This window comes from Eulemur rufifrons, chromosome 19 (genome assembly GCF_041146395.1).
Source record: "Eulemur rufifrons isolate Redbay chromosome 19, OSU_ERuf_1, whole genome shotgun sequence".
NCBI lineage: Eukaryota > Metazoa > Chordata > Mammalia > Primates > Lemuridae > Eulemur > Eulemur rufifrons.
In genome coordinates, this window is record NC_091001.1 from 22,372,345 (window position 1) to 22,516,523 (window position 144,179).

Genomic DNA, 144,179 nt, shown 5'->3' on the forward strand with positions numbered 1-144,179 from the left:
AAGTGGGAGTCAGTTGGTGCAAGGTCTGGTGAATATGGTGGATGACAAAGTGTTTCAAAGTCCAGCCTCTGTAGTTGAGCAGTATTGTTTTTTGTGATGTGTGGTCTTGAAAGAGGATTGGCCTGCCTCTGTTGACCAATCTTGGCTGCTTAATCACAAGCATCCTCATCATTTTGTCCAGTTGGTTGCAGTAGACATCCACTATAATCGATTGACCATGTTTCATAAAGCTGTAGTAGATAATTCCAGTGCTGGACCACCAAACAGACACCATTAGTTTTTTTGGATGAATATTCAGTTTTGGACTGTTTCGGCACTTCATCTTTATCCAACCATTGCACTGAACGCTTGCAATTGTCAGAAAGAATTTGTTTTTCATCACACATAACAATATGGTGTAGAAATGGTTCCCTTTTATGATGTGACAGCAAAGAAAAGTAAGCTTTGAGATGATTTCTCTTCTGACACTCATTTAATTCATGCGGTACCCATCTAACCTTGCTGCTAATTCACCTGTAGGTTGAGATGGATTCCCTTCCACTACAGCTTTCAGCTCATCATTATCCACCTCGGTCTCAGGTCTCCCACATGGCTCATTTTCAAGATTAAAATCACCAGAATGGAACTTCTCAAACCATCCATGTATTGTGAGTTCATTAGCCACATCCTTCCCAAACACTTTGTCGATATTTCGAGTTGTCTGCACAGCTTTGGTTCCATAACGAAACTCATCTTCGAAAATAACATGGATTTTTGATTAATTTCACCAAAATTGCTCTTAAAAAAATTTGAAAGATAATCACAACCCAAACCATGTGTTTGCAAGAATAAGGATGTACCTTCACAATAAAAATAAAACAAGGGTCAAAGTGAAATGTCAGAGATATCAACTGTCAAACTTACTACTTAAGGAAATCATGCATTTCATACTTAATAAACTATAAATATAAATATTTACACATAAACATACATATATTTACTACGTATACAAATAGATATGTTTACACACATACGTACATCCACAGAATTAATACAGTTTCTCTATTAAGAAGAAAAACAAAGCGTCTTTGAGTGTTTCTCTGGTATCTCCTACAAGGCTTACATAACATAGCAAGACAGGATTCGCAGCATAGAAGCACTGGAATGTGGTCCATCTACCATCCTTACAGCAACAGTTGACGCAATATAGTTTTACTGGAGTATACATGAGTATGGTTAACAAGCAATTTCTTCAGTACGTTCTAAACTGGGACAATCACAAATACAGTGAGAACTTTGAAAGGACCTATGAAGTCCTACAACTGCAAATGGTGTGATGTCCTTGAGCCCTGAGAGAGGATTAGCAGTGGATAGAGCTGTCTGGCCAGAGGCTGTCAGGGCTGGGGTGGGTTAATTTAAGCTTAGATTTTGGCGTGACTGAGGGGTAAGAGACAGTACATTTCAGAAAGTCTCATACTCTGAGATTTTTGTAATTGTAGAAAAGATTGCTTGTCATGTCCTCATAAATGCATGCTGGTACAGAATGATAATTGAGGGTTCTGAGCATTCAAAGGACAATAGTGTTGAAAAATATACTTTCTAAAGCCCCTTTCAGCTTTAGTACACTAATATTTGTGATCTATAATTACCCTTTTCCCCAAAGATAGTATGTTTTCTATGCAAGAATAGCTGAAATTATCCGTATAATAAAAACATTTCTTCCATATTTCTCCTTAGATTATTGGTACCACTTATGATATCTCTTTTTCTGATAATTCTGTACTTTTTATAACTTTTACAACTATAGTGAAGTAAAAAGAAAATATGTACCAAATTGACGCTAGTACTTGTGGTAAACATTTCAAAATAGACACACACATTTGCTTCAACTATAGACTTCAAAATAGTCACATACTGTAAGTTCACATGACAATTTATGTCATCAATATATGTGGTTTCTATGGCTATGAAAAACTTCTGTATTGCTCTACAGATTGAGTACCCATTATCTGAAGTGCTTGGGACCAGAAGTGTTTACAATTTTGGAATTTTTTGGGGCGTTTGGAATATTTGCACATATATAGTGAGGTATCTTGGGGATGGGACCCAAATCTAAACATAAAATTCAGTTGTTTCATTTATACCTTATTTATATAGCCTGAAGGTAATTTTATACACTATCTTTAATAACCTTGTGTTTGAAATGAAGCTTGTGTAGACTGAACCATCAGAAAGCAAAGGTGTCACTATCTCAGCCTCCATGTGAACAATCTGTGGTTGTTTGGCATCACCATCATTCCTGACTGTAAAATTATATGCCACCCACAAAGAATCATTTTCTCACACTTATTTACACACAAGTACTTAGTAAAAAATGTGACATATCATTAATACAGTGAAGAAATAATACGTTCAGGGTTAACTACGCGGGACAGTAGCATCACCAGAACACCTGTGTCAGCTGATAACAGCAACAACAAACAACAGCAGGCTTTCAATCTCCACCTACAATGTTGTGGATGTTGTGTTTTGATTAAAAGGTTGCTGTACAGTGTATTTTATTTTTCTAGATGAGAAGAAACATCAGAAGCAGCTGAGGGACCAGGAAGTGGGTCCTCTAGGCATGAGCAGGTATGTTGCCGGGTGGCTTTTCTAAATGTTTCCTCCAGAGTCATCTGCCCCATTAACAAGGGTTGTTGTCTTAGAAGTCTCTCTTTGATTTTTTTAAATTGACGTGATTTCGTGTTCTGTTATCAATGCACACTGCTCTAGTCCTTCAACAAACCCGTCACACATTTTCACCATGTCATCTCTGGGCATTTTTTCTGCAGTGTTAACATCATCTTCATCATCATTGATTACCATGAACACTTTGATTCAGAACCATTTCAGCTACTGCACCAAGTCAGTGAATGAACAACTGGAGCCCCCTTATCACTGCTAAAAACTTGACATTCACTTCTTCCAGCTTACTGATGGACTCTGAAGGTACATGTTTTTGCATGTGTAAGGAGGTCAGACATCATTTTTTTTTTCACTTGATGTATGAAATCCTTCAAAGTTGCCACCTTGTTCATCATCATCACTGAACACAGTAATAGACCAGAGGTTGTGCCAGGCATGCACAACTGTGTCTTTAGTCACTGTGCTTCAAGCATTGGCGACAGCACATATGGCATCCTTCAAGCTAAACTTTTGAAAACCTGCCACATCCACGCCTCTGCTGACCTCTGCTAGCATGTTGTTCAAGACAGTATTTTTGTACGTACTCTTCATTGATGTAAGGATCCATCCCCTGGTCACATGGCTGAATTAATGAAGTAACATTTGGTGAAAGTACATGGCATAAACATTATTTTTTTTTTTTTTTGAGTATTTCAGCTGGAGGATGAGCAGAACAGTTTGTCAAGGAATAACAAAATCTCTCAGTCATCTTCCAGTCTAGCTTCCCTACAGTGAGCACGAGCCTCTGGTACAAAATATTTGTGAAAGCAATCAAAGAGGAGGTCACTGGTGGTCCATGCCTTTTTGTTAGCTTAATAATGGACTGTTAAGAAATTCACTCCTTGAAAACAGAGAGAATGCAAGGTTTTGCCTATCACAGCAAGTTCACACTTATGCGTGCCTGCTGCATTAGCATATGCCAACACAGTTATTCTGTCCTTGGCATCTTTAATTCCTGCAGCAGCTGTCTCATCAGCTGTAGTCAGTGTCTTTCTGGGGCAATAACACCAAAACAGTGATGTTTCATCAGCATTACAGACTTGTTCTGGCATCAGATTTTCATCAGTGATGACCTTGGCAAACTCATCAATGAATTTCTTTGCTGCTTTGTGATCAGCAGATGTTTTATCACCACAAATCTTTAAAAATTTAATGCTGTGACTTTTCTTAAATTTCTGTGACTGGCCTGTTGAATATTCACAGTTTCCTTTAATTTTCAGTTAATCGTGATAGATCTGTGCTTGTTTCATGATCAGCATACCATTAAGCGGCATTTGTTCCCTGCAATACTGACAGATGCAATCTTTCAATATACAATTGAGATCTTCATTTTTAGCTTTATGCAAAATGTTTTCCTATCTTTCATTAATCTCTGTTCATCACTTTCAGCATAGAACTTCAACAGTTTATTTCTTCAGGTCATACACGGTGGTCATTCCTATATCATTACCCTTTTATAAAATGTTTCACACTTAAACTGCTGTCCAGTCTCTCCAACAGCTTGAGTTTCTTTGCTATATAGATAAACATATATGCTGCTTCTTTTTCCTATCATTGTTATCCATAGGAGTATATTCAGGCTTTTTTGACATTTTCAACAGTATCTTTATATCACAAAGCAAAGGATAAACAAAAAACAACAAGAACAACAACAAACCCTAAAAAAACAAAAACCACAGTGAGTAATGTACGTAGGTCTTGGCCCCATGTGGGGGCATCTCAGGGAATCCACTATTGGCAAGTCCGGCCAGCAGATGGGCCACTTTATTACCCTTCATGGGTGCACTTGCGTGGGAGAATCTGGACATGTGTTGAAAAGATACATTGCAGCTTACGGGGGCTGGGAGGGTCTTTCTTCCTTTGGGGATGCTGAATACACTGTGTGTTGTGTGCCTGTGTTTTGACTGTGACCCATCACATGAGGTTAGGTGTGGAATTTTCCACTTGTGGGGATCACTTGGTGCTCAAAACAGTTTGAATTTGGGAGCATTTTGGATTTTAAATTTTTGGATTAGGAATGCTCAATCTGTAGTAAGAAGTTTTTATCTTTATTAAAAAACAGATCATCATGGTGATGATTTTGTTAGGGAATAATAATTCTTCAGATAAATGCAAGAGACATTTGAACAATTTTACCCACCTTAACATAGAGGCACAGTTTGCCGTCTAAGGTTATCTATAGATTTAAAACTACTAATGGTGGTAATCATCTCCCACTTTTTCTATCTAGCATAGCATCCAGACTTGTACTATTCAACACCACGGGGTAGCCATGAGGCATTTAAATCCATATGTAAACCAATTAACATGACATAAAATGAAAAATTCACTGATTATGCACACTAGCCACATTCCAAGTGCTATAGCCACATGTGGCCACCATATTGGACAGCACAGATCTAGAACAATTTTATCACCACAGAATGTATTAGTAGTCAGCGCTGGACACTGTTGGGTTTATATAGTTGAATCTCAACAAGTGTTGATCAAATGAACTGCCATTCAAATATAATAGTGTATGGTAGATGGAGGCCATTTACTTACCATTTTGGAAGTTCTAACCAGATAGATTTCCTGGAAGCTGGTCCCTAAGACAAACTTTGTAGGGGCCTTAGGCAGTACCACCCTTAGAGCCAGGCAAAAAACAACCCCTGCTCTGGGTCTTCCATTTTAGAGGACACAAACCTGACTGTCCTCCTCATGGGGTAAAAAACTACAGAGTCAACACCCAGAGCCTCGTGGCCTTTCTACTTTAGAGTGTCTCTACAGGACCCAGAACCCTGGGATTCCCTGACCGAAATTCCCAAGGCCACTTTCAGGCCCTGAGATGGTGTCTTCCCAGAATCGTCCTCCCAGTGGAGAACCAAATAACTCGGATGCACAGTCCTGGGCCTGAGGGGCAACTAAAGGGTGGCTGTTTGAAGGTGTGGCCAGAGAGAGGTTGGGTGGGCTGGGGTGTCTACACACAGGTGCTGAAAGCTCCTCTTGTTCTTCGGTGCAGCTGGGCACAGAAAGCAAATGAGGTGAGGGTCTACAGGGGAAGGGCTGGGATCTGACTCTCTCCTACCTGCCATATTTCAGGGTGAAACTCCAAGGTATCTGAGAATTCTGCTTATGAACTTGGCCTTCCAGGTTGTTATGAAGGAACATTTTTCAAGGTAGGACAATAGAACATATCTTATTTGTTACCTCACTATATTCCTCATAAATTTTTAAACATAGGGTAAATAGGCACTGAACTTGCAAATATGAGGGCAGGTCTGGCAATCTCAGACAAAGTGATGGATTCAGGTGGGGTTTCTTGAGCGGTTTGCTAACTATTGCTCAAACTGGTAAACATCTGAGGTACCTTTGGACGTCAGAGAGAAATTTCCTTCAAAGGGCTGCCGTTGCAGGGAGGCCCCATGCATCCTGTGCAGGAACCATAACTGTAGTTTGCTGAAGGCCAGAAAAAACTTCAGAGTTCACGTTACTGGAGTGGAACCTGTTTCCTGGCTCTGGTGTATTTGGAACAAATGAGTATGCAGTGAGGTGAGCAGGCGATTCTTTTCACGGCACTTGGTCTTGGGCACTTTCCCCCAGGGGTTGTTGGCCAAGGGTTACCAGCACTGCTCTTCTTCCCACTCCGTTTAAGCCTGGGCTCCTCAGGCGGAATGGGCGGTCCCCAGGGGCGCACAGGGCGGCTTTGTCTGGAGGGCGGTGGCGGCGAAGGGAAACGTGCGGCAGAGTAGCCACCGCGTCTGGAGTTTGGACTAGAACTTTTCTTCGCCCTTTCCAAGAGTTACCGTCCTCTCCCGGGCTCCCTCATATCTCCCGTCCCGAGGCGGTGGCCGGGCGCGCGCGGGTCCAGAGTCGGTCGGGCAGGTCCCGGGAGCGCGCGCCTCCTGCCATAGCCGCGGCAGGCGAGAGGGAGCGGGAGAGGAGTCGGAGGAGGAGGGGAAGGGGCGTGGGCGGCCGGCGGCGGCGGCCGCGGCGGGCGGGGAGGAGCCGCCGCGGGCCCTGGCCGGGGGAGGCGGCGGCGCCGGCGAAGGAGGAGGAGGCGGTGCTCCCGCCGGGCCATAGAGCGCCGCTGGGACCCGTGCGTCCGTGACCCCGCGGCTCCCCAGGGGCCGAGCTCCGCCGCAGCGGACAAAGGAGCATGTCGGCGCCTAAGAGGGCCAGTCTCCCGGCCGCCATGAGGCTCCAGGCGCCTCCGGGCCCGTGCAGCGCCCCTGCCCGCCCGGGCGCCGGGGCGGCCCGCTAGGCCAGTGCGCCGCCGCTCGGCTCGCAGGCCCCGGCCCGCAGCCGGGCCCGCAGCATGGAGCCGCTCCGGTACCCGCGGGGCCGCGCGCCGCCGCCGCTGTTGCTGCCTCTCGCGCTGCTCGCACTGCTGGGAGGCGGCGGCGGTGGCGGCGCCGCTGCGCTGCCTCCCGGCTGCAAGCACGATGGGCGACCCCGAGGGGCCGGCAGGGCAGCAGGCGCCGCCGAGGGCAAGGTGGTGTGCAGCAGCCTGGAGCTCGCGCAGGTCCTGCCCCCGGACACGCTGCCCAACCGCACGGTCACCCTGTGAGTAGCCCATGGGACACCCGGTCTTTCCCCCCGACCCCCGGCTCTTTCTGATCCCCTCGCTTCTCTCTGCTCAACTTTGGACAGGGTCCTCGGGTACCCACGCGCCTTTGTGTGAATGAAGCTGCAGGCAGGGGGTGGTGCTGAGGAAGCCCTTGTGTGCTTGGCATGGGTGCAGTTCGGGGGAAGGCAAGCGAATCTGCCTCCGCGCTGCCTCCTAGCTCCGCTAGTTTGCAAAGTAAAGTTTTCGGGTTCCCCGGGCGCGCCCCGCGCAGTCCAGGACGCAGCGCTTCTGTGGCTGCGCGGTGCCACGTGAGGATGCAAGTAAACATGCAGTCGGCGGAGTTAAAGCTCATTCATCCTGGGCTTGAGCTTCCAGAAAACACAGTGCTCGATTTGACGTGCTTGTCCTGCTTCTGTGCAAATTAAGTTACACTTAGATGATAGTTTGCAGACGCAAGGACTTGGAACGCCCCTGCATGTGACCCCCCAAACCCCGGGACTATTCCTTTGCCTTTTGCTAGCCTAGTTTTATTACAGTTAAAGAGCACCTCCGAAGAGTTGTTATTAAGGGCTAGAAACATTAGAGGTTAAGTTACACACCTACCTTCCAGTCCCTTTTCCATGTGTATGAGAGCTCATATTTAAAAGCCAAGAACTTCGGAATTGAAAACTTGGTTTGTGGTGCCTTCCAACTGGAGGGACTTTTCATTTTCGGATTGAGTTTCTACGTAGAAGGAAAACTTTTGGTAACTCACTTCGTGCTGGGATTCACGGTCCAGTTTTGCAGGCGTCGTTCTGCCAATTCTAGCAGAACAGTTGGCCCCATTGACTGTTGATTTTGTTTTCTGAACGATGAATTGGAATTGGAAAAGTTTTAAGTCTAAGTGTTTCTAATGGATATTTTGTTAAACTGAAATATGAGTCCCTGGCTCCTTGTACCTCTGTGTTGTTTTGGTTGGTTTCCTAAAAAAGAATCAAGGCTGCCACTATAAAAACATGAAGGCCAGGGCCGCAGCATGATCTATGAAAACACCTAAAATACGGTTTTTAATTTAATCCAATTTCAGCAGGAGGATATACAGGCTGGATAGGTGTAAATATCATTACTAACACCTTTGTTTACTCTTCATTTCCATTTTTTTAAATTAGGAAACATTTAACACATGAAAACTGTGTGTGTGTGTGTGTGTGAGATTTTCTGTTTATGGAGGCATGAAGATGGATGAAATAGTTTTTGTTTTGCTTCGCTCCTTTACCAACACTTTACCATTTGGTGGGGGCAGCAGTTGTATTTATTTCTTAGCCAGATTCTTTGAAGTGGAAATTTTGGGCATGGAACCTTAATTACAGTCTGAGTTAAGTGGAGAAAAACCCCAGTATTGGAGAAGTCCCTTGTGCAAAAATGAGTCATCATGCAGTGACCTTACAAACATTTAGGTCCTCTCCCTCCTGGCTGGGTCAGTGAGTGGTGCTTAAGTTGATTCATGTTTAGGTCCGGTTTCTCTGACGTAAAAATGTCAACAGTTCCAGCTGGATTAGATCAACTACTTGTAAACTGTTGATTTTGCTTTGCAGAAAAAAATAGGTTATGTGGTAGAAAATTGCATTTTTTGCATATTAGTGAAACTATTTTACTAAATTTTTCATGACTGATTAAAATATAAGTGCCTTTGAAATATTATTTTAATCCAGTTTTCTTTTTGTATCTGAACACTCTTTAAATGAAAATAAAACTAATAAAATTTATTGAGTGCATGGGAGGAAGGTATGTATTTAAGGACCAATGAAAGCTGAGGTTCTGGATGAAGTGGGTTCAAGGTATGTCAGGCCTGGTAGAGGGTTTTATGGGCCAGTTACCTGGTCTATGGTCCAGGTAATCAGAGAGTCACTGTAGATGAGTGACTTGCCTAAGTTCTCATAGAGAATTAGCTGCTGAGTCCATGTCCCAGATTCTTGCCCTGCATTTCAGATGCTTTCTCATCTTTCCCCTTTGCCTTCATTATCCTAGTTCAACACAGGCTTTGTTGAGTGGTCCCTAGGTAGTACATAGTGCACGAAGGTTTGGACTCTGTGTTAGTTCCTTGGGCTCCTGCAAATTACCACAAACTTGGTGGCTTGAAACAACAAAATTATTTTCTCAGAGTTCTGGAGGCCACAAATCCAAAATCAGAGTGTCAGCAGGGCCGTGCTCCCTTGGAGGACTGTAGGGGAGAATTTGTCATTGCTTCTTTCAGCTTCTGGTGTTCCTTGGCTTGTGGCAGCATGACTCTAGTCTCTGCCTCTGTCTTCACATGGCCTTCATCCCTGGGTATCTCTAATCCTCTCCTTTCTCTTCTAAGGACACCAGCCGTTGAATTTAGGGTTCACCCTAAGTCCACGATGATCACATCTCAATCAAGATCATTTGCTTAATTATATCTGCAAAGACCCTGTTTCCAAATAAACATCACATTCCAAGGTTAGGACTTGGACGTATCTTTTTGGGAGATGCTATGTAATTCACTACAGAATGTAAAACCATGGTCTTTTTTTCTCCAAGAACTTATGGGTATTTGGGGAGAAAAATTCATGAATAGGTCTCAGAACAGAATGGTAAATGTTCTGTTACCTGGGTACACATGAGGGGAACAACCAAGGCCGTCATGGGCACAGTTGGTGGAATTGAGGATCTGAGGATCCTGAGGCAATTGTGGAAAGAGGAGAAAGGTAACTGTGAAGAAAACTGTGAGGGGACAAGGGGAGGACATGAGGGGTTGGAAGTGAGGGACCTCTGCGTGCCCATGGGTTTGGAGAGGGCACTGTCCGGTTATGACATTTTGCAGTTGATGTTGCTGGAATGTCAAGGGCAAGTGTCCAGTGCCCAGAGTGGTCCTAGGGGAGGCTGTAGCGGCCAAGTCAAGGACAGACAGGCTCCCTTGATTCAGCTTTTAGCCTTTAGATGTGGCCACCTGTTTTCAGCTGAGTTGTGATGTGGCTGCAAGGAGGAAAATTGATTGACGAGCATTGGGAGAATGACGAGGATAGGATAGAATTTGTTTTTTAAATAATGGAGAATTTCTATTTAGTGGGTGAACTGGATTTCACCATAGCCTAAAGCTCTGACCTTTCGACTATCTTAGGCTCATTTCCATAGCTGTGCTTACCAAGAGACGTCTGGTAGAAATCTGTGGCTTGACTACATTTGTTCCCAGTATTTCTTCTAGACTTTTGATTTGAAATATTAAATTGCATCTATAATTTTAACACATAAATTGAATAAAAATTTACCTGCGTTTAATATTTTTGTTGGAACTACAAATTATGTTCCTATGCTTTATATGAAATGTTGCTCAATATTTTAAGTTTTAAAAGTTCTGAGGACTTCATTGATAGGAACTTTTACACATTCAGCTCTGCTTTTCCAATTGTGTTTTCCTCATGATGCTACGTGGTGATTCTAGACAAAGAAAAATTAAAAGAAATTATTTGTGATTTGCCAAATAACTTCTGGGTTTTTCTCAGGTGAGCACACTAAAATAGTGCATGAATTTGGGTTCTTACTTTATAAAAAAATTATTTTTGTTTGCAACCAAAGAACTGATAATTACTTGGACGTCACCATTGTGGTTCAGAACCAGGTACTAGAAAAAGAATGCTTGAATTGTTCAGAAACTTAAACCTAGTTGAAGGGAAAGGATTTGCACAATAGGAAGTAGGCATTTAGAGAACAATTAAAGAATGTCTGTAATTAAGTAATAAATCCTGAGCTACAGACTGTTTCAATGCTTTAGGAAGCCTGAAAAGGGGAGAGATCAGTGTGGCTGTGAAGTCATTGGAAGGTTTTTATTTTCCTGAAGAAGTTAGGACTTGAGCATGGCCTGAAGGAAGGGAAGGATTGGATTGAGTGGGGGAAGAGGGCATTCCTGAGGAAGGGTAAGGAATGGTGACTGGCCCACCAGATGTGGAGAGAGCTTTCAGAGCCGTTGGCCTGCACATCGTATTTTGAACATGGGCCTGGTTGGGGTCAGTTAGGGGAGAGTGTGCACATGGGAAGAGGTGGCCCAGGCAGAGCCACACTGGGGCATGGTGGAGCCTGCAGGGTGAGAAGGAGCTGCTGAGAGGCAGGGGTAGCAACGGGGGAAGTGGTAATAGAAGCTGGTCCTAGAAGCCAAGAGAAGTTTACATGTCAAGACAGGAATGGTTGTGCCAGTTGAGAAGTGTTGAGAGATCCAATGCAGAAAGACCAGTGAATGGACAGACCACTGAATTTGACAGCCTGGAGTTCAGTGCCCTCCTGAGCAGTATCTAAGCACCATAGGTGAAAGAAGTCAGGTTGGGTGGCTTGAAGGGAGAATGATGGATGGAAGCACAGGTGGGGAGTTTGGCTTTTGATGCCACCAGGGAAGGTCCAGCCCCACCTTGACATGGGCATCAAGGTAGGCAGGAGGGCAGTGGGGTGCATGGGTAAAGAAGAGGGAGTTCTGGCCCCATTGCTTCTATTTTCCCAAAGATATCAGGCAGGGCAAGGGAGGAAGGGGCGGGGAGGAAGGTGAAAGAGAAGTGAGTGGTCCTTTTGGAAAGTGAACCTACTGGGGAGTGCATGGAAGTCACTAGGGTTGAGCTGTGTCCATAAATGGTAAGCGCAGTTGTTTTTCTCTAGCTGGATTCAGCCTGGAGATGCTTGGGTGTAGCCAGGTTGCTTCATTGCCAGGTGAGTGCAGCCAGGGAGAGAGGAGCAGAGTGATTTTAATGAGTAGACCAGCAAGCTGTTGTGGCCTGAATTCCTACCAGCGGAGCTGCTGGGTCAAGGGTAAGGTTGTTATCGTTGAATTCAAGGTCTTAACATACCTCGGTAGCTTGATTAGCCAATATCCAGCACAGATGATTTTTCTTTCCATGGAAGTTTGTTGAGGCAGGGTTATGTTGTCGGCACAGTGCTGAGTGCCAGGGGTTTAGGGATAAAATAAAACATGATGCATTCATCCAAGGATTCATCTTATATACAAATTCTCTGTTTATCTAAAGTGTGCCTGCCATTATCCCCTGAGCAGAATTTGTACTTTACTTCCTGTATGCCTTGGCTAAGACAGTCATCCTTGCCTCGGAATCCCTGCACTGGTAAATTCTGGGTCCTTCGCAATACAGCTCTACTGCTACTAACTGTTCACTGTTTGAATGAATGTTTTGATTCCTCCCTTCTCTTAACCCAGCTAGCTCTTATTATCTGCTCTTGTGTCATTTTCTGTGCTTCTGGTGTATCGTAGAAGGGTGTGATGCACATACTCTTGAAGAGAGGGACTCAGATCTGTCTTAGCACAGTGCCTGAGTATGGGTGGGTATGTAATTGTTCTTTCTTGGCAATAGTAACGCTAACAAAGATATGGTTGGATAATGGAAAATCAGGAAAAGTGGGAGATGTGAATTCAAAATTTTATGTTATTATAGCAAATGAGAACATTTGTTTATTTAGTTTCATAGCTGTAGGATCCCAATTCAAAAATAGGTATATTTAAATATATCTAATGTTACATTTAACCTACTCAGTCTCATGTGTGGCAAGCACATATGTCAACTGTGTTGGAAAGTGCCCAGAATTCTTCCCAGGAATATTGCTCAGAACTGTTGCAGAATTTGACTTAGGCATTTTGTCCATGAATGCAAGTCTTCAGTTTTTCTGATATGATGACAAGGTTTTTGCATGAAACAGCCTCTAAATCCTGTTGCTGCTTGCCTGCTTGGAGTCCCCCAGCATCAAGAGTAAATGAGAGAATGCGAGAGTAAGTAAATGGTGGGTTTGGCAGTATACCAAGTCTAGAAACAAACAAATATGTTTGGAGAGGTTTGTCCTAGTATAGTTTTAGCTTTTATTCCCAGGAGCCTGTAAAGATGGTTTTTAAAAACAGACAAAAACCAGAAGTAAAAACTCTTGAAAGAAACTCAGAAAATGACACAGGATGTAGTTTCTTATAAGAATATTCAATGACTTTTTTATTTCATTCATCTTCTTTTCAGAATGTGATTGTTTTCTGTATTGGCTCAACCCTATGGAGGAATCTTAAGTCCAAAGAACATAGCTAATTTATTATTGTGTCAACATTTTTCTCATAAACAGAAATTAGCATACAGAATTCTTTAAGTTTTAGTGGCTTATTAACTGAGTTTTCATAAAGGTTAAGAAGCTATAGATACAAACTTGCTCAATAAGTTAATGGGTGCCTGAGTAATATATTTTAAAATTTAGTATAATTTTAATGCTTTATGTATGGTTTAACTTGCATTTATGTTCAAATGCAGACAATTTCAGTCTGATGAGGGAGCTTTAAAAAAGTATGCAATTCCTCCCAAGTTTGGTTTTCTTCCTTCTTGACTGAACGTTTCAGAAATGTTGCACATTTGGTAAAGGGAATCACCTACATGTTGGGGGTGGAGTGGGACGGAGAAGTAGCAGGTGCCCCACAGAAGGCACATGTCTTGACCACTTCAAGTACCATGCTGAGCACAGTGCAGATACTAGGCTTTGTTTTTTATCTAGTAAAGCATTTCTCATCCTCTGATCCTTCCTGTTCAGCAGAGGACAGGAAGGGAACAAACAGAAGGTTTAAGGTGTTGGGATAAAAATAATGTAGAACCTTCACCTCTTCTCCCCCACCCCAGCACCCTGGTCTTCTTTTTCCTATGAGTCTGCAAGCCCAGGTTTGAATCTGTGCCTTCCTACAGCAGGGGTTGTGTGAAGACCAGAATTTACTTTTAATCTTTACTCTTCTCTAGTGGCATTATTGGTAATTCGTATCCTAAACTGCCTGCTTTTGCATTCATTTAGCAAATAGTTTTTCAGTGCCTCTCTTGTTTGAGGATTTACATGACTTCTTATCTTTGGGCTTGACTTTTCTTTTGGTCTATTAGATCAGTTTTATGCTAGTCTTGTGTGTCTTTCTGGAGCTCTGCCTCTTGCCCCTGGTTAGATATGACCATCCAGCTCTTTATGAAGTGATTTAACCTGTATCTTCCTCTGTTGTCACCCGCCGCTAAGATAGCAGTAGATAGCAGGGGGATAATTTGTGGATTTCTAGATATTTTAATGGGCACTGGGAGATTCTAAAGGGGAATTTGCAAGACTGGTTTAGGAACAACCTTGCTAAAGGGACTGATGGATGTTTTTGTTCTGTGACCACCATTGCTTTTCTTCTCATGTCCATCTACTAGCACAAAACTTTTCCTCTACCTGGAATGGTTGGTGAGTTTGGTATTGACGTTTTCAACCTTGTGTTTGAATCCACAGGCAGCATTTACAGTTCAGATGCCTGCACTATAGACCTCACGTTCTGATTTAATTGTTCAGGGATGGGGCCTGGACATCGGTACTTTTCAGAACCTCCTTGGGTGGTTCTGATGTCACCTGAGTTAACCTGTTGTTTAGTAGCCCAGCGACCTGAAGGGTTAACCATAGCCACCAGCTGTCACCTGCTGCAACAAAAGAAGGTAGAAGAAAGAACAGAGGAACAAATTGAGGGCAGCTGCCTCACATGGGAGGGAGGGGCTGTTCCAAGTGGAGCAAAGAGGATGAAATCAAGAGACATTTCTAGGACAGATAGCTTAGAGATTCCAGTTAGGGCCTTATTCATAGGAGCCAAGAAAAATGACTATTCATAAAGCAGAGAGTGACCTGCTAAAGTCGAATTTAATATCAAGTCATGGGGTTAAAGGCAATAAGGTTTTAGATTTGGGTTGTAGAGTTAAATGAATGAAATGAAAGATTCTAACAGCAAGCATTTGTCCAACAGTATTTGAGGACCTACCATTGATAAACATGTTAGGGACACTCTGATAAGAGATTTCCTTTGTCAGGACACAGAACTTTGTTGCCAGGCTGCGAACCCAAATCAGCTCAGGTGTCAGGCATTTGCTAGGTGCTTTAAGCTTCTATCAGTTCAGATTACTGACGTTCTTGGTTCTCAGTTTAAATAAAATTTTTAAAAAATTACATTTTTTTGGTCTTTTTTTTCTTTCCTGTATTTGCTTTCTTAACTTTACATAGTAATGTTTGAATTGTCATGCATATTGCAGTGTTTTCTTTTGTTCCTAAGTAATGACCATTGAGAGGAGCAGATATATAGAATTATATATTACACACAGGAAGGCTGAATTGTCTGTCACCCTCAACCTCTATTGTTTGGAGTTTTCATCAAACCCTTTTATGATTCTGCTTGATGGCAGTGCTATCATAAGCATGAGAAAACCTTTTGGCAGGATTGCTAGCTCTTTATGTAAAAGTGCTGCCCCCGACCTGTTCAAGAATTGTACTTGCGGCCAAGATGTCTCCCCTCAAGAAGAATAAATGTGCCCCCTACTGAGGCTGGGGAGACATACAAGATCCCTGAAGTTATGTGAGCTCCCCAATCCCATTCCAGCCCCTACCGCCTCCCCAAGCACAGGGCGAAGTGCACAGTATGTGATTGGTAAATGTTGATGAATTAAATTCACTCGTGATATGAAGACATTTCTCAGTTGGAGTACATGGTTCCAGCTGTGTGACCTGGCCTCATCTATAATGTCAGTTCTGGTGAAGTATCAGACATATTTCCTCCTGCATTTGTAGCACCCAGTATAGTGACAGGCATTATATAGCCACTCCTGTGATGATGGCATGATATTGTGGGTAGGAGAGAAAGCAGGTGAAAAGTTGTGCTAGGGATGACACTTCAGTCCCTCCTTAGACTAAGGGAAACTTAGAGCAGCCTTAGAAGTGTAACTATAATGCAGGTTCTTTAATGCAGTTAAAAGTTTTCTTTCTTTAAGGGTGCTTGAATCTAAGTCTAATTAAATTGATTCATTTCCCATCAAGATACGACTTAAAAGTATTCTTTGTTTTATTGTGCAATTCTTCCTGACTCTTCTCATGAAAAAGGCAAAGAGAAATTGACTGGTGGTGCATTCATCTCCAGGACAGTGTTGAAGAGGTATAGCCTTTCTATTAGGTTTATCTTTTTTTTTTTTTTTTAACTTGCCTTTTGTCTGTTTGTTTGTTTGTTTTAAACAAGACCAAGTGTATAAACTCTCTCTATGACCAAGACTTGAAATTCTAAAGTTTTCCCAGTGTCATGGAATTGCAGTCTACCCTAGTGGACAGTGCTGGGCTGGCTCTTCCATTCCTTGTGACCACCTCCTACCTCATGTTTGTTTGCATTGTGGCAACAGTCATACTATTTTGAATTATTTATTCACAGTCCTAGCTATCTTCCAGATTGTGGACTCTTCACGGCCATATTTATCTCTGTATCCCAGTGTCTAGCACATAAGCACTCAGTAAATCTTGATACAAAGAGGTCCCATTTTTCCTACTGTTTTTTTCACAAATAGGACTAGGGAAATAATATTGCATCATTCTTCGGTGGGATGCATCGATCGTAGATAAACTTGAAACTCTTCAAAGCAGGATATTCAACATACAAGGTCAATGGGCTTAAATGCCCACGTTTCATCTGATAGTAAAAATTGTCTCTCTCCTACTCGGATTATTTTTTTTTCATTTCTTGATCCAATTCCTCCTACTTCTCACTTACCTTCCTTGTGCTTTAAACTTCTCCCCTAGTTTGTGATGTTTCTCCTCAGTATATAGGACCACATCCTTTTCTCCTTGGTTACAAAAACTTCCCTACCCAAAATACCCCCTTGCAGCACCATGTGGGGTGATCACTCTCTTTCTGTCACAAGTAAGCTTCTTGAAAAGTAGCTTGACTCCACCGTCTTTATTTCCTTCCTTCTTGTTTCAGTTTCAGCCTCTTGCTGTCTAGTTTCTGCCCCATGCTCTTGCTGAAGTCTGCCTAGATGAAACCTTTTTTTAGTCACTACCATGTTTCTTCTTATTCTGGTCCTTTAAAAGCATGATGGGCACATTGAATTATTGCTAATGTTAATTATTGAATTTCGGCAACTGTGTTTACTGAGTAAACCGTTCTTTCATCCTCACGTGGTTTGGGCTGGGGAGGTGTCAGGAGGAACTGGCTGGCTTGGCTACATGTTTTCCCTGCCAAGATAGACCCAGGAAGGGCAGGACCTCTAGGAGGTGGCATGCTTTTTGAGATAAGCCTCCTGGGAGTGGGTGCCATCCAGTCTGAAACTATGAGAAATAGGGATTGTCGGCTTGAGATTATTGCCTACTTAAGGAACCCCAGTGAACCTTTCTACCAGAATTGGAATTGGAATTTTTCAGCGCTTGTTATTAGGAAAAAACAAAACAAAACAAAACATATTTGAGTTCTTCCTTCAGGGATAAAGTTGAAAAACTTGTCCATCAGCTTAGCTAAGAAGTTAGCAACAACCACAGACTGGTAACTTTGTAAGACCTTTTTTTCCTTCCCTTTCTTTCTTTCTTTCAAGCTTTGTAATCTTCTCAGTTCCTTGTGTTAGTTTTTCCACCTTTTTCCATTTTAGTGATTTTAAAACTTTTTATATCGGAATTGTTCTGTTTCTGCTATGTGCAGTGCACATGAGAGGGGAAAATTAGGGAGACTTTCTATATTAAGTCTTAGTGCATCCAGAGCAAGAGTAAGTGATGACAGCTTTAAAATGGAAAGGAAAACGTGAAGAGTCCTCAGGATCTGTGGTCAATGAGTAACAGGCTCCCTTTTTGGCTGGAAAAAGAGTTTTGGGGGTGAGCATAGCATGGCTCACCCAGGTTCTTTCTTGCTCTTTAACTTCTATGCTATCTTACTGGTCTACGGGACTATGTTAGCCTTAATGGTTATTTTATGTTGACCCAGAGTTTATTTTTCAGTGATGCGTTTATTTTTCTGTTGGGACATTGCCAGATAGTAAAGTCAAACTAATGATCCTGGGCTTCTCCTTCTCAATGTTCTTTCAAGAAAATAGGATTTCAGAAAACTTTTCTCTTTACCCTTCTGATGAAATTATTTTGATAGACTTGCTGTTTCTAGTTTTGAGGTAACCCCACTTGTGTTAACCTAATACACAGGTATATCGAGGATCTCTAGAAAAACAGAACCAATACAATGAATAGATAGGTGGATAAAAGAGAAGATTTATTATAGGAATTGGCTCATGTGCTTATGGAGATGAAGAATTCCCATGATCTGCAACCTGGAGAACTAGGAAAGCCAGTGGTGTAATTCTGTCCAGGTTCCAAGGCCTGAGAATGAGAATCGGCTTGGGGAGATGTTGTAAGTCTCGGTTTGGGTCTGAAAGCCCGAGAACCAGGAGCACGGATGTTGGAGGGCAGGAGAAGATGGATGTGTCAGCTGTAGCAAAGAGGGAATTTGCCTTCCACCCTTTGGCTCTATGCAGGCCCTCAGCAGATTGGGTGGGATTGGGTGTTGCCCCCCTGCATTGGGGAGGCCCTCCTATTTTACTCAGTTCACCAATGTGAATGCTAATCTCTTCTAGAAACACCCTCACAGACACAACTAGAAATAATGTTTTACCAGCTATCTGGGCATCTCTTAGCCCAGCCACATTGACAAATAAATTAACCATCACAACAGGGTTAAGAACCTTTTTTTTTTTTTTTAATTTTTTTTTTATTTTAGAAGAGGTTTCTTTCTAATGCTAGTTTGGCTTTTTTCTACCTTTTGGTAGATAAACTACCTTGAACTACCAGACTAGAGAAATCTCAGGTTTCTATAGAGCTCTTTGACCTTCAAAACTTTATATATAAGTGCCCTTAATTGATTTAAAAGTTCTAAAACAACCAACATTTGGGTATTTATCATGTGCTAGGTACTGTGCCAAATGCTTCATGTACAACATCTCAATCATTAAAACAGCTTTCTGAACTTGGTATTGTCCACATTTGACAGGTGTGCCAACTGAAGCGTGGACAGGTAAATTGATCTTCTCAAGTTACATGTTTTGTAGATTGCTGGGCCTGGCTTCTGGCCTAGGACTGTGACTCCAGGCCTGTAATTCTAACTATTGTCCATAAAAGTCACAGACAACTTAAATGCTCTCTTTGCTGGTAGGGTTGGGGGTAAGCCTTTGTAGAACAGTTGATACAGAAGACTTGTTTTTTGTGTTGAACCGTTTCTTTAGAAGTGGCTGACTGATGGGAAAAGAAAGTACAGGTTAAACATCTCAAATCTGAAATGCTCTAAAATCTAAAGCTTTTTGAGCACTGGCATGATACTCACAGGAATTGCTCATTGGAGCATTTGCGATTTCAGATTTCTGGATTGGGAGTGCTCAACCAGTAAGTTTAATGCAAAATCCGAAATCTGAAACACTTTTGGTCCCAAGCGTTTCAGATAAGGGATATTCAACCTGTAACAGAATTTTCACCTAGTACGTATTATACCCAAGTGACTAACTGTGGAAGGAAAGAATTTTGACATCCCATTTTGCTATCAAGTGTTTGTGTAAATGACCAGGGGCAGTTACACTTAGATCTGTAATTCAGTATTTATTGTTTATTACACAATCCTTTGTGTATCTACATTCTTGAGATTGAAAATTTTGTCCTGGAATAATAAATAATCTTATCTCAAACATAGCTGCTGTGTAAAGATGAAAGGAAAAAACATTATTGAGAAGGGAATTGCATTTTGGGTAGGTTTCCATCTAAAGTGAGAGGAATTCATAACGCTCTAGTTCTCTTTTAGGCAAGGTTGAATCTGCATATTCTACTGTTCAGGGTGAGCAGGGAGCTGCCATTCCTACCCCTTATTTAATAAAGACAACCGGAAGGGAGGATACAGAGGAAATAGCAGGAGACTGAATGGATGTGGGGACTCCCATTGGCTTTGCTACCAAGTGGAGTTGTGACCCTTGGCAAATCACATTTCTGGGCTTCACTTTCCTAACTGGTAAAATGAGGTTTTGAACTAGATTTTCTTTAAGGGCTCTTTATAGCTGCTAAAATTCTGTGATTTTACCAATCCTACAAAACCAAAACAAATCTGACAAGAGTGCTAAAGTGTTTTTAAAAAGTTACAGAAGTTACAGGCACATTTAACCAAGCTCCAGTCGTTTTATTAGAACTGATTCATTGCATCATTACATTGCATTATAATAGTAAGTGCAGGGGTTGTTTTCTTGGGGTGGGGGTGGGTGGTTGGGGCTGCTTGTAATTAGCGTCTGGGCTGCCTGGTTCCTGAGCTTTGCTTGCCTTTTCTCACCACTAATTGCCCCTCACTTGCAGGCTGAGACCTGCCCTCTTTTAGGACTAATCCCAACCTTGGGATCTTGTGCTCTCCTTGTGTTAACTGGATTTATATTTAAGATCGGAATACTGGAAGAGCATTTTTAGCATGTGAGCTCTGGTTGTCCCTTTGTCCATCTATAGGAATATAGATTTTTGAAACTCAACTCCGTGAGTAAACCATTCTGCTTGTCTGAATGTCTAAGTACCAGATGAATCTGCAGGGTGTCAAGAAATTTCAGTAACATAGACTTTTTTTTTTTTTTTTTTTGCATAGTGAGGATGTCCTTGATGACTATACATATGTACACATGTTTTTTTTCTTTGATTTCCAGAATTCATGGACATTCTGCAGATTCTGTACCGCAGTAGTATTTTTCTTGCCTGTATTCTCCCCCACCTTTTATGGCTTTGTATTACCACATTTATTGTGGAATCCTTTAATGCCAGTGTTCTGGCTGATTCTGTCTCATAGCAGTTTCCTGTGGACCCTCTGTTGTCTCTTGCTTCACCTAACTCTAAGTAGCCAGGCTTTTTCCTGGTTGCAGTCCCCCCACCAGTTACAAAAGTGCATTTGAGTCTTCGTTGCCTTTGCTGTGGTTTCTGCGATAGAACCAGTGCTGCAAATAGATTTCTTGAAGGTCTGCCCCAATGAGTTGGGAGAAGCTGTTGGAAGCGCTGTGTGAACCTATAAGGAAAGTGTCAGGACTGAATAATGATCTGTCACGGACATGGCATGGGGAGGTGGTGGTCCATGAGCCATTATTTGCCAGTGGCCCTGGAAGCCTGAAACTCTGTTAATAACTGTGTTAATTGTTTCTTTGGTTTACAGTCTTATGCTCAGACAGGCCTTTTGTACATAGCAGGCTTCTTCACTGTTTGAGATAGTTTCAATACCTACTTTAAAAGTGGCTCAGCCACCTAAATTTACAAAAGGTATGGGGAGATTTCTTCCCAGTAGAATTATTTAGATTCTATGCTTAATAGTACTCTCTGTCCTTGTCAAAAATGCTGATTTCACTCCTCAGTCATAATTTCCAAAGCATTCTCTCCAAGTATATTCTATTAGAGAGGGGGTCCCAGTATTTGGACCAGCTGCCTAAGGATCTTTGGGGGACTATATTAGGGAAAAAGGCTGGTTCCTATATATGTAGATATAGGATTAAGATATAAAGTAGTAAGAAAAAACATATGATCCATTGGAAATATGGCCTAATAATAATAGGTAATGATTGCTGAGTATGCTGGATCCTGTAGTTAAGTGTTTAAGTTGTATTAGTTGCTTTCCGCAGTTCCCCAATGAGGTCCTTATTATTATGATCCCTGTTTTGTGCGTGAGGAAGTGAGGCATAGAAGCTCAATAAGTTCCTTGATGAGGTCACCTAGGCAGTAGGTGATGGAACCAGGATTTCAGTTGTTGTAATGGTCAAAGGACATTTCCAGACCTTCATAGGAGGGGGACACAAATTCACATTGAGAAACATAGATTAAAATTTTGAAGTAACACTTTTTACTTCTCAGATTCAAGGGGGACTCTGGCAAGAAGGTGCTGTTGTATGCTTACATTAATGGGATATATAATATCTTTTTTTAAAATATGCTGTTAGCAGCCCTTGGTATTAATGCCTAAATCAATTATATTCTTAGTGGTTACAAAATGGTGATACTCTAATTTTATCATTCTTTATCGGCTTGAATACTTCTATTAGTATAAAAGAAATTTTCTTCTGATCAATTACTTGACTTTCTTGAGGTCACTTTACCCAGGAAGGGCAAGGTCAGTTTTTGATTATTTTCCTTTTTTATCCATTTTCAAAATACGGTATACTTCTTATTTGTGATTTCACTGTGTATGGTTTCAGTTACCTATAGTCAACTGAGGTCCAAACATTTTAAATGGAAAATTTCAGAAATGAACAACTGATAAGTTTTAAATTGCATGCCATTCTGAGTAGCATGATGGAAATCTTGCACCATCCTGCTACATCCTGCCTGGAACTTGGATCATACCTTCATCAAAGGTATCCGTGCTGTGTATGCTACCTGCCTGTTAGTCACTTCATAGCTAGCTGGCTTGGTTATCAGATGGACAGATAAGAATAAGGGTGAGTACAGTACAATAAGATGTTTTTTTTTGAGAGAGAGAGAGAGAGAGAGAGAGAGGACACATTCACTTAATTTTTATTACAGTATACTGTTATAATTATTCTGTTTTACTATTATTGTTAATCTCTGACTAATTTATAATTTTTTTTTTTTTTCTTTTTTTGTCTGAGAGTCTCACTCTGTCGCCTGGGCTAGAGTGCTGTGGCATCAGCTTAGCTCACAGCAACCTCAAACCCCTGGGCTCAAGCAATCCTCTTGCCTCAGCCTCCCGAGTAGCTGGGACTACAGGCATCTGCCAAGTAAATTATAATTAAACTTTATCCACCTAAGTGCACATATAGGAATAACATTCATTGGGCGTCAGGCAGATGGGAGGAGGAAGGAGGGGATGGCTGTATACATACATAATGAGTGTGGTGCGCACCGTCTGGGGGATGGACATGCTTGAAGCTCTGACTAGGGGGTGGGTGGGCAAAGGCAATATATGTAACCTAAACATTTGTACCCCCATAATATGCTGAAATAAAAAAAATGCTAAAAAATTTTATCATAGGTATGTATAGGAAAAAACAGTGCATAAAGGGTTTGGTACCATCCACGGTTTCAGACATTCACTGGGGGTCTTGGAACCCCTTGCAGATTAGAGGGGATTACTGTAATAAGTTGGTTCCCTTTCTATATAGTTTTCACCTTTGACTTAAAAGAAATGTATTATCTACTTAAAAAATAACTAAAAAATGTTTTATATTGAAAATGAAACACCTACGCAGAGGAGCTTTATTTAGAATTTAGTATTTTGACTGTATAACTTGAGTGTTCCAACAAAAGGATCTAAAACAATATTAAACTTCACTCAGTAGTTTGTAGTAACTTGTAGTAGTTTATTTAGGGGAGTAGGTGTAGTAGTTTTCTTTAATGTAGGATATAGCATCTGTTTTTCAGGAGGTTCTCAAACTTGAGTGCCCATCGGAATCCTCTGGATGGGCCTGTTAAGACAGATTGCCAGGCCCCACGTCTCAGAAGAGGTCCTCATGCTTCAGGAGGCTACCAAAGTAGTCCCAGACACAAAAAGGTTGGGAAGCCCTGCTTTGGATGTAATGCAAAAAGCAGCACCACAAAGAACCATGCAGATGGGTCATTATTTTTCTGTCCAGCAAAAAATGGGAGCTTGGACTTTGCCATTCTGTTGCAAGGGACATAATCAGGATGCATGTGTGATCTTAGATACTGGTGTGGACAAACTCTCAAGGATCTTTTTGAGATAACGAGAAATTTGATTATAGCTTGGGTATTAGATGAAATGAAAATATACTGAAATGGAAAGGTGGAGATCCATAGCTGAAAAAAGCTGGTAAAGATGATATCTACTGCATTATCTTGTTTTGTGTGTACAAAACACACACTTATAAGTATGTGTGGGGGGCAAGCTTTATTCAGGTGTTAAAATGGTCATCTCTAGATGATGGGAATATATGAATACATTTATTTTCCCACTTTTATTTGTGTTTGTTTTCTAATTCTTTATAGTGCACGCCTATTGCTACTGTAATAAAATACATTTAGAGAAGCCATCTTTTCCGTGAGAATGTCACTTACCACATCTCTTTAAAAGGATAATCCACCCATATTGCTATTTCTTACTTATTTTTCTCAGTAGAACTTTCCACCAGTTAACACAGTCCATATTTTGCTTACTTATTTTGTTTGTCTCATGTAACACACTAGTATATAAACTCTCAGAGGGCCTGGATTTTTGTTTTGTTCTGTTTCCCCCAGCACCTGGAAAGCTATCGGGCACATAGTAGGCACTCTAAATCTTTGTAATTGAATACATCAATGAGTAATATCCAATTTGTGTGTGTGCGTGTGTGTGTGTGTGTGTGTGTGTGTAGTTATTTGAGGAAAACTGTGGATTGTAGTCAAGTTTAGAAACCACTGTGGTAAGTACCCTCCCCCTCTAGGTTTCTGTTGCTTGAGATCTGCCTGGATGGAACTAGTCTCAAGGAAGTAAGAGGGGACAAAAAGGCTGGGTGAGGTAACCATTATTCCTTAACGTGCTACGGAATGTGAGGCTCTGCATTCCTGCTTTCCCTCCCCAGACACCAAATGCATTTTTCTATGGTCCTACAAAGCCGTAACATGGCAAGTGTGTCAGAAGGAACATATTTGTTAGGGATTCTTAGCAATTTTATTTGCTCCAAGGTGTACGTTCTCAAGAGCAAAGGTCAAATAACTGCAGCCCCACCTTTTTTTTTTTTAACAGCCTGTGAGCTAGGAATGGCTTTTTACATTTGCAGTTGATAGGATGACTTGGAACCCTGGTTAAGTAAAATGTTACCTCCTCCAACAGAAAGAAGTCCATTTTTCTCATAAGTATGTTGACCACCAGTGTGTTAAAGACAAAATTATCCTGATGCTGTTAAAACTGTAAAGAAGACTTTGTTCAAGACCATTGCTGTGGGTGTCAAGACTGTCACAGCAGTGGGGAGAGATCGGGTTCAACTCTACAACAAGAACAAGTGGAGGTTAATGGCCAGGAGGTTGGAGGGTCACTGGGTGAAAAATTACTAAGGGGAGACATCAAAAGTAGGGAGATTGTTGCTAAATTGACTTGGAGGGATTATTGCTAAAGGCAGGCCAGGGTGATCAGAGGTCACCTGGAGGGTATTGGGAGGTAAGGGATTTGATAAGAGATTGAGGGTGGGAGGATTCTCTCTAAACTGACTTAGCAGGATTCTTGCTAAAACACCAAAGCCCAAGGTCGAGGCCTCCTCTGGAGATCTCAAAGAAGCCTGACCAAAGCTTGGTTGAGGAGAGCATCTTTGCCAAGTATTACAAAAAATTATACTCAATTATTACTGTATTTTGACCTTTGTCAATAAAAACTTGTGGATATTTGTTTCCTGTCTTGTTATATAAGTACCTATGTAATATCCTGGATCTTGCCTCTTTGCCTGCAAAGCCTAAAATATTTACTATCAGGCACATAACAGAAAAAGTTTCTTGACCTTTGCTTTAGAGTTTTAGTGCTCCTCTCGTGAATTTTAACAGCCTCACATTTAAACAAAGTTTACGATTGATATGTGGACCTTGTGCTCATTGCTCTCTTGCTCTCAGAGCACTGGCTATAGGCAGAAAGGGCTTCTCTAATGTAGCCTACATAGTTTTCCAGGTTTTTTCCTGGATGTTTTCAGCTATACACCCACTGTCTGCTTACCTGTGTGTCTCTGACTGCCTGTTCACCTTCTCCCCGCATCCTACCCCACCCCACCCCACCCCACCCCACCCCATTCATGAACTCAAGAGCCCACTCACTTTTATGGCCAGGTTCTCTGAGGCCATTTACACCTGATCACTCTGTAGCTAGACTTCTTGACCTGCAGAACTGTGAGCTAATAAGCAGGTATGATTTATGCAGCTAAATTTGTGGTAATTTGTTACATAATCAATAGAAAATAAATCTAGATCTTCTTGAGGTTATTTCTGTTTAAAAGGATTTTTTCCTTTCTTTGCCCTTTAAATTTCTACTGTTTTTTTTTCTTTTTTTTTTTACAGCAAAGTTCAGAAATGTTTCCCTTAGTCATCTAACTTTTCAGCAACACTCAGACTCTGTGTTCCTGTGGAATTAGTTATGCATCACTCTTGTAGCACTTAACGCTTGGGGTACACCTGTGTAATGTTAGTCTTGAAGGTCTGTTTTTGTGTCCTTGGTGTCACTCCCAGCACACAATAGTTGTTCAAATATGTTCTGAAATAATGAATAATAAGTCTATCATCAAGAATTTCAGCTGAAAAAAAATAAAAACTTAAAATCCTAGAAGAACCTCAGTGTGGTCCCAGTAGAGACTCTCCGTTTGATTAAAATGTCAGATAAATTGGCTTTTACTATATTCATAAATATTAAGTGTCCAGTGTTCTTTATGCTGTACTGACATTTTAAAAAATGGACTCCCTTTTCTTATGAGGCTAATATGTTCTTAAGATAAGATGAAGTGCTATTTAATAAACAGTTTTTCATTTTTAGGCATTTTTGAAAGACACCTAGTATGGCATTAAAAACCCTGTAGTTTTTTTCAATCAGCTAAATGCTACGTAATTTCATGTAAACTTACAGTTTAATGCCAAAACAGAAAAAATACGTTATTTTCTTTTTAGTTATGAGACTGCTAAATAACGAATCCCAAATAATAAGAAAAAATTTATTTTAAAATGTCAAGTCTTTGATAAAAATGCCTGGAAACATGAAAGGTTATTTAGTGAACCATTTCAGGAGTTAAGGGTGACCATGTGCCCGGGTTGAAATCTGTTGTCTTAGTGTTATTATTAATGGCAACTCTCTTTATTCTCAAGCGTCTGATGATAAATTATATTGTGACTCTATAATAGTATGTTACCTGTTGATGTCTTTGACTTGCTGTCTCATTTTAAATAATTGTTAACTTTGCAGAGGTTGACGGTAGAAGTACTATTGTGTATGGTTTCGAGAAGGCAGACTAGGTATACCAAACTCTCTCCCAACTCACCAAATCAAAAGAAAAGATATTAAAATGAAGTAATAAAAACACCCACCGGTTTTCCTATCTGTTTGGAAACTTAGAGGATCATTTTGTTTGTTATGGAATTCAGATATTTTATTAGAGTATGTCCAGGGGCACATCTTTTTCCTCAGTTTCCCTGGCATGTAGTTAGTCTTTACAAGTCTTTCTTCAAACTAGAGACATTCCTTTTTTTCTTTTTGGCTTGTGTACATATTTTTATTATGCATTACTTTTTTCTTGTGGTGAAATGTACATATGTATCATTTTAATTATTTGTAAGTATGCAGTTTAGAGGCATTAAAGACATTTGCAGTGTTGTGTAACCATCATCACTACCTTTACCCAAAATCTTACCAACGTAACTCTGTACACATTATATAATAATCTCCCCATTCCTGCATGCTCCCAACCCCTGGTAATCTCTGTTCTACTTTCTGTGGGGACGTTTCCTTTTATTTCTTTAATTATTGCCACTCTTGTAAAAGTGTTCCTTTTTTTCTCCCACAGACTCGTATGCTTTGTGTATACTCCATAACAACATAGAATATTAAAAATTTGGGGTGTACTATTTGACTTTTTAAATTTAATTTTTTTTTTTTTTTCCGAGACAGAGTCTCACTCTGTTGCCCAGGCTAGAGTGAGTGCCGTGGCGTCAGCCTAGCTCACAGCAACCTCAAACTCCTGAGCTCAAGCGATCCTCCTGTCTCAGCCTCCCGAGTAGCTGGGACTACAGGCATGTGCCACCATGCCCGGCTAATTTTTTTCTATATATATATTTAGCTGTCTATATAATTTCTTTCTATTTTTATTAGAGATGGGGTCTCGCTCTTGCTCAGGCTGGTCTCGAACTCCTGAGCTCAAACGATCCGCCCACCTCGGCCTCCCAGGGTGCTAGGATTACAGGCGTGAGCCACCGCGCCTGGCCTGACTTTTTAAGTTGAGGTTTCTTCATGATTTGCTTCTTAGTAGTCTTTTCTCCATTTTGTCTACTGAATTTAAAAAGATTATGTCTTCCCCCAATTTTTAATTTTGTGTGTTGCTATGGAATCTTCTTAATGTTGACTCCCTTCCCTCCCTACTCCCTCCCCCTTCTTTGTATTTCTATAGTGTTATCTTATGTCTCCTCTGACTGTTCCGTGTCATTAGAAGCAGACTTCTGGGTCATTCCCGTGTTTCTCTGGCTTCTGGGACCTCTGCAGTAGTTACAATTTTGCCTGTCTTCCGTGGCCCTCTTCACACTTGGGTTGGGTTAACCCCTTCCTGCTCTTGAAGCTGTGAATGGGAGGCTCAGTGTGGCTCCAGCCCCCGAAGGCTGGTGCTGCAGGTGCCAGCAAAGCTCACGTGGGGAGTTAAATGACACTGTGGGGAGTTAAATGACACCGGATCTCAACACTCTAAGATTTTTGAGTTAATCAAGGCAGGAAGTGCCCAGCAAACTGCTTCTGTGAAGGCCCAGATAGTAACTATTTAAGGTGTGCAGGCCGTACAATCAACTGTTCAACTCTGTACATGTGAAAGTAGCCAGAAAACAATTCATAAATGAGTGAATCTGGCTGTGTCCCAATAAAACATTGTTTATAAAAATAGTTTATGGCTGGAGTTTGCTGCCCCCATTTGTGGATTCTGACACTGAAGGTCAGAGAAAGGATCACTGGACAGCATGTACTAGTGTCACGTGGCGGCACTGGATGCAAATCCAGGCATCCCAACATCCTGGCACCCGAACCTCTGGTTCCACCTGGCACACTTTTGCAGCCCAAGCACCTGACAGCTGTAGCTGAGCTTTCTGCAGAGTGGGTTTGGCAGATCATTGCAACGTTATCACTCCAGAGAGTTTCTTGGTGAAATGAATCCGAGAAATGGTTAATTAAACAAATTTGAGTAAGTATTCAATTTGGAATGGTTTGATTTAGCAGGTAGTGCTTTCTGAGTGCATTTGGTCAAAGCTCTTTCAGAGGCTATTTCTTTGAACTCTTGTTCTGCTGTGTTGCTCTCTTGTTTGTGAAAATGGTATAGTGTTTCCAACTTCAGGCATGTGTGTGCCATCATCCTACTTTGCCATTAGATGCCACTTGTACTGTTATTTATAAAACATTGTCTCAATTTTGTTTTTACTCATTTTTAAATATTTATTTGAAACAATATCTGTGTAGTTATGGGTTTGAATTAGTTTCATTTATTTTAACATATTAGTAAAAAAAATTACAGAGCTGTTCATGAACCCCAGTGGTGTAACAGTTCGGAGAGACTGGTGTGGTGGAGCACATGCTGTTGACTTTGTCAGAAGACAGCAGAGGAGCCCAGCCTGGTTGGTGATCAACCAGTATATACTATTGAATGAAAACGTCTCATGTCAACTTTATGATTTCCTTGTCATGACGTCATCCAGGTGCTTGGATCTTAGGAAGTAGTCATGGGGGTATGCTCTAAGTGCTTTGGCACACATTCAGTACATATTTACAAAGGCCTTGTGTTTTCTCTTAGAAGGGCCTGGGATGATTTATAGATGAGGCATGAAGTAACTGAGAGGTTAAGGAACATGTCCAAAGTCATGAAACCAGATCCTGATATTACAGTTCAAATTCAGGTATTTTGTGTCTCAGAGTCTGCCTTCTGTCATGACATTAAATGCTCAGTAATTATTGGAGGAGGACAGAGACTGGAAAAGTGACCCCAGACAAAAAATTGGTTAGAGTCTTGAGTCAGGGCACCAAACCACATCTTCCTCTCCTGGCATCTGACCCCCTTTCTTTGCATTTGGTGCTGGGTTGTTGGACCAAGGTGACTATGGCACTTAAAAAATGGTTGTTCTCAGGGTCGTACAGGGTACCTGGGACTTTAGCTTTGGTCCACATGTGAGGTATACACATGTAGACCAAAGCTAAAAGTAATAATTCTGTTAAGTGAAACATGATTGAGGTTTTATAATAGGTTTTTGCAGGTTCATAAGGGGAAATGTTAGCTTCCCTTCATGAAGGGAAAGAAATGGGCTAAAAACCAAGCTTTCCAAAGAGGATATATAAAAGAAGACGGAGACCTCTACTTTTAGGAAATGACCCCTTTACAACCCTGATAGATATACATCGAACCATGTTTCTTTACTTTTTCACCTTTCCTTTCAAAGTTCTGTTAAACAATTGATGAAACATAAAAATATGAATGGGACCCATAAGGGGGCTGAAAAATGAGAAAGACGTTACAGTGGCCCAGAAGCATTGAGGACCTTGTGGAATTAATAAAGCAGATGGGATCAGATTGATGGTGAAACTCCGTAGCAAAGGAACTTACAACCCAGTAGAGACAAAAGTGGGAATAACTAGAAAAATGAATTTTCTTAACAGCATCCTGGAAGATTCCCAAGAATTAAAACTATAGGGAGTGGCAACAAAAGTGGGTAATGAGAGTCCTCGGCCAGGAATTAATAACCCTGAAACAGCTGCTCCCATTCTGCTCTCAGAGAGTTTGGCTCAGAGGGGTTGGTGGTAGAGTTTGCCTCTGCAACAAAGCCATTCCGCTTAGTTTTAAATAACCTGGGAGATTCGCCGCAGCAAAATACGATAGGTGACTGTAGCAGGCAGGAGAAGTTGTAGCAGATGCCAGGTGTCTTTTTTGTGTCTCTACCTCCAAGATTGGAGACTTCTAAATCTTGAAATAAAGGCAGTCTTGCTCTATCCATTCACCATTATTTTCATAGGTGCTAAAGAAACCCTCCGCAGCAACTGATGCTAATCTGTCCAGTCCTACATTTGTAAATATGAGCAGACAACCAAGAAGGATCATCAGACACTTGAAAAGTAATCAACAGAATGAGGGGTCACCAAATCCATTCCACAGAAGCACCGGGGAAAAGTTAATACAGGAAAATTCTCATTCGTAGTCTCAGATACCAGAGAATAGCAGTCGATAAAGCCAAAAAACAGTTCGTGGGTAAGGTAAAGAAGGAGTTCTTAGAGATCAAGAATGGGATTGTAATGTTAAAAAGCTCTGGCTTGGGGTCAGGAGATGGGCTGAAGTACAAAATGGAAACAACTCAGGACTTAAGAGAATTAGTGGTCTGGAAAATTGAGCAGAGGATTTATTCCAAAATTCAAAGAGAAAGGATTAGGATGAGAATTATGAAGCAGAATTAAGAAGTGTGGACGTTTGATCTAAGAGATGGAGTATCCAGCTAAGGAGCAGTTGGAGAAGGAAAAGGCAGCCTAAAAAATTCTTTGATTCTAAGATGCCATCAACATTCAGATGCCTGTTTCCAAACAAATTTTTAGCAAGGAAGCCAGAGAGACTTAATTACTCTTATTAGGGAGTTTCTCTGAAAATGTCCATTTCTTTTTCCCACCCCATGAAATGCTGTTTTCTTAGAGCCTCTGTCAACCTCCAGCCTTCCTGTTTCAAGTTCTTCTGAATCACTTAACCATTCATGTTCTGCATGGTATCATTTTAATACTAAGCTTCTTATACTTTTTATTTGAAAACTTCAAATTTACATGAATGTTAAAAGGCTAAGAATAATGGGTAGAACCCTTGTATGTTTTTTATTCACATTTGCCTGATTTTCTTGTTGCCAGCATCTTACCCCTTTATCAATTGTTTTTTTAAGATATACACAATAAATATATTTAAAATCATTTCAGAGTTTATTACATACAACATAATTCTATGGCATTTTTAATAAAAGTGATCTTGACGTTTTCTTTAGCATCTTTGGTTGTGATTACATAATTTGGATGTCTATGAAGAAATTAAAGTTTTGCATTTGTCTACTCGGTTAATTTAAGAAGCTTTTTCCTCCCTTTTCCCCCAAATTTAATTTAATCATGCATCACTGGAAGTTTAACTGTTTTTCTTACAAGTTGAGCTGGCAGCTTACCAGGGATGTGAGCTGCTTGAGTGATAGTTCTCTGTGAGGCATGAATGAATCCCTCCAGCCTCTCCTAAATGCTAAATTCTGAGAGATTTAATATTTGTCTGCCTTTAATTATGCTGACTGTCATGGAATATGCAATCTTCTGTTACACAACTGTTTATTTCAGTGCTGCATCATAGTGAAACCTTAATGTATAAACATTAAGCCATAATTAAGCATCCAGACTTAACTTAAAATTCAACCGCAGTTTATGGGTGTGCCAACAGTGACAACTACTGATAAATGTATAACTTCTTCCTTTTCCTGAGAGCTGGAAATTTCTTTCGGTATCATTTTTAAGATGTTCCTGATTTTAGAAGAGTTACAATGTGTACAAAGTATCTTAGGACCCTTTTATTGCAATATTAAAAGAAGAAAGTAAACTATTCTTGTAAATTTTTCATTCCCCCACTGCACTCCCCTGCCCCCCAACAAAAAAAGTCTATAAGCCTCAGAGAGAAGGAATGACAATGGGACTGGGATTTATACTTTTCATCTGTACCACTGGATGCCAGTAAATTATGGATGCCGTATCATTATGTCTTTAGGGAAGGCGCTTCGAACACAGAAACTTAAACCCAGTCATGTTTTTATTTCATTCACTTATTGAACAGATGTTGTGAGCAACTTGTCAGTTGGGTCTTCTGGGAAGCACATGCCAGCGTGGAGCTAATAGTCCAAGACATTTACTGGGGGAAATGACTGAAAAATAAAGGGAGAGGAAGCAGAAGTAGGCGATGGGACGCCTTCCGATGGGATGCAGGTCTGGCACCTACGAAAGGAGAGGGGCAGGAAGGACGATTGATTGGGTCGGAGAGGCCTCAGACTGCGATGCAGCTGTGAGGAGGAAGGGTTGGCCAGCCCAGCAGGAAGCTCTGGTGTGAGATTGCCCACAGGGGACTCTGTACTGGGCAGAGATGGATAGTTCTGTCACCACTGCTCTGCTCAGTCATTGGCGAAGCACATGTGGCCTCTGCTTGAACATTGAAAACAGGAGGCTGATCCTCTGGACACCTGCAGCTGGGGGTTGTCAGCTAACTGCTCTCTTGCAGCACGGCTGCTTTTGGACGGAGAGTTGAGTAGGGCACCTCCATGGCTGCAGCCGTCTCTTATGCCAGACATTGTTGGAATCTTAACTCTGCCACTTAGTCTGAGTGTGACCCTGAGCAAGTTACCTAACTTCTTTTGTCTTGCAAGTTTTTATTGTTTTGGGGAAACTACTAATACATTGTAGAGTTCTTGTGAAGAATGAGTGATACATAAAGGCCAATGGCTGCAGAGTATGATCGCTCAAATGTTAGTCATTATGTTCTTTTTTTTTCCTGGGTATGTGGTGATGGTCAAATTGGAAAAGATGTCTACACTTTATGGATTTTACCTTGTCACGGGAGACGTGGTAGATTCAAAAGTGACTGAAGAGAGTAATTTCAGGTAATGAGAAGTGATGTTAAAACAAGATGAGTAGAGCAATGACAAAACATTTTTTGACACACAAGGATAAAAGTACACTACCCAGAATTTTTTTCCGCAAAAATGAATGAATGAATGAACGAATCCAGTCAAGAGGAAGACACATTGGTGAACAAAATACTACTAATTATGACAAAATCTATGTAGTCGCCAATGCCGTGCAAAATTAAATATAATTTTAAAAGACGGATTATTCAAATTGATGGGTAATTTTAGAATTCAGTAGATACTCTTTTATTCTTATTTGCTAGGAAGAATTAATTTAGAAAGTAGCACTTGATTTGCATTTACCCAAAAACAGAGTAAGCTGGGACAGGGTAAAATAGTAGTTGTCAGACTTTTTCTGCAGAGTGCCAGTTAGTAAATATTTACGGCTTTACAGTCCACAGTGACTGTTGCCACTGCTCAACTCTGCTGTCATGGAGTGAAAGCAGCCATGGATACTATGTAATAAACAAGTGGGCATGGTTGTGTTCCAGCAAAACTTTATTTAAAGACATTGAAATTTGAATGTCATCTGATTTTTATGTGTCGTGAAATATTATTCTTCTGACTTTATTTTACCCATTTAAAAATGTAAAGACCCTTCTTAGAGGTCACAGGCTTTAAAGAAAACAGGTGGCCAGTTGAACTTGGTGGGCCTCTGGAGTAGAACTTTGAAGAACATTAGAAGTCACCAGTTTTTATTAGTGGGATAAATGAAGCAAAGCTCTAACAATTCACCTTTGAGGAGTCTACATGCCTGATCGTTGCTTATCACAGCTGGCCCTAAAGGTTAGGATGTGTGCCAGTTAGTGACTCACCTGGTTCAAAACCTAGCCAAGTTTTTTACCTTTCTTGTCTACCTTTCTTGTACTTGATGGATATTGTTGTAGCAACACACACACATACCACACACACACACATATTATTATGGACAAAAATCTAACACAATTTCAATTTGTATTAGTACAATTTGTGTTACTTGAGCAAATCAGAACTGTCAAGGAGTGGAAACTTTTAATGAGTGGAAACTTTTAAGTACATGCCTTGATTGTTCTGTGTGAATACTAAAGAGCTTCCTCACCCTGTATCCTGCCACCTTCCATCTTCCTGGTATCCCATTTCGTAGATAGAACCCCCCCCCCAAAAAAATCCCATCAAATCCATTATTACTGGGACCAACCTAAATATCCAGCAATTAGCTTTTATAAACAATAGTGCCATGAATAATTTTGTTATATAAATACATAATTATATAATGTAACATGTAGTGTATTTTGTACAAATGCAAGTATATCTTAAGGATAAATTTCCAGAAGGGGAATTAATGGATCAAATATCATATATGCATTTGTACTTTTGCCTTCCTGGTAATTATACTGATTTGTAGCAAAATAGGAGTGGCTGTTTCCCTCGGAATATAAAATGTATTATCACATTTGTTCCCCACTTTGGTAATTGATTTATGGTATCTTGTACTTTTACTTGATATTTCTCTCATGACCGAGGTTGTACATCCCTTCATATGATTGTGGTCTATTGGTGTTTACTTTCATTGAACTGTCTGTTCAGGGTGTTTGCCAATTTTTCTGTTAGGGATTTTTTTTTTTGATTGTTTCTTAAGAGCTCTTTATATATTTGGAAAATTTGTCCTTTGCATTTGATAGGAGTTGTAAATATTTGTTGTCTTTCTTTGAACATTGCTTATGGATTTTAAAAAATAGAATAGAATTAAAAAAATGTGCTATGTTTTAAAAAGTCCTATTTGCTCCTTTCCTTAATTCTGGAAAATCCTTCATTATTATGGCTTATAAATCTGCCTTCCTTCCATTGCCCCTTTTATCTCTTTCTGAGGCTTATCTCCGCCTTCCTTTTCCTATGGCCTTCTCCTCTGTGTGTCTTCTCTCTTTCTCTTTGCTTATCCTTAATTTAATTACATCTGCAAACGCTCTTTTTCTAAATAAGATCACATTCACAGGTTCACATTCTGATCAAATTCATGGGGTGGACATACCTTTTGGATGGTGGACAGCCATTCAAGCCGCTACAATAATCCTACTTGGTGTTTATCTGATTTTTCCTTTTAACAGTTCATGCCAAGAAATATATTCCTAACATTTGACTGAAATATTTAATGCTCTTGAAATATATTTTTGAATTCCTTTCGAAAGGAAAATAATTTTGTGCCTTCTGCCATACAGGATGCAAGTGCTGTTAACAGATTCATTCCATTCTGGGACTTGGAATAGCAAGCAACTGAAAACTTCTAATACTACTTAATTTTTATTTCTTTTGCTCCATAAACTTTTGATTTTTTAAAAAACACGTCTTCATGAAGTCTCACTCCTTTTTTCGTATCCCAGCATAAATGATATACTGAACTAACTTGGTACTGCGTTAAATGATAGCAGTGGACATCAAACTCTTCTTTACTGTGTTGAAATTCAAGAGGCATGAGCCCAGAGTAGCATTCCTAAGTATTGTCTATAGATCATGTGGTGTTAACATCATTAGTATAGAACAGAAATGGGCATATATAAGCTTTATAACTTTGGTCAAGTTTTATATTTTTCATTTAGTTACCTCCTAGAAAGTTTGAAATTTCAAAGATGTCAGCAAAAATATTGATTATGGATGGGGTTTAGGTTTATAATGATACATGATATTATGCATTTGCTAGTTCCACAGTCCTCCATTTCAAAATTGAGTATAAAAGCTGTCTGCAGAGTAGATTTATTCATACTGATCCTGTTTTCTTGCACAAAATCCTTAAACACATCAAGTAATGTGTAGACTGAATATATTAACTTGAGGTTGTAAACTATATTTTTAAGGTTACAGTTATAACTTTTTAAGTGTGATGAAATGTCTTCCTTTTTACTTTCCTCAATAAAATCTATCATTTATCGTACTAAAGCTTTTATGACTGAGCAAATGACAGTCCTTTTGCTGAAGCATTACTGAATTGCTGTGAGTGTAATTTAGTCACCACCCTGGCAGTTTTTTGCAAGCTACTTTGATATTTGGGTTTCATTCTTCACTCAGAAACAGGACACTAATGTCACTGAGCTTGGTAGTTTGTGTAGTTTTCTTTTGTTTGCTTATTTTTTGGTTTATTGGTTATAAATTCTCAGTCACTGCAAAGTTCGGCAGCTTTGCTCATTAAGACATGAATAATTATAGAAAATTAAAACTAGCTGGAAGGGATCTTGGTAATCATTCTAGTCTATTTTTTTTTCCATCTTAAAGATGAAATTGAAGTCTTTCTAGAAAAGTGAAGTGACTGTCACAAACTGAATCATTTATTCCTGGTGGCGTCTTGAGTAAAACCCTGAACTCTGAATGTCAGCACCATTGTCCTTTGCACTACTTTTAGTCCCATGATGTTGCTGACATCAGTCTCTATATAAACACGTTTTGAATATAAATAAAGGACTCTTTAATCTCAAAGGATAAATTATTTCTGCTTTTCATTTCTAAAATATAATTACAGCCAAAATTAACTCAATTTCAAGCTATACTTTGTTATTAAGATTTTTATTTTTATCATCAGGAGGAAAAATAAAAAAATAAGAGTATTATTCTAGATATTTCAAAAGATACTGCAAGATTATATAGCACAAAAGAGAAATTAATAAAAACCTAACCACTAAAATAGTGTGATCGTTTTGATGTATTTTCTTCCCAATCTTTTTTTTTTCTGTGCATAGATTCTTTTCAATTAATAGTATCATAAATTTTCTTGTTTGCTTTTAACTTCTTCATCAAGTTTTCTTGGAAAGAATAATTTTTTTGAATGCATAAAACTTTGTTGTTTGGCTGTACCATAATTTGTTTAATTCTTCGTCTTACAGCTGGCCTTGATCTCTTTAGTAGTTTTGGATTTTTGTCTGTTATAAATCATTTTGACATAAATTAGTAGAATATGCTTTTTGTTAGATTTGGTGAATGCTGGTTAAAGATGGGTGCCTGTTTAGGATAGCAAAGATTGCAGGCTCCTGGGGTGCTCTCTTAGGCTGCTTAAAATCTTGCTCCAAAGTGATGTTTGTGGTCATGTGGGAGTCTCATTTTGTTTTTGCCCGTGCTACCTTTCTTTTAAAAACCTTTGCAGTTTTGATTAGAGAAAATGGTATTGTATTTTAATTGGAATGTTTTTTGATCACCATGTTTTCTGGGTTCCAATGATTGAAGCCTTATTCATGCTTTTGTAACAGCTTGGGGAGGGACAGAGTACTACCCAATATACTTTACAAGATACATCTTGACTTCAGAAACACTGAAATGAGAGAGACAACGTGTGTCTTAGAACCAAGGAAACAGAATCTGAAATGTAATGGATACTCACCAAATGTGTCTTTCTTTTTCTAATTTCCTTCTGGTGTTTATGAGATAGATATTGCTCTTCCCATTTTATCAATGAGGGAACTCTGTTACAGAGAGGTGGCATGAATTACTGAAGATCAGCATAGCATGAAATACATACATCTGGTGTTCAAATCCAGGTGTGTTTGACTTTTGGAGTTCCTAATCCTTCAAAAAAGGCTCTGACATGTTAAAACAGGGATTTTTTAATTCCACTTATATCAAAAGAAAATCAAATGTCAAGTGGCTATTTTTGTTTTAATACAAATAATCCAAGTTTTTTTTTGAGACGAAGTGAAAATGAATACCTAAAATCTTATGACCGAGGGGTATGCTTGGTGAACGTTTGTATATACACAGAATTGCTGTGTTGCTCTGTTTCAAGAAGCACCAACTCACACTGCACCCATCATGAAGGGTGCCCCTGAAAGTTATGCAACACTGTGTGTGGTGGAGAATTTTCTGCCCCAAATGCCATAGTATGTCTCTTGATCAACTTTGGTGTATGTTGAAGAACATGGGATTTGGAGCAGAGACTGCTCGGGATCAAAATCTAGCTCTGCAATTTGCTAGCATATCTTCGGCCATTTATTTAACTCTTCTGTGCTTTGGTTTTCTCATTCACTTTACTTTGATACTACCACTTTAGCATAACTTTAGCATTTTCACCTTATTCATGGAAACTTTTCATTGATATTCAGGCTGCAAAAGCTTCATAAAGTTATACAAAGCTTAGAGAGGAAGCAAGATTATGTATATGTGGTCTCAGGCAAGTCCTGCTGTTGAGGTAGTCTTGGTTATGACTTCTTTTAAACAACTTTTGTTTCCAGTTCATTTTAAAAAAGAACAGTTTCCTATTATGTGAGATACAATATTATGATTCAGCTACCTGTGTCTGTGAGTGTATGTGAAAAGCATATTTTCATACACATAGTTAAATTACAAACAATATTCAGCATTATTGAAATGATATCTAGAAGATACTTTATGTCAGTATTTTATAGATCCCATGTTAATGCATTTTTACATTGTTTCCAGTTTTGAAATAAGTATTGAACCTACATAAGTTGATTAATTATATAAATGTACAAAGCACTCTTTATGCTTATGTTGAACTTAGAGCTATTACCTACCGATTTTTCTTCCTTTTTAGTTTAAAGTTTTTGGTTAAGTGTGACAGAAGCGATTTATGTTGTGACAAGATGCATGGGTGAGCTATTTTAAGTAGTTGGTTTCAAAAAGAAAGGGGAAGATGCTCCCTTTTTGTCAACTGTCTCAAAACTTCTGGGTAATGGCCGGGCGCGGTGGCTCACGCCTGTAATCCTAGCACTCTGGGAGGCCGAGGCGGGTGGATCGCTCAAGGTCAGGAGTTCGAGACCAGCCTGAGCAAGAGTGAGACCCCGTCTCTAGTAAAAATAGAAAGAAATTATCTGGCCAACTAAAATATATATATACAAAAAATTAGCCGGGCATGGTGGCGCATGCCTGTAGTCCCAGCTACTCGGGAGGCTGAGACAGGAGGATCGCTTAAGCCCAGGAGTTTGAGGTTGCTGTGAGCTAGGCTGACGCCACGGCACTCACTCTAGCCCGGGCAACAAAGCGAGACTCTGTCTCAAAAAAAAAAAAAAAAAAAAAACTTCTGGGTAATAAGTGATGTCTTAGAATTCCTCATAGGTTTAAACATAATGAGCTGAATTACTTTGATATTGATGGTGTGTATATATTAGGCAACTTATATATTTTTTTTCTGTCATTTTTAGGATTCTGAGTAACAATAAGATATCTGAGCTGAAGAATGGCTCATTTTCTGGCTTAAGTCTCCTTGAAAGACTGTGAGTATTCTTTCATTATCTCTTATTATTATTTTGTTTAATGCATTTTCATTGTAAACCTATTACTAAACTCCCAGTTATTCAAAACTAAAATTGAGTTTTTCTGACATTTTATTATGAAAAATTTCAGGAATTGAATTAAAAAACAAGTAATTACCTAAATTCTATGTAGGGCCAAATAGTAATTTAGGTTTTGTGGGCCATATGGTCCACAGCTGGTCACAGTGTCTCAAGTCTGAAGTGTGAAAGCAGCCATTGATGCTAAGTCAGTAAGTCTTGCATAAGACAATACTGAGGCATACCAAATGAACTGATGTGGAGTCTTCCAATAAAACTGTATTTACAAAATCATGGCTCATGGTTTGTCGACCACTGGCTTAAAGCATAGATGCTGTTTTGGACTTCCTGTATCATGAAATGTGTCTACTTTCTAAGAAAGTGAAGTGGAATTTATAAAAAAACATGTCAAGAAAAAAACTTTTGGATAAACTTTGATATTGTATTCTGACTTCTTTGAATGTGAGATATATATATATATATATATATATATATTTTTTTTGCTTAGCAATTAATTAGGTCTAGTTTTACTTGTGATCTGAGATGCTACAAGTAGCACTCATTTTTTTTTTTTTTTGCTTTGGTGAATTTTAGACAATGGATATTTAATTTGCAATGGATATTTAATGTTTTAAGTCCCCCTAGTACTCAAGCACTTGGGATAAAATTTCAAAATACATAAGATCATAAGGTAGCCAGAAAATGTCCTCATTTTTCTTACTTCTCTTTGCTTCACTTTCTCTGCTTTTCTACATGGTTGCTCCTTGACCATTGCACCTTGGGGCTCCTCCTGCAATCGAGCTCCTACAGGACTTCATTGCTTAGGTTACTGATGTGTTATTTAATATTTAAGCATATACCATCTCGAGTTCTGTTCTTTTCATTTATATAAGATGGCTCTAAGTTAGGTTATATATGTACTTACGTACACACATGTACATATAAAGCACATCCATTCATATTTACATGGGTATGCAAACACAGACACACATGTGCTATATATACAGAAATGCACACACACAAATATTTTAAAGCATTGTTGGCACAGTAGTATTTAATTCTCAGATATATTTATTTATTTTTTGCTGGTTTCATTCAAATATTCCTGTTTTGTTATCATAGTTCATATGCTTCCGAGAAGGCTGCTGGCTGCACCCTTAGCTCCAGGTCAGACTAGCTAGGAACAGTCCTTCATACACAGTCTGTGGTCACTGGTTTGAGAATGGGCATTTGACCCAATTGGATTGACTTGAGATGTGCTTGGGGCTTTGGGGAAAGTAATTTCCTGTCACTGGAAGAGATGGTTGTACCTCTGGTACAGAAGCCATCCTGCTCCAGGCTTGGGCCAAAGCCAACTCTCTGAGGGTGGGCTGGGGACCCGCATGTAAGCAGAGGGAAGCTGGGGAGGACCTGCTGAAGCGTGACTGTTAAAATTGTGGGAGGCAGTAAATTCCCATTAATATCTGTTCCTTGCAAAGAAAAGTCATTGGGTTGACAGATATCCTTAGCATTTAACATATTGTCAGGCATTTGGTAGGTGCTTAGTTGATAATTGAAGCAATCAGTGTGGTCTTCCCTTTCCAAAAGGAAGGATGACAGGCACTCCTAGGTTATAAAAAACATCTGTTGTGTTTAGAAACACATTTTATTTTTGGCACCTAGGATTGATGTTGTTCATGTACACCATAAAAAGTGTAGACAGCATAGCTAATGTTCTGTGCTGTATTGTGAATTAATACTGTTTTTACATTTGTTTTTGAATTTCCCTTCTCTTTGACCTTATTTGCAGCCATTGGTTGATAATAAATCTCTGTACATGTTAGAAACAAGTGAAATTGCCATTTGGGTGGTATTAAGGTGCTGTGATTGTTTTTAGCCAGAAGCCTGTTTATACCTGAATCCCAGAATACCACCTCTTCCTTTTGTGGGACCACATTTAGGTAGGTAGGTAGGTAGGTAGGTAGGTAGAAAGAAAGATAGGTAGGTAGACAGGGGACTTTGGTGAAAGACTGTTCAGTTAGTGAGGACTTCAGCTGGGCCTCCTTTGTTGGAGAACATGTTTACCTGTGCAGACCCTAAGCTCGGCATTTTCTATGGACACTTCGAGGTCCAGACCTGAGTCCTGGCCTCACTCTCACAGCATGAGGGAGGCTGTGTATGCCCAGGTGGGCCTGCCTCCCGCATTGGCTTTGTGAGAGAGCAGCCCACTTCAGAAAGGAAGAAAAAGGGATGAAAGGACTGGGCTCTTGCTGTTCTGACCCTGAGAGGGAAGGAGAGAGGGGCAAGGATTCAAAGAGGAAGCATCACACTGACAGGTCCTTCTTTGGTGGGGATGAGACCAGATGGTGCTTGCCACTTTTATTACTTCAACACTCACCATCCCTGTGCATCTCTCCCTAAGTCTTCCGTGTGGAAGCCTGAGAGCTTTCTTGGCCCCCGTACTGGAGTGGAAGCCAACCCATCTACCCCACCTGCCCCCAGCAGCCCTCAACCAGCAGCTGATAGCAGACGGTGGACAACTACCCCGACTGCTTCACCTCTAGGTGGAGCCACCCTCTGTTCTCCAGAGTCCCCAGGGGCCTGAGGCTCTGTTACTGTAGTGGTAACCTCTTCAACAGCACAGCTTGTGTTTACTTCTTTCTTGTCTTACTTCCCCACTTTCCTGCTGGTGCATCCTGGGATCACCTCGTAAGTAAGACCACTTGCATTTACATCCTTGTGTGGAAGAATTCCACTGAGGAGATAGGACCAGCCAAATAAAATGTTTATAGTCCAAATTTGGCTAGTTAGAGACCCCTGCAAATGAGAACATATGAACCAAACAAATTGAAAATACAGCAGAATAGGATATGGTCTAAATGACAGTTGGTAAAACAAGGAATTACTCAAATGGGGTCAAAACTTCAGAGCTGTGGCCTTAAAATGACTGGAGCCAAGCCTGATAAAATAAGGGTTAAGGTTTAGTAGGGTAGGGAGAGCACAGTAGCATAGTAAGGGCTGGCTGGGTTGAACTAGCAAACACGCTCCAGAGATTGAGGGAATCTGAACACCATGCCGTCCCTGGCAGTTCTTTGGAGTCAAAGAGTAGACTTCATAAAAGGATTCTCTCTCTCTCTGGATATATTAAGTGTTTGACAGAGTAAAACAGTCCCGGGTGCACACACCCTCAAAAACTTCATCTAGAAATAGATCCTTTTTCTTTAAGATTGCCAGCTTGTTCTTCTGAATGCTTGGTTTTTATTTGGGAGCTTTCTTGTTTTCCATCATTTGTTTTTGATCTTGCCCCATAGGAAAGTAGCAGTGCATGTGTGTTTTTATTTTCATAGGAATATTTAGATTGAGTTTTTCTTTAAATTTGGGAGCTTGGATTTGAAGTTTTTATTTTTAGGACAAAGTAACTAAATCCTTATGGCATCTTGGAAGCTAATATTCTAGTTTTGATCCATATTTTGAGGATCAGTTTGCTTTCTTTTGAAAGTATATGCAGTGGATAACTGATGTAGATTTATTGAATCATACTACTTAAAACCATAAAAAGGTAATTGGCTGAATATCAGGATTTGGTACAAATATTGCCTCAAGTGTTGAGTGTCTTCTATGTAAATTCATTCGACAAATACTTACTAAGTATCCACACTGTTTTAGGCTTGGGATTCATGGAGCTTATGTTCTTATAGGGAGAAAAAGAATAGAGTAAGCAAATTTAGCATATTCTAAGTATTGTGGATAAAGAAAATGTATAGCAAGATACCAAGTCTGGGAGTGCCAGCACTGTGTGTGTATTGCGAGTTTGTGTGTTGAGGGGAATGGGATAAAACCCTGCTCATTCTGGGTGAGGGGTTGGGATAGGGTGGAAGGGGAGGGAGTCATTTCAGGTCTAAGATAATTTAAGGCTTGCATTTAAGGCCTGTACTTTCTGTTTAGAGACCAGTGCTGTAGCCTAAACCAGTGGTTGTCAAAGTTTGTGCGTCAGAATCACCTGGAAGGCTTGTTAAGGCACAAATTGTAGTTTTTTTTAATTCCATGTTGAACTTGGAATATGTTGACTTTTGAGATTGCTTGAGACTTCCAAATGTAGACTTTGAGTTAATAGCTAGATGTGCAATCAGGAACTCAAAGGAGTGGTGCATTTGGGCAAGAGATGCAAATTTGAGTCTAGAGACTCCAAATTACAGCTGTGGGTGGTGGTGAGATTGCCTAGGAGACAATCTAGTGTGAGAGAAGCGGACAGGTGGTGTGGGCCAAGCATCAGATGTTGCTGATCTGATAAATACGGGGAGGATTCATTCATTTAACAAATGGTGAGCCTTACTGTGTGGGGGCCACTATTCAAGTGAAGAAAACTTGGGACTTACAGTCTCTGCTCTCATGTAGCTGACAGCCTAGTGATTGAGGAAATAGACAATAAATGAAATAATTAAGGAAAGTATAGGTGGTGTTGGATTGTGATAAGGGCCATGGAGCAAAGCCAAGCAAAGCCAAGCAAAGCCTTCCTGAGGAGGAGGAAGGGGAGGAGGGCACAGACCAGAGGGAGGTGAGCAGACACTTGCTGGAAGGGTACATGGACCCGGCTGCCACGGCAGCCAAGGGGTCTTTTCATTTGTTTTTTCCAGGTAATTGATGTTTTGGACCCTCGCTACAAGAGACCTATCCTGTTAAACTGCTAAACTTGCATAGTAGTCATCTCTCTTGGTCTAGTTGCTAAAATACATGATTATTAAAAGACAGAATTGTCTAAAATTTATACCATATAAATTTTCCTCTCAATTTTTTGGTAGATGTATTTTAGACTTTTTATACTGTTTTTAGGAGTGAGACGTAATCTCTTATCCCTGCATTCATCCCTCCACCTGTCTGTAGCCTGCCTGCCCTCCTTCCTTCCTTCCTTCTTCTACCTCCATCTTTATTTTATAGTATAGTCGTTCTTATGTTGTGTTATATATTTAGTTATCAGTATTTAGTGACATGCCTCCCCCATATACACTAACTATTGACACTAGGGTCACCTACTGATCAATGTGACTCCTCATTGTGAATCCCACCCCAGATGATGGGTCTAGGCCACCAAGGTAATTCAGTGTCTCTTTCTGGCTGTTGACAGAGTCTGTCCTAGCCAATACTAGATGAGGGGCAGCCTGCTGTGGGTGTTGGAGAAGGATTTCCTGGCTCCGAAGGAGATAGACAAGAAGAAAGTCTCTGTTGTTTTTTATGACTTTGTGCTTGAAGGTGATTTCTGGACCTGGCACAGCATGTTGTGAGTGTGGCTCAATCCTGCAGCACACTTACATCCCGAGGATGGTGGATCTGAGACAGGGATGGAATCAACCACAAAGACTGCCCTGCTTCTTGATTTCCTATAATGCCAGAGAATTATTTTCTTGACTGTCGAAGCCATTTAGAGTTGAGAGTTCTTAGACTTGCAGCTAAAGGCATCTTATCTGATACACTTTGTGGTCTTTCCTAAAGGAGTTAGTTCTTTCACCAAGAACTGTTAAAATATTCCTTTGATTTTGTTTAAGCACTTCTTTTGCTTTTTTTCATGTATGATTTAATGATCCAATGTATTCAGATTTAGCCATACATCCTAAAGTTAGACTCGTGTTTACTAGGGACGCTGTAGGTTGGTGGGGGGGAGAAGGGGATGTTAAATGAGAGAGTCTGACTATAAATATCTTTTGGCAGTGCCTGATTAATATGGCTATTATTAAATATTACATAATATGTCAAGAATTTTTTCATTATTAAAAAAAGCGCATCTTTAAATCATATTACAGTGCTCAGTTATTCATGAGAGGTATTTTGTAGAAACACATGCAGTTCATCATTGACTAGAAATTTATGTACTGCTTTCATTAAATCACTTCCTGTTGTATTAATAGATGCTGTTTAAAATCTGAAAAGGGAAACTTATGTTTTAAAAAACTGGAACTGACATTATATATTTCTATTTGTAGAGATTTTTAGCTTATGCAAAACAAGTAAAAACATATGGATTGATTTTTTCATAAAATCATCTCTTTAAGGCATAGGGATGGAGTCAGTTGGGGAGTTGGGAAGAGAAAGGTAGGAGCTAATGCATTGGGCCTGATGATTAATTGTATTTCCTAGGACTTAAAACACTGGGGATAAAAAATAAACTTTATTGTGACAATTTTCAAACATACAGGAGAATTGAGAGAGCAATGCCATAATCTTCCATATCACTTCTTTGCTTACTCGGATTCAACAAGTCAGTAAGTGTTAACAATATGCTATCCTTTTTTCCTCTACACTGGAACATGTCTGCACATACGCACGTTTGCTGAATTATTTGAATGTCAATTACAGACATTGCGACTCTCTGCCTTTACTGAGAAATGTAAATGATTATGAATGAGATGTAGCAGTCTCTACATTATCTGACCTTATGGATATCCTGATGATTTTGTAGGCAGCCATAGTGTACTAAAAATTTATAGTCAAGGTTAGTTTGTGGAATTCTGTGTCTCAGCCTTTGGTTTGTGTTTTCATGTGTTTATCCAGTGATCCACCCACTACATAGCTAGTGTCTCCCTCTCACTGAACGGAGCAGACCCTGCTCTTGTGGAGCTTGTGGTCTCTCGGTGTAGACAGTTAAAGCAGGCAGAGCACAGTGTGATGGGAGGTGTGACAGGGAAGGAACCGGGAGCTGTTGTCCAGAGAGGTATTTTTATGGAGGAAGGAGTGGTGTTTAATCCAAATCTAAAGAAGGGGTAGGAGTTAGCCAGGCAAGAGAAGAGGGATGGGGGCGAGGATATGAGGTGGAGAGATCGAGATGTGTGTTCAGGACAGCAAAACCCACATGCAGAGGTCTAGAGGTGAGAGAAAATGACTCTTTCTAGAAACATCTCAAAATAGGACTAGAGACAGAGTGCGTGAGTGTTAAGGGAAGAAGGGAAGGTGTCAGGCAGACGGGAAGAGAGAGTGGTAGCAAGGAGGATGGGCAGGTCCAGGATCACAGGTAGCCTTGTGAGTTACTTTAAAGAGTTGAACTTCTGAGTAGACTGTAGAGCTTTTTGAGGTTTTAACCACACGAGAGAAGTGATCAGGTTTATGTTTAGAAAGATCACTTTCAGTGGAGAGTTAGACACGAGTGAGAACTGTGTGATCTGTGACCGGGGCCAGGGTGATGACCGTGAAGGGAAAGAGAAGTGGTGACTTTGAGACCAAGCAGGAAGGCCGGGTAATACCATGTGTAATAATTTTTATAAACTTAGTTTCTTAAACATATTGAGAAATTGAAAGAATGTTACCTGTAGCACCTTGTTTTGATCATGGTCAACTTTTTGGCATGTTTGCTTTATCTTTCTTCCTATTGCCTTAGCTATAATTTGCTTGGTTCCTTTAACTAGATCTTCACTGTGTTGTTCAGAAAGATATGCTTAAGTCTTGGCCACTTATTAACATCAAGAACTTGGCCAAATATCTTTTTTTTCTTCTTCTTCCTCTTTTTTTTTTTTTGAGACAGGGTCTTGCTCTGTTTTCCAGGCTGGAGTGTCATGATAGCTCACTGCAACCTCAAACTCCTGGGCTCAGGGGAGCCTCCTGTCTCAGCCTCCTGAGTAGCTGGGACTATAGGTGTGCACCACCATGCCCAGCTAATTTTCCTGTTTTTTTTGTAGAGATGGGGTCTTGCTCTTGCTCAGGCTCATCTCGAACTCCTGGCCTCAAGCAATCCTCCCACCTCAGTGTCTCAAAGTGCTAGGATAACAGGTGTGAATCACCGTGCAAGGCCTTGGCCAAATTTCTTAATCCTACTGCACATGAGTTTCCTCATCTGAAACAATGATGCTACCTTCTAAGTATTTAGTGGATTTAGTGGTTTGTGTAACTGAGGGGCCCAGAGTCAGAGGTAGATTTCAGGCTTGGCTCACCATTTATTCTCTTTTCCTGTCTGTGGACTTTTATCAGATTGTAGGTAGAAGACCACTAATATTCCAGGCTCACATCTTGACCTCTAATCAAACCAGTGGAAACATACATTCTCCTGGTTCCCCTAGATTTAGTTAGACCAGGGTCATATAGTCATGCCAATTACTAAGTCCAAGGTGTTTGAAAAATCTGGGCAAGGTTGGTGAGTACCACACCTAGAGGGATGGTGTTGGGAATTTGTGGGCACTGTCTCTACCATGTGGAGAAGTAGGGATGCTTTCTCTCAAAGCAAGGGAGAGAGGCTGCAAAAAACAAAAACCAAAAGAAATGAAAATTTAAACAAATAATTGATAGCAAACATTATTATTGCTACATTTTGGGATCTTTGATATTTGCTACCTTTTCCCACCTCCACCCACTCTAGAAATTTTGAATTTTTAAATGGCTTCTGGTCTGTCTCTTTCTGCTATTTGCCCTCCCATGGAGTGGGTGGAGTTTCCTTTGGTCTCTGCACTGGATGTTAATACTTGGCCCGGGTATCCCAGAAGCTCTGGGAGTTGGAACCGGACAGGGAGAAGCAGTTTCTGCTGCAGGCAGCAGGCACCGGGACTGCTGGGAGCTAGTGAGGAGCACACCTCAGAACCCCAGCCCTCAGAAGCTGGGGTGTTCTCCTACTTGCTTCCCTCACTGGGTGAGAGGGCTCCTCCTGGGGCCATTCACACCCTGCACCACTGACCTCTGTGGATGGACTCTCAGGAGGTGACCAAGAGAAAGCCTGTGTGGGGAGAGCTGCATGCAGAAGGACCCCAGCTTGAGCACTGCCACCTGTCAGTGTGTGCTGCACTGGCCATTTGGGCCCTGAGGAAGGTACCTGGGGATAAAGGATGCTGGGGCCATGGCATTCACAGCAGGGAACGTATTCTCTGCGTGATTTTCCTCTTTCTGTTGAAATTGCTACATTAAGGACCGTCGTTTTACTCCAAGCTAAGAGGCAAACTTAAAAGCTGGTTCGAAGTCCAGAGAGAAGGATAGAAGTTGTGAGGTTACCTGAATATCTTCCAAAATGTTTTATGACCATCTAAATGTATTTGTTGAAGCTTCCTGGCCTTTTTCAGATGTTTTCAGTTACTTTATTTAGAAAATGTCTTAGAGGCTAGGGTGCAAAACATCAAAAAGTTCGGGTAGCTGCCAGCATTGATGAAGCTGTTTTCGTCTTGTGGAATATAAAGGTATCTGGATTCTGATCAATGAAATACTTATTTAGTGATGGTAATCAGAGCATAGATTTTAAACTTATGCTTAATAATTTTTTTCCTTTTTAAAAAAAGCATTATGATGTACGAGGATTGGTGGCGAGAAGGGTTCAGTTTAATTAGAAAAATCTGGCTCTAATTGGGAGAAGGCAGTGGAATTACAACCCTAACCCTAGCTACTGAAGGAGGTTTGTGTGTTGGAATGGGAATGAAACAAAAGAAAGGCAGGATAGAATGTGTTAGAGGCCATGGTGTTCTCAGGATTGTACTTCCAGAGCAGCATTCTTGAGAATTTCTAATCAATCTCTATCCCTGTGTATCAAACAACCCAGATAGTGTGGGAAGCCACAGTGTCAATGCCACAAGAAGAACGCTGGACTCATGGCAGATGAAGGACCACCACTACTGGCAAGCAAAGGGCCAAGCTCATCAGGATGTTTTTGTGAAATTTCCAGGAAACCTTTCCAGAAACCAACCCCATTGTTATGTCTTTTGCCGTAGAATAAGCCGTTTAAAAAAATCATGTGTTATGAGTCAGGCCATGGGCAGTTAGTTCTGATTAGCTGGCAGGACAGTAAAATTAAATGTGCCTCTAATTCGGTGGAAGAAAACATGTAGATCTGGGCTCGATGCACAAGACTTTCTCAGAGTCCTTTTCTGAGGCACAGGTAGAGAAGGGACACCCTGTGCTTTCTGAGTCAAAGCGGTTTGAAAAGGCAAGCGGAGATTTTTCTCTAAGTAATTTAGACTGCCTGGGCACAGGCTGGAAGGGGCAGGACGGAGCAATTGTTATTAAAGAGCCCAGACACAGGCCGCCTCAGTGTTAAACTAGCAGGTGGTGCCAGTGGTTCCAGGAAGACCTTTTCAATATCAACTAAAGTAAGCAAGAAACTAAAGAAGCCAGGAAGCCCCTGCCAACTTGCCTTGTCCTGAGCGTTCCTCTGCATGTCTGTGTTGTTTTGCCTCAGTGTGTGCGTCCCTAAGCCAGGTATGAGGATGAAGAGTGCGCTGGAACCTCGGAGGTGGCTGGGTGAGGAAGGGGCAAGGTTGCCTTTGCTAGGTAAAGATTCTCAGGAGAAAGAAAGCTGGAGAGAGTTCCTGTTCACCAGCTGGCATTGGGCTCTCTGAGGGATGACCAGAGGCCATTCTGACTTCAGTAGACAGGGTTGTAAGTGAGTCCTGACAAACAGGCCCATCAGAGGATATCTGGCAAAGCTGAAGTGTGGGCCAGCCATTGGCAGGAATGTGGTCCAGGGAAATAGACTGTATCTGACTGCCAGCCTCGCTGAGAGGTCTAGCCAAACACTGTGTGGGGCGACTGCAGCATCTCTAGCTGAGCCCAGGGATGGGGAGGAGAGCTGTAGCCTAAGCTTGGCATCCAAAGTCACCTGGGTAGAGGGATGTGGCTGTGATGCTCACTGCTTCCCCTCAGTGGTTGTGTCTTGGCATGGACGTGTCAGCGTGCTTGAGAAGAGGGAGGACACATGGTGACTGCTCTCAGATGCCACGAGGTATGGGCTTGTGCATCTTTGCTTCCAGCTATAGATTGTGATTTATAACATATTTATTTTATATCCTCACTTTATAGAAAACCTGATCATAGAAGGGCAGGGAGGAAAAAAATAATGAAAAATCAAATGACATGAGTTTTAGGGTATATATTTTTGAGTGTATATTTTTGAAGACAGTTAAAAAATTCAATTTAATGCTGCTTGTGGCAAATATACTCACTGATTTACTTTGGTGTCCAAAGTATGGCATATGAAGGAAGAAATCATAGAAATAACATATAAAATTGTAGTTTAGTGCTAACTTTGAAGATTAATATTAAGATACATGTATCTTTTATGACATACACCTTTATTCTTATAGTGACTGAAGCAAAAGGCTTTGGAGCCAGAATTTCCCAAATTTGAATTCTGGCTCTGCTACTTAGGGTGATTTTGGCTTAATCTTTTTGGCTTCAGTTTCCTCCCATTATTGTACTGTTTTGTTTTTTTTTTTGTATAGCAGGTAAGTATACTGTGCCTAAATATTTGTTACAATGTTGATATGTGAATAACTTTCATTTTATTTTATGTTTAACAGGGACCTCCGAAACAATCTTATTAGTAGTATAGACCCAGGTGCCTTTTGGGGACTGTCATCGCTGAAAAGATTGTAAGTGTTTGAATTAATTGCTTATGAGTTTGAACTGTTCCTTTTATGAGAAGTTGTTAACTTACGTTAGCATGATAAAAAATGTATGTATAATAATTTTTAGAGAATTATTTCTTCCCTGATAGAGAAACAGAGACAGTATTTAATATAAGTGGCTTAGAAGATGGTTAATTTGCACAGTAATTTGATTTGTTTGGTGATAGATGACTGTGTCCCTCTTATGCTAATAAAATCATTACCATATCAGCTTTCCCAGCTAATATAATCTGTAGATGATTTTCAAGTTATGAATCCATTCAAACTGTATGTGTTATAGATGCCATATAAATTAAGGCACCTTTTTTAAATTAATGATTTAAAGTCTTATTATTTTCATGTATATTTTATCCATGTATTATTTCAAAACCTAAAGACCAATTTTTATTACTTCTATAGCTGAAAAACTCCTCTACCCTCCTTATTAAGCTCTTTTTACAGTTTCATTGCTGTGTGAACAGGGTCACATTGGAGAAGTGACTGCCCACAAGTCACGAGGACTGTCACACCATCCTTTATTCCTTCTAAACATTCATTGAGCACTTGCTGCTTATTACTCTTTGACTTCCCTGGAAGATCTCATGGAATCTTGAGGAGAAATATTGATAGATAATGTCTGGGAGGAAAAATAATTTTCCTTCTACTCTTCTAACGTCTCAGCTTGGACATCTGTAACAAAAGACAGATTAACAAGAGAAAAACAAACAAGTTTATTTTATATATATATTTATATATATTTCAGAATATTACGGGGTATAAATGTTTTGGTTACATGAATTGCTTTTGTACAGATTGAGGCAAGATTATAAGTGTGTCCTTCACCAAGATAGTGTGCATTGTACCTGTTAGGTGTGAAGTCACCCATCCCTTCCTCCCCTCTCCCACCTGCTTGATTTCTGTTGAATTTTACTACCATCTGTGCACATGAGTGTTGATCTATTAGTTCCGATTTAATAGTGAGTACACGTGGTTTTTGTTTTTCTCATTCTTGCAAAACTTCACTTAAAGGGATGGTCTCCAGTTCCATCCAGGTTGTTACAAAAAGTATTAGTTCACCATTTTTTTTAATGGCTGAGTAATACTCCATGGTATATATATACACCACATTTTATTAATCTACTCATGTATCAATGGGCACTTGGGTTATTTCCACATCTTTGTGATTGTGAATTGTGCTGCTATAAACATTCAAGAGCAACTGTCTTTTTTATAAAGTGTCTTTTTTTCCTTTTGTTAAATACCCAGTAGTGGGATTGCTGAATCAAATGGTAGGTCTGCTTTTAGTTCTTTGAGGTATCTCCATACTACTTTCTATAGAGGTTGTAGTAGTTTGCAGTCCCATGAACAGTGTATAAGTGTTCCTTTTTCTCTGCATTCATGCCAGCATTTGTTGTTTTGGGACTTTTTGATAAAAGCCATTCTCACTGCAGTTAGGTGATATCTCATTGTGGTTTTGATTTGCATTTCCCTGATGACTAGAAATGTTGAGCATTTTTTCATATGTTTGTTGGCCATTAGTGTATCTTCTTTTGAAAAGCTTCTGTTCATATCTTTGCCCACTTTTTAATAGGGTTGTTTGATTTTTTTCTTGCTGATTTGCTTGAGTTCTTTGTAGATTCTGGTTAGTAGCCCTTTGTCAGATGTATAGCTTGCAAATATTTTCTCCCATTCTATTGGTTGTCTATTCACTCTACTGATTGTTTCCTTGGCTGTGCAGAAGCTTTTTAATTTGATCAGGTCCTATTTATTTTTGTTGCTGCTGTGATTGCCTTTGGAGTCTTCTTCATAAATTCTTTGCCTAGGCTGATATCTACAAGAGTTTTTCCAACCTCTTCTTCTAGAATTGTTATGGTTTCGTGCCTTAGGTTTAAGTGTGTTATCCATCATGAATTGATTTTTGTGAGAGGTGAAATGTGCGGATCCTGTTTCAGTCTTCTACATGTGGCTATCCAGTTTTCCCAGCACCGTTTATTTAATAAGGATTCTTTCCCCCAGTGTATGTTTTTGTCTGCTTTGTCAAAGACTAGATGGCAATATGATGATGGTTTTATGTCTGGGTTCTATGTTCTGATCCATTGGTCTAGGTGTCTGTTCTTGTGCCAGTTACATTTTATACTCAAGAAAACTCTCCAAAGAGTAACTCTCTCAAAGAGGTGGCTTAGAATTCCAGCTTTATAGCATTTTCAATAAGGAACAATACAGTTGTAGAGAAGTGACAAGACAAAGGAAAAGGACCTTGATTCTCTAGGTGCAGCAAATCTGGGAAGGCAAATGCATGAGAAACTAATGACAGAGACAGTCTCATTAGTTATGTTTATGTAGATTCCTTGGGTGCCCTCTGCAGGCTGGTAAGGGTCTAAAGTCCTCTCCTAGTACAGAGGGGAGGAGGGACACCTCTGTAAATTTGTGTCCTGCTTTTAGGCAAATAGGGGAGGGCAGAGCATTTGTCTTGTATTTGCTTCTTTCCAATGGCATTCAGCTCAAAACAGTCCTTATGCCAACATAGCATGTTCTGCCACTCTTCCGTTGTTAATGAAATACATCCTAACATGTGCTATAACAGGTTAGTGATAATAATAATAATCTGCCAGGGAAAGGAGGAGGGACCAGCTGAGAAGGGACAGCCTGCCATGAGAGCCACCAGTGTTTAGATTTGAACTTGCTCCTAAGGGATGAATTTGTATTGAAGAATAGCAGAAAAGGCCTTCCAAGCAGAGTGGGCATAGGTGAGCAGGAACATATCTCTTGGGACAGTGGTTTAGTTCTTTGATCTGAACATAAAGTAGAAAGGGGGAAAAGAATATTGAGAGAGAAGGCTGGTCAGGGACTAGGCTTTTGAAGACTTGCTATGTCAAAAATTTTGAATCTATTCTTTAGATAGTAAGAGACTACTGGAACTTTTTGAATATGGAGTCAACATGATCAGATTTGTGTTTTAGAATATTCCTGGTGGCAATAAGCAGAAAGCACTTAAGTGCAGAGAAACCAGGGACAGAAGATAGCGACGGAGACCAGCTCCATGCTTTCATCCTCCCAGCAGTCATCCTTTTGGCTGTCCCTGCCCCTTTTTTGGGGGGATCCTTATTTATTTCTGTAGGTTTTTTTTTTTTTTTTTCTTACAAGGTACATGGGTATTTTTAATGTCTTACTGGTCTTCCATTGCATTTGTGTCATAAAACCAGGTATGATTGCTTTTAGTTTAATCATGCCATGACTTTGATGTTGACACTGACTTTTCATCCTAATACTTTTGACATCTTGTACCTATTATTCTGTCTTTCAAAATCTATTCCTTTTTGTTGTCAGATCCAATTGTACGAATTGCTCATGCACTTTTTGTAGATGTTTTAATTATTACTTTTACGGGTAAAATTATCTTTCCTGTAAAACTTATCATCTGAAATTCTCCTCCCATTTCTTTCTCTTGGGCAGTCTTAAGGTTTGGAATTCTATTAATATAAGATTACGAATGATAGGAGTTAAAGGAGTTTCTCTGCGTCTTATAAAATTATTTAAAATTTTAATCAGAGTCTACAGTAGAGAATTTTATTACCCTAGTTTTTCTTGGAGGTGAGGTGGTTCATTCTGTTTATCATTCTTTGCCTATACTCATTAGAAGTTCAGGGACATCTGAAGAAGATCCTGCTACTAATCAGTTTTCTTCTTTTCCACTCATTCTTTACTTTATTATTTTCTGGTTAATGCTTTATAATGAATCAGGCCAGAAAAACTGGCGGGTGTGAGGTAGGTGGTGATGGAGATTAGAGTTCTAGGTGAGGATGACAAGAGTTGGAGTAGGGTGGGCATTAGGTAGCAGCCTTGCAGTGGAGCAAGCCGGGTTCAGAGTTCAGCAACAGCAGGATCAGCCAGGGATAGCAGCGTAATCAGAGAGATAAGGTGGAGGTTGGCATCAGTTCAGTTCAACAAAAATTCATCGAGTCCATCCTGTGCATCCAACAATGAGCCAGGCTCCAGAGATACAAAGGTAAATCAGGAACCACCTGGGGGTCGTGCAGTCTAGTGGGATCACATACACCAACCCAAAGCCTGAATGTAGAATCTGAATCCAGTTACAGAGGGATGAAGCAATAGCTATAGAGTCTTGGAAGTTCTTAGGACTCAGCTAAGCAGATGCAATTAGGGGTAATGGAGCGTGACCATAAACAGGCTGCACCTCCAGAAACAGAGTCATTAGGAAGTGCGGGGGCAGCAGCAGGTGAGCTAGATTTGTAACACTGAATCACTTTCTTTGTGCATCTGTCCATGTCAGAGTTGGTTTGTATCCACGCCTAGGAACATGAGTCCTCAAGTAGGAAGCAAAAGTGTAGGAGCCAGACCCACCCTATCGGAAACTCTGGGGCTGAGGCCTAAGGATCTTTGTTTTAACCATCCCTCCCAGTGGTTCTCATGCTAACATTTGAGAAATTCTAGAATAGTGTTTCCTCCAACCTTTCTTTTCTTCAGGGGGAGGAGTGTGACATCATACTGTCTGAATTACTTTTTGCTCCCTCCCTCTGTATTCCACACCCCACTGTATTCACGGCTTTGGGGTAATAAAAAGATTAATGCTGATAATATCTCCATGTTAAGATGAAGGTTAAAGGAAACTTGGCTGTTAATATAAAGCAGTTTCATCAGGATGTTTTAGATACCGCAGAGTATCTTAGATTCTCCATCTAGTTCTTTATCTTTCAGTAAATAATTTCTCAAGTACTGCCATCCAAAATGAATAAAAAAAAAATTCTTGTTTGGTAGCATTTAATTTAATTACTGATATTGTACCAGGCATCGCCTTAGCAGTTTTTCATTGCATTACACATTAAGTAGTCTCTTGTGTTCTTCCCTAGGAAGGTAATTGCCATTTATAATATTCTTCCCACTAGAAAACACATTCTTAATTCCAAACAGATGACTTGTAATTAACTTACGGTACACAAATTGTAAGCTAAAAGAGTCCTATATGTAAACTCAATAGGATAGAAAGATATTTGGCAGGAGTAATGTTTGCTAGTTGCTTATAGATACAGACATTTTTTTCTTTTGGGGCCTTAAATCATTCATTTCAATTGTGCCTCTCACTCAACAGCCACACATAAAGTATTTCTGTAATTGTACCATGCCTTTGCCTTTAGTTTATAGATGATTTGGAGGGGGAAAAGTGGCTTTCTGAAGAATACACTATCAGAAGTAGGGGAAACCCACACCTATCAGTTTCTCTTTTGCTTTATCAACAAATTTAAGCTGATTCTCAATCCAAATAAAAACCCATTATCAATATCTAAATACCATTCTAAGTAGGTATAGCTATAATGAAATTGTTTCCCAGAGAATCAATGGTAATTACACCATTTAAATCTCAGAACTGAGACAAGATAATAAATAGAGCCCAGATATGCTTGTTTAAGCAACAATTTACAAGATGATGCCTAATTTTCTTAAACAGTAAAACCCAGAAATAAAAGGAAAATCAGCTGGAATTAAAAAAAAGTCCCACATGATTAAATGCTTAGGAGCTGCAGAACAACAAGCACTGATAAAGGTTTGTATTGCTAAAGTTGCCATAAGAGAGGGAAGACAGAGCCATAGAATTAGTGAACACCAAGATTGCCTAAGGTCATGTATTAGTCAGGGTTCTCCAGGGGGTAAACCGGTGGGATCTATGAGAGGGGATTTATTTATTTATTTATTTATTTGAGACAGAGTCTTATTCTGTTGCCCGGGCTAGCATGCCGTGATGTCAGCCTAGCTCACAGCAACCTCAAACTCCTGGGCTCAAGCGATCCTTCTGCCTCAGCCTCCTGAGTAACTGGGACTACAGGCATGCACCACCATGTTCGGCTAATTTTTTCTGTATATTTTTCGTTGTCCAGCTAATTTCTTTCTATTTTTAGTAAAGACAAGGGTCTCACTCTTGCTCAGGCTGGTCTCGAACTCCTGACCTCAAGTGATCCTCCCGCCTTGGACTCCCAGAGTGCTAGGATTCCAGGCGTGAGCCACCGTGCCTGGCCCTATGAGAGGGGATTTATATGTGGGAGTTGGCTGTATGATCACAGACAGGGAGAAGTCCCATGATAGGCCATCTTCAAGCTAGAGGATCAGAAAAGCCTGTAGCATGGCTCAGTCCAAGTCCAGACGCCTCAGAACCAGGGAAACCAATGGTGCAGCCTCCAGTCTGAGACTGAAGGCCCAAGAGCCCCCCGGAAGCCCACAGGTGCAAGTCCCACAGTCTAAAAGCCAGAGAATGTGGCATCTGATGTCCAAGCGCAGGAGGAGAAACATCATCCTGCTCTAGAAGGGAGAGAGATAGCAGACAGGATCCGTCTCTTTTGCCTGTTTGTCCCAACTGGGCCCCAGCCGATTCAGTGGTGCCCACCCACATTGAGGGCAGGTCTTTCTCTCTCAGTCCACTGACACACACACCAGTGTCTCCTGGAAACACCCTCACAGATGTACCCAGAAACAATGCTTCTCCAGCCATCTAGGCGTCCCTCAATCCAGTCAGCGTCACACCTAAAATTAGCCATCTTGGATAGCTTTTGAAATATCCAAGGGAAAAACTAAATGAGTAGGTTCCTGATTCAAATGCTATGTTCTTAATCATTTTTAGTCAGACTAATACATCTTCTGCCATCACTAAGCACACCATTTGGAATCCAACAGTTTTAGTTTAGAAATGGGTGGTATAAATCGCTTTTTTAGAGAGTAACTCAAAGTGTAACTCAAAGAATGTGTACTTCTCCATGACAGAGAATTATATGGATATGGAAGAAAATATGATAAAAATATTTTTGAAAGTTTGGTTTAGAGAGCTTGTTCCAATTCTTTTGTTGAAATTCAAGGTGTGATAACATTACTCCACATCTAATAAGTAATACAAATTAAGATTCACTGTTTTAGGGTTTTCTTGCATAGGGTTTATTTACTAAGTCCACTGATGAACAATGCTGAAAGTCATGCCATCCCAGCTGAAAGTTAACAGAAATGGTCAATTGTTACCTCCCAATGTAAAGTTCTTACTTTTAAACCAGTACAGGTCTCTGAATAAATGTAAAAATAATAAAATTGCATTCATTGTCCTTGGTGTAAAGCAAAATAAGTGAAGAAAGATAGAACAAAATATTAGCTAAAATTTCAATATAGGTAAAAAGGGAAAAGTTTCACTGAGGAGAAGAAAAAATATTCCAAAAGTAACATTTGATAGGAAATAGAAATTAGAAGTGATTGAAAAAGTAATTGGGCCATAACATAGATATTACCCAAGTAATTTGGCTTGGAGACTACATGATAGATCTGCAAAGTAAAAGCTAACTCAGATGATTGTTCCTCACAGTCAAAACCATATTAAGGAATGCAGGCAGAAAGGATTATGTTTCAGATGTTCTCGAGGAAATAAACGTTCCATCATTGTGATAATTTGGCCTTTTGTCCATTGTCTGTTACTTGCCAGCTGAGATTGGGCTCAGTTCTCCAACTACCCAGTGTAATTAACCGTGTAGGTCTTTTAAGGAATTGTATTGCGGACAGCAAGATAGATTGAGTCCCATTTTTACTACTCCAGTTTTATCTTGAGTAATTTTGCACGAGTAAATGCTTGAAATATAGAGGGCATTATAATTAAAGAGCATTTAGTCTTTGTGTGCCAGAAGTTCAATGAAATCAGCATCATCTTCTCTGTCAGCGCTATCCTTATCTCACTCGAAGTAGGTAAATATCTCAAAGATGCTGGGAAATAAGGTGTTGTATGATAACCTGCTTGCTGTTCTTGACTATTGAATGTATAAGACCTTCATTAACCAAGAGAACTGATTAAAGACACTTTTTTTCTCTTTTCTCCTTAGGGATCTGACAAACAATCGAATAGGATGTCTGAATGCAGACATATTTCGAGGACTTACTAATCTGGTTAGGCTGTAAGTACATCTTTCCTTTTCTATTAAAAGATAAGGAAGCATTTGAACCAGTACCCAAATATTTATGAACACAACCTATGATATGTTTAATTAAAGTAGCAAATGTAGGGGTTTTAGAAGCAGCAAGGGACTAGGGGTTCTCAGTTTAATCATGGAAATATAATGTCCTCAGATTATAACAGTACATTACCACACGACACACATGAACACACATGCACACGTACCACACACACCATACGCACCATACACACACGCACAATGTAGTACGTGCAGCAGAGAACACATTCATGCCAAGAGGTATGATTGACAGCTTTGCTGGTCTGGGGAAATTTCTTGGAAGAGGTAAAATGTAAGCTGATGGTTCAGAAGATTTGCAAAGATCTGGATTAGTAGAAAGGAGAAGGAGCCAGTGATGCATGGAGGTGGAAATGAGAACAAGACCAGTTTGTGAAGGGCTTCCCAGGAGACTTGGAGTAAAATAACCATTTTTATTGTGCCTCTGACCATGTGATTTGTGGTACCAACTTTTCTGAGCTTTTCTGTTTTTCATCTATAAAGCAGGATTAATAGTACCTCAACGTTATAAAGATTAATTAAAATTTAAATTATCTATAACTATTTATCTGTATTATAATTTATATATAATAAAAATGTAGAAGAACTTTGTATAAGCTATGAAGTACATTTTCATTTTGTTTTTAAGGAAGTTCTGTTTGGGAGTAATTAGAAATAAGGCTGATTATCTGTCGTGTAGCTTTATTTTGGAATGTATGAAAAGCAGACAAAGGCTTAGAACTGATTCAACAATAGGAAGCCACTGAAAGACATTTATGTGGGAAAATGGCCCCAAATCATATTTTAGAGACAAGCTGTCTGGGAATAGGGTTCAGCATGAAATGCTGGATTTAGAGTGGAAGGTCTAGGATAAAGGCTGTCTACTGGTTACTTCTCCTTGTAACTTTTTAGAGTGTTTCCTGTATGTCATTCAAGTTACCTTTTAAAAAACAATTAGAGGCTTAAATAATGAGATTATTTCATTTATACAGTAAGGGAAGAGACTTCAATTGTTAGAGTAGAACATATTGCTCCTGCTTCTTAGGAAATTTGTAGATGTTTTTCAGTGTGTCCTTTAATTTTTTGGGAAATGTATATGGCCTAATTTTTGTTTATAAAGAAAAGACTGGTTTGGCATACAGCTTACCTCATGACTGGAAATTAGTTAAATCAGTTGCATTTCAACTCTTTTGTAACTGGATTGCAAACATTTTTATTTCAGTGCTTTTATTATTCTGGAGATTTTTGTATTTTTAGTTTTGAGGACGGCATTAGAATTGACAAAATGACATTAATGTATTTATGAAGGAAACTTTGTCATGTTTTTGGATAGCTATGACTCAGTGAACAAAGTCTGGAGCCTACCATTGTCTTGATTTTAGTTTCAGATTGATTTCTAGCTTTGGCCTAGGGATTTGACGTATCAACAAATGTTCTTTAGGCAAAAGAGCTGGGTGGGAGCTTAAGGGGCAGGTTACTATTTTCTTACTATTTCCTTTACTTCCTGCCTCATAAGCTAAAGTTTTTGGAAGTTTTATAACTTAACCTATCTCTTACATTTTTACCAAGTATCTAATACCTGTCATGAGAATTTATAGCTTATGGAACACAGTGAACATTTATCCAGATGAAACATTAAAAGATTAAAATAATACTACTGAGCTTCCCACTTTGGGATTTGATGGAGATGATTTTGTACCCCATGTAATAATAGATTTTTATGGCTCTTTTAAATTTAACAGTCTATGGCATATACAGAAATATACCTGGGTTGTATCCTTTAAATACTTTTTAAAAGGAAAATGGCCATGAAGATAGCGTTTTAACATTCAGGAATGTATTGCGATGGAGTTGATTATCATAATCTAGATTGACATAGGTCTATAGTTGTGGATCAGGAAACTCTGGACAAGTGTTTGGTATGGGCTGCTGCGGTCCCCAGATTTCTGAGCTCTGTGAGCCAGGCCATATTCTGGTTGGGAAGGCTGATAATTTGTATTTCAGACATGGAGAGTAGCATTCTCTCAGGACAAGTGGAAAAAGAATCTGATTAGAATTGGGGCGTGCAGTACAAGAGAGCTCCCTCTCACTGTTTCCCACGCAAAAGAGAAGGTATACAAAAGAAGTGGGTAGAGTGGATCACAGTTCTATCCGTTTCCTCTGCATCCTCTTCAGCTGAACTCTCTGGGTTGCCCTGGAACCACGGACCTCAGACTGAGTGGGCCTCTTAGCCAAGGAGGCTGGAATCCAAGGCCTCTCAGGGCTTTGCTGGGACCTTGGCAGCCAGCCTATGGTGTTCCCTCTGAGACAGCTCATCATTTTGAAACAAGCATTGGCTTTGGAGATTTAGGTTAAGAATTCCTAAAAACCGTTCTTTAAATGTGTCAGAGGCCTTCAGTACACAGGGTGCGGTAGGTATTTAAAATGGATTAAACCTGTGTATTGATCTCTACCTTTGCTGATAGAGAAGTGCTCTTGAATTGTCTCAGGGCCATGCTCCTAATGGTTCCCACTGTTCCCTCTGTGACAGTGGAAATAACTGGCAGACTGGAGAGGGGAGCCTCTGATGGACTTGGGGGTGAGGTCTCTGCCCTTTTAGGAAGTCAGTTTGCAGAGAAACTGTCAGATCAATAAACCAAAAGCTTTGCTTTTTTTAAAAGTAATTTTGATAAATTTAATGCCTATATTTTTTTTCCTAAGAATTATGAATTATACCTTTAATATTTCTCTATCAGAAATGAGTGATATTTATAAGAACTTCCCTTATACAGTTTCCTTTTTACAAAAACAAACAAAAATATAAATATATATATAAAAGGTTTGTATAAAGCACTTTCTATATATAAAAAATGACGATGATATTGAGAAGCTATTGAGTAATGAAACCATTCAAAGGAAAAATTAAATCCACCTCCATTGCTTAGCTCATATCATCCTGAGATAGTCTGTACTAATGATCTGGTCTATATATGTACATATTTTCATATATTCTTTTCTGTTACCTGTACAGGGTACACATACAGGCTTTAAAAATGCACTAGACTTGGCAGCTCACTTAAGGAAAAAATCATTATCAACATTATTAACATCTTTTCAAGAGAGTACACTTTGATTTAGTTCATGCTTGTCATGCTTATTAGTGGCTACAGAATATTCCAGGCATAGAACAGATTATAATTTAGTCAATCATCCTCCTAGTGATGGAAATTCCATTTGATTACATTTTTCCTCTCCTTTAACAAATCTGTCGTGGCAAACTCCCTTTGTATGTGCAGATGATGTCTCTTACACATGTCACTTACAGAAATTCAAGTATATCTGTTTAGAAAAAAATAAGTAAGTAAAGAAAAAATAAGTGAGGGAGTAGGAAACAACAGCGTAAAGGTGGATAATTCACCTGCCATTGCAGTCAGGTGCTTCTTACGACACGGGAGCAGTGGCTTTGCTGTGGCTGTTGTCCTTCTCAATTCCCTTTTGCTTTTTTTGTGTGAGCATCTCAGGGCTGGAGTGTGATTCTAATGGTTTAAAATATGTGTAATTTATATGACCCCCAAATCCAAGCCAATTCACCTTGATGTCCAACCAAACAAATAGCAGTCTTTTCCAATGCTTGAGGACAAATTGGTTTGTATTGGGATTTACTGAGAGGATGACATGTTCTCCAGTGTGATTCCTTCTGCCTTGATTTCCAAGGGAAAATATATAATACTATGTATATTAGCATCTAGTGGTTGCTGTAAGATGCAATTCTTTGTTTATACTGAAATCCTACATTTGTAGGATAGATACATATTTCCAACTATTATGGAATCTTGCAAATATCTAAAGAAAATTAGAGATAATAGTATGTATAAGGAATCTCTGAATACCCATTGCCCAATTTTAAGACTTAGCAACTCATAGCCAGTCTTGATTTAATTATACCTGCCATTTCTTGTCTTCCAGCCTACGTAATTTTAAACATATCTCAGTAATCATATAATTTCACATAGCTTTATAAAAGCACGGTTGTTGACTGTAATTGTGTCTCGTTTACTTTTGTTACCGTGATTTACACTTCCATCAGCCTATCTTTTTCAAAATCCACATTTGGTGTCCACTCTGATAGATCAGAAAAAAAGGGGAGGGGTGTCTCTTTTCTTGTTCTTTCAACTTAGAAAGTACTCTTTTTTTGTTTGTTTTTTAAGTTCCTAGGCAGTTCTCCTATGAAGATTAGAACATCTTATCCAGGCTTTTTATTTCAAAAAATTCTAAAACATATGTAAAATCCAATCTAGTGATGTTCTTACTGAAGCTCTTTGTGTATTAATTTGTGAAGAGTTGGCAATTGTGTAATATCTGCCTTCCCATCCAGGAATACATTGCTACAGGTGTCACAGGAACAGCTGATGTTTCCCAGATCCCAGATCAGTTCTCTCCCCCTTCCCACTGGGAATCCATCTGCACCATCATTACTCTCTCCCACATGGGAAGGATTCGGCCCAGACTCCAGGGGAGAGGTTAGACTCATCGAAAGCCTCGGGACGTCTGTCCCGTGCTCTGCTGTGCCCCAGCACCCACCTCATTTGCTGAGAACTCTAGGTCTAAATTCTGTGTATTCTTGGTACTACAGCAGGTATAGACTAGATCGGGTGGTGGTTGGATCTTGCTGCCATTTTGCCAGAGCCCTCCTCAGTCCCGTTTTAGTATTAGAAGCTTCCTGAAGGTGAATGTACATCCTGAACAGTCAGCCACTGTTGTCGAGCGTCTGTCGCACCCCAGCATGTTACTAGCTGCCAGAGGTAATCTAGTAAATTAGATATCAGGGCCTTCCCCCACCCCCAGCCTCAGAGCTCATAGTCAAGTTTGGAAGAAATACTTTGATCAAATCATTATGGGTGTAACAAACTACTCAAATTGTAGCATAAGGTATTCTAAGTGTAGTTCATGCAAAATGCTGCAATTTGAGGTTATTTATTAAAAACACATGCTATATGGGGAAACTAGAGAGGTTAAGTAATTTGCGCAAAGTCGACATTGAATTATATCCCAAATCTCTCATTTTAAACCCTGAACTCATTGCACACTGCTCTTGTTCTTCAGTCTGTGCTGCCGCCGATGGTCATTGAGGCCATCCTTTTCCTTTTGTTACTTTTTAAAATTTTAATTCTTAATTTGTTATTTCTATTTGCTTTTTAATTTTTGTTTGCCGCTTTCTTAAATGATACTGACTGAACACATGAAGAGTAATTCTAGTGGGAATTCAGAATTTAGACTCACCTAATATTTGATAGAAAAATCCTTATCTAGCATTAATATATTTTTAATAATTTCATTTATTAATTTGTATGAGGTGAAGAGTAATTTTTTCTTCAACTTTGGAGGAAATATTTACTAGTTGTTCTTTCTTTTGTAATCGTTAAAACAACTTTCATGAATTCATTATTTAATGACGATAGGATGCTTTAGAAACATGAAGTAGTATAAAATGATGTATAATTGTATTTTTAGAAGTGGAATTATTTCCTGTTTTTTTTTTCCAGAAACCTTTCAGGGAATTTGTTTTCCTCATTATCTCAAGGAACTTTTGATTATCTTGGCTCATTACGATCTTTGTAAGTAAGAATTTTTTCTCCTGGTTTTATTATCATAACTTTGTTTTTAAAAATTAAAAACATTTATTATATGGTTTGAGGGACTTCATGAGAAAAGTCTTGTCAATTTGCAAAAATTAGAATCTCACTTGAGAGCTGGCAGGCACATTGAAAAACATACAATAAGCATTAATAATGCATTTCCGACTAGGATAACCATTTTCTCCTTAGAATACTATAGTCTATATTTAGAGTAAATAAATTGGTAATTGTTTCTTTTTGACTTTGTTTTCAAATCAGAAAATGTTTTTTGGTCAATTAGTAAAATCCTCAAAGTATAAAATATCCCTTCCTATAAAGAATTTGTAGCACAAATATTTTATACTTTAGAAATTTAATTTTATACTATAACCCGCTGCTCCAAACCAAATTCACAGCTTGTTACAGGTATTTCCAGGGATGTTTATTTAGAATGCCTGCTTTATGAAATCAGTGCAAGATCTTATTTACACAGTTTTCTGTAGCTTTAGAATTGGTTGATTTTTTTTTAAATACTTTTTTGTTAACTGAAAATTGCACAGGAATTACTTTTAAAAGTAACTACTTTCAGATAAACCTTAGTAGATCTCAAACTATAAGTTATACTCATTTATTGGAATTGCAGTTAAATAAAATGTTTTTCAAAGTTTGCTTACAAGTAATTTGTGAGATTGAGTGTCTTTTTCCAGGGAATTCTCAACCAGATTCCTCTGTTCACCATATGCTGACTTCTCCCCTCCTCTCTATTCCTTTTCCACCCATGTCATTTGAATCTCACTTTGGAGTTCTCACTGGAGTGTAGCTAGTAGGTTAGGCTCTCTGCTCACTCCTCGCTGTCACGGCGGGCAGATGTGTGCACCTGGAGAGTCACATTGGATCAGACTCCACCTGGTCTGTCTTTTTAGTGCCACCACCGTTCTTATTCAGAAGGCTGCTTTTGAGCAGGAACATCTCCTTTTGGCATATTTAGTGAGCTCAAGCGATCCATTTCTGCGAAGATTAGGAAATAAAAGGCCTCCAAAGGATAATCTGGCTTTGGAGATTCTGGGCAGCAGGAATGTGGGAAGTATTTTTATCCAAAAAAGGGGGAAAATTGCCAGTGGTTTTACCTGCTAGTGTTAGGAACTGACCAGAAGGTGATGCTTAGTGAGGAGAAGTCAGGTCATCCTTCTGGTATTGTTTTTTAAATTTATTTTCTCTTTGCTGTGTTCCATCCCATCCCCTCCCCCTTTTTTCCTTTTTCTTTCTTTTTTTTTTCCTACCAAAACGAATGTGGTGAACCCTGAGCCAGCACACTAGCTGTGTTAGAAGCTTACATGCTTATATTTGCTCTTTGCACTTTGTTGATTTATTTTTACAGAATATATTGTGTTCTATTTTATATAGTTATATTTATGTTTTGTTTCTCTTGTTACATGATGTCCTCCAGGTTGGCAGGGGCAGTCTCTTCCATTTATTTTTATTAGCTGGACTTACCATAATGGGTGGCATATGGATAGTCAGCACCTAGTAATGTCAGTATTTAAGAGATTATTGGGGCTGGGTGCGGTGGCTCACACCTGTAATACTAGCACTCTAGGAGGCCAAGGTGGAAGGATTGCTTGCACTCAGGAGTTCGAGACCAGTTTGAACAAGAGCCAGACCCCATCTCTACTAAAAATAAAAAAATTATCTGGGTGCAGTAGCGCGTGCCTGTAGTCCCAGCTACTTGGGAGGCTGAGGCAGGGGAGTCACTTAAGCCCAGGAGTTTGAGGTTGGAGTGAGCTATGATGACACCACGGCACTGTAGCCCTGGCAACAGAGTGAGACTCTGTCTCAAAAAAAAAAAAAAAAGATTATTATGCATATATTTTCTCTGTATATCCTTTTTTCTTCTCATATCTAGGTGCCAAATTATAAAGCTTTTTGTCTCATATAAAGACAATTCTCTGTTTTCTTTCATGTCAAGTATGAGATGTTTTTGATTCATTGAGTCTTTATCTTTCAAATTCGTAAATATCTAATGGTGTCACTTGGTGCATAACAGAAAAGTGTCAGAAATAGTCCCCACTCTTGGGGGGTGCTTCCAGTCTAGTTAGGCATATAGAATATAATCATACAAAACAGTCCTGTGTTCCTTTATGTTGCTATTTCACTGTCAAAATAACAGAGTTTATAGGCATTTAGACCAAGAACATGGCAGTGATGCTGAAAAGTTGGGGAATGGTTCAAGATCCAGTGTTAATGCCACATACTTTATGATGAATGGGTAGAAACTTGATAGACAAAAAGGATGGGGATTTGGTATTCCAGCACCCTGAGGTTCAGGAGCTCATTGCACGGAAGAGGGATATCCGACAAGTAGTCTTTGTTTGCATAGCAACTTTCAACTTTGATCAAAAGCAGAGTCCCAGGATCAGTGGGGAACAGTGCTGGGGCCCAGTCCTCTGCAGGTGAGCTCCTCGGAAAGGCAACTCACCAGTTGGCGGTATGTGCCGCAGGCAGATAAGGGTGAGTGGTGGTGTACTTGCCACCCAAAGCGTAAACCGGTATAAAGCAAAAGTGCTATTTAATTTTATTCACCATAATCTCTAATTTGTATTTATATGTTACAGAGAATTCCAGACTGAGTATCTTTTGTGTGACTGTAACATATTGTGGATGCATCGCTGGGTAAAGGAGAGGAACATCACCGTGCGGGACACCAGGTGTGTTTATCCTAAGTCGCTGCAGGCCCAGCCGGTCACAGGCGTGAAGCAGGAGCTCTTGACATGCGGTAAGGGAGGAATCCAAGTGGAGAAATTACTTACCATATTTTGACTTGCTACCGTGTTTTTCTTGATAAAATGTAAAAATCTCTTTACATTTGGATGGAACTGGAGTACAATCATTAATCTTTGTGAATTTGATAATACTTAGTTTATGCCAACAATTAAGCCAGCTGGATTAAAAAACATCATTTTTTTCTGATTGGTCTTTAAGGTAGCTGATGTTTGGTTCTGCATAGCTTTCTTTATGCAAACCAATTTTAAAAAATAACATAGATATTCAGATTTTCTATCAGTTGGCAGATTAGGAATTTGTTGATAGTAGTAAAATCTCAGGGTACACACATAATGTTTTTTGGTGGCAATGTGAATTGATACAACCGTTTTGAAGTATAGTTCACCAATGTGTATCATTGTTCTTAAAAGATTTAATACAGTTAGATCCAGTAATTCTGTGTCTTGGAGTTAATTCTTAGGAAATTATCAGCTATATATGTAAATCTTCAGACTTTGTTTATAAGCATATCCTAAATTCTTGAAAAGTGGGCATTGGCTTAGTTACTTGTGACACATCCATTCAGTGAATGCAACTGTTGAAAATTATGATTTTTAAAGACTGTCTGAAGACATGAGGGAAATAACATTTACTATATGTTAAGTGAAAAAAAAAAAACTCACAAAAACCCCTTACAAACCAAAAATCGTCCTAAAATGATGGAGGGAAATAGATCCTAGTTTAGTCTTTGCATTTGGAAATAAAACAGTCCTATCATACTTTTCCGTTTTGTCTTTATTGTCACTGTTGTTATTTCACAAGCAAAATATGCTCATTGAATGAAAATTAAGATTTTAAGAAACAAATTCTTTGTTAAGAAACAAAGAATTAAAAGCAAAGAGACAAAGCCCATGTTTAACATTTTTATCACTGCAAAATAGCTAATGTTAAGACCTTTTTGCATCATCTTTTGTGCCTTTTCCTATTAATATTTTATCAAAACTATCATCATACTAATAATATTTTGTAACTTCTTTTAAGTTGAAATAATGTAAACTCTGTCATTTAAAATAGATGCATATGAGTCCATTGTATAGATGTAGCCATAATTTAACAACTTCTTTATTACCATAAATGTAGCTTGTTGTTAATTTCTCACTCTATAAATACTGGAATCATAAATTTCTTTGTATATTTTTTTTACATGTTTTCTGGTATGCTTGAGGATACACTACTACTAAATCTAGAATTGTTGTGTTAGACAAGTGGACTAAATATTTTAAAGGCTTTTAATGAGCCAGAAGTATTTGTGTACATTTTTGCTTATATATTTAAAATCTCTCCCTTTTATTTTTCTGGCTGGAAAGAAATGTATCATCTTTTAAAAAGTGATTATAATACATGGACTTTAAAAGATTATTTTCTTTCCTTTTTTAAATATTATAAATTTTCTATAATGAATATGTATTACTTTTAAAACCAGAAACCAGTGTTTTAATCAAAGATAATACAATCTCCAAAGTATATTTTAAAATTATAAATATCAGCATTTACTAATTGCAGATTCCATTCTCTAGATTTAAGTATCATTTGACATCTTGTTCTTTTAGTTCATTTCTGTGATCATCTGTGTTAGTACTGTGATACAACTAAAAGGAACGACGTTAAATGTCAGAACTGAGTATGAAATGGTTTCATTTTAATTTTGCTTTATTTTGTTTTCATCTGTGACTCACTCAGTAGTAGCCTTGTTGGTGTTAGCATTGGAATTCTGGTTACTGAAGAATATTTGTTTTCCTGTTTTTATAGTTTTACATAGAATTTCTATAACTTTTCCTTATGGGGTCTGAAGTGTTTGCTTACTGCATCTTTGTTTTATTGTCTCTAGATCCTCCCCTGGAGTTGCCATCTTTCTACATGACTCCATCTCACCGTCAGGTTGTGTTCGAAGGAGACAGCCTTCCCTTCCAGTGCATGGCTTCGTATATTGATCAGGACATGCAAGTGTTGTGGTACCAGGATGGGCGAATAGTTGAAACTGATGAATCGCAAGGTATCTTTGTTGAAAAGAACATGATTCACAACTGCTCCTTGATTGCAAGGTAAACTTTGTTAGATGAAAAATTGTATCTATGGATTTTATTGATCCTTTTGGAGTTGTAATGTTTAGTAGAATTTGAATTCACAGTTTATCTTCTTGCATTTAAAAGTACAAACATCTGACGTTTTCTTTTCCTGATTATTATTCATCTTCTAAAATTAAATAGCCATCTTCCCATCCAGTTTTGGAAGAAAAAGCTTAATATAAAAGAAAAACGCTTAAAAAGTTAGAGACTTGTTTAAAGTTTTAGAGGGAAAATTTAAACTTTTAGTGCCAAACTTAATTTCTAACCATTTCCTGCTGCTAAGTTTATATTTTTGCTTTTAAGAATCACCTGATTTTTACTCTTTTATCTTGTGATTAATGCTACATTTTAAGATACTTTCTCTCTCCACTTACTAATATAAAAGAATATAACATTGAACTGTCAACCCCATGATTGGTGTACCAAAATGGTTAATTCTAATGAACTTTATAAAATGTCAAAAACAGACTAAGAATATATATGATATTATTACTCACCAGATATTTTATTTTGGTAAAATCTTTACATGTAGACATTGAATTTCTCCCTTGAGTCCAAATTGGCTGCCTTAAAAATTCCTGGAAAAGTTATTACGGTGATTGCTTTTAGACATTGAAAGTTTTACTTAAAGTTATCCAGAAAAATGATTGCAGATTTTGAGATTTAAAGAGAAAGAGGTAGCTTCAGTTTCATCTTCTAAGAAAACTACAAACAGTGATTTCTTTGCTGGTGTCATACTTTGGGATGCTGGGTTTTGGGGCAGTTACTATGGTACAGAGCAAGTACTGTATGTGAATGTCATTTTCAAACAAGAAATGAGTATCATTGTCTGATCTGAATCTGAGGTTTCATTAATTTTGGAGTGTCCAACAGGCACACATAGCCCATTAGGAAGCAGTGTGGTAATTTAAGAGTATAGTAAAAATTTTATTTAAAATTTGTATGTATTATTTTTTCAAATGGCTCCTAAGTTATCAGGACATAGGTACACAGTTTGGGGAATTAATTTAATAAGGGCAATCACCAGAGTTATTTTTGGGGGGCTAGGAGAACCATGAAAAGGTTATCTTGTCAGTGAAGGCTCAATAAACTGAGAAAGTTTGTGAACCCCTGGATTAAGGAATGATTTTCATTACCAAAATTATTTACATATTTCTTTCTAGGTCAGTAAGTTTGACAGACTTTCTGGTTATTTAAATTTAATGTCAAACTATTTTTTGTGTCACTCTATCTTGAAAATATTAATTATAATGTATTGATTTATTTTCCCAACTTAATTACTAAAGATAATAAACACTTTCTTTGATGATTCAAAATATCAAAGTGCCTCAAGTCTTTATTAGATCATTTTCTGTACCCATCAATGATTTAGGAGACCAGACAAATGTGTATTAACTTCAAGACATAATTTTATAAGTTAATTAAAATGATACATGCTTTCTGTCTAATTATTTCTTATCATTTGTGTCTACATAACTGCAAAGCACAATGGGTCATGTGGGGGGAATAAAGGTTAATTGAAGGCTCTGGTATTTGCTCCTTAATTAATAGGTTTTATATTAGAGAATTATGATTTCATCTTGAAAATTGAATTTACTGACAGCTATTTAGAAATACAGCTGTTTTATAAATTGAAATATACTTTACCATAGAAGCTTCCTTTTGGTGAAAGTATTGACTGGTAATTTACTAAATCTTTTTATAGATTTAACTGGTTGTCTGAAGTATAACCCTTCTTCCACAAAATATTTTACCTTAAATATTTTCGTAATTACACACTTGGTAATAGTATTCTCTTTTTTTCATGCTTGGATATTTTCCTGAGACTCTGTGAAAAGATAGATGTGACTTGGAAAGGTCTCCATGTTTTGCTAAAGATTGTACCGTGATGTTTTGCCTTTGGGCCATTCCTGTTCCCTATAGTGTTTGGCTTGCCCTGTTTCTGGAAGGAGAATTCTCAGGCATTATGAGCCATTACACTTTATTCATACTTTATTCATACTTTTCCGATTGTTCTTGCCATTTATTGTAAGGACCCCTTTTCTTGCTTGTCTTGGTTTTCCACTGAAGGACTTAAAAGGAGGGGTCATTTTGTTATTTGCTAGGCCCACAATGTGCATGCAGATGTATTTGCTAAACGAATGATTAAATCCCATATTGTCTCTCTTTTTGCCTAATGATATTTCTTCTCTTTTTAACATCTTTCCTCATGCAGTGCCTTAACCATTTCTAATATTCAGGCGGGATCCACTGGAAATTGGGGCTGTCACGTCCAGACCAAACGTGGGAACAATACGAGAACTGTGGATATTGTGGTATTGGAGAGCTCTGCGCAGTACTGTCCTCCGGAGAGGGTGGTAAACAATAAAGGGGACTTCAGGTCAGTGATGTGGAGAGTGCTGGAAAAGTCTGATTTGCCGCAAATCTTTTTATCCTCAAAGACACATCATTGGTCTTCTATCCTCAGTAACAAAATTTGAGAACCATACATGTATACACATACACATATATCTTTATATGTCTATCTGAGGACTGGCCTCTAGAATGGTATCAGTCACACGTGGAAGTGAAAAAACAAAATAGAGGATGCCCGAGCTGTTACGTGAGACCTTTTGGTTTAAGGATCTCTGAAAGTAGAATCATTTTTAACAAATGGTTTTGTTGTACAAGTTAAGAACTACTGCTTTAGGGAGACATTTTGAATATTCTGCTAAAATAGTCCAAAATTCAAACAGGTTAATGGTATTTTCTGTTTTTTCAAGGGCTCTTTTATGCATGAGCTTTGGAAGGTTTTATTGCTAAGTCACTTTAACTATTGGTGGTTGAGTAGGCATCACAATTAGGAGAAACACATCTCTGATTTTCTTTCCCTATTTAGTTCTTCTGGCAATTAAGCAAGAAGGACTTTGGGAAATGAAAGCTGTTGGGTAGCCTAAAACTTGGGGAGCCATTGGAATCCCAGGTGGGTTTGTTGAATTCTGTTAAGATAAGCAGAATGACTTACACTATTTTTTTTTTTTTTGGTAGGAAGTTTAGAATTTGTGAGAGGTAACAACTTTTACTTTAGACTCACCTTACTTTCAAATTTGTTTTAAAACATCTTTATTATTTACTTGATATTTTTTATGTTCAGGGATTTTAATAATGAGTTTATAGTTCATATAAAGGAAGGGAAATATGTTCCTTTTTAAAGCAACATAAAGATCATTTAATACCCAGTTGGCATTGTCTCTAATGGATTCTGTTGTTTCTTCCTGGCTGTAACCCCAATATTTCAAGGGTGAGAAGACCCTTTGGTGTTATTCTTTCAAATCCAAGGTGAAGAAGCAATGATAACTTCTTTACTCAGCTAGTTTGTCATTACTTTTTTTTTGGTACTTAAAAAATAATTATCCTTGACATGAGTATATGGAAATCAACATTTATTATTGCCAGTGAATAAGTCTTTTATGTAGATTAACTATTGATCTATAATATTTATGTTGCATTCTTTAAAATGATATTCATAACATTTGTCAATTTTGTTACATTCAGCATCTTTTTGAAAATAATCCAATATGATGTTTACTGTCTATGGTGGATTTTCTGGTTTACTCATGGTTTTTGAGTGCTTTACACTTTTAAATATAGAAGCAACATGTAAATGTTTAACTGATTAATGAAGTATTTATCTTTTGAAACTCCTTGAGATATTAATATTATACAATTAAATGCCCACTGATAAGATTTAGTTTAGTGTTGCTTGATCTATTTATGTAGTTTTTGATAATGAATTCTATTTTGGTGTGACTGACATTATAATTTAGTGGTTCCTATGATATGTATCAGCTATAATTGTATTAAATGTGTTCAATTTCACTTTTGGTTTTGGAGAAATAGAGCTCAAATAACAAAGTTTTCACTCAACCGAGTTTCGGTGATCCGTGTCAAGAGGGTTGTATTGACACGATGTGTCCTAATCTTTGATTTTTTTCCTTCACTGTTATTACACTTGATGTACGTCTGTTATGTAGGTTTTCTTATACTATTTTGTGTCGTCTCTCTAGGTGGCCCAGAACATTGGCGGGCATCACTGCCTATCTGCAGTGTACTCGGAACACCCACGGCAGTGGGATATATCCCGGAAACCCACAGGATGAGAGAAAGGCTTGGCGCAGATGTGATAGAGGTGGCTTTTGGGCAGATGATGATTATTCTCGCTGCCAGTATGCAAATGATGTCACTAGAGTTCTCTATATGTTTAATCAGGTAACTAGAATATCTTCAGATTCACTCAGGTCATGGACAAAACATTGTATTCAAACCAAATAAGTAAGATTTTTTTTTTTAAGAACTAGGTAAAGTAAAAGAATTTGGTGTTTTTACTTCCATTGACTTACCTCTGTTCAGGATCAGGTCTAATCTTAACCCATAGTCAGGGCCCTCTCAGGAGTCCTTTTTCCTTTCCAGTCACTGCCTGACTTTGTGTCTTTATTTGAATACTTTTATTATCTGTTTCCACCGGACAAAATGCCAACCATCCTTCAAGTCCACGTGAAAGTCACCTCTTGGATTCCTTTTATAATTCCTTTGTCAAAAGTGATCCTTTAGAACTTGCACTACTCATATATCTTTTATCTTTGCTTCTGTTCTTTTTAAACCTTACCAGACTATAAGCAAGTGGAAGATGGCGTCTGTGTAATTTATTTTCTTTTGTTCCTTAGCACCTAGTATATGGTGGTTTTTGCAATGGTTGGTGCGAAGTCAGTGTTTGAGTCAATAGATAAACAAATGTAAAACATTACTGGCAATGCATGGCAATGAAGATGAGTGCTAAATAAGTAGTTCTTACTTTTGTGTGGTAGGAGTTCCAGGGGAGGCATTGATCACTCCCAGCTGGAGTACTCGAAAAGGCTTTATTAAGCAATTGAGATTGAGATATGTGTAGAATTTGGAAAAGCAGAGAAAAGATAGATGGTGCAATATGTTAACTTGATGCATTTTTATGTATTATTGTGTTTCATTCCAAATTAAAAAAAAAATTCCCTGAAGTTCATTTCCATTAAGATTCTAGTTTTCTTGGGATGAAAAAGACTTTTTTTAATAAGGCCGTCATCATTCAATATAAAGAGTTTTTAAATTCATTGCTGTGTTTTAAAATGCAAAGTTAAAATGTCAGAATTTGTTTGATCATTTTGCTAATGATTATTTTATTGATCATTTCTGCCTTTTAAATGCAGATGCCCCTCAATCTTACAAATGCTGTGGCAACAGCTCGACAACTACTGGCTTACACCGTGGAAGCAGCCAACTTTTCTGACAAAATGGATGTTATATTTGTAGCTGAAATGATAGAAAAATTTGGAAGATTTACGAAGGAGGAAAAATCAAAAGAGGTATTTAAGTTCAGATTTACAGTAAACAGTATCAACAAATGATAATGGGATAGATTCGAATCTATATTTTTAAAGTCTATTTATATTTGTTACATTTGAACTAAATAGGCTTTTAAATTTCCACAGTTGTTTTGTTTTTTTTTTTTTGTTTTTTTTTTTTGAGACAGAGTCTCACTCTGTTGCCCAGGCTAGAGTGAGTGCCGTGGCGTCAGCCTAGCTCACAGCAACCTCAAACTCCTGAGCTCAAGCGATCCTCCTGTCTCAGCCTCCCGAGTAGCTGGGACTACAGGCATGCGCCACCATGCCCGGCTAATTTTTTCTATATATATTTTTAGCTGTCCATATAATTTCTTTCTATTTTTAGTAGAGATGGGGTCTCGCTCTTGCTCAGGCTGGTCTCGAACTCCTGAGCTCAAACGATCCGCCCACCTCGGCCTCCCAGAGTGCTAGGATTACAGGCGTGAGCCACCGCGCCCGGCCCACAGTTGTTTTGTTGAGAAACTTCTATCAGGTTTTAGTCTGAAATGTTGGTTCTTAGTGCACCCATGGCTGAAGAATGACCAGTCACATCAAAGTAAGTCAAGCATGAAAATGAGGTTTATTAAGGATAGAAAGATAGGATTATAGGGCAAGAGCAAGATGTAGGTTTGCAGAGCATGACACATGTGCCACAGAAGATGACTGGACCCATGTCACAGCAAAGAAAAAGCAAAAGGAAGGACACACACACATACAAAAAAACAACCTGGTGTGGTCTGCGTCTTGTTTTATAGTGCCCAGATTGGGACCTCCCGCGTGGTTCAGACATCACCCTGGAACCACTTTGACTGGACAGTTGGGAGCTGCATGACCTGAGTCTCACTGCACATGCAAATATCCCACGAGCCTTTCTGAAAGCCCACTGGTGGGGAGTGAATCGCAGCAGCGACCCACTTTTATCCCTGGGAGACCCAGAATCCCTCACTATCTACTAACACTTCTGCCTTTTCTGTTATGGTGCCCTGTTTGTTGTTGGGAGGAATAGAGGGGAACTGTCAGTTCTTGGACATTAAGGTCCCGTGATACAGCAGAGGTAGCTGATGAGAAAGCAGTGTTCTGCCTCCACATGGTGGGTTGGCCACGGCTGCCTAGCTCGAGTCTTCTGGGATTTCTCTTCTCCACATAGATATGTGCTCATCTTTCTTAATGTGAATATTAGTCACCCAGAGCTCGTGTTAAATTGTTTAATAGTCTGTGTGTCCTGGAGAAATGATAAGCTGTTGAGGAACTTTCTTGAAATGATTGGAATATACAAGTCATAAAAATTTAGTGACTTTGAAAAGGGGTGCATTTCAATGGGGCCATATTAAAACTGTGATATGCTTGTTAACATGATATCCTTTAGGGGGAAAAAATTGATAACCACAGTTTTCAGAATGATTAAGCAGCAAAACAGTTTTGTATAATTTTTAAGAGGCAGAATTAATATAGTTTTAAGCTTTAAGTTTCGAGCTACTTGAAAACTTTATAGGTACTATTTTTTTGGTGATATAATCACTTAAACAGACATGAATTTTAGAAGTAAGGGAATCTAGATCAGGTCTTAAACTGAAGCCCAGTGAAAATTAAGAATGTGTCCAAGATTATATATTTAGGTTACACCAGGCCTAAAAACAGAATTTAAGAGCCCTGATTCTAATCCAGAAAAGTTTTCTACAGTATCACATTTACTTTCTAGTACAATGTTGTCCTATCATGCTATTCTAAAAGTATTCTGTATACAACTGTGGGGAAAACACTAAACAAAGTATATATTTCTTTATGTAGGATATCTCAGATCCATTAATGTTGCAAAAGGTAAAAAAATATGCCTTGTTTTCCTAGACTGTTTACCCAAGGGATTTTTTTTGTTTTCTTTTTTTTTTTTTGATAGAATATCTGTTAGTATCTTGCATTTTGGTAATAAGTTTGGAACTGTGGCCTTAGTATGTTAGGCATTTTAATTGATAGGTCGTGGTTATTAAAGGAAGGCAAATAGGTCTATATATTATTACATAAATGGGCCACTTCACTTGACTGACGACAAGATGTTTCAGCATTGTTATCTGAACTTCAGAGACCATGATTTTCTAATGAGTTTTTTGCTACTTGACTGTGTCTCTGGACCACAGCCTGCTTTCCTGTGGGAAATTTTCTTAGCACTGGGAGCAGCCATTTGGATTCCGACTCAGTGATAATGTTGCTCTCCATTGCTGCAGACAATCACAAGTTAGCTGTCCGCAGGATTAGCAGTCATTTCTGGAAGTGGAATGTTTCAAGTTACTAGAATAATTGTAATGACATTTGGAATGTGGACATTGAAAATGATTTGCCCTGGTTTTTATTCCCATGCCGCCCTGTTTTGATGTGAGGAAGCTTTGCTCACTTCCCAACTTGAGACGAGCAACGTGGTGCCCAGAGGTGTACGTTTAACTGTTTGCCACTGTGTGGAATGAACCAGCTGCTGTGTGGATATGCTCTTAGGTGGAAGCATCTTATTGAACTGGAAATAAACATGATTTCATGAGTTATTAATTAAGTATGGGCCCTTTCTTCGTTTTTCAAATGGGGATGATATCTTGCAAAGTTTGTGTGCACAAACTTTATGTTAAACTTTCCTGTTTAACACAAAGTTTGTGTGCTTGAGTGAGAAAATGCATAAATGAGAAAATGATTGCAAAGCTTGGATATAATTTTATAAGTTTCTCAAATGTAACATTCATAAGGTTCTGAAATATAACATTCTTACAGTATCAAAAGCTAAGAAGGAAATCCTTTTAAAAAAATCACAAGTGCTTCAGTGACGTATCTAAAAATTTAGTTTGAAGATGATTGCTGTCACTTTTACCAGTTAACATAGGACATACCAGTTATGGTTATCTTTTGGAGCAAGTGATGCCAACTCATTAAATATAAATAGGAAAAAGAGAGGAAAAATAAGATTGAATGATTGAGGTATAAATGTAATATTAATATTTCCTGTGATTCACTGACTGACATCTTATACAGTTCTTTGGAAACTTAAACCACAGGCCATAGCTCTCACCATTTATTAATACAGTGAAAAGAAATTATGAGGCTTAAAGACTTCATTTTAAGTTAATGACCACAGCATAAAATTATGCTAAGGTATCCTAAAATGCATATAGCGTTAGATAGACAAATAATTAAAATGATTTTTTTTATTATGTCCAAAAGTTATTCTGCTATGGATAATTTCAGAACTAAAATATTGCAAGGCAATTGCTTTTCAATCTGCAATTGGGTCTAGCCAACACAAGCCATGCACTCTTTTCTCAAGATAGGTACTAAAAACTATCAAACTGCCAGATCTAAATGATGTATTTAGTGGAGTCTTTTAAAAACAGCTGAAGATTGTCTGTCAGGCAACACAAGTGTCTGTTTCATATTTACTAGAGCGATTGTTCTTATGAAAACAATATGTATCCATTTTAGAGGATGAAAAAGTATATAAAGATTAGATTTGGTGATGCTTTATGGCCCCTCACTGTTCTCTCTTTTTAAATATATGAGATACACACCTTATACTTGTTTACTGCTAAGTTCATTTAGCAATTTTTTATGTGTAAATTTAAAAAATATATAGCTTTTTCATTTATTCATTTTAAAATATAATCACTTCTGTATTGACAGTTACGATTCTTTTTTATTGTTAGCATTTCTAATGTTTTCTTCTTTTTTTCTTGATCCTTTGGGCCAGACATTTCTCTATTATTAAGCTTCTCAAAGACCCAGGGTCTGGCTTTGCGATCCTCTCTAGAACGTTGTTTCTCAAACTTAAACGTGGGTCAGAATAACCTGGTGCATTTGTTAAACACAGAGATTGTTGCCCTGAGTTTCCTCCCCATTCCCAGTTTCTGATTTAGTAAGTCTGAGATTGGTCTGAGAACTTGCATTTCTAGTTAGTTCCAGGTGGTACTGAGGCAACACGTCTGGCTTTGAGAACCACTGCAGTGTCTTCCTTTTCTATTGTTATATTGCTTTTTAAAAAACTTTTTTTCTTTGGGTTTAACTTTTTGGGAACTTTTTTATTGGGAAATTCTAAAGTACAGGAAAGAGAATGTTGTCGTTAATACCTATGTTGTACCTCCCGCCTAGCTTCAACAATACGATAAATCCTGACTTAAGGTCACAGAGAGGTGTCTGGAAACTGTGACTTCAACTGAAATGATGTATAATGAACCAATTATTCCATAGTCTAACTGACATAAACAAGAGTTAAGTTCCTATGGCATGTTTCTGGTCACAAAAACATCACTAAACTTCTAAATAAAGACCCCAAACTCTTCTAATATTAAACATTGAAGTAAGTGTGAGGTCTACATGCATTTAAGAAAGATTAATAAAAACAAGTAAGATTATTTCCCCATTTATTCCAGTTCAGGCTTGTAGGGTGGCTGGAGCCTGTCCCTGCAGCTCAGGGTGCAAGTCTAAAACCAGCCCTGGACAGGACACTGTCCCATCATCGCAGGACACACACACACACACACACACACACGCACGCACGAACTGATTCACCTACTGTGCACAGCTTTGGGATGTGGGAGAAAACCGAAATATGCCTGGAGAACCCAGAGAAAACCCACAAAGATGTGGGGAGAACATGTAAACTCCACACAGACAGTGGCCCCAACCGGGAATCCTTTTTTTTTTTCTCATCAACATTATAACCAAAATGCCATTGAACAAAACAACATTATTCAATGACTTGCTGTACTTACCAATCTTGTTTATCCCGTCCACTCTTCCCTTCCCCTCCCCTCCGTTCTTCCCTCCCTTTCTCTCTTCCTTTCCTTCCCTTTCCTCCCCTTCCCCTTCCCCCTCTCCTTCCCCTTTCCCTGTCCCTACCTCTCTCAGTGCTGGAACATTTAAAAGCAAATTCTAGATGTCGTATTTCATTCATAATTTTTCTAAAATAAACAATTTTAAAAATTGCTATTATATCACCAGAATTAGATACAGGTGTTTAATATCATCAAATACGTGATCTGTGATCAATTTTCCTTGATAATGATTTCTTAAAAATGTGGACCTTGTGTCTGGTTACTTTACTGAATTCATTCGTATCGGTTCGCGGTTGGTTATCTGGTCTTTCCTAGACAGACAGTTCTGTCGCCAGCAAATAATAATTGGTTTTTCTGTTTCTATACAAAATATATTCCTCTATTTTTATTTATTTATTTTCTGCTTATACAGTGGTGGGGACTTCCGGAACAGTGTCGATAAAAGTTGGTGACAAGGGGTGTTAATGAGAATGGCCTAATGTATCATTAAGTGTGATATTTGTTTGCTTCTGCCAAGTGTTCAGGGCCAATACCAGGGTAGGGGGCTGAGTTTGAAATTAATTCTTAGCTTGAGGTTTTTCAGTCCACAATGTTAGTGTGAAGTCCGACCTGTGTGAAGGTTGACTTGTGTTTACAAATTGTCGGAGAAGAAATTTTTTTACTTCCTTCTGCTTCTTGCCCAGGTCCAGACAGGCCTGTTCCTTGCTCTCCCCTTCTGTGAGGTTGTATTACTGCTGGTTGGGCCTGAGGCCGGAGGTGGTGTTCCCTTTTGGATTATCAGCTTTGCAGTAGAGGGTCTTCTCCCATCAGGCCTGTGTGGGCACAGCCTATGACGTCAAAGTGTAGCTTGTGGTCATCAGAATTCAACGTCTGAGCTCTTTGAATTCCTGCTGTTATTTTGCGGTTGTGCTCTGGAGAAGTCTTTATTTTCTTACTATTTATTGATGCATTTACAAAGATAACTATTTCCCTTCAGCATTTTTCACTGTTCACAGGAGAGTTGTCCAGAGAACTGAGCCCTCCATATTCCAGAAGGCGAAATGCCCGTACATTTTTGTAATCTCATGTATCTCAGTAATACCTTAGGACAGAATCAGTGTTTTTGTGATTTTATCCTTTAATATATGAGATATTCACAGCTTAGCTCAATTACAACTAAATTTACTGCTTAATGTTTTTTTTTAAACATATAGACTTTATGAGGATCTGGCATGAGATGTGATAGAAAAATTATGATTATTACATGATCAAAGAACTACTGCTATGCCCCACTAGGTACTGCCAGTCAAGAAAGGCATTTTCTGTGCAACACTATTCTCAGCCTCTTTTCCCCTTTTCCCTTCCCACCCATTTCTTCAGTTCCTCCATCATTGTCCTCGTCATTCTCTTTACTTCTACGCCACAATAAATCAGAGCTTTAATCTTTGCCATAGTCCTGGTGATGATCACGAGACACTTGTTGAATGTTGAATAATTAACTAAGCAAGCTGCTCAGAAGCCATCAGTGGGATCTTGTGGCACTGAGGACATAGACACCACTAAGAGTGACATAAATACACTTTTAAAACTTGACTTGCAAAGCAGAGCAGTTACTGCGTTAAAAGTAATCAGGATAATAACACACCTTGAGATAGGTATGATCTCAGTATTATACTTAATTTGTAACTTGGAAACTATTATGAGGATTACTTGAGCTTCAGTATTATCAGCTGCGATGATGATGATGATGTTGATGTCATGTTTGGACCACTTCTCCTCTACTTTTCATCTTTATATTAACTGTCCCCAAACCATTACCTGGCTTGCTGCCCCACCTGCACACGTGACTGGTTATTAGAATTGACCAAAAGGTCCCTTGCTGCTCTGTGCTTGAAAATATAAATACGAGGACTTTATAAGAGAATAAACTTGAGTCTTAGGCTAATTTGCTCAGGAACATCTAAACTTGTAAGTGACAGACTTGGAATCCTAGCCCAAGAGTATTTAACTCCAAGGCACATAAATATTCTGTCTTCAGTGTTAAACACTATGGATTAAACTTAAATATCAAGTTTAGTTTATCTGTTATATATTTAATATAACATATCAGGAAATCATTAAATTTACAAATGAGTTTGATCTAATTTTGATGAAAATCCTAAGCCATATATATGTTAAGAAGAATATGAAATATCCTATCTGATACAACAAATGACATTGAACACTTCCGTTGTTACTAATGTAGCGTTTTTGTTTCTTCACTGTTTTGTCTTTGATAAAGTACATTCTCGTGTATTTTCAGTTGGTCCTCATGCTTTAGTGAGACAGGTGCAAGAGCAGGTGTGCGATTCCTTCTGACCCTTTTGTGGCGGGAGCGGCCTTCAGGGAATGAGGCCAAGGAGAAATACGATGCCTTCTAGTGCTGGTTGCAGTTTTTAAACTATCTTTGTGTGTCAGGTTTCAGGAATACTTTTTTAATCCAATGTAATTTTTCATGCATTGTTATCCCTTTTGTGTCCTTTTTTGCCACTGTGACGGATTCAGAACTACTTCTATAACCAAGCTACAGAAGCATATAGCATTTTATGATTATCTGCTCTAGGGAATATTTTGGTAACAAATCCTTTTCCTCAGTTCTTAGCCATTTGGAGTGAAATAATGAGAAAAAGAGGTTGTTCTCAGCTAAGGCAATCTCTCTTGTTAGCGCTGTATCTTCTTAGAGGTATTTCTCTTCTTTACAATTATTAACACAAGTTACATTTCTTTACTGGTGTTATCTAGTGGGGCATAGCAGTATTTTTTTGATCACTTAATAATCATGATTTTTCAGGAGAGATGACATGTCTATGAAGCCTCATGTCAGGTCCTTATAAAGTCCATTTGTTTAAAACTTCAAAAAAGTATTAATGTGTTTAGTTGTAATTGTGCTAATCTGTAAACACCTCATATAGTTCAGTGGTATTTTAGAGTAGAGTGAATATTTTTGTTTCTTTTGTCTTTTAAGGTTTTATAGCCAATAGGAACTTCATTTTTATGCCATACAGCATATTTTACCATGTCATCTCTTTTACCTATTTTTGTGTAAAAACTTTAAATAACAATAAGTTAGAATAATAGACAAAAATTTAGCCAAGTTATTCTAGCTACTCTGAATTCCCATTAAGAGGGACTTATTAGTTCAACATCTGTATAAAGGGCTGATTGTGACAGATTCAAGAGTCACTATCCTTCATAACTCCAGAAATATCAGCTTCTAGTAGAATGACATCCACCTGCATACCTGTTTGTTTGCAGGAAAATTACTAGGATGCTAATCTTCCAATGAGTTGTATAAAATGAAGCAGCTGAGGCTTCTGTTAATACAACGCTTGACTGTAGACTCTTCTTAATTCTCTGTCAGCTGATCCTCTTAATGTCTTGGTTTGGGGGGAAAATACCCCTTGAAAATGTGTGAGTCCATTAAAATAAGTTGTTTGGATTAAATTTCATTACTCTCCAGCATGTGTTATTCAGCTCATTTTCTTCATGGCAGTTATCACAGTCTAAATCACTTTTTAAAAATGAGTTTACCTGTTTCTGTTCTATTTTCTTCACTAGACTAAAAGCTTGAAGCTAGAGTTTGTTTCTTTCACTACTATAGCTCCACTGCTCAGGATGGTGTCTGGCTCACACTGGCCCTCAATACATATTTAGTCAGTGAACTGTTGCAAATAAATGATAATAACGAGGATTTTAAGCAAACATCTATAAACATTGGATAAATGAACATTGACAGCTACTGACTTCAATACCAGGTCTTACAGTAGTGAATAAAGGTATAAATATAATTAAGACGTTGTGTTGTTCCTGCCCTCAAGGTGTTTATCTTGGAAGTAAAATAAGGAAATAATTATGCTCTACTATGGTAAGGGCAGTACAAAGTTGAGCAGCTTCTTAAAATTGGTGGGCAGGTGAGACTTTACAGAGGGTGAAAGGCAGTTTTGTTGGGTGCATTGGTCCTGTTTATATATGAACACAGACTTAAAAATGCAACCCTCTTCCCACTTCTTCAGGAGCCTGTCATCTTAAAAAAGAAGCCTATTTTGGGATTGAAATGGTGGGGAAAAAAAACAACAACAAAGAAGCAATAAAATAACAAGAAGAGCCAACATTTTTTGAGTGCCGGGCATGGTTTCAGAAACTTTGTATTTATTATTAGAATTTAATCTTCACAATATTCAGAAAAGGCGGGACTGTTATTCTAGAGAGGTGGACAGGTGAAGTCTCCAGCCCAGGTCGTGGCCAGCATTTGAAGCTCTGTTCCTCACCCCTGAACTTGTTGTAGTTGCTTTGCCCCATGGTTCTAGGGTTGGGATCTGGTGGATTTCCACAGACCATCTTCTTTGTAAAGTGAACCAGGGTGGGATGGAGTGAACATCTTCCAGCCCACCTTAGCCCTTTTAATTATGCATCTTATGAGTGTCTTGAATGCAGAACAGGATTGAAATCTCAGTTGGGATCTTCTGGGATGATCAAAAGACATCTGTTAACACAGCCCTGGCTTTCTGGCTTGGCGTTGGGGCTTAATGCCTTTTACTGCTTACTTCTTGATTAGAGGAGCAGCCAGCTGCAAATCCTCTGATCCTGCCTCTGGACTGTTTTTGTTGTTGTTTCTGCCACAGATCTCCCCCTCATGAACATTCTGCTCAGTACAAAACCCTCTCGACACCGACACCGGTATGTCTCGTTAGCCCTGAACTTCAGTGCGTTTCTCTGAGGTGGGACATACAAGTCACAGCAAACAGTAGTCAGTCGACTTTTCACTAGCATTGCCTGACAGATGTTTACATCTGTAAGTTATGAAGAAGAGAGCTAATGCAAAGCATCTATGATGCTTTTACTTGTTTCATAAATGAAACAAGTAAAACAAGCAGTGGAAAAGTGAGCATCTCTTAGAATTCATTTATTTCAGGGCACTGGATCTTAAATCATTCATTGAGTTGGGAGAAAGGGAAGAAGTTCATCTAAGTAGAAGAAACCACATATACCAGGGACAGAGTTGTGAGATCACACAACAAATACAGGAAACTCCTGGTAGTTGGACGTGGCTAGGATTTTGAACGTGACAGGAGACTAAAGAGGTAGAAAGTGTGTATTTCTTCATGATAATAGAGTCTGATTTAAGCTAATCCTTACACAAAAAGAAGTATATATAAATGGTTTTCTGGACAAAGAGTTGCAGTCTTTTTATTCTGAGATCATATGACATCTTTTCCTTCTCTAATAATTAGTCCAATTGCCTTTCCTTTTCTCCCTTTGCAATATGTACTACAGTTCTTTCAGCAGAGACGTGGTGGCTACTGGAGTACACAGTTTTGAGCTAAATGTTACCAAATGGCTGTAATTGAAGGTGCTGTTCATATCTGAAGATGTTTCAATGAGAAACAAGGAAAGTGCCTGTTGGGTTTTCCTATGAAAATTTAGTCTGAAGCCATTCTCACTGTCTCATTAGGATTTCGATTCTACAAAGCAGCCTGTGTTGGTTTGAAAGATCTTTCTTCTTTCTCCTGCACTCCTAGCTGGGCGATGTGATGGTTGACATTGCAAGTAACATCATGTTGGCTGATGAGCGTGTCCTGTGGCTGGCACAGAGGGAAGCTAAAGCCTGCAGTAGAATCGTCCAGTGTCTGCAGCGTGTCGCCACATACCGGCTGGCCAATGGCGCTCATGTTTATTCAACAGTAAGTGTAACATTACCATTGACTTCCAAGGGAAAAAATGCATTTAAAGGAACTCTAACCCCAAAGAGATACAGGTCTCTTCTCCTTTATGGGGCGGGTGTTTTCTCTTACTGCTGGTTATTACAGAATTTCCCTTTCTCAGACATTTTAAAAGTTAATTTTGCTTTTGAGTAGTGTTTTCTTGCTAACTGGAAAACATTTTGTTACTCTGTAATTTGAATAGTTTTCACCATCTAATCCACTGAAACCATTTTTACTATGAAAATTGGAACACTACAGTATTACCCCACTGGCACTCATATCTGAGCCAATACATTCTGTCATGGGCCCTGAAGGATGTTTTGGGAGAATGCCTGATGGCTTGCCCAGGCTTCAGCCTCAAAAGAGAACTGGGATGCCCTCCAACACATGGGAAGCTATTGGCATTTTCAGTCAATCCCACTCTTGGGATAATGAGTTATTAATAAGTAATGATCATTCAATTAAATAGTATTAAATTTTATTTACGCTAAATTGAACTCTTGTAAATTTCTTGGTGTGTGCTGCTTACATTCTGTCCTAAGAAAATGTGGTAAACCATGGCAAATACTGTGTTTTTCCCTTAGCAGTCAAATGTTGATCTCGTCCATGATTTTCATTTCCTAATTATTTTAGCAGGCTCACGTCGTATAGAATATTCTACAGTTTACTCCTGTGATTTTATACAATTTGAGATTACTATTTTTCCATTGATTTCTGAGGTCTTTTTTGATGAGACCGTGTTTTATTGCTGCTTTTGCTCAATTATGTTGAGGATTACTTTCCTGACCAAAAAATAAAATGGAGGCCCATTATGGCTGCTGTCTTTACAACATAGTTCAGGGTAATTTCCCGCTCAGACACATGACCTTACTCGACACCAGCTTGTCATTTTTATGTCCTCCCCAGCCATTTAGACCCATTTTAAATCCCATCCTTCAGCCTTGCTTGTTAATCAGCCTGAAGAACTTCTTCTTCCCTCTGAACCTTATCGGGTCTTCTGAGAACCCAAAGGTATAATAAATGTCACAGTGGGGTTTTGTACATGATTTTAACATGTAAAAAAGAGTTCCAGGAGATTATACATCTACATATAATAAGGAAGGGTGATACAGCTTCAGGTTGCCTCAAAATGACAGATTTATTTCTTTTAACTGAGGTTTCATGTGTTGGTTATGATAATTGCTGCTTAATAGAGGCTCTGGTGGTTATTTATATGTGCCTTTGACCAGTAAAAAATTAGAATATACATTGTTAGTCAAAACATATAATTCAATAAAACTTTTTCCCGTGTATACGTTGAGAGGCAAAAGCTGATGGAAAAATTTCTTACTCTGGAAAAGTTTGGGAACCACTAAGTATTTCCTACCCTCATGTATGAGACTTGTTTACATTCTGCCTTTTTATATTTTTTAATTTTTATCTTATGTCTCTAATATATTTTAAGCATCTTACATCAAAGTCTCATACTTTAAAAAAAAAAAAGATCTCCATATATGGTGCCTAGAATGGTGTCTTGCCTATATGGTAGACACACACTTAATCATCCTTGAAGGGAGAAGGAGGATGCCATGTTGTCTTTAGAATTTACAGTAAATCCTGTCATCTTGCTGGATATGAACATGTGTCTCATCAGCTTGTCACTTCTCGTGCCCACCCAGCTGTGGTTGTGACTGATGGCCCTGAATGCAGGCGGTCCTCCAGGGTGTGGGCCTGGCGGCTGTTTGTATTGACAGATCGTACATTTTGGTGGACCCCTCAGTTCAGTCTTGTTCTTGAATTCCTTTAAACCTCTAGGGCAAGTGCCGTCTTTCTGACCTAATTTGCTTTTTAAATCTGTTCATTTTCCTATAATTTGAGTTAGCTCCTCCCTTCCTTTTCTGAAGAAACAGCTTTGGAGTGAGTCTGTGTAAAGTTTTAATCAGTGAAACTTAGTGCAAAGAGTTAACTTGATCTCCCTGTGAAAGAAAAAAGTGAGTGTGGCCTACAGTGTTGAACAAGGTGACTGTTCAGTGTATTTCCCAAATCCTGATACATTTGCATTTCTCCTGTAAGGTGGTCATTAAGGAGGTCCACTGATTTCTCTAGCTGATTTTTTTTTTTTAATAAACTTCCATTTTTAGCTTATAGTTTCCTCCAAGATGTTCTTCGAATTATTTCTAATTGACTTCTAACTTATATCTGATCTTCCACACTTCATGGCTTCTTCTTTTCCTCTTCTTCAGTCTTCCTTCTATTTTAGGACATCTTTTTCATTTCAAGGTCTTTCTTTTATTTATTTTTTTTTAAATTCTGCCCGTTATCTACTACAGCGTTTTTGTAGTAAGAACCTGGGCTTTCTGGTTTGGCTTATGTACAGTGTTTTGTGTTTGAAAAGTATTTGAAAGTGCTTTTCCCCTGTATTATAAATCGTTCATAACTCCTGTTTGATTGACTTTTGAAGTATTCACCCAATATTGCTCTGGAAGCTTATGTCATCAAGGCTTCTGGCTTCACCGGGATGACCTGTACCGTGTTCCAGAAAGTGGCAGCCTCTGACCGTACAGGACTTTCGGATTATGGGAGACGTGATCCGGACGGAAACCTGGATAAGCAGCTGAGCTTTAAATGCAATGTTTCAAATACATTTTCCAGTCTGGCGCTAAAGGTACGTTACATTGCATTAAAAATAATTTAGGACTATGTACAGTAAGAGTGCTCCAAATGTTTTGCTTTGCAAAATAACCATATTAGAAGTTTTGGGGGTAGTCGGGAGATACTGTTTTTGCTGTTGTTTTAAAGGAAATTCAGGCCAGGAAGAGCCATGTTATGACTTTCGTGGGCTTTAAGCATTTTTGCCTTTTGGTCCCCTTTCTCTGTATATAAAAATATCAAAAATTACATTTTATGACTGCAGTGGCATAAAAACAAGTATATTACTATTGCATATTAAAAGATTTTCTTTAGCCTACAAGTTTTTCTTTTTACTCCTGATTTTGAGACATTAAAATGTTTTCTGGGCCCCTGAAAGTACTGTGGGCCTTTGGCACTGGGCTGAAAGAGCCTAATGGAGAAGTCAGCCCTGAGGCTGGGCATTGAATCAGGCAGCCTGTGTACTGAAGTTTTTGGCAAAGAGGTAGCAATTTGTCATATATCTTAGGGAAAAATATGTGTTTCATTGGAGCAAGCAAAATGAAAGCATTTTTATTGATTTTTAAAATGGGGGATTTAGATGTCTTTCACTAAACTACATTGAAGCAAACGGGAGGCATAAATCTAACAACCTAATGGAACCACATTTTTCCCATTTGGCTTTGTGTGGTCATATGTAATTGTGTTCTCTGTGGCTTTTAATTACACAATACGTTCCTTATTTCTGGCTTATCCTTGAATAATATCACAAGTATTATTCCAGTCATTTTAATGGCTACATAGTCATTGATTGAACAGGTGTTCTGGTACACTGTAAGTTCTCAATAAATAGTGAATGAATGAAGAATGGTGTATTTTGACATACTTTACCCTGGTGACTTCCATAAAGAGAGCCAATTTGCTAAATTTAGAAATATCCCAACTGCCCAAGATAATCTCAGCTGGGTCAAAATGTCTGATAATAATATAATTACTTGATACCGTATACTGAGAGGAACATTGGCAAGGTTTATCTGATAATCTTGGCCCTAGGAGAGTAGGCAATGCACCCAGCCATGCTTCTGTAGACCTGCTCAACTTTACTTATTGTGTCTTTTATTGGTAAAAACATACCATGAAAGGCACAGAAACAGCAACACAGAGAAGCCCGTGAGAGAGAGGTGTGTGTTTTTTGAGGAGCACTTAAAATTGATGAACCCCTTCTGTCTTAGATGCTCACAGTGGGTAGGAAAGGATTAAAAATGATGAAACCCTACATTCCATCAATTTCACAACCTTCCCCTCTGGATAGGGAGAGTTTCTACCTGCTAAAGTAGAAAGCTTTAAATGAACACGCAGATTTGTCAACTTCATACTGTTCTATCCCTTTAAGATCATCCTGTGGCCAGAGAGCAAGGACACATTACACTATTATTCATGCTTCATAGATGGACACGATGAAACCGAATGAAGACAGAACATATCCTTCATGACACAAAATTAGTTAATAATTTTAATGTTGGCAGTGTAAATGTACTTAAGCTTTAGTACTTGATCGGAGAATTTTCTTTACATTTTACACTTTATATTAGGGCAATTTTTACTCATTCTGTGCTTTTTTTTTAATCCCTGGAATGTACTAACTAGACAACTTGAACACCCAATAATTGATTGCATTACCTTTAAATGGGAGCATATGCTAGCATGTGAAGTTAAACCCAGGAAAATCGGTCCTTAGTTAGCAGTAGGTCCTGCATATTTCGTAAGTAACTGTTCTTCATGACCTGGTTTGGATTCTCAGCCTATATTGCCCAAACCATTGTAATTTCCTGTCTAGGCTATTTCTTAAAAATCCATCTTTCTCATATAGATTGGTCTACCTATGGCTGACATTTGGCCAGCATGTATCAATACAACCATTCCAGTTAGTAAAATGTTGAAATACTTTCTTACCGTTTAGCAAATACCTGCTACCCCAGTCCCCTGAGTCCTCAGCCCTGCTGGTCCTTCTTTTGGGAACACCACCCAGACCTTTCCCCTGTTCAGCAACTTGCAGGGCACCCGTCTGCAAAGCACAGGGCCTCTAGGAGCCTTCCCCTCTGTGCAGGCTATTCTGATTGTCAGTGCTGTTTTAGGTTGTTAATATTGTGAACATTGACCCTGGATCTACCATAAATGGAAATTGACCTTGTACCTCCCCTGATAAACATCTCCTGTTTCTCTGGACACTGTTTGAGGAGCAGGTTCATTGTTGGGCATCTGCCCTGTTGCCCCACGATTCTTCCCACCTCTTCTCCCAGTGAAAGCAAACTTGCCCTGCCGCTTCGTCAGCTTAGGCCAGGCTCATGCCAATTTTTCAGGTAGAATCCCCTGCTCTGCCCCGCCCCTCCCATCCCAGCTCCTTGATTTTGTTTTAACACCCAGAAGAAATATCACCTCTAAGAAATCTTACTTGATACCAATGAGTCTGTCTTCTCTACTCCCGCCCTCGTTTCCTAAGTTACATTCTCCCTCCTCACTTTTCCTGTGGGAACAGCACCAACAAATCCCTTCTCATTTTTCACAACACAGTAGTTCCTTTCACTTTTGATCCTATAATTCAGATATGTTGGCATAAGAAAAGTAACTATTTTCAGTAAACTGTAATATTAAGGGCTTTTGGAAATTAGCTGGTGTTTTAAGTTCAACTGCAATGTATCCAGATAGAATTGATTGTTTAAAATTTATTTGACTACAATTTAGACATCCATTTTTTCTTTAAACATCTCGTACTTCTCTCATCCCAGCCATCAAGGGCTTTAGTCCAGCTGAAGTCCTTTCAGTTTTTCAGGCCAGTCCTTATGCATTTTCCTGCTGCTTGCCTTCATTTCTGCCCTCTGTCGTGCCCTCAGTCCTTCCCTGCTTGGTGAAATCCCTGCTACTCTCCCTGTAAGATTGCATTTAGACGGTACCTTCCTCCTCCTCCTCAGATGGAATTAATCATCATCTATCAATCCCATCGTGCTTTGTTCATTCTCCAGAATAGTTTATAAGGTGATACAGTGGTGAGGTGAGTATAGTGAGAGGCCATGTGATATGGTGACTGAGAACGTGGTCTCTCTGCAGCCAGAGAGCCTGGGTTTATGTTCCACTCCCCCCTTAACAGCTGTGCAAACGTGGGCAAGTACTTTAACCTCTCTGAATGTCAGTTCCTCATCTGATACAGGGATCATACTTAACTCGAAGGGTTATTGAGAAGATTAAGAGAGATAAATCAATAAATGTTAGATTTTATTATTATTGTAGTGTTGTTAGATTGTTAGATTATGAAATTTCAAGGACAAGGGCCATAGCTTATTTCACTGTATATCTTTAGGCTCTGTATAGTGCCAAGCATAGAGCAACTAAACCTGCAATAAGTATTATTGGATAAAATTAGTAGCCAAACATAATGAGCAAAGACAGTTAAATAATTAACTCTAAAGGCAAACATAATCCCTGTTAATCATTAGCAGTGAGATAATCAAAAGGTGGTGTACAGTTAATTATACACAAGAAAATAATTAGATATAATATCTATCTGTTCAAAGTCAAGTAGATAGTCAAGAAGGCATGGATAAATTAGTAGTTTATTATTTTGAGTCAGATGGCTCTTTGACTCATTCTGATTTTCATGTTAGAATTCTGTAGATTTTAACAAATTAAGATTTCTGAAAATTTTATTAATTACATGGTAGAGGGAGTCCAGATTCTTTCATAAGGAAAGATGTTAAAAATCTGGTTGATATATTTGAATTGACATTATGCTTCTTATCATTTCCTTTTTCAGCTTAATGTCATTGTAAATAGTGAAATATACATGAATTTAGCAAATAAAATGAGAGTTCTGTGATAGCATTCATTTCAATGTGTTCGTACTCCATCAGTTTTTACTGTTAAAATTAGTACGGAGATTGAATTGTAGAATGACGAAGTTCTAGATTATGGTGGTAAATCAGTTACTTTAAGGCACTTCCATTCTCCCTGTCCCCAGATAACCATCTTCCACACTGCTGTAGTAAAGGTGATAAAAACATCACCACTGTTTCTCAGCCTTTTGTGCTCTTACCGGTCATGATCCCATTTGGTCTTCACAACCATTTGTCAGAAAGATCATTGGCTGTGTTTGACAGATGAGACTAAAATTTAAACACAGTTGTGCAGTGAGTGTTGACCAGCTGCTAAATGCTGAGGCCAGGGCCCAAATCCTGCTTTCTTGTGTCAGATCCCACGCTCTCCTCTCCTTGGCACATGGCCTTTCAATAATAAATATGAGAAAACAAAAACTGGAATTTCCCAAAGAATCTTAAGAGAGATTTTTCTAATTTGTTAGCACTAAAATGTAAATCCATTTATATTTGTATTTATATCTATTTTTATTGAGATAATCCATATATTTTAAAATAAATACATGGTTAAACAAAATTATAAACTTTATGTTCTCTGCCTTCAGGCCAAGTGACAGAAGGTATAATCATGGTATGTGTAACAAATTATGTAAGTTTTTTACAGTGATTTTTTTCAATAGATTTATAACCTTTCTATAAATAATGATCAATATTTCTCTTAAAGAAATTACATATGCGTATTCTTTTTTTTTTTTTTTGAGACAGAGTCTTGCTCTGTTGCCCGGGCTAGAGTGCTGTGGCGTCAGCCTAGCTCACAGCAACCTCAAACTCCTGGGCTCAAGCAATCCTTCTGCCTCAGCCTCCCGAGTAGCTAGGACTACAGGCATGTGCCACCATGCCCAGCTAATTTTTTCCATATATATATTTAGCTGTCCAGATCATTTCTTTCTATTTTTAGTAGATACAGGGTCTCGCTCTTGCTCAGGGTGGTCTCGAACTCCTGACCTCTAGCGATCCTCCTGCCTCGGCCTCCCAGAGTGCTAGGATTACAGGTGTGAGCCACCACGCCCAGCCATATGAGTATTCTTTTTTTTTTTTTTTTTTTTTTACATTGACATTGTTACAAAAATATGGAACGCTTCACGAATTTGCGTGTCATCCTTGCGCAGGGGCCATGCTAATCTTCTCTGTATCGTTCCAATTTTAGTATATGTGCTGCCGAAGCGAGCACCATATGAGTATTCTTACTATAAAAATCTAAACATTATTGAAACAGGTAAAGTTTGCCTTACCAGCATCCCTAGGCCACTCTCTCTATATCCCAGGGAACCTATAATTATTATTTAGTAATATTCTTTATTGTGTTGGACTTTGAAGGATGTTTTGGAAGCTGTAAGTATGGAAGAGCCATGAGTACATAGCTCTGGTCCCTCAGTGATCTGTCTGTATACACCTGGGCATTTTGTTCTTTGCTGTGTTTTGATTGATTTTGTAAATTTAAACTTGTATAGAAGACCTTTTAAATGTCTCGAAAGTGTAGATATTATTTCCTTTTTTAACTTTGTTTTAGAAAATGTTAGGTACGACTTCTTTTAAATCAGTTTGATTTATCATTTCTACTACTTCCCTAAAGAGCTGTGCTTTGTTTTCATGTCATTTTGTGTCACAACAAAATTATTTCACAAGTTGATAGTACTTAAGTTTTAATAAATGTCCATTATATAATGCTTTATCAGTATTTTGAACTTGTAACTAATTGATCAGTTTATGTTTTTCCTCTTGGCATGCGTTATTAGGTACTTACGAGAAATTTATGTACTTAATAGAAATTTAGTAGATTAGTGAATGAATTTATTAAAAAACCTTCACATAATGTTATATTTGTAAGAATAGCAGAAACCTTTTTGTGTATTTTCTTAGGCAAAATATTTCTACTAAATATTTTCTTGGCATCTTCAATTGAAAAGTAGTATTCAAACTTCTAAAACATTTACATTGAGAAGATATTTATAGGTATCTGCTTATGTTCCAACATTGTTCTAAGCACAGCAGCTAAATAATTCTAAAGTCAGTCATTTGCTTAAATAGAACCTTTCTTTAAATAACATAAACATGCCGTAAGACTTTGTTAATTTCATAAGTAGTGAGCTATTATCAAATACAAATGTCAGGAACCATGAATATAGGGATTTCAAGAAGTGGATGAGATTGTCTAATACCCCCAATCCCCCTCAATCCTCCTGCTCTAGTTAAAGGAGCAGTGAGTTTTGCAAGTGTTCGTTATGCTGCAAGTGTTCGTTATGACAGAGTTGTGTGCACAGTGCTGTGTGAGTCCAGAAGAGGGAGCAACTAACCTGCAAAAACAATATACTGAGGAGATGTAATTAATTGTCCACCAAAGTCCTATTTTAAGGACTCTGTGTAATGTCTTGCTCTTGGCTGCTAGCCTGTCTTATTTGATCCATTTGATTCTGTTGCACGAGTTCTTAGAGTCTGCCAGACAAAATAACAGTGGAGCATTTCAGGTGGGGACACTGTCCTGTGCGGTGTGTACAATGGCACAGAAAAAACATAGAACTCAAAAATTGATAAGCTCAGTGTGGCTGTGGTATAAGTTGTGAGTGTTAGGAGATGATCTGAGAAATAGATTTTAGTCATATTATATGGTGTTTTTAGGATATGGGGGTAGTACTCTATAAAAATTGAAGAACCAAGGTGTTTTTTAACCTGGAATAACATGATCAGATTTGTTTTTTAAGAGGAAATTCTGTTGACAAAATGAACATTGAATTGGAAGGAGAGAGGTTAGTGGCCAAGAGAAAGACTTTGTAATAAATTCTTAAGATAAGGAATTTTTTAAAAAGAGAGTTAATTGTTTGCTTCCTTGGTATATAGATTTTTTATTGCATTCTGAATAATTTATAATTTAAAAATCCCCAAGAAAGAAATCTGAAAAACATTCAGCGATCAGTCAGCATTTTCAGTTGTTCTTGTTCGTTATTGTTTTTCTAAATGTTTCTTGGTCTCAAAGAAACTTCTGCTAAGAGTTCGCTGAACCTAAATTTCTGTTATGTTTGCATAATTTTATTCTTTTGTTGTTTGATTGTTTGAATTCATCATAAATCACCTTAAAGTTCCATAAGCCCAAATTAATTATACTAACATTTGTGCTATGCTACATTTGTGCTTATTTACTATATTTTGACATGTAAAATTGATACAGGGTGATCACTAAGATCCTTGATCTGTTTAATGCTATCTACTTCAGCAATATATGCTGTCATGGGAAAATTAACTTTGTAATTAGAAATAATCTCCTTGTTTACTTGCTTAACTCTTTGAAGTAGAGTTTGGATTTGTATTTTCTACTCTTGATCTATGCTGTTATGTGGTGCTCTGACATTTCACTTAGCTGGTATGTTTTTAACTATTAAATTTTATGTATACAATTTTTTAAAATGCATTCAACATATAATCAGAAAAACTTTTGTAATTATCTGATATTTTTTTTCTGGTTTCTACCTACTAATACAGCAACGTTTTTTTTTCTTTTTTTTTTTTTCCTTTTTATATGTGTATTTTCAGAATACTATTGTGGAGGCTTCTATCCAGCTTCCTCCTTCCCTTTTCTCACCAAAGCAAAAAAGAGAAGTCAGACCAACCGATGACTCTGTCTATAAGCTTCAGCTCATTGCATTCCGCAATGGAAAGCTTTTTCCAGCCACTGGAAATTCAACAAATCTGGCTGATGATGGAAAGCGGCGCACAGTGGTTACCCCCGTGATTCTCACCAAAATAGGTCTGTGTGTGTGCTACCTGTTACCCTGTAGCCACTGGACAATGTGGCTTTGTAGTTGACTGTTCTCCTAAAAATGCTTGCTTTTGTTCTTTCTCTTTTTAATGAGTCACTAGTGAAAAAAGATCTTACAGACTACCCATTAGTGTACAAGTTGACATTTAATTGTTTATGAAGTTTGTTTCAGAAACATTTTTATTTCCCATTTTCTCCAGATGGTATGAACGTAGATACCCACCACATCCCAGTTAATGTGACACTGCGTCGAATCGCGCATGGAGCAGATGCTGTTGCAGCCCAGTGGGATTTCAATTTGCTGAATGGACAAGGAGGCTGGAAGTCAGATGGGTGCCATATACTCCACTCAGATGAAAATATCACTACGATTCAGTGCTACTCCCTTAGTAACTACGCTGTGTTAATGGTATGGCACTTGTTAATGCATAAACACTAAGTATTCCAGTTTTTCCCAATGCATAACTAAGCTCAAATGAAGACTTTAAAAAAAAAATTTAACATAATGTACAACCTTTACTTATGTAAGAGGTGATGTTTGGGGTAGTACTGATTATTAAGGGAAATTGAGTTGCCACCAAGTGAAATGTATGGGATAGAATTTTGTATAGGAAATTTCAATAAACCTTATAAGTGAATCAATTCTTTGACCTTAAAACTTGGAGAGATCTTGGGTCTATGTAGTCAAATTCTCTCTACCCAGAAAGAGTGATTTATTTGCTCAGGGGTAAATAGTGAGTAGTGATTTTCTTCCTTTACCATCTAGGACGTTTCCCACTCTATGTCATAATTATTAGACTCTATTTGAATTTAAAATTAATGGTGATAATTTCAGTTTTGTCAGTGCAGGTGACAGTGTTGACACAAACAATATCTTTCCTATTGTAATGCCAGTCGACCTACTGTTGTTTTCTGCTACTTCCCATTGTTAACACCTATTAGAGGTTGAGTATCCCTTCTCTGAAATGCTTGGGATCAGAAGTGTTTCAGATGTTGGATTTTTTTGGATTTTGGAATATTTGCATTATTCTTACTGGTTCAGCATACCTAATTTGAAAATCTGAAAACTGAAATGCTCCAAGGAGTATTTCCCTTGAGTGTCATGTCACCATTCTAAAAGTTCTGGATTTTGGAGTATTTTGGATTTTGGATATTTGGATTAGGGATACTCAACCTGTATTCTTTTTGGTAAAATAGTTATTAACATACAGGAACAGGTCTTTTTATTAATGAGATATTTAAGTGAATCTGACTCCTGAGCAGATAATTATGAAATTAACCATGCTAGTTGTTATTTTACATTATAATTATTATAAGATACTGACATCATGGAGTACATTTAGAGTGTAGTGGAAGGAATTACTGATTAGTCTAAAAGACATTTCCCAGAAATAGTTTGAGGTTAGCCTGAGTGTGAGGACCTCTATGCTTCTGTTTCTGATTCCAGCTGTAAACCTGTTATCTAGACAATATTTTGTCAAAATACTAATCTTGAAACATGATGTATTTTACATTTTGTGAATTTTCCTTTTCTTAAAAAAACAGAATAGTATTTACCATGAGAAATGATCTTGAAGTAAGCCTGATTTATAATAAATTTTCCTCAACTCTTTTTTGATTTTTTTTGCTGCTCTATTTCCTGTATCTTCCCCAGTACGCTGGTCAAGCAGGCAGAGAAGTGAGTAGATTCACAGAGCAAAAGGATTATCTTTTCAGTGACATCATTAAGCATTTTATATAACTGCAAGCAACATAATTGAACATGGATGTTATTTATCTCAAGACTGAGCTGTATTTGTATAGGTTTTTTTTTTTAATCCTTTTGGGCTTACCGTTAGTATTGATAGTTTATGAAATTCTCTTCATAAATGAAAGGTGTCTTGATTACTGTAAGTCTGGGTCTGGTTTCTGTATGTTCACATTTTGTTATTTTGTGTTGACCTTTTAAATTAAAGCATAAAGCATTCATTAAAGTATGAGGCATTTTCCCTTTTAGTTTAAAAGTTTTCTTATTCAGGTTTTGAGTATAAAATTATCTGAAATTCTGATGTACTGAAAGAGAAATAATAGATACATTGTATAAAATTTATAGAATAGTTAACTAGAATAAGTTGCGCAAAATAAATGAAACACAAAACACAAAAAAAGGTATTTTATAAGCTTCACTATGATACTGTAGCATGTGAAACTTATTTTTTTTTAATCTAATACTAGTTTAAAGCATTTTTTTGAACTTCCTAGCTATTCTTCTAAACTATTTAAATTAGTATAATCCTTTTCTGGAAGGAATAAGTTATTCTTTTATCTTTCAGACTTTTAATCATTTAAGAAATGTAATAACACAATTCTTTAAAGCTAAAATACAGCACTTAAAATTCTTCTCTATTTATTTCCAGAGAATACTCATTTCCTTTTCTTAGATGTAACTGTGCCACCTAGAGGCAGCAAAGTGAAATGTATCTGAAATTGTTGACAATATATGGAAGTTAGAGTTGCAAATTGACAAAGACAAAGTTAATGAAATCATACGCACTCTTAAGTTATGTCTAAGATAGAAGAAACATCTTTTAAAAATTGGAAATCAACATTTTTTCTTATATTAATTTTTTTTAAGAATAAATAAAATGTTATTTTTCTTGAATACCATCTTTATATCATTTTCTGTAACAAGTTTAAATTCCTATCTTGGGATATAGTCCATAAAACTTTTTTCAATGTGTTTTTAAATAATTTTGTATCAAAAAACAAATAGACATAAAGAATATATGTGCTCATAAGTCTGGAATAAATGCCATAGTTTGGTTCAGTATGCATCCTGCTAAAATCAATTATATACTAAGGGAACTAGAGAAAGAAGTTAAACAAATAAGGTTTGCATGAATGATATGATCAAAAATAGCCACCTGGGGCAGGAAGAGTTAAAGGAGCTGGTGTCAGTAAGAAAAAGCAAACACAACTGAATAGAAAGTAGGGTAATGATTAGGTTCATGCCATGTAGCAGTTATTACTTTAATCAGTAGTAGTGAAGATAAAATAATTTCTATACCTGGATTCCCTTTTGTTGTATACCCCTAGAAATGTGAAACTGGAGAGCACTCACTTGTTTCTTTTTTTCTAATGATGCTTTTAAATTTGTTTATATAAAACATGCTGAATGAAAGCAAACTTTGGTTTTATTTACGCTGTAATTAAACATGAATGCTAGCAATGTTGTTTAAATGTTTTTTAAATAGGTACTATATTCACATGGATCAAATGTTATAATTATTTCTACCCACTAATGTTCAGTGTAAACTTGAATCCTCACCCCTCTCTGCCATCACAGTCGTAGGTAACTACTGTTAGTTTCTCACAATATTGTTGAAGAGACTTTTGTGTATTTTGAAATAAAAGGAATATATAGTCTTATTTTCTCCCGTTTTTGCACAGAGGTTGGTTACAATGCTATATACATTATTCTTTTTTTTTTTTTTTTTATTTTAGCATATTATGAGGGTACCAAAGTTTAGGTTACGTATATTGCCCTTGCCCCCCCCGCGAATCAGAGCTTCAAGCGTGTCCATCCCCTAGACAGTGTGCATCGCACCCCTCTCTGCCATCACAGTCGTAGGTAACTACTGTTAGTTTCTCACAATATTGTTGAAGAGACTTTTGTGTATTTTGAAATAAAAGGAATATATAGTCTTATTTTCTCCCGTTTTTGCACAGAGGTTGGTTACAATGCTATATACATTATTCTTTTTTTTTTTTTTTTTATTTTAGCATATTATGAGGGTACCAAAGTTTAGGTTACGTATATTGCCCTTGCCCCCCCCACGAATCAGAGCTTCAAGCGTGTCCATCCCCTAGACAGTGTGCATCGCACTCATTATGTATGTATATACCCGTCCCCGCCCTCCCCACATTACATTATTCTTAAACCATGCTTTTTTCTGTGGAACAATATATCTTAACTAGGATGATGATAATGACGATGATGTTGTATCTAAAAGAAGATGATGATGGTGGTGGTGGTGATGGCTAATCTTTAATAAGCCCTTATATGTCAGGCACTTTTCTGATGTCTTTACATGCATTAACTAATTTAGTCTTTGTAACAATCTCATGAATACTCTTATCATCACCCCTAGTTTACAGATGTGGAAACTGAAGCATAGAGAGGTTAAAGGCCATGCCCACAAAGCTAGTTTTGCAATTGGGATTTGAATTCAGGCAGTCCTGTTCTTAATCACTCTACTAAATCTTCTTTCTAAAATCTTCTCAAATCAGTATTAAAAAACTTTCTTATTCTTTTTTCTTTCTGAATACTATTTTATGTCTCTACCATAATTTATTTAGATATTTCTCTGTTGTGTTTCTAATAGTTTGCTTATACAGTGTCATTTTGTATGTATAATAGGGTCTCTGCAGGATAAATTCTCTGAAGTGGAATTGATAATCAAAGGGATCAACTCTTTTTCCTTTCTTATTAAAGTGAGCTGTGGAGCAAAGTGCACAAATATTCAGTGTATGGCTTGTTGATATTTTTATATAGGAATATACACTTTCGCCATTGTTAAGATCAAGATTTATACTAGAGAGCTCGGTAGTACTCCTGTGTTTCTTGCTAGTCAGTTCCTTCTACCGTCTCAAGAGATATCCCCCCTTCTGATGTCTGTCACCATAAATAAGTTTTGCCTGTTCTTATACTTTATGTAATTGAAATTGTACAGTATGTACTCTTTTGTGTCTGGTTTGTTGCCTAGCATTTCATTGGTGAGAGTTATCTTTGTTTTTGCATGGAGCAGCAGTTCTTTTTCATTGCCCTGTAATAGTCCATTGTATGACTATACCAAAGTTTCTTCATTTTTTTATTGATGAACATTTCGGTTTCTAGGTTTCGGCTATCAAGAAGAAGCTGCTGTGAATATGCATATATTGCTTTACGATGGACATGTACATTCAGGAGTGCAATTGCTGAGTTGTAGGCTGTCCATATGTTTAGCTTTAATAGCTAATGTCACATGGTTGACCAAAGTGGATATGTTGGTTTACAGACTCACCAGTGATGAGAGTTCCAGTAGCTCCACATCTTCGCCAGTCCTTGGTATTGTCAGTCTTTAATTTTAGTCTTCTGGTAGTAGTATTGTGATATATTATTGTAGTTTTAATTTGCATTTCTCTGGTGACTATCGATGTTGAGTACCTCTTTATTTTCTCATTGGTGGTTTTTGGTAGCCCATTTTGTGACGTTCCTGCTCAAGTCTTGCCTATTTTTAATTTGGTTGTCTGTTGTTTTCTTACAGATTTATCAGAATATGGGTTCTGAATAGGAGGTCTTTGTTGGATTTATGTGTTACAAATATCTTCTCCCAGTCTGTGCCTTTTTTCTTTTCCTCTTAATGATGTCCTTTTAAGAACAGTTTCTTAATTTTTCTGAAGTCCAATGTCTTAGTTTTTTTTTTTAAGTTAGTACTTTTAATATCCTATTTAAGAAATCTTTTCCTATCCAAAGATTATGAAGATCTTCTCCTTTGTTTTCTTCTAGAAGATTTAATATATATTACTTTTCACATTTAGGTCACAATTTGACTGGGATTGATTTTTGTGTATGGTGGGAGGTAGGGAGAATAAAATCTTTAGATTATTCTTCTTTGTTCCTTAAGGGGGAAAAAAGCAACATAGAAGTCATAGTCTGTTTGGATTTCCTTCCATTGTTCAGATCCTGGTGAATTTATATAATTGTTGGCTTTAATTATTCTTATATTGAAATGATAATGAGTTATTGAAAACTTCCACTGATTTTATGTTTAGTAATTCTCAGGCTTGAAGTAACTCTTATAAATATATGAATCTCTGTCTATCAGGTAAACAGTTTCAAGAACTCTTCTTCCATTTATTAGAGACCTTAATAATGATTATCTTTGTGATTTTGAACAAACTTTCAGATGTTCTAATTTTCTCTGCATTGGTTCAGTTGACATCTGTGGAGAACTTTATTTTTCACTTCCTAGCTTTAGTTATTTTAGTAAGCTTTATATCACATAGAAGGGTAACTAAGATCACCACTTTGTGATGGACGGTCATCGTGTAAGTGCCAGATGGCAGAGGGTTTTCCTATTTACTTTTTCTACTGACAGGTGTCTCATAGCACCATTTTTGTACAGTGTGTTTAGCAGTGTTATATTATCATAAAGTTTGTATTTGTTTACTACTGTAATTGTAAATAAGTTGATTCAGATTTCTGCTTTATTTCTATCATTGTTGATCTTTAGTTTGTTCACTATCCTGATATCTTAAAGTTCTCAATTGTCTTAAATCGTCTTATATTATTTTATATTGCTCAATCTAGCCAGCTCCAGTGGTCTTTTTTTTGTTTATTTGTTTGTTTTAAGGTAGAAAAGCTAAGAATGGCTTCAAAATTTTTAAACAGTTATATTTTAAATGGTTAATAAGTACCTGCATAATAGTCTCAATTTGCCTCTTGGCCTGCAGAGCCTAAAATATTTATTATCTGGTCTTTTATATCTTTTTCTAGGTCAGTTTTTCAACAGGGGTTCTCTTTCCATGTGGGCAGGTCAGAAATGCCCCTGTGGAATTAATAACCAGAATATATAAGGAACTAAACATCAAAACTGTAACAAAAAACTATAACATCAAAAAACAAGTAATTTGATATAAAAAATGGGCAAATGATCTGAATAGAGATTTCTCAAAAGAAGATATACAAACCAATGCGTATGTGAAAAAATGCTCACCATCACTAATCATCAGGAAAAGGCAAATCAAAGCTACAGTGAGATATCATCTCACCCTAGTTAAAATGGCTATTATCAAAAAAGCAAAAAATAACATGCTGGCGGGGATGCAGAGAAAGGGGAGCTCTCATACACCATTGGTGGCAATGCAAGTTCATACAGACCTTTATGGAAAATGGTATGGGAGGTTCTTCACAAAACTAAAAATAGAACTACCATATGATCCAGCAGTCTCATTGCTGGGTATATATCTAAAGGAAGTAAAATCAGTTATGTCAAAGAGATATCTACACTCCCATGTTTACTGTGACTAGCAGCACTAGTCACAATAGCCAAGATATAGAAGTGTTCCTAAGTATCTGTCAACAGATGAATGGACCAAGAAAATGTAATATATATACATATATGTGTATATATATAAAATGATTATTCAGCCATTAAAAAAAATAAATCTCGTCCTTTGCAGCAATAATGGATGAGCCTGGAGGACAATTTGTTAAGTGAAATAAGCCAGGCACAGAAAGACAAATGTGTCTTCTCACTCGTATGTGGGAGCTAACAGTGGGCCTCATGGGGGTAGAGAGTAGAATGGTGGTTACCGGAGGCCGGGAAGGGAAGGGGTGGTGAGGAGAATGAAGAGAATTTGGTTAATGGGCACAAAATGCAGTTAGATAGAAGGAGTAAGTTCTAGTGCTTGATAGCACAGTAGGGTGACTGTAGTGAACAATAATTTATGGTGTATTTCAAAATTAGCTAGAAGATTTAGGATATTCTCAACACAGAAATGATCAGTGTCTGAGGTGGTGGATATCCTAATTACCCTGCTTTGGTCATCACATTGTATGTACGTATCAAAATATCACATGTGCCCCATAACTATGCACAATTATTATGTACCAATAAAAAAAATCTTGAGGGAAAAAAATGCCTCCATGGAAGCAGTGTTCTGTGTGACCACGATGGTGGTGCTCATGCCTCCTCAGTCATTGCTTGGCAATTTGAGGATTATTGCCCTGTGTTTCACCATCCACTTGCTTTCTCACTCTGTGTCACATTTGTTTGGCTTTTGAAAAATACTGATTTCTTTTAAACTTGACTATTACGTGCAGCACGTTTTGAGAATTAAATTGGCACTTAGTCTGGTGTCTTATGAGTTGATATCCAGCTCCCATGCTTCGTTACTCTCTGCCAAGGGCTGTGGAAGGCACTTTTACACCCCTTCCTTCTGCCCCTCCTCCCGACCCCTCAAGGTGATGGGTGGGGTCCCTGTTTTATAGTGAGGTACATCGTGTAGCTAATACGTGGCAGCGTGTTGTTGAACATTCCCTACAGTAATCTAACGCAGGCAGTGCATGAAAGAAATCTGGAGGCTAAATCCTCGGTATTGAAAGTTTATCCTCAATTATTAATTCTACGCTGGAGTAGAAGCTTTTCATAGAAATCAAGGGCAGACGTGTCTGTTCTTATTAGTGTCTCACTGGTTTTCATTGCCTCGACATTCTTTGAATTTTCCCACCAGTATTATGGACTTTTAACAGGATGCAAATAGCTTGAGGCCACGTACCAGGGACTAGTATTGTGGGCATCTCACAAAGGCAGTTTGCTCAGATTTGGTCTTGATAGGCTTTTCTGTGTTTTCCCTGTCATGTACTTAGTTTCCAGACTGTGAGCGCTCTGAGGATGTGGACCATGTTCTGTTCCTGCGTGTCTGGTGCTTGGCCCCACACCTGGCCGTGGTGACACCCAGTTAACATTTGCCAAGTAAATAGATGACTTACAAGTTTGAGGCTCATCAAAGTGTAGTGGAACATTCCAGTTGAAATTCAATTGGTTTTGTTTCATCTCCAGCTTCTTATTTATTGTGATTTTTGTCATTAACTCTTCAATATTTGTTAAGGTGTCCTGATATGATCTTTTTAGATCTATAGTTATTTAATATATGTTGTCAACTTCCAGTTCTTCCCTGGGAAAACTTGTCCCTTCCCTCCCTACTCTGTTGAGGCCATCTTCCATTTTCTTGTATGGTTTCACCCATTTGCTCTTTTCCGTCTAGCTTTTCTTGTTTCAGATATTATCTCAAGAGCTGCCTGATTTGGGATAACATCCACTGTGGACTCCTTCCACATCCAGCTATCACTTTGTAGCTGTAAGAGTCAGTGCAGAAAGTGAATTTAGTGAAGGGATTCAGCAAACCCACAGTTTTGACTCCCACATCCCCAGTTTTATGGCATGGTGGCCAGGGTGGAGGTGTCTTCCCAGCCTGCTTTGGTCCTTTATAAGGAATGTAACATTAAGATGTCCGTTGTTTGCATTTTAGCGAGGCAGTGTCCACATTGTGTTTGAGAGCAGAGGCTCGACAGCCAAGCTCCTTTGCATCTAGTCCTCAAGCACTTAACTTCTCTGTGCCTCAGCTTTTCAAGCTATAAAATGGGCTCATAGCATTACTCTATGTAAAGTGCTGGACACCGTCAATGCTCTGTAAGTGACTTGCTATTATTGTTTATTGATTTTTGAGTTTTTACAGGGCTCTTCCTCTTTGCTCTCATAACTGTTCTGTGCCTATCTTCATCAAACATACTGTTGTGATCTGAATGTGCATCTCTCTCTCCTGTGACTTTCAGCTCTTCTAGGGCAGGAACCCTGTCTTACCACCATGTCTCCAGCACCTTGCACAGTGTTTAGTCCATTTGTAGTTGTGGATCTAAAGTTCAACTGGACTACCGATGGTCAGAGAGGTCTGTTTAGGTTTGGTAGGCTTGGAGATGCTGCTCTTGTCGTGCCTTAGCAGCTAGCGAATATGCAGAGCGATAAGGGGGCTGGAAGGGCATTAGAAAGGATGAGGTCTGTGGTTGCCCTTTCTGAATCACCTACCCATGGGCTGCTGTTCTCTCTCCATTACCTTCATAGCATTGCCGGTGGTCAAAGTTATAAAGTAGATGGTCCAGTATAGAATGAGAGTGTGCCACGCAGATAACACAGTGGAAATCAGGAAAGCTAAGTAATGTGTGAGGAAAATAGCATGAAACATTAATTCTTGAATAAAATGAAGAGACGCAAAGGCCAGAATTTTGGATTACCGGTGTGTTTTAGTCACTCAAAAAAATCTCAGTAGTTACATGTCCAGAAAAGTGCTGTTAGAATGATTCTTTCTTGTTCCTCTCAGGATTTGACAGGATCTGAACTGTACACCCAGGCAGCCAGTCTCTTGCATCCCGTGGTTTATACGACTGCCATCATTCTCCTCTTATGTCTGTTAGCCGTCGTCGTCAGTTACATATACCATCACAGGTAAGATATAAAACCTGACCAAACAGATCTGTGATTTGACTTGGAGGATTTCATTTCACATTTAATTAGGATAAAACTGAGTTTCATACTGTGCCATCCTTAAAGCAAAGAATGGTTACCTTAGAAAACATACAAGCCTTCTTTATTTCATGCCATTAGAGACATAAATTAGTATGTGAGATGGTAAATTCATCTTTTATAGCATCCATTCGGTTTGTTGGGTTTGTATCTGAAAAAGAACGTGGGAAATGCATTTTGGAGTCTCAGGGGCCGGTCACAGGAACAACAGGGGGTGAGGTAAGGTGGAGGGAGGTTCATTACCTGTTAGAGGCACCTATAGAGGTGTCTCTAGGTATCAGACTGTGTTATCACTCTTATTTTATGACTTTTTACCTATTATGATATTGTTTGTTTTATAGATGGCATTTTTAAGAAAGTTTGTGGCATTTATGCATGAGATATTGTTTTTGTTAAATTGGAGGAAAAGCTACAGAAACTTTTATTTTATTGTAGGAAATAATGAACTAAAAGGATTTGCTAAGCAGAAATTCACTTTATAAAAGGTTTTGCTAGAATGTTTCCTGTTTAAGCTAGACATATCTGGCATTTCTTGACATTTAGTTAAGAAACAAAAGGAGATTTTGATATATATAAAACAAGAAAGACTTCAACATTTCATTATGAAAGGCCAGGAAGAAATGCATTGGGTATTTAGACCCGTGCCAGTGGGTCAGATTCAAGAAATCTCTAGGTAGCCAAGCAGGTAATCCAGTTGTCTTAAGACATTGTAAGTAACAAAAGCCCACGTGTTTCTTGTGATGGAGAATTTATTTAGCCTTTAGTAGGTGCAGTGGTTCCATAAATGGCTTGTGGTTTTTAGTGCATAATGTTAAATGTTGAGAAATTTCTCAAGTCCTCTTTGTGTGTATGTGTATATGTGCGACTTATAGTATATGTTTGTTAAATAAAATGTTTAAATATAAATCATTTATATTTGGCCTTTTATGCTGTTGGAATTAACTTGTAAATGAACATCATAATGTCCTACTTCAAATGTACTAGACTGAATATTAACATTTTCCTTTTTTTTTTTTTTTTTAAACAGTTTGATCAGAATCAGTCTCAAGAGCTGGCACATGCTTGTGAACTTGTGCTTTCACATTTTCCTGACCTGTGTGGTCTTTGTGGGAGGAATAACCCAAACCAGAAATGCTAGCGTCTGCCAAGCAGTAAGTCAGAGTGAAAAATGGAAATGGAAAAAATATTGGTATTAGAAAATATTTTATATGTCTCATTAATTATAAAAGGAAGGATGTTTCTTTAAAGCCTTTTCTTTAATTAAAGTTAAATCTAATGTCTGTCACTTTAAACAATTTATCAGTATACCATAAATTTTGAATTATTTTACAACTGAATATATAACTTAAACAGCTTGTCTCCTTATCATTGGGAATTCAGTGTTACTTGTTATGTCTGTTACAATGCCTAATATTTAATTTAAAAAATTTATAAAATCCTGACTTTGAAAGATAAATGACATTTTATGATAATAGAATAATAGGAATTAGAAAAAGATTTAACAGTAAGATGTAAAATTAGGAAACTTACTAGGTTTGGTAAATATGAAGAATTGAAATATATTGAACTATTATTTTCAAATCAATTATTTCATATGTAGCCTTAGTGAACATTATTCTTGCAGTATAAGTATAAAAAACTGAAACTCGTCAATATATGAATAGAAAATATGTAAAATTTTATTTTTGTATTTGTATATTGTTTTCCATATGCATGGTAACAAAGAGTGTAAAATAGTAATTAAGAGTTCAGACTGCCTGAATTTGGATTTCAGTTCTCCATATACTAGCTGTTTTTATGGGCAATTTATTTAACCTTTTTATTTTTCTTTTCAAATTGTGGTTAAAAAACACATAACATGAGATCTACTCTCTTAAAATTTTCAGCATACAGTACAATATTGTTAACTATAAGCACAATGTTATACAGCAGATATCTAGAACTTTTTCTCTTGTATGACTGAAACTCTGTACCCAGGGAACAGCAACTCCCTATTCTCTCCTCCTGCCCACCCCTGGCAACCACCATTCACTCTTTGCTTCTACAAGGTTGACTGCTTTAGGTACCTCCTATAAGTGAAGTGATGCAACATTTGTCCTTCTGTAACTGACTTATTTCTAAGTATAGCACGACATCCTCAAAGTTCATCTGTGTTGTAGACTATGACAGGATTTCCTTTTTATGGCTGAATAATATTCCATTTTATGTATATACCATATTTTCTTCATCTATTTGTTGTTCACAGGAGGAACATAGGTTGTTTCTCCTTGACTATTCTGAGTAATGTGAGATAACATGGGAGTGCAGACATCTGCAGTCCTGATTTCAATATTTAATCTTTCTGTATCTCAGTCTTCTAACCTGTGAATTGGGAATGATAATTGAGTTGCTGTTAGATGATACAATTGTTTATATGAAAAATGAAGTAATTTATACATACATAATTAGAAATAATAGGAAAGTTTACCAAAGAGTGTTTGGTAGTATGCAGACATACAACCATGAGAAAATATGATTAATGAGAAGGTACCATTTATATAATATTAAAGACTATCAAGCATCTAGAAATAATAAAAGTTGACAAGATTTACAGGTAATATTAAAATATGTATTAAAGAAGACCTAAACAAATGGAAAGATATATGGGGTCTAAGGATAGGAAAACTTAATATCAGAAAGGTTGGCAGTTCCTCTTAAAATTAATCTATAGATAAGAAGAGAATTTTTCACGAAACTCAATAAGATGATTTTTAAATTTATATGAAAGTAAATGGCCAAAGAAAGCCAAGATACTCTTGAAAAAGATGAGCAGAGCCAGAAGACTGTCTTACTAGTCATCAAGGCTTATGAGGATATGGAAATGAAAATAGTGTGACATTAGCTGTACAAATAGGTAAATTAACCAACACGCTAGAGTCCAGAGGCAGACCCATGGGAAACGTTGGTACAGGACAGAAGGGGCATACCTCATCAGCTGGGGAAGAGAGACCACTGTTCAATAAATGGAACTGGGGGAAATCCGTTTGGAGAAGGATTTAAATGAGTCTATACCTCATGCCATATGAAAAAAATAAGTCACTTCTGGGTGTTTTGAAAACTTCCATGTCTAAGCCAAAATGTTAAAATTTTTATTAGAAAATGTAGACCTTGAGATAAGGAAGGATTTCTTAAATAAGACAGTGAAAGGCATTTACAAGAAAAGAGGTAAATTTGACTAAAAATAAGAACTTTTGTTTTCATTAACAGTCCTTCCTTAAAGAAAGTGAAAAGGAAAGTTACACATTGGAAGAAGCTAGTCACAATACACACAACTGACAGCACTGGAGTAAAAGAACCTATTAATAGCTATAATCAATGAGAAGGCCACACCAACCCAGTAGAAAAAGTAGCAAGAGAATGGACAAGCATTTCTTAGAAGAGTCAACACAGGTTCAGTACACAGGTACAAAGACATGCAATATAACAGGTGGTCATGGAGATGCAAATTAAGATAATCAATTACCGTTTTATGCCTTTTCTGTCAGCAAAAATTAAGCTTGATAATGCCAAGTTTTGATGAACATGAGGACCCACAGAATCCTTTATACATAGTTGGTGGGAATGTAAATGGATATACTCTGGGAGATGTTGCCTTCTAAAGTTAAGCATTCATATATACTGAAAGCTAGTATATAGGTTTTAGGTCCACTCTTGGGCTTAGCCAGCAACCTTGCCTATGTGCATATGAATATGCACATAGATATGAATAAACACAATACCAAAAACCTGGAAGCAACCGAGATGCCTGTCACAGTGTTAATGCATAAACTGTGGTATACAAGAGTCCAAAACCAACGAATTATGGCAATGCAGAATATGAATCAGTCTTAGATGAAAAACATAAGTTCCATAAATTACATTCATAGATATAAAATGACTGAAATAAACAGCATCCTTTAAACAAAAATAGGTAAGTGCAATAAAAGTCTATAAAAAAGAAAGCAAGGGAGTGATGAACATAGGATATAGGGTGATAGTTACAGAGGGTCATATGGTTAGATACAAGTTATTGTCAAGGTCTTACCTTTTGTCTTGCTAGTAGATTCTTGAATGCTTACTATATTATTAACAATAACTAATTAAATAACTAAAGGCAGGCCATGCTTGGCCCAATCATTAGAATGTGTCATGATCCCAAGACTTATAATTAATCCAATATTATATACCTGAAATCCAATTCAAAATGTATGTTTGAATAAGAATTATTGAGCAGGTTAAATGACTCAAGTGTCTCAAAGGTACCAGGTATATAGTAACTGCTCAATAAATGTTATCTTTTGCTACTGTTAGTGTTATTGATGAAATTACCTCTCAGCTATGTAGTGTATTTCTCTGTTTTAGGCCATTACTACACATTTGGAAACAGATTTTTGTTTGGCACCTCCAGGAAGTCAGATGATGGGTCTGGGATAAACTAAAGACATGTATAGAGACAGAGCTTCTGTGTTCTCTTTCCCCCTTCTTCACTGGCTGGCTCCCACTTACCTTGTAGGTGTCAGCATACTGTTAGTGTCAGAGATACCGCCCCTCACCTCCCACTGTTCTGTGATCCTTACTGAAATTCCACAGTGCCTATAAAACTTTATAGTTTACTATTTATTATCTCTGGACTCTAAGCTCTCCCCAGACTCCAAGTTCTATGCCGGGGCAAGACTTACATCAATTTGATGCACCACTTTTATCCAGGGACCAGCACAGGGCCTGACTTATAGTAGGTGCTGAGCAAATGTTTATTGGGTGAATGAACAGAAGGAAGCTTCTGTTTGCAAGTGGTAGAAATCCTTTGAACCTGGAGCCATTCTGAGCATAGATTCTAAAATACTCAGCACACATTGCTAATAATGGTCTCAGTTTTGTCTAAAAGTGTTCATTGATTTCATGAAGCAGACACATAAATTTATTTCACTAAGGAAATGGGTAGAAAGAGGCCATTGTAAAGAGGACTGCCTTTCATTGTCTTCAGTGGTATTTTATACCATGTCTAAATTGAGAAGAAGAGGAATTGTGCTGAGTTTTTAGGGCCACTAGAACAAATGCTCATTAGTTAAAGATTTACAAAAGAAAAGGAAAGGCAAGTCTTCAGATGTTTTCACTGTCAGTTTTCTTCTGTTTTTACAATGTCCTTCCCTTTTTCTATGAAAAACATAACCCCATTCTTATAGTTCTGGACTCAGAGGATACTTGCTTCGCTTCTCCGTTGTAATGCTTAATTCAGGTACCAGCCCCCTGAGAGGAGAGTGGTAGAATTCGAAAAGGGCTAGCCTGGGAGTCCAGATACTACTACTAGGTAGGTTTTAATGCTGTGTCTGCCAGAATGGCTTGTATTACTAGTCACTTAACCCAGTAAGGGCTTGATGTTTCTTTTATAAATTAAGGGGCCAGGCTAGTTAAATTATATGATCCTTAAGGTTCTTTGATCTTTAAAACTGAGCCTTCATGTGTACAGTTTTGTATATGCCCATGGTCCATGCCGTTTTGTCTTTCTTATCTTCCTTCGAGAGCTCACATGTTTTATCAACAGTGTGAATGGATTCTAATGCAGTTTCTTCCCCACAGTGATGGGTTGAGGTTATTTAAGGCTCCACCAGCCAGGTACTTCCCACTCTGGTTTCTAAATCTGTTCCCGGTGGCACCTTAGGTACTTTTCCAAGCCTTTAACTCTCCTTTGCAAAAGGAGCTGGAGGAGAACTAAGACGCTGAATGATAGAGTACAAGGGCCGTTGATTGACTCAAGGTTGGAAGGGATCCGTGTTCTGGTTCGTGATGTGCTGCCAAGTAATTGGTTGTTAATTTTTGGTCCTTGATTCCCTTAGCTGTGCAGTGAAGGATTCAGCCGGATCTTGTCTAAAGTACCTTGTTGCTCCACTGCTCCATGATTGAATCTATTAAATAGCGTGCCAGCTGCCCCTCTCAGGTTCCTTTAGATCTGTTATCTAGGGGATCGCTGCAAAGGCACGTGTGAGGCGCACTGGGCAAACTCTAACCAGTGGATATTAAGAGCTTTCTACTTGCCAACTATGACAGATGTGTTAGCTTAACTTTTGTATTTACCCTAAGAGGTATTTTTCATCATATATTTTATAAATACATAAACGGAGTCATAGAGAGTTGACATGGTTTAAATGTCGGTCTGTTTGACTCTGAGGGCCCCTCAACTCCCATCGCTGTTCTTTACTATTTCGTGGGGGCCAGTACAGCATCCCAGAAAGGGCGAGGGCTTTGGACACCAGCGGACTTGAGTTTGAATCACACCCTTACTGCAGACCATGTGACTTCTGGTGGATGATTTAACTTCTCTTAGCCTTAGTTTCTGTGTTAGTTTCTCAGAGTTACTAACACTGACCAAATGGATCCTTGGAGGTTGAAGTGCAATCATCTACAAAAACACATTTTTTTGATACATAGCAGAAATTCAGTAGAGGAAGCCGTTATTATTTTAATTTTTACATATTCATTTTATATATGACCATATTCATCATAATCGTAAAGGTCATTTTTTTTTTTTTTTTTTTGTGCACAGTTGCTACGCAGGATGCACTGTTGTGGGTTTCTTGGTGGTTATTAGTGGTTTAAAAACTCCCCAGTATGTGAGATTTATAGTTAGGTAACACACATCTAAAGTGTAATTCTTTAAGGTAATCATTTTATGCCCGTTTTGCAGCTTTGGAAATTAGTATCCTGAGGTAAGGTAGCATTTTAGGTAATAATCTGTTGCATTTAACTAATCATATACATGCCCTATGAATTACTTGCTTCCAAACTAGCTACAAAATTTCCATGTGGATCTCTGATTTGTTTGGAAGAAAATGTGATAGTGAGGCTGTATTTCATGTAGACCAAGTGTCAGATGGAGAATACAATAGGAAGAGGTACATTCCAAAATATAGGAAAACCTTTTCTACTAGATTTTTATTCCCCCCTTTTTTCTTTTGTGTGTATGTGTGTGTATCTGTGTGTGTGTGTGTGTGTGTGTGTGTAATATTTCGTGATTTGCTTGTGTAAGTCTGTTACCAGATGTCGTCCGACTCCTAAAATGCCACTATTGGTAATAATCATTTAACTGGAAGGCTTCGGTGAGTGAACACTTCTAGAAATTTAGAAATGCCACAGAAAACACTACAAAGCCTAAAGATGGGGTGGTCCCCCTTAGAAAACCCTGTGTGTGATACCTCCTATGTTGAAAATACTTTTAACCTATATTTTTAACTTACATATTTTAAAGCCCTGTCTCCTTCTTTTGACCTTTGTGTCAGAGACAATTCCAACATTACTAGAGTCAACCATTTTAAGTCAATATTCAGTGATTTGTTTTGAATTTATTGGCGTCTGTGCACCAAATTCATTTATACTGTTTTTACTTATAGTATTTGGTATGACTTCAGATAGCTCAGAGGGTTATTTTATGCTTTCTGTTCCACTTCTGTCTATAAATTTTGCTTTCACAGTGCAGTCAGCAAAACTAATGGGAACCAAGAAGCCACTTTTCTCTTTAAGAAGAAGGTAACTTCTGATTTTTCTAGTTTGACCAAGCTGCATCCACCCCTCCCAGCACCTCTGGAGTCATTGCTGGGTTTATGTGAACAGTCACTGTACTGGCTTTTCCCCCTGTAAAATAAGACTTAGGCTTTCATGTCCCCAAGTGTTAGCTGCAGATTGGGTCTCATTAAAATAAAGTCTGGCCAGCAGTATGCATATTTTCATTTTTGACCTAGGTCTGATAATGTCAATCAATTTGACTCTTGAGATTAAAGAGCTATCCCTTTAGAGCGAGAAATTTTCTCTTGGAGATTTTCATTAATAGAATTTTATGTGTGGTAATTATATGGGAAGAAATGACCAAAAAGATAGCAAGTAATTAGTTAAGAAAGGTGGATTATATCCCTGATACTCAGATGACACATGGCCTTTATTTTTCTTAAAATAAATTTTAAGCCTTTCTTATCCCCTCTCATATCTTCATCTAGAATTTCATCCTCAACTAGAGTTGCTTCAAACACAGGGCGTATGATAAACATGCCCCGTATCACCTGTCTTGGAAGAAACTTCATTGGTTTAATTATTTATATATATTGCAATTATCCTATATGTATTGAACACCTATTATATCCCAGCTATTGTGCTCAATCCGTCTGCACAAAACCCTTAGAGGTGGCTATTTATAATCCTATTAAATTGAGGAAAGTTAATTTCAGAGAGGTCACCTTATTTCCTCAAAACCACAGTCCTAATAAGTAGTAACATCTAACAATAATAGAGCTATTTTTGCTAATTGCGTATCGGGTGCTAGGTAATGTGCTAAATGCTATATGTAGACCATCTTAACCTCACAGTGATTTCATGCCGTTCTTGGTTCCCAAGTGAGGAAGCCAGGATGTTATATGACTTTGCTCAGGTCACATAGCAGGAAAGAGATGGAGACCAGTTTTAAAACCAAGCAAAATGTGATTGTTGAGTTCACCCTCTTAGCCGTCAGTATATTATATTGCTCTCCTACTGCTACAGTATGTGGCAGCTCTGAATTAGAACTCAGGTCTCTTGCTCTGGCGTTTACTGTCTGTGTGCTGTGGCTTTTATCTGCTAGTTTCCCTTGCCCTCTTGGTCCCTCCGTAAAATGGGAGTTAGAAATTGAACTCTGTAACATTGTATCTGTGAGAAAGGCACCTTGCGTTTTAATGTTGTCCGGAACCCAGTTTTTTGCTGTATTATGGGTCATCTTGTGTATAAGTGGTGGCCTGTGGGCTTCCTGGAGCCAGCTACTGGCTTGTGTATTGGAGGAGTGGCATCTGCGATACGTCCATGAAAGTCATGTGTTTCATTAACAGGCAGAGCCCTTGACCGCTAGGATACCACCTTCTTTTTGCTTTTGAATCAGACTTTTGAGAGTTACCTACCAAGCTTTTTGATAAGCCTTGGTGGGAACATTCTTTTCTTTTAGTTTATATATTCTTCAATCTTCCTTGTAGGTTGGGATAATTCTTCACTATTCCACCCTTGCCACAGTACTGTGGGTGGGAGTGACAGCTCGAAACATCTATAAACAAGTCACTAAGAAAGCTAAGAGATGCCAGGACCCTGAGGAGCCACCACCTCCACCAAGACCAATGCTCAGGTACCTAATATCTTTGTTTGTTGTGTTGTCTTAAATGTTAATTAAACAGTCTGTTTGCTTTAGTTGAAGCATAGTCATCAATTATTACAAAAAATTGCTGAGGCAGTTTTTGGGAAGTGAAAGAATGGACTTGTAAGCCATCCTGCCTGGTTTTGATTCTGGGTTGTGCCGTCTTTCCAGCTGCAAATCCTCAGTCAACTTCCGCACCCTCTCTGAGCCTTCCTAGACCCCCTCCAAAGTGGGGCTGATTCTACCTCAGGGTTGTTGTGAGAAATTAATGAGTTAATGTGCAAAGCACTTAAGATGGTACTGGTCATATAATAGGCTCCATGAAAATGTCAGCTGTTTTTATTTCCTTGAAGTCATATGTCGTAGATTTTAATTTACTCAAGTATATACCCATTTACTTATTCTATATAAAGAAGTACACAGATTTGGAGTATGTCCTTCCTATCCATTATAATAAGAAAAATTGTAAATGGATTATCATGCTGGGTGAGTAAAAATCTATCAATGATGGCCGAGTTTACTGAATGCCTGCTGCGGACCTGGCCCTGAGCTGGGACTTAAGGGGACCTCCCCGCCCTCGAGGAGTTTACAGTCTGTGGGAGGAGACAGGCACGTGAAGAACTGACTGTAGGCTGTGTGGGAAGCACAGTGCAGATATGTTCTTTGAAAGTGCAAAGAAAGGAGCCATTGATTTGGGGGGAGGGATGGTGGGCTGTTAGGAAGTGCCAGACCACTGGCAGGAACCCTGTGGTGATTTGGGCAAAGTGTAGAGGAGCACTCCAAGCAGAGGAGGACGTGGAGGAAGCCTTGGGAAATGCACTGTGGCTGGAGCTAGGGTGTGTGGTGCAGGGGAGCAGGAATTCGGGGTGAAAGCTGGGGTTGGGGCCTTTGGAGACCCTATTAAAACATCAGCAGCCACTGAAGATTTTTAACGAAGGGAGTGGCCTGGCATGGTGGCATTTTAGAAGGATAGCCATGGCACTGGTATGGAATATAAATTGGAATGCCGGAGAATGAGGAATTCCACGGAGGTCCTTACGACAGTCTCCATGAAGACTGAAGCCAGAACAATGTTGTAGAGAACGGAGAGGAGGACACGTGTTCCAGAGGCTTGAGGCAGTTTCTCTAGGATTGATGGCCACCTGAATTTAAGAGGTGCGTGAGGCAGAGAAATTTAAAGACGACTGCAAATGGTCTGTTCTGGCCAGCTAGGGTGCCTTGGCAGATGGTGTTTCCATCAAGTGAGAAGTATTAAAATATTAATAATACAGGAAAAGAAGAAATAGGGGCAGGCATGGAGGGTAGGGGCAGGGGACGTAGGCTCGCCAGTTCTTTTCTTGTGAGAAGTTTACATTTTTGGAAGTCCAGGGCTCAGCAGAGAAGACAAGCTAGACAGAGTCTAGACGGGGCAGGAGACATTTCCTGGTGTGCTCACTGAAGCCATGATAATGAACAAGATCTCCCAGGGAGAAGTTCGTTAAGAAAAGAATGATCCCTGGGCCATGTCAATGTTTAGTAGATGGGCCGTGGAAAAATCACTGGAAGAACCGAAAGAGAACACCCGAGGCCATAGAAGATTCTGGGGAGAGTGGTTCCGTGGACGACAAGCAGCAGTGGGGGTGCTCGGCGACCCAGACTCACATCGCAGGATGAGACTTGGCACCTCCTTCACTTGTGTTAAAACAAAGGAGAGGTGACGTTTGGCTAAGAGACTTGGGAATCCTATCCTCAAGCAGCCGTTCCTTCCTGTAAGATTCTGAGAAAAAACACGAAGCGTTGAGGAAAAGGCAGCTTGGGCTCCAAACTCCATGTGGTCTCCACATGACCCCCAAGGACCACTTTTTCTTTAGACAGTGCAGGTTCCACCCTCTAGGGCTGGTGCCTTCTTCCCCCACGTCCTTGAGCGTCATCAGGAAGCCCAGGCAGCACTCCCGAGTGGCCGGTGGGGCGCGGGACTTGCCTATGAGCCTCTCCTGCCCCAGAGAGGGCAGTTTCAGCATCACGGCAGGGGGCGTAGGGGGTGGGGGGAGTGGCCCCACAATAGGGTGATACAGGCAAGGCTAATGGTGGTGCCAGTGTTTCCAGGAGCTTGTGACAGAAGGGAGAGAGAAAGAAGGTGATAGTTCAAGGAAAGTTTTAGAAGATGGGGGGAATGTGAACGTTTTGTGTAGGCTAAAAACAAGAGGGAGTGGAGAAGGATTTTAAAGCTGCAAAATAAGGGTTGATAACAGGAAGTTGCAGGGAAGAAAAGAAGAGGCACAGAGAGGGCGAGAGAACCCAAGTTTAATTTTGGACATGATGCTTTCTTTTCAAGTAAGAAGCGGATGTGAATTAGTACAGTAGGAGGAAGGGGAGGGTTACATATATTGCCTTCCCTCTAACCTGTGAAATAGAAGACAGGGTTATAGTTTTATAGGGTAATTAGTTGTCTTTTCTGCAATACTAATATAGTAAAGGATTTTAGTGCCAGAATGATGGAGAAACAATATATGGAAAAATGTGTCAGAGATGGTGCCTTTATCCAGCCAGTTCAGGATTTGAGGCTTGTGTGTCAAGAAAGGGCCAATGCAAAATTAAGATTCTGATTTTAGCCAGGGGTATCCAGCTTGGGCAGAAAGTTCTTTTCAGAGAGATCAGAGAGCTCGGAGATGCTCCAGCCACAACGTTTTTCTTCATAAGACCAGTCACTACTCTGCCTTGTTCAGTTCTTGTTGCATCGTCATTTCCCTTGCCCTCCCCAGCTCACTCCGTGGGGAAGGGGTCCAGGAGGGCCTCTGCTCCGTGGGAAGCTACTGGCGTCCAGATTCCTCTCTTGCTTCAATCTCAGTTGACTGGGGATGAGATACACAGCAGTCAGAGGTCCTGGAACACACAGGCTTAGCTGAGCATTAATCAATAATTAATACGTTACATTTTTTTGCATGAACTATGGCTCAGTGAGATCTTAAAGTCCATTCTGTAATGGACTGACTTACTAGTTCAACAGCTGAAGCTAAAAGAAGTCAATTCCACCTAAAAGAAAAAAAAATACATATATATAAGCTAAAACCTTGCCTACAGGAGCTGAGTGTTACTTTGCCTGTCCACAGGGTGGCAGAAGCTGACCAGTTTTCCTCAGCTTGGAAACTACCTCCTGCTTTAAAAAAAGGCGTAAAAATCAAAACAAAAACATGTTATCACTAATGAAGCAGCTTCTGAATGAAGCAGCCTCTAATGAATTTGAGTTAACTCTGAACTTACTATTGGAATAAGGATAGTAATTAATCTTCAAGGAATGGCTTTTGAAGTACTGAGATGCTGTGATGAATATACCTTAAAAAGTAGAATGATGAGCAGTTATTCCTGTTATCCTTCCAGGTTTTACCTGATTGGTGGTGGCATCCCCATCATCGTTTGTGGCATAACCGCAGCAGCAAACATTAAGAATTATGGCAGTCGGCCAAATGCACCCTAGTGAGTATTTTATATTCTCTGTGTACCTGACCCAGTTGCTTCTCTTTTAAGTATTTTCTAGACACTACGGTTTATTGCAATTTCTTAAATAATTTGTTGAAGTGTGTAGCACCTGATCTGGCTTACTGTCGTCTTTTCTAGCTGCTGGATGGCGTGGGAACCCTCCTTGGGAGCCTTCTATGGGCCTGCCAGCTTCATCACTTTTGTAAACTGTATGTACTTTCTAAGCATATTTATTCAGTTGAAAAGACACCCTGAGCGCAAATATGAGCTTAAGGAGCCCACTGAGGAGCAACAGAGATTGGCAGCCAACGAAAATGGTGAAATCAATCATCAGGATTCAATGTCTTTGTCTCTGATTTCTACATCAGCGTTGGAAAATGAACACACCTTTCATTCTCAACTTTTGGGGGCCGGCCTTACTTTGGTCTTATATGTTGCTTTGTGGATGTTTGGGGCCTTGGCAGTTTCTTTGTATTACCCTTTGGACCTGGTTTTTAGCTTCTTTTTTGGAGCCACGTGTTTAAGCTTCAGTGCGTTCATCATGGTGCACCACTGTGTGAATAGGGAGGATGTCAGACTTGCGTGGATCATGACTTGCTGCCCAGGACGGAGCTCGTATTCGGTGCAAGTCAACGTCCAGCCCCCCAACTCGAGTGGGACGAACGGAGAGGCACCCAAGTGCCCCAATAGCAGTGCAGAGTCTTCGTGCACAAACAAAAGTGCCTCAAGCTTCAAAAATTCCTCCCAGGGCTGCAAATTAACAAACTTGCAGGCTGCTGCGGCTCAGTGCCACGCCAATTCTTTACCTTTGAACTCCACCCCTCAGCTGGACAATAGTCTGACAGAACATTCAATGGACAATGATATTAAAATGCACGTGGCGCCTTTAGAAGTTCAGTTTCGGACAAATGTGCACCCGAGCCGCCACCATAAAAACAGAAGTAAGGGCCACCGGGCCAGCAGACTCACAGTGCTGAGAGAATACGCCTACGACGTCCCGACGAGCGTGGAAGGGAGCGTGCAGAATGGCTTACCCAAAAGTCGGCCGGGCGGTAACGAAGGGCACTCCAGGAGCCGAAGAGCTTATTTAGCCTACAGAGAGAGGCAGTACAACCCGCCCCAGCCGGACAGCAGCGATGCTGGCAGCACACTCCTCAAAAGCAGCAGAAATTTTGAAAAACCTGTTTCAACTAGTAGTAAAAAAGACGCTTTAAGGAAGCCAACCGGGGTTGAACTTGAAAGTCAGCAGAAGTCTTATGGCCTCAACTTGGCCATTCAGAACGGACCAATTAAAAGCAACGGGCAGGATGGACCCTTGCTCGGTCCCGATAGCACTGGCAATGTTAGGACTGGATTATGGAAACATGAAACTACTGTGTAGCGTTGCTGGGTGTCCTAGGCAGAAATTCATATAAACTGTGATATTCACATTCCTTTAAGCTATGAACATTTAAAAACAGTTTACAGCCACCTTAGGGATTCAAAAGAATTTGGAATCAACTTAGAAGTTTTGGATTTTACTTATTTTATATCCCCAAATTGTTGCCTTCTTTTTAGAAATTAAAGAAAAAAAAAAAACCCTTTTTAAACATTGTTTTTGTCATCAAAGCACTGACAGGCCATTTTTGGAATCTGAAATGTAATTTCTTGGACTCTGTAATATATACTTTGCATTTCAGGCTTCTATTTAATACAATAAATAGGTGTTTCTCATTGTGCCAATCTTTTATTTTTGTATTTTACAGCATAAGCATTTAGTTCGATTTTAATGAAGTTTGTGCATTGAGATATTTTAATGAAAATTATATTTAAATCAGTTATCATATATCCATGGTTAGCTATGCTCATTATGGCATATAAAGCAAAGTGATTTTTGGATTGCTGTAGTTTGCAAATATAGTTTCAAACAGTATAGGTTTTTAAAAAGATCTCACAGAATGTTTTTTTGAAAGCAGAAATGCCTAAAACACTTTTCCTAAATCGCATTACTTGCGCCATATCACTTTGACCCTGTTAATACTATTTTCAACACTTTTGTGGCTTTTCAGTGGTTTATATTTGGGGTTTTTTTTTTATTCTTTTCAGCGGAGGAAGTGATTCTTGCACGTATGTTATTCTTGAATGTAAATGAAGAGCTACCATATATAAGGTTCACACTCACTCACTCTGGATTCTTCAGCATTGACCCTTATGTTGACTATTTTTTTGTACTTAAACAGATAAAGTTCTTTAGTTTCATTCTAAAGTACTGATCTTTAAATTCCATTCTGAAGTGAAATTTAAATTTTCAGAATTCCATTCCAAAATTGCAAAAACAGCTAAGTTCCAAAAGTTATCCTTGCTCTTCATTACTAAAATCCTTACCTGTCTCCAGTCCTGAATCTCAGTGGCGTTCCCAGCTCCCTCTCATATGCAAGACAATGCCTGAAAATTTGATACACCTTAAGTCTCTTTGTAGTGGAAGTCTTGAAGGTTTGAATCAGATCAGATTCAAAAGCACATATTCAAGAAATGTTAAAAAGACTTGAGCAGCTTAGCTTGGTAAACCTCAAATTCTGAGAGATAAACTTCAAATTCTGCTAACTTAAGAGAACAGTTCTCAGACCCATAATGAGATCACCCATTGTAGTGTAAATATTCACTATAAATTGGGTTACTGCATTTGAAACAAGTTATTTTGCTTTGCAATAATAAAACTGATCGTTCTATTTAAGCCTTTTTTTAGGTGTTAGTTTGAGAAACATTCTTTTTGGTGGGGGAAATAAAGCATCCAACAGATAGATTTGCCATTTATACATTTAATATACTTCCATGCCCAGGGTCTCCTGGTAAATTAATGTATTATGTACAGGAAGGTGTCTATAAAGATTAATAAGTAATGGAATGAATAATTTTTATTTGTTACTATTTTTATCTTGCTGTTTCTTTGCAATATATTATTCCAGTATTTAACCTGTTTGACCTGTTGGTCAGCTCTACATAGGGAGAGAACTTTCTTGCTCTTCTTTTTCCTGCATATCCATAGGAAGTGAGAAATTTCTCTTCCTGGAAATGTTCCCCATTTATTAATTTACATATGACTTCTTTTAAGTAGAAGAGCAGAAGCCAGAGTAGGAAAGGACTGAAAAAGCAATTAGAGACTTGAAGAAAATGAAGATTTCACTAAAATGTTTGGGATTTTAGAAAGTGATGAGCGATGACTTTATGCATTCTTATTATGTGATTGAATTAAAATTTGATATTTGTATTATATATGGGAAGTGAATAGTACCTTGCGTTTCCCCCATATTTCTTTTTTATGTTTTGTGGCTTACTGCTGGCTGAGATTTCTCTATTTTTCTTAGAATTGTAAACTGTTAACAGATGTTTCAGTTTTCTTAGAGATCAGCACTTTCATTTAAAAAATTTGGCAACCAAGATCCAAAGAATTTGTGACTTGCTGGACATGCCAGCAGGTTCTAAGGTTCTACCGTACCCGGGAGTAGGACTATGTTTTCCGATGCTGAGGCCACCGGGCCTGGCACCACATTTCATTGCTTCTGCAGTGTTTATTATCTATAATTTTATTCTTTATTCTCATCCTAGTTATTTTGAGTTTTAGTTTCATAATGAAGTATAATTGGTTACATTCTACGGAAAACATACATGATTTATTCTTTTATTCCATGAAAGTTATTTTTTAGTATACACATTATATATACACATATACATGACTCAATGTTATATGCTAATCTATTTTTTAGGTAAAAATTAGAAATTAGGTTTGTGTATGAGTATTTCTTTGACTGTATTTATATACTAATATAAATGCATATTAATATTTCAGGACATTAATAGGTGGCACCTGATTTCCAAATCTCAGGGTATTTTGGATATACATATAACTAATCCATGTACAATATAATTACATACATAATATATACAGATGGCAATTTATATATAGATGCTTATTGGACTATTTCTCATTATGGAGAAGCAACGATGTTAAAACAGACATATATGTTTCATGCACTGAGTTCAGAATGCCCAAACCCAATGAAGTTGTTTGAGAAAAAATGAGGAAGTAAAAAATTAACTGAAAACATCTGATTCAGGATTTAAAGTATATCATCAGAGAAAGTGATGCATGCAATAGCAATCCAAAATTTAAAACAAATATTAATTCTGTTTTTCTTTTCCAATTTCAAGAATCATTATTTTAATATTTACTCCACTGCTTTTATCTGAGAGATGATTTGATTATTTATAATTATTTATGATAATGTCTCAGACTTGAGTCATTCCATCACTTTTGCTAATTTTGCTGTATTTTCCTTAACGTTTGCATTAATGATGTCATGTGGATCAACTCACTTTTTTTCCTCACTGAAATGGAATAATAAACCCAATATATTTGTTTGTATAAAGAAAGCAAAGTCCTCAAAGAGAAATTAGTAATTAATTGTTTGCAATCTGTCAGTACTGAAAACCTGATTATGATGTTACTAGTAGGTCTTAGACAAAGGTGAAATTGCAATCATTAAGGTGATTCTGTTTTTTTAGTTTTGGTATTAACTGTCTTGAGTTTTCTTTCTAACTTTACCTAGATCAGTTTACAGCTATGTCTTTTTATTGGTCATTAGAGGCTCCTCCCCAGTGGTGATACTGACCTATAGGAGCCATCGACTGATAAACACATACTTGGACCGTGTGTATTAACTTAGTCGCTGTAGGCCGATTAGTCCTGGTTTTTCCACCTGCTTTGTATATGCAGCTCTGTAGCACGTGAAGCTCCAGGTAGCCTTTGGTTACAGCTTCTTTTTCAGCTTCCTTTCACTGGGCATGCCAGAGGCTCAGAGGTGGATACTGAGTGTGAACTTACAAGAGCATAATATTAAAAAGCTCCCAGTTGTGTAGTCACTGATGGACCGCTGCCTTCTCTTATAGAGCTGAATGCTTAGAATTAATTGCTGGCCAAAATCTCATTAGACTTCTGTTGAACAAACTTGTTATATGCTATTTGAAACACATAGTGACTTCCTTAATTGTGTCATATTTATAAAATGGTAGAAGAAAAGAGAGAGTGTGTATGTATGTGTTTAATTAACTGCTCCTGCCATGTGGTTTGAGAAGACACTGATGAAGACCTTTATCAGAGTATTCTAAGTATCTTCAGAAAGTTCAAAGTCTTTTCAGAGGATTCCTCAGAGATGCATTCCAAAGAATCCAGCTAATCACAGCTTCAATTTTGTAATCATTGTGTTCACTCTGTCTTGGCGTATAATACTGATGAAGATTTGCTTCTATGGATAAACTTCAGAGTGTTTAAGTCAGGAAATACATTTGCAAGACATGATTGCTTGCAAAGCTGGGTGTGGTCCTGAGTACTAACTCAGGTTGTGGATTAAGGACATATTCAGTAGGAAGCAGTGAGCTCCCTACTAAATAGGGTGTTTTGCCACCAATGTCCAGTCTTTATAAAACTGAATAAAAAATGTTATTTTAGTGTTAGCCATGATTTTACTGCTTAGTTAATTTTTTTTTAAGCTTTTATGTTGAATCTGAGTAAGCCGGTGTTTAAAAAAAGATGCAACATTTTAGGTGCTTAACACGATAAGAGTTACTGAAGTAATAGTCTGGCATGTATGTTGCTAACCTGGCAGCTTCCTCAGAGGCTCTCCTCACCCAGGCTTCGTCATTATGTGGCCCTGCCCTCCGCTAAGTCTCTCCTCAGAGAATGGAAGTTGGCACATCAGGCCTGGAGATGGCACGTGCCATTTCTACCCACAGTCAATTGGGCAGAACGCTGTTGTGGCCATGCCTTAACTGCAAAGGCAGTTAGGAAATATAGTCTAGCTGTGTCCAGGAAGGAAAGGGAGATGGCTTGGTGAATAAATGAACAGACTGCCACAGAGATGGTTTTACAATGTGTACAACAGTGAGCTTTATTCCTACTTAGTCTCGCACTACACTTTAAAAATATTACGTTTAAGCACTGATCAATTATAGGTTCTAAACAGAAATGCTAGATTTCAAGTCAGTTTGAAAATTATGTGATAGCCAGAAGTCCCAAGATCACGGTGCCAGAGTGGTTGGGTTCTGGTGAATTCCCTCTTCCTGGCTTATAGAAACTGCCATCTTGCTGTGTCCTCACATGATGGAGAGAGATCATCTCTCTCATGTCTCTTCTTACAAGGGCAACAACTCACAAGGGTGCTCCACCTGCAAGACCTAATTACCTCCCAAACGCCACACCTCCTAATACATCACATTGGGCATTCAGACTTTATTAGAAATTTTTTTTTTTTTTTTTTGAGACAGAGTCTTGCTCTGTTCCCCGGGCTAGAGTGCCGTGGTGTCAGCCTAGCTCACAGCAACCTCAAACTCCTAGGCTCAAGCAATCCTCCTGCTTCAGCCTCCCGAGTAGCTGGGACTACAGGCATGCGCCACCATGCCCGGCTTTTTTTTATACTATATATTTTTTAGCTGTCCAAATCATTTCTTTCTATTTTTAATAGAGACAGCGTCTCTCTCTCTCTTGCTCAGGCTGGTCTCGAACTCCTGACCCCGAGCGATCCACCTACCTTGGCCTCCCAGAGTGCTAGGATTACAGGTGTGAGCCGCCGATCCCAGCCAGGGATTAAGGCTTTAATACATGAATTTGTGGGGGGACACAAACATTCAGTTCATAGCATTCTGCCTCTATCTTCCCCAAAATCCATGTCCTTCTCATATGCAAAATACATTCATTCCAACCCAGCAGACCTAAAAGTCTTAATTTGTTTTAGCCTCAACTCTAAAGTCTAAAAGATCTCACCTAAATATCTAAATTAGGTACAGGTGAAATTTGAGATATGATGTATCTATCCTGAGATAAAATTTTCACTGTGAACCTGTGAAACTAAAGTTATGTGCTTGTTGCTGGGACAGGCTTAGGATAAACATTCCCATTCCAAAAGGGAGAAATAGGAAGGAGGGGAGGGTGACAGTTCTCAAGTCCAAAACCTAACACGGCAAATTCCTTTAGATTTTAAGACTTGAAAATAACCCCCTGATATGATGCTTGCCCTCCAAATAGGAGTGGCACCAACTCTCTATTACTCCTTGTGACCCACAAGCAAAATTCTCTCTTCCTGTACCAGTGATCTTATGCTCTGCTGGCCTAGCGGTCTTCCTTCCAGAGGGAGGGATGTTCACACTAGGAAACAATAATGTTTCTGTTGAACTAGAAGTTAAGGCTGCCACCTGGCCACTTTGGGCTCCTCATGCATCTGAATCAACAGGCAAAGAAGGAGTTACTGTGCTGGTTGAGGTGGTTGATCCTGACTACCAAGGGGGCGGGACATTGGACTATTACTCTACAGTGGAGGTAAGAAAGAGTATGTCCAGAATAGAGCAGTCCCGTAGGATGTCTCTTGGTATTACCATGCCCTGTAATTATGGTCAGTGGAAAACTATTAACAATCCAATCCAGACAAGTCTACTAATGGCCCAGGCCCTTCAGGAATGAAGGATTGAGTCACCCCACCAGGTAAAGAACCACAACTGAGATGCTTGCCAAAGGCAAAGGGAATACAGAACGGGTATTGGAAGAAGGTATTTATGAATACCAGCAACAACCACATGACCAGTTACAAAAATGAGGACTGTAATTATGAACATTTCCTCCTTATTTTGCTATGAATATATGTGTGTATACATATGTAAGAAACATGTTTGTTTTCTTTCTTATTTCCTTATGTAATTAAGATACCTTGACTTTATGTCATAGTTTTTAATATTGTTAATTTTACATCATAGTTTTTATGGGATATCAAGGAGAAGAGTAAACATCACTCAAGGACTTTACCTCCTCTTCTGGGGGAGGGGTTAGAGTGTTTTTGGTTGAACACAGGAGAGATGTATAATGTTAGGGAAAGTTATGACCTTGTTTTTGTCTTTATTTGGAGATTAGGTATGGTTTAAGGAGATGCATATGAGTGCCAAGTTGACAAGGGTAGACTTGTGATGAGTTTATGTGTCAACTTGATGGAGACACAGGGTACCCAGATTAAACATTCCCGTGAGTGTCCACTGTCGGTGAGGGTGTTTCTAGATGACATTAGCATTTGAATTGGGAGGCTCAGTAGATTGCCCTTCCTGATGTGGCTGAGCATCATGCCATGCATTGAGGGTCTGAACAGAACAAAAAGGAGAAAGGGGGAATTGGATCTCTCTGCCTGACAACTTGAACTGGAACATAAATCTTCTTCCCTTAACTGGACTCACGCCATCAGCCCTCTAGTTCTCAGAACTACACCTCCAGCTCTCCTAGGGTTCCAGCTTGCAGAAGGTGATTTTAGAACGTCTCTGTCCATAAGCATGTGAGCTAATTCCTTATGATAAATCTCCTTTATATCTATATCAATATATCTATATCTGTCTCCTGTTTCTCTGGAGAGCTCTAACACAGTTAACATTTTTTTAATTGATGCAAAATTGTACATATTTATGGGATACTTAATGATGTTTTGATACAATGTATAATGATCAAATCAGGGTCATTAGGACATTTGTCACCTCAAACATTTATCATTTGTGTTGGGAACATTCAAAATCTGCTCTTCTAGCTACCTAAGTAGCTAGAAAGTATATAATAAATTATTATTAACTATGGTCACCCTACAGTGCTGTAGAACATCACAGTTTATTCCTCTTATGTAGCTGTAATTTTGTATCCTTTAACCAACCTCTCCCTTTTCCCCTGACCTCAGCTTTTAATAACGATCTACTCTCTACTTCTATGAGATCAACTTTCCTAGCTTCTGCATATTAGTGAAAACATGCAGTATTTTTCTTTCTGGTCCTAGCTTATTTCACTTAATATAATATCCTCCAGGTTTATCCATATTGCTATGAATTACAGGACTTCATTTGTTTTTATGGCTGAATAGTATTCTATTGTGTATATGTATCATTTCTTTACCCATTTATCTGTTGATAGACACTTAGGTTGATTCCATATCTTGGCTATTTTGAATAGTGCTGTAACAAACATGGAGGTACAGATATCTAGTCAATATACTAATTTCCTTTTCTTTGTCTATATGCCCAGCAGTGGGATTGCTGGATCATATGGTAGTTCTGTATGTAGTTTTTTGAAGAACCTCCACACTGTTCTCCATAATGGCTGTCCTAGTTTACATTCCCGTCATGACTTTATAATAGAGTTCCCTTTTCTCCACATCCTTGCTAGCATTTGTTGTTTTGTCTTTTTGATAATGATCATTCTAATGGGGGTGAGATATCTCATTGTAGTTTTGATTTGCATTTCCCTGATGATTAGTGATGTTGAGCATTTTCTCATATATTTCTTAGCCATTTCATTTATATGTCTTCTTTTATGGGAATTTTTTGTTTGTTTTTTGTGGAGAACTCCTGGCCTCATGCAGTACTCCTGCCTTGGCCTCCCAAAGTGCTGGGATTATAGGAGTGAACCACTGCACCTAGCCTGAATTCCTTATATATTCTAGATATTAATTCCTTGTTGGATGAATTGTTTGCAAATATTTTCTTTCATTCTATAGTTTGTTTTATCATCCTGTTGGTTGTTTGCTGTGTGGAAGCTTTTTAATTTGATGTACCCCTTTTATCTATTTTTGTTTTTATTGCTTGGGCTCTTGAGATCTTATTCGTAAAATCTTTTCCCAGACCAATGTCCTGAAGCATTTCCCCAGTGTTTTCTTTTAGCAGTTTTATATTTTTGGGTTTTACATTTAAATCTTTTTTTTTCCATTGGCTCTTATATTTTTGGAGGTTTTTTTTTTTATTTCAGCATACTATGGGGGTACAAATGTTTAGATTACACATATATTGCCTTTGCCTAACCCGAGTCAGAGCTTCAAGTGTGTCCATTCCCCAGATAGTGCACACCACATCCATTACATGTGAATATACCCATCCCCTCCCACCTGCCTGACACCTGATGAATGTTACTATTATATGTGCACATAAGTGTTGAGCAGTTAATGGAAATTTGATTTTGAATACATGTGGTTCTTGTTTTCCCATTGTTGTGATATATTTAAATCTTTAATCCATTTTGAATTGAGTTTTGTGTAAGAGAAGAGATAAAGTTTTAGTTTTATTCTTCTACATATGGATATCCAGTTTTCCCAGCACCATTTATTGAGACTATTCTTTCCTCAATATATATTCTTGGCACCGTTGTCAAAAATCAGTTGACTGTTAATACATTGATTTATTTCTGGATTCTCTATTCTCTTTCATTGGTCTATGTGTCTATTTTTATACCAACAGCATATTGTTTTGGTTACTATAGTCTTGTAATGTATATTGAAGTCACAGCGTGTCATGCTTTCAGCGTTTTTTTTGCTTGGATTGTTCTGGCTGTTTGGGCTCTTTTTGGGGGTCTATACAAATTTTAGGATTTTTTTTCTATTTCTGTGAAGAATGTCATTGATATTTTGATACGTATTGCATTGAATCTGTAGATTGCTTTAGGTAGTATGGTCATTTTAATTAATTAATTCTTCTAATCCATGAAACTGAGATATCTTTCCATTTTTTTTTTTTTTTTTGCGTGTTCTCTTCAATTCCTTCCATCAGTGCTTTATAGTTTTTCTTGTAGAAATCTTTCACCTCCTTAGTTAAATTTATTCCCAGGTACTTTTTTTTGTAGCTATTAATACAGTCAATATTTTGATGTATCTTTGCAAAGAATGCAGTAAGTACATAAAAGATTACTATCTATTCTAATGGTTTATATCTTAATATTCATATTAAAAATGTATTGGAGAGCTCATTTCTTGAAAATTTGAGTTGTTCACAGTAATGCCAAAGCATTGGACCTATAATTACAATTCATCGAATCTGTCAAAATGGATTGGCTTGGAGCTGTTTTTTATGATTGTTTTTACTTTTATTACTTAGCATACAGTAAAATGCAAGAAAGTTACATATACAGCTTATCAAACTGTCATATATGTAACAATCATTTAAGCACCACCTGGATCAAAGTATAGCATAATGCCAGCACTCCAGCAAGCTCCTTTGTGACCACTTTAGTCAATATGTTCCCTAAAGGTAACTGCCATTGTAACCTCCATCTTCGTATGTTAGTTTACCTTTTGTTTTCAGATTTTACAGGTAGAATTATACTATGTGGATCTTTTTGTGTTTGCTTTCTTTTGTTCAACATTATAAGATTTATCCATATTGTGTGTAGCAAGAATCCATTCTTTTTCATTGCTGTATAGTATTCCAACATGTAACTATTAATATTATAATTTCCATTCTCCTATATTGAACATTCTTAAAAGTGTCTGTTGGGTACACACTGAGTCTGTTCTCTTGGGTACATACTGAAATCATAGGATATATGCTTATTCAAAATAGTTAAACCATTCCCACCAGCAACATATGAGAGTTCTAGCTACTCCACATCCTTACAGATATTGGGCATCTCGTAGAGGTAGAATGGTATCTCATTGGTTTTAACTTGCACTTTCCTGGTGGCTAATGATGTGTATGTACCTTTTTATATGCTTACTGGCCATCTGGATACTATTTCTTATTAGGTGCCTGTTTAAGACTTTTACTTATTTTAAAAATTGGGCTTTGAATCTTATTTATTATATAAGACCTTTGTCAGATATATCTACTTTAAGTATTTCTCTTAGTCTCTGGCTTGCCTTTTTAATCTCTTAATGTCTTCTGTGAAATAAAAGTTCTTAATTTTCATGAAGTTCAGCTTATCAATCTTTTATCTTTATGATTAGTGTTTTATGTCTTCTGTTTAAGAAATCATTGCCTACCATGAGGTAATGAAGATATTCTCTTATTTTTTCTTCTTGAAGTTTTATTGTTTTATCACTCAAATTTAGCCCGCTAATCTGCCTGAATTAATTTTTGTAGTTTGAGCAAGAAATAAGATCTATACCTATCTGTATGGCAGTATCACACTCTTGATTACTGTAGCTTTGTAATAAGTTTTGAAATCAGGAAGTGTGAAACCGCCAACTTTGTTCTTCTTTTTCAAGGTTGCTGTGCTAGTTTGCTAGGGCTCCCAGAACAAAATACTGCAGACTGAGTGGCTTAAACAACAGATGATTATTTTCCCAGTTCTAGAGGCCAGAAGTTTAAGATAAAGGTATCAACAGGCTTATTTTAACTTAATCACGTTTTTAAAGTTCCTCTTTGAGAATATAGTCATTCTAAGGTACTGAGATCAGGGCTTCAATATATGAATTTTGGGTGATTGCAATTCAGCCAATAGCAATTGCTTTGGGTATTTGGGGTTCTGTAAGATTCCATATGAATTTTAGGAGGGATTTTTGTATTTTCTGAAAAAAATTCTGTTCAGAATTTGATAGAAATTACATTCAACCTGTAGTTCACCTTGGGTAATATTGATATCTTAACAATATTAAGCCTTCCACTCTACAAACTGGAATTTCTTACCATTTATTTATGTCTTTAATTTCTTTCAGCATTGTCTGGAAATTTTCAGTGTACAAATATTTCACTTCTTTGGTTAAGTTTATTCCTAAATATTTTATTCTTTTTGATGTTAGTATAGACAGGATTGCTGTCTTAATTTCCTCTTGCAATTGTTCATTGTTGGTGTATAGAAATGCAACTGATTTTTGCGTGTTGATTTTTGTATCTTGCAGCTTGTTAGTTCTAAGAGTTTTGTTTAAGTGTGTGTGAAATATTTAGAGTTTTCCCCATATTAGATCACGTCATCTTTGAATAGAGGAAATTTTACTTCTTTCTTTCTAATTTGGATTTAAAAAAATTTTTTTTTCTTGTCTAATTGCTCTGGCTTAGGACTTCCAATACTATGTTGGATAGAAGTGCCAAAAGTGGGCATCTGTGTCTTGTTCCTGATCTTAGTTTTTAGCTTTTTACTATTGAATATGATGTTAGCTGTGGCCTTTTCATATATGGCCTTTATTATGTTGAGGTACTTTCCTTCTATTCCTAGTGTGCTGAAAGTATTTGTCATGAAAGGGTGCTGAATTTTGTCAAATGCTTTTTTTGTATCAATTGAGATTAATATGTATATTTTTTCATTCTCTTACTGTGGTGTATGGTGTACTGCCTTGATCTGCATATGTTGAACCATCTTTGCATTTCAGGAATAAATCCTGCTTGGTTGTGATGTATAATTCTTTTAATGTGCTGTTGAATTTATTTTTTTCTTTTTGGCTTGTATTTTTTTGAGGATTTTTTCCATCAGTAGTCATTCTGTTTTTCCTTTCAATATGTTAGACTTAGGTAATACTTTTTATGATATTAAGAAAGTTTTCTTATCCTGAGTTTGCAAAGTTTTTACCATGAATGGAATTTAGATTTTATCAAATTGCTTTTCTGAATTTATTAAAATAGTTAAACTCCATGAATATATACAATTATGTATCAATAAAAAAATATTTAAATGGTTTTCTTCTTTATACGGTTACTATAGTCAAGTACATTGAGTGAATGAAATTGGAATGTTAAACCAAGCTTTCATTCCTGGAATAAACACTATTTGATCACAAAATATTATCCTTCCTATATATCACTGTATTTGATTTGCTCGTGGATTTTTTGGATTTTCCATTTACATTTATGGGAGAAGTTGGTCTATAATTTTCTTTTCTTTTAATGTTCTTATTAGGTTTTAAATGGATATTATACTGGCCCCATAAAATGAACTGTGATATTTTAGTCATTCTCTATTCTAAGATGGAGTTTTTGTAAGATTGGTATTATTTCTTTCTTAAGTATTTGGAAGAGTTTTTATGTGTAGTATTTGGGCCTTGAGTTTTCTTTTATGGGAAGTTTTCACTTAAATTTTCAATTTTTGATAGATATTGAACTATTTAATATTTTCTATATCTTCTTGTTCAGTTGTGGCAAGTTGTATTATTTTCTAAAGGAATCTATTTTATCCAAGTTGACAAATTTATTATCATAAACTTTTTGATACTATACTCTCTTCCCTTAAAAATGCAAGCTAATGTCACTTTTTTATTCCTGATAATGTTATTTTGTTCTTTATTTTAAAAAGACAGTATTGTTAGGGATTTGTTGCTTCTATTAGCCTTTCTAGAAAACCAAATCTGACATTGTTGATTGTCTCTACTGAATATTTGCTATTATCATTGTCTTTTACTCTTCATTATTTCCTTTCCATGTTTTTGGAGTTTACACTGTAGTTGGTTTTTTTCTACTTTCTTAAAATGGGTTTTTAACCTTTTTTCTTTTGTAATATATATATTTAGAGCTCATTGTTTTAAAATAATGGAGACCATAAGATTCATCCCCCCTCTTGAATAGCATCTAAACTTTGTGAACTATATGTAAATATCTTTATCTTGTTTTCCTTTTTTAAACATAGTTTTAGGGGGTACAGTGTTTTGTATACAATGAATTGTATAATGGAGAACATTATCCTAAGTGAAGTATCTCAGGAATGTTTATTTTTGAACAAAATAAAAGTCTACTTCTATTTACCCTAAGGTGCAGTGAGAAACTATTTTTTAAAGTTTATGCATGATTTCTATTTTTGCCCTTCTGCCAAAGATTCCCTTACCTGCTTAAATTTTATAAGTCCTCATTCTGATAGTCTGTTTGGTTCAGTTTGGTTTTTTAGAGACAGGGTCTAGCTCTGTCACCCAGGCTGAATGCAGTGGCCTGATCACAGCTCACTGTAACCTTGAATTTCTTTGCTCAAGTGATCCTCCTGCCTTAGCCTCCCAAGTAGTTGGAACTATAGGCATGTGCCACTATGACCCCACTAGTTTTTTTTAGTTTTTGTAGAGACAGGGTCTCACTATGTTTCCTAGGCTGATCTCAAACTCCTGGCCTCAAGTGATCCTCCTGCTTCGGCCTGCCAAATTGCTGGGTTACAGGCGTGAGCTACCATACCCAGCCTTGTTTTTCCTTCTTATTCCATGCCTTTAGCAATTTTCGAGCTGAATTCCATATGATAAAGATTTCTGAAGATGCTTACGTTTGAGGATACATTGCATAATATACATTTGCTTCTGTGTAGGCAAAATACTAAGGGAATATCTTACTGTAGAACAATTCTAACGATGTTTCCGAAGACATGGGATTTAGATCATCTTTTTGCATAGAATAATCCCTGGAATAGTTTAGCTTCATGAAAAGCCAAAGAAAACCCTGTGGCTTTAAAATTATTACAATCAAAAACAAAAAGAAAGTATAAAAGGGAAAATGATTAGAGACAATTTTTTTATTACAATTTAAACTTCCTGACAGTAATTGCAAATCGTGTTTGATAAGTGGTGTTTCTATTGACTTCAGGTTTAAATTTGTAAGCTGACACCCTGGCAGGCCTGGAAAGTTTTGATGGTTTTGTTGACTACAGGCCTTGTCGCGTAACGTCCATATGGGACAGGACAAAAGAGAGAGGCAGAGAGTTGTAATCAAGATGACCAAATAAAGCTGAGTCCCTCAAATGACCATATCCACAGGAAGAAATCTACCCAGGATTAGGGTAAAGAACAGGGAGGTTTATCTGTCATGACCTGGACTCTGATTTGTCTCTGATGTCTTTAAGTTTTGACTGCCTGCATCCTTTTGTAGTTCTTCCCAACCAGAGAAGATAATATAAAAAGTGGCCTTGCCAGGTGCCACTTCTGATGATGGGATAGAAAAATATAATACAACCCTGAAAATACATATTTTCAACAACCTATGGGGTTATGTGCCCAGATTTGAACAGTCTGTTAGGTATTTAGCACAGGTCTATCCAAACACTTTTTTGGAATGACCTGCTGTAATTGTCTCTCTTGTACTCCTTCATCTTACCCCTCATCTACGTGGATTCAGCAATGGTTACTTACCATCATGTGTTGTGATCACCTGGCCAGAGTTAATTATTGCAGGAATGGGTACATGGCCTAAGCCAGGGCAGGCAAACTCTTCACTAGGAACTTGAATTAAGAAGTTTTTTCTAGTGGCTAAATTGGTAATTTAAAAACTCCAGATGGTTTGGCAGGGATGTATTCTCCCACCTAACACTGCAGCCAGAGAGAATGATGCAGAAAACCAGAGGGAGCAGAGACAAAAAGTCCCAAGGGCTTTTTAGTGCTTTAAGTTTAACACTCTTTCACTGAATCTCTTCCCCTCCACTGCTTATTTTTTGGTAGAAGCTATAGTTGATTTCTGTTACTTGCATTCAAAAAGAATGCAAACTAATATACCAATACAGCTTCTATTTCATTTTTTGCATGTTCTCAGAGATGTTTAATTTCAATGTTTGATAGAAGAGATACTCCAGATCTGACAATCAAATGCCACAATTCCATTTTTTGGATAAACATTCTAATTCATTCTTATCATTTGAGTAAAATTGTCTAATAGATACCATGACTATAATTTATTGCATCATACTTTTATAGACTTTTAAGTGATTTTAACCATTATACTACTAGAGAGAGGTTTAATAATGAAGAAATACATTACTTTCAGCAAAATAGAGTGTGCCAATCTCACATATCTGCATTTAATATTTTGCAGGTGAGGTTTGCTCTCCAGCTAAAATTATTCTTTTTCACACGAACAGGAGATTGGTTGAGTGATAGTTCTTAATTCAAGAAGGAACAGTGTAACTGTGACTGAAAAGCTATTCAGAAGCAAAAATACTCTTCTAAAAATAGTTTTGTGTTCTATAGAATGTTACTCATTTAATATTCACCTTTGAATATTGCAAATCCTTTTGGCTCATCAAATACATTCTGTCATGGCATAGAATACATGCTTAAAGAATTTAGCAATTCATGAAGATCCATTTATAATTTCATATTTCTACTTTAGGGAAATAGTTATGTGCAGAATGTTCAAATGGAATTCTCCCCTGCCTCAATGTCAGCTGAGGTGCCAACTCAATGAATATCGGGATATCAAATGGAGTCAAAGCGTCGTGTGCAAATTTTATGAAAAAAATGTGAAGGAAACTGTTCCACAACCCTAGATCCATCTGACAGAGCAAGGATAAAAAGAAAGGTCAGATAGACTTTTGTGGGGGAGACTAGAGAAGAGGGACCTTTGTAGGAGCTGTTGGTGTGTTTGGAGAAGGAGCTGAGAGGGCTACTGTTTTTTCCTCAAGCCTACAGGGAGGGATTTCCATGAAGAGACCTAGAAGGGCTGCTATGTTCTCTTTGAAATTGAGGCATGGAAAATTGGAGTCCAACTCACCTATCCCCAAGAAATGTAGAGGGAGACAGGATGTGCTAGGCAGAATGAGTGTCCCCCAAAGGTGAAATCCATCCTGAGATGTCTACAGGACCAGAGAATGTGTTACCTCACACGGCGAACAGGAGTTTGCACATGTGATTCAGTTAAGGATCCTGAGATGAGGAGATTATCCTGGATAATCCAGGTGGGCCCCATGTAATCACAGGGATCCTTTTGAAAGGGAGGTGGGCAGGTCAGAGTCGGAGAAGAAGATCTGGTAAGAGAAGCAGAGGTCACAGTGATGTGGCATGAACCAAGGAGTGCAGGCAGCCTCTGGGAGATGGGAAAGGCAAGAAACAGGCTCTCCCTGTTTTTCCAGAGCCATCAAAAATAGGCAACTAGGCCGGGCATGGTGGCTCACGCCTGTAATCCTAGCAGTCTGGGAGGCCGAGGCTGGCGGATCGTTTGATCTCAGGAGTTCGAGACCAGCCTGAGCAAGAACGAGACCCTGTCTCTACCAAAAAAGAAAAGGAAAGAAATTAGCTGGACAACTAAAAATATATATGGAAAAAATGAGCCGGGCATGGTGGCGCATGCCTGTAGTCCCAGCTACTCGGGAGGCTGAGGCAGAAGGATTGCTTGAGCCCAGAAGTTTGAAGTTGCTGTGAGCTAGGCTGACGCCACGGCACTCTAGCCCAGGCAACAGAGCGAAACTCTGTCTCAAAAAAAAAAAAAAATAGGCAACTGATTTCAAATATCTGATCTCCAGAACTATAATAATAAATTTGAGGTCATTTATTACTGAAGTAATAGAAAAATAATACACAGGCTGATGTGTTGGTGGCAGAGCTCAGACAGGGCTGCTGCTGTGATGTAGGCTGACAGGCACACAATGTTGGGAGAAAGAGGTATGAGGATTTTCAGTGGACTGGAAAGGGACCTCGTGGGAGAGTGAGCTGGCAAGGGGTTTTCTTTAGGCATCCCCAGTAGTCCGCTCTTAGGGGCAAGGGGCTCTCAGCAGGAAGAGGCTGGAGGTGTGCCATTGTTGTTGAGGAAGGAATTCCAAATGACCATGTGCACCCGTCTGTCAAGGGAGCTGAAATAGAGTGGGGCCCAGAAAGCTCCAGGCCAACTTAACAACAGTTCCAATTCAAACTGTTCTCACCCCATTCCCAACGTCAGTCCTGATAGATGCTGAAGCTACCTTTAGACAGGTGTGGGAGATAAGGAGTCGAAATGGGGAAACTGACTACCACCCTATTCCTAGTCCAGGCTTTGAACTATAGCAGTTCCGACAACCTGGAAGAGAATAGAAGGCTTGATATTAAAGCAAACTTACAGCTTTACTATCTTGAACCGGACTTCCTAATTACTTAACTAAGAATTTTTAATGGTACAAAGGGACCATAGAATCTTCCAGAATAGTACAGAAAGGTCCTGTATATCCACACCCAGTTTTCCCTTTTGTTAATATCTTACATTACTATCGTACATTTTCCACAACTAGTGAAGCAATATCCAATCGAGATTTTGAATTTTTTAAGAAAAAATTACAACTTTATTTTGTCTTCAGTTTTATCACACATGTTGCTTTGAAAGTAGTATCAAAAACACAAATATTCGTTGTTTCTGAGACTTTTAACTGAACAACAAAGTTACAAGGAAAAAGCAAAAACTTACCCCCAAATTTTCACATAAGTGGGTGAAACAAAAGCTTTAGAATCTTGAAAAATGGTAGATATTTCAAAATGGAGACTGTAGAAACTTAGGAAATATATTATCTGTCTGAGAAAGGGGGAAAAAAGCAAGATAACTGCTTCTGAAGCACTGTTATCAGAATGTAACTAGAATGAACTTTTATTAAAGCAGAATGCAGAGTTGTGTTCTCTGTTTCTCAAAAATCATAGCCTTAAATGCAAAGTGACAATTTTATTTTACTTTTTTTACTTTTAGGATAACAGATATCTCTTCCCATTTTTTAAGGTAGCTGAAATAGAAAATTCTTGCTGATTTGCTTCAGAAGCTTCCCGCCCATACTGGGGTTGCAAATGTTTGACCTTGAATTCTTTCAGGTTTCCTGTGTGGACTCTCGTTTCCAGTGGTGCCGATTACCTAAGGGTTCATGTCTGTGCACCAGTTACCTGAGGTGCCTTAGAGACAAGAGGTACTTGTTGAAAAAGCATGGAAGTAATTGACTCTTTCTTTTAGCATTGTGTTGTTTATGAATTAAGAATTTTAAGATTGAAACAATGAAGGATGTAAAGAAAATAGATTTCAACATGTGAGTTGTTCTTTTCCCAGGAAATTAAATTATCCCTGAAAAAAAATTCATTAAAAGAAATGATTAATATTATGGTCTGAGACGCGAGAAATGACCACCTAAAGACCGAATTGAGCCAAATCAGGAGTCTTTATTAGCTGGCCAGGGACTACCCTCTGCAGCAGTGAGCCTTTGAAACAGAAAGTTTTTATATGATAATTTTGTGGGTGGACAATTACTAAGACAGAGCAAGCACGTGTACAAAAAGCCTTGAGTAAGCATTATATCATTTTCTTATCTTTGGTGTAACAGGATCTGGGCAGTTTGGGCTCCGGGCCATATCTTGTTCACGCAAAACATGAGTGTTGTAATAGCTTCACACAAAACATGGGGGCTGTAATCATTTTACGCAGAACGTGGGTGTTGTAGTCACTTAGGAATTTCTGTGTTGGGGGTACTATATTGAGTAAGCAGGAGCAAGCAGGTTTACAGAAGCAGAATGGCAAATTAATGATTTTTCGGAGCAAAACTCAGACTGTAACAATTAACTGTTCTCTCTACAGGTCTTGGCATGTTGAACATCTTTATGATGGCATAACCTCACCTAAAAATAATTAATCTGTAAAATTCCAAACTTTCTTAAAACACTAAAAATGTCTTTCCACTTCAAACTGCAACCCCAACCATTAGAATCTGATGCAACTCTATCTGTGTCACTACGGAACCAACATGGTGACATTAAGCCAAAAACAGTCAAACCTTCCACCCATTGTTGGAAACCATTTCAGACATTGCTCTGTTTGGCAGCCGTCTCTTCCTGTGAAAAGGCAAGGCTGTCTCCATCATCCTCACCGTTTCATGACAAAGATGATATCCGTCCCCATCTGTCACAACTGTACTGGGTCAGCATGTTCATCAAGTTGGAGGAGAAACAAATTTTAATTCCACACAGATCTGTATAGTAGCTAATAAAAGTATGAATAACCAAAGCTATAGATGTATAATTGATGAAGACCTTTATGAGCAATTATAGATGGTCCAAAAATATTAAAATTAGCATGGTGTACCACAAGGCAGCATGGATATTAACACTGATGAGACAAGATGGGAATCAGTAGATCCCACAAAGTCAAGTCAAAGAAAGAGGATGATTCATGAAGGAGTAAGACAAAAAATATTACCCTCATCTAGGCCAAAGCCTTGTTAGTCCTTCAGTGAAGAGGGATTAGAAATTAATAGTTCCTGAAAGTTTACTGTATATATGTTTGTTTACATTAACTATTGAGTAAATGATAAATAGTTTATTCTATATTCTAGGTTCAATCCTTTTCAACTAATTTTTTTTTTGTTGTTGGTTTTTAAAATCTCAACTCATTAAGTCCTTTAGCAGTAATTAAAGGTGGTACCTTAACATTTTAGTCACACACTGACCATGCAGCCAATGGCTGGCCTGCAGAGTGAACAAGACCAGGTACATGGCATTCTGTATAGGTGCTACCTGAGCAAAGCAAGCGTGTCAGAACAGCCACACATTGCCCTGACTTCGCTTGTCTCTGACCCGTGTTTTCCAAAGCATGGAGGGCTGACCCTCTGCATCAGAATTCCCACAGGTGCTTGTTTCAAATAAAGATTCTGGGGCCCTTCCTAAACCAAGTGAATCAGAAGCTCAGAAGGTGTCCTGGAAACTATACTTTAATGACATAACTAGCTGCTTTGAATGAGCAAACTAGAGATTGAGAACTATTGTTTTACATACTGTCGATATTAAAGGGAATTAATTCTATATAGAAATTCTATGGGAAACCAAGAGGTAATTACTAGTTTGTAATTTTTCTACTGTAACACTTCTCTCTATTTGCATCCAAAGATGATTCTCTTAGGAAGGCTTCACTTGGATGTGGAGAATATTTATAGTAAGTTTATGGAGGTAGCTATCATTACCTGCCTGAAAACCCATATGACATAACCGTGCTGTATCTTTGCAGATGATTTTAAAATTACCTAAGGTATGCGTAAAGCACTTATTTAAAAACTTAATTGAAATCATACACCTGAGACAAATCTATTTTGTCAATTCCCATATTTCTCCATACATCTAACAACCACCTTTGTATTTTCATAGCAAGTTATATGTGGTTTTTTAGATCATCAGTGCAAATCAGGGTAATTAATGTAACTAGTTACTTAGTATCACTCCACTCAGACTCTAGCAGAAAATATTATTAATGTGACCGTATTCATTAAACATTGATAATTGTGCTTTTGTAGCTGGGCTAATACAAAAACCAAAGAAGCTTGATTTTTAATTATCTGACTTAACATAAAATAATCTTTCCCTACATGATGGCAATATAAAAATATAATCTTTATATTTGAAATATTATCCATAAGTGTTGTTGTTTTAATTAGGAGAAACAATAATTCATCAAAACTAAGAACATTATATCCTTAAATTGTGGAGAGCTGTGTAAGAGCATAGAATCTGGAATTGGACAGCTTAGACTCAAAATTCCAGTTCTACCAGTTAGCTGTGTCATCTCAGGCAAAACACTTAACTTCAGTTTTCTTATCTATAAAATGACAAAAATGCTCTTCTTTCATTGATTTGTTATGATGATTACATTATATGTTTAAGGCTGAGACCAATGTCTGCCACATAGTAAGTACTCAATAAAGTTAGTCATTATTATTATTAGTCATTTATTTACTATCCTGGCAGGGGAATGCCTCAGGTCATTAATCTATTGTTTTTTGTACATTTCCCTACCTCTTTTTTTCTCTCACTAGTATCCTGAGGATTTTTTTTTTCTGTTAGCCCACACCAATGCAACAAAAAAAATTCAAGGAAACCACTGACTGAAATGCTAACAGATTTTTGGGTCAGTTTTTTTTTTCTTTCTCATAGACTCTGATATAGAGGGCTTGTGGTTAGGGAAAGGGAAAAGAAAAGGCAGAGTGTGACTCTGTAGGGAAAGAACTGGAAGATGACACTAGGAATCCTAGAGTGAGAGGGAGAGGAAATGCTCTTTATTCGAAATGACCTCTGCTCAGCACGCCCTACAAGGTGGGCACCTGCCAGCTCGTCTCCCTCGGGCAGACAAGCTGCTCTCCAGCAGTCCTGAGTGTCTGGATATGTCTTTTAACACACGGTGGGGAATGTGGTCATTTTGAGTGGGTATGGGGGCTTGAAGGGAGTACGTCGACTTTCCAGAAGGTTGTATAAGACCCGTTGGGAATTTCCCTAAGAATGGAGTACTGGAAAAACGATTGCTGGTTCGTGAGTCTACCTACATAATAGGAAAAATGCTAAATTACAAAAAGGCCAAGTTGGTGTTTGGATGGTTTTTATTTCCATACTATAAAATCACAGGAATGACACAACCACATTGATTAATTATACAGTAATCAGTTTTGAGTACAGATCAAAAAAAATCAGTTCCGTCTCAAATAAGTCTTCTCTCCAGCATTTTAAGACCTGGCCTTCCAGCAGTAGCCTTTGTATCACCCCCGTCAGGCTGGGGAGGCAACAGACCCTCCCCTCGGGTCATGCCCTGTGACTGGGGGCCGAGCACGCCTCCTCCCCGGTGTGGGAACTGAACAGAGGAGAAGCTTCATAGGCCACAGGCACCACTTGGGAAGCCTGGGGTTACTACCTCACTGGGTCCTAGGTGTGGGGGCAGAACCATTGCTGACCAGCAGCTCCAGCCCACCTACATGGACCCTGGGCTGCTAAGAAAACCCCTTTCTGCACAACTGGGCATCAGCAGTCCCCAGCCTGGTGGAACGGCCACACCATATGGGCAGCTCTGCCCCCAGAATCCCCAGAGCCAGCTCTGAAGTTCTCACTGTGCCTGTGTCTGAGGCTTTGCTCCTGTAGCTCCTGGGCCCCCGCTGAGCCTGCAACTCCACCCCTGAGACTCTAGAGTTGTGCCTGGTCCCCAAGGCCCCACTGCTGAGTCCCCACCACCACCATTGGCCTGCAGAACCTCCCTGAGGTCCAACACTTCACTCAGGACCCCCCAGCCCTGAGCAGCCATCACTCCTGGACTTGGTTTGAGAGAGTCCTCAGCAAAGAAGAACAGGTGCCCTACAATCTTATTAACCCAGAGCCAAGAGACGAGGAGCCACATGAGAAGAAACCAGCAAAAGAACCCTGGCAACATGAAAAAACAAAATAGTTCAATACCCTCAAGGGAACAAAATGGAGCTAGAGTAGTTGACCCCACCCATGAGGAAATTGTTGAAATGACAGAAATGGAGTTTAGAATGTGACTGGCAAACAAGATGATTGGAATTGAAGAGAAAGTTAAAAACCAGCAAAAAGAAACCAAAAAAATATTTCAGGAAATCAATGAAGAAAATGAAAAAGTCACTAGAGAACTAGACAACATAAGAAAGGATATGATAGAACTTAAAGAAATGAGAGTCATTTAGGGGATTTCAAAACACAGCAGAAAGCTTTAACAACAGGTTAAACCAAGGAGAAGAAAGAATATCAGAGCTTGAAGACAAGGCTCTCGAGATGACCCATTCGTTCAGAGGTAGAGAAGAGTATAAAAATATCTGAGCAATCACTGAGAGTGATATGGGACTATGTGAAGCAAACTAACATTTGAATTATAGGTATCCCTGAAGGAGAAGAAGAAAGAGCTAAAAGCATGGAAAACCCATTTGAGAAAATAGTTGAAGAAAACTTCCTTGGTATCATCAGAAATTCAGACTTACAGATATAGGATGGACATCAAACACCAGGAGGATTCATAGCAAATAGGTCATCTCTATGACACATAGTAATTAACCTGGCCAAAGTCAAAATGAAGGAGATAATTCTGCAAGAAGCAAGATGAAAACATCAAATAACCTACAAAGGAAAACTCATCAGGCTAACTGCAGACTTCTCAGCAGAAACCTTACAAGGCAGAATACATTGGGACCCCATCTTCAATCAACTTAAGCAGAACAATGCCCAGCCTAAAATTTTGTACCCTGCAAAACTTAGTTTCACAATAAATGGAGAAATTAAGTCTTTTCCAGACAAGCAAACACTGAGGGAATTTGCCATGACCAGACCTGTTCTGCATGAAATACTCAGAACAGCATTATACACAATTAAATATCTCCCTTTAAAATGAATCATTTCCCTTTATTGTTTAACAAAAACAGCCCTTTAAAAAATCTTGAAAATTAATTTCTCATGGCATAAACTTCCTCAACCTCCTACCACCAGCTACCATGTCTCATAACTTATTTGCATTGAGTGACTAGTTTATCACTGCTAGTTTTATATTTTCATTATTTATTCTTTCCTATATATAACTATAATCATATATTATATAATTTATAAAATTGCAGTCTCCAAAATTACTTATTACTTTACCTGTACACATCTCTTTCATTCATTTTCTTTGACTTCTCAGAAGTATGTGATGCCAATTCCATTAACTACTTCCTTGAAATTATCTTCCCTTAATTTGTTTAATATTGCAATATGCTAATTTTCTCTTTCCTGTATATTTTCTTTCTGATATCTTAGAGATCATCCTTGGCCTTAGGAAATTTCCAGTCTAATGTAAATACCAAAATTTTGGCAGACACTGTCTAATGGCTGACCCAATCTCAACGCACAAACTTCTTCTGTCCAGATATTTTCCCTCTACACATTTACTAGTATCCAATTAACTAAAAGTAGGAGTAAAACAATGTACTATAGGAGCATAGATGGGAGAGATAATTTGAAAGGAAAAGATAGGGAAGTTTTATATAGGAGAAGGTGACGCAGGATGGACATCTAAGGATAGAAAAATTTCAGCATGCAGATTTAGAAGAAAGATATTCCACATGGGTGGAACTACTTGAGCAGTGACCTTGAAGTAGAAAAATATTACATATTCTGGATAGTTCTGGTAAAATATGCAGGGGTATGATGTAAAAGATGTGACTATAGTAGATCATGGGTGAATGCTATGAAACGTAGATTTTGTCATGTAGGAAGCCATCAACAATTTAAGGATAGAAGAGTCTCACTATTAGAGTTATAGTTTAGAAAGAAAACTCAAGTGTCAATGTGGAGAATATATTATTGGGGAGGAGAGATTAGTGGTGGGGCATCTTTTTTTAAATGTATCTCATTCTGCATCAATCATACATTGCTCTCTTATGTTATTTGTCTTTTCTATGTTAATATTTACTCATACGTTGACTTCTAACATGTTAGGTTCTTTTTTTTTTTTTTTTTTTTTTTTTTTTGAGACAGAGTCTCACTCTGTTGCCCAGGCTAGAGTGAGTGCCGTGGCATCAGCCTAGCTCACAGCAACCTCAAACTCCTGAGCTCAAGCAATCCTCCTGTCTCAGCCTCCCGAGTAGCTGGGACTACAGGCATGCGCCACCATGCCCGGCTAATTTTTTCTATATAT

At 38.3% G+C, this 144,179-nt stretch overlaps 1 protein-coding gene and 1 non-coding gene across 2 annotated transcripts; one reads left to right on the forward strand and one right to left on the reverse strand.

Moving 5' to 3' along the window:
- Positions 1 to 6,708: 6,708 nt before the first annotated feature.
- ADGRA3 (adhesion G protein-coupled receptor A3) lies at positions 6,709 to 120,049 on the forward strand. Its single transcript, XM_069495362.1, has 19 exons — positions 6,709 to 7,248; positions 39,502 to 39,573; positions 50,862 to 50,933; positions 58,808 to 58,879; positions 64,456 to 64,527; positions 67,140 to 67,300; positions 69,176 to 69,389; positions 71,629 to 71,793; positions 73,460 to 73,661; positions 74,633 to 74,788; positions 85,149 to 85,310; positions 87,772 to 87,975; positions 95,390 to 95,603; positions 95,816 to 96,024; positions 105,516 to 105,640; positions 106,746 to 106,869; positions 114,721 to 114,866; positions 118,233 to 118,328; positions 118,470 to 120,049. The coding sequence occupies exons 1-19, from the start codon at positions 7,001 to 7,003 to the stop codon at positions 119,710 to 119,712; spliced, it is 3,957 nt and encodes a 1,318-aa protein (XP_069351463.1). The 5' UTR covers positions 6,709 to 7,000; the 3' UTR covers positions 119,713 to 120,049.
- Positions 92,929 to 93,035, reverse strand: LOC138400353 (U6 spliceosomal RNA). Its single transcript, XR_011236250.1, has one exon. It is a non-coding gene; the product is annotated as a U6 spliceosomal RNA (small nuclear RNA).
- Positions 120,050 to 144,179: the final 24,130 nt, after the last annotated feature.

Bases quoted from the DNA above. Each gene is read 5' to 3' on its own strand.
- ADGRA3 (XM_069495362.1), top strand. From the start codon at position 7,001: ATGGAGCCGCTCCGGTACCCGCGGGGCCGCGCGCCGCCGCCGCTGTTG. The intron at 39,574-50,861 runs GTGAGTATTCTT...TATGTTTAACAG, and splicing joins TTAAGTCTCCTTGAAAGACT to GGACCTCCGAAACAATCTTA. The intron at 69,390-71,628 runs GTAAACTTTGTT...TTCCTCATGCAG, and splicing joins AACTGCTCCTTGATTGCAAG to TGCCTTAACCATTTCTAATA.